The sequence below is a fragment of the Camellia sinensis genome, chromosome 2 (genome assembly GCF_055761805.1).
Source record: "Camellia sinensis isolate YWXY chromosome 2, ASM5576180v1, whole genome shotgun sequence".
Taxonomy (NCBI): domain Eukaryota; kingdom Viridiplantae; phylum Streptophyta; class Magnoliopsida; order Ericales; family Theaceae; genus Camellia; species Camellia sinensis.
The window spans coordinates 42,991,007-43,135,185 of NC_138962.1; the positions used below are offsets into that span (position 1 = coordinate 42,991,007).

The 144,179-nt window shown below is 38.0% G+C and overlaps 1 protein-coding gene, 4 long non-coding RNA genes, 1 other non-coding gene and 1 pseudogene across 12 annotated transcripts; 3 read left to right on the forward strand and 4 right to left on the reverse strand.

Moving 5' to 3' along the window:
* The first annotated feature begins 3,476 nt into the window (after nt 1-3,476).
* Nucleotides 3,477-4,956, forward strand: LOC145819999 (uncharacterized). Its single transcript, XR_014360853.1, has 2 exons — nt 3,477-3,579; nt 4,675-4,956. It is a non-coding gene; the product is annotated as an uncharacterized LOC145819999 (long non-coding RNA).
* Nucleotides 4,957-5,216: 260 nt separating this feature from the next.
* LOC114269171 (uncharacterized) lies at nt 5,217-6,482 on the reverse strand. The gene has a single exon (XM_082908635.1). The coding sequence runs from the start codon at nt 6,480-6,482 to the stop codon at nt 5,217-5,219; it is 1,266 nt and encodes a 421-aa protein (XP_082764761.1).
* Nucleotides 6,483-11,259: 4,777 nt separating this feature from the next.
* On the reverse strand, nt 11,260-16,617 carry LOC145820000 (uncharacterized). 5 transcript variants are annotated; one of them, XR_014360856.1, is made up of 4 exons: nt 16,168-16,617; nt 14,482-14,518; nt 13,799-13,879; nt 11,260-11,550 (listed from the first exon to the last, which is right to left on the reverse strand). It is a non-coding gene; the product is annotated as an uncharacterized LOC145820000 (long non-coding RNA). The 5 variants fall into 5 exon arrangements; XR_014360855.1 differs by having other exon boundaries at nt 14,482-14,601; XR_014360854.1 differs by lacking the exon at nt 16,168-16,617 and having other exon boundaries at nt 14,482-16,161.
* A 2,584-nt stretch (nt 16,618-19,201) lies between these two features.
* Nucleotides 19,202-36,845, forward strand: LOC114312988 (uncharacterized). Of its 2 annotated transcripts, XR_014360860.1 has the most exons (7): nt 19,202-19,532; nt 30,645-30,735; nt 30,912-31,031; nt 32,051-32,098; nt 32,531-32,925; nt 36,084-36,161; nt 36,315-36,845. It is a non-coding gene; the product is annotated as an uncharacterized LOC114312988 (long non-coding RNA). The 2 variants fall into 2 exon arrangements; XR_014360859.1 differs by lacking the exons at nt 36,084-36,161; nt 36,315-36,845 and adding an exon at nt 34,191-34,317 and having other exon boundaries at nt 32,051-32,925.
* Nucleotides 36,846-43,962: 7,117 nt separating this feature from the next.
* Nucleotides 43,963-66,447, forward strand: LOC145820001 (uncharacterized). The gene is made up of 4 exons (XR_014360861.1): nt 43,963-44,276; nt 44,367-44,402; nt 62,586-62,643; nt 66,127-66,447. It is a non-coding gene; the product is annotated as an uncharacterized LOC145820001 (long non-coding RNA).
* Nucleotides 66,448-69,979: 3,532 nt separating this feature from the next.
* Nucleotides 69,980-70,477, reverse strand: LOC114312953 (24-methylenesterol C-methyltransferase 3 pseudogene; annotated as a pseudogene).
* Nucleotides 70,478-74,838: 4,361 nt separating this feature from the next.
* On the reverse strand, nt 74,839-101,700 carry LOC114317310 (uncharacterized). 2 transcript variants are annotated; one of them, XR_014360863.1, is made up of 5 exons: nt 101,530-101,700; nt 101,310-101,435; nt 79,399-79,516; nt 77,155-77,989; nt 74,839-77,071 (listed from the first exon to the last, which is right to left on the reverse strand). It is a non-coding gene; the product is annotated as an uncharacterized LOC114317310 (transcript). The 2 variants fall into 2 exon arrangements; XR_014360862.1 differs by having other exon boundaries at nt 74,839-77,989; nt 101,530-101,687.
* Nucleotides 101,701-144,179: the final 42,479 nt, after the last annotated feature.

The window sequence follows — 144,179 nt, forward strand, 5'->3', positions numbered from 1 at the left end:
GTTGATATGCCAACGAATGCCTCAATCCAACACCTCATGACCATCAATGTGACTTACCTATGCCCAAGAAGCCCTCGAGCCTTTAGAAGCATGCATAAAGCTTGCATGAGGGTAGTAGATGCCTTTCAAAACGGAGTGCAAAAGGAGTTTGGGTACTTTGCAAACCTCCACCCTTAACGGGCTAGAAGAGCCTTGTTAAAGCATCTAAAATTCCTAACCCCAACCCTCCTTTGAATTTAGGTTTCGCTAAGTCAACCCAAGATGCCCAGTGAATGCCTTTGCAATCTGGATCCCTTTTCCACCAAAAATTACTTAGAATAGAGTTCATGAAGGTGCACAATTTTTTAGGAAACAAGAAACAAGCCATAGCATAAGAGGTGATAGCTTGAGCAACGGCTTTTATGAGGATTTCCCTTCCAGCATAGGAGAGAAGTTTTGCCTTCCAACCTTGAAATTTATCCAAAACCCTTTCAACCAAATAATTACAGGCCTCCGCTTTTGACCTCCCCCAACATGACGGTAACCCCAAGTATTTTGATCCAGCTCGGACTAGAGACATTCTCATCAGGTCACATTCCTCCTTTCCCACCATCAGCCTAACCGAAGAAGCAAATTGGATTCCAGATTTAGCAAAATTAATGGATTGCCCTGAGGCCTCACAATACACCCTAAGAACATCAAGGACTTTCTGACGCTGCACTTGATCCGCCTTAAGGAAGAGGAGAACATCATCCGCAAACATGAGCTGAGAGAGCACAAGACAAGTTCGTCTTACCCTAAGGCCAGAGAAAGCCTTATCATCAATCCCATGCTATAGAAGCTTAGACAAAACATCCATGATCATGAGAAACAGATAAGGAGATAGGGAATCTCCTTGTCTTAGGCCCTTCGCTGGTTTGAAAGAAATTCTTTTTGCCCCATTAACAAAAGACTGAAAAGGTTACAATATTGACACACTCCACAACCCAATGGGTCCAACGCTCATGAAACCCCATTTTCAATAACACTGCCTTAAGAAAGTCCCACTGTACCTTGTCATAGGCCTTACTAAAATCCAATTTGATTGCCATGTCCGAACAATTACCCATTTTCTGGATTTTGAGAAAATGGAAAACTTCATGGGCCACTAAAATATTGTCCTGGATGAGCCGACTAGGAACAAAGGCTGCTTGATTTGGGATAATGATGCCACCCAACACAGTCTTCAACCTATTGGCCAAAATTTTTGTAATAATTTTGAGAGAAATGGAAATGGAGAGGAAAATAGAAAAAAAAAGAGAAGTAATTAATAAGATTTGAATTTCAAGCTACGTTTAGGTGGTATTTGATAAAACTGAAAATTGAAAATTAAAGACTGAAAATTAAGTATTGAAAGCTGAATGCTGAATTTTTTAAGTTGAAAAACTGTTTGATAAAAATTTAAGTGGTGAACTAAAAATAAGTTGTTTGATATGCATAAAATCAAATTTGAAAATTATTATTTTTAAATTGTATATTTCAATTTTTATTTTGTGCTAGTGGTGTTAGTGGTGATGGTAGTGGTAGTTGTAGCGGTGGCATGGTGGTAGTGGTAGTAAAATGATGGTGGTGCTTATAACAACAATAACAATGGTGATGAAGGTGGTGGTGGTGGCGGTAGGTGATGGTGGCATCGGTGGTAGTGGTGGCTATGGCATAGTAGTAGTGGTGGTAATGGTAACAATAACGGTGGTAGTGGTGACGGTGGCATGTTAATGGTGGTTATGGTGACATGATGGTAATGGTAGTTAGGGATGTAAGAAAAATCGAAAAAATCGACCAAACCAATTGAACTGGACAAACCGGCTATATTTGGTCTGTTTTTTAACAAGAATCGGTCTGTGCGGTTTTAAAATTTGAATTTTTTCAGTTTTCGGTTCGATATCGGTTTAAGCACCTTCTGCACAAATCTAAACTGAAACTGACCGCTTCAACATATATTGTATTTATAATATATATATAATCTAACAATCTAATGATATTAATAAGTATAATAAATTATTAACCTTAATTAATTAACCTTATCATCTTTATAACCTAAGTTTGTAAACTCTTATTATATATAATTTTAACTCTAACTCATTATTCTTGAAATCTTAGTATTTTTAAACTTTTTTTTGTTTTTATTTTTGTTAATTTAGGAATTAAAAAGTATGTATTAAATGGATGGATTGGATATGTTTGAAATGGTAGACAAATAACTAATTTAATATTTTTATATAGATTAATGATTATATTTAAAAGTGGCTCAAGTTAAAAAAATTCTAAACTGATTAAACCGCACAAAACTGAACTGTTTCAATTGGTTCGATTCGGTGCGGTTTGATGTGAGAAACGGTCTGTATCGGTGTTCAAAATAATAAAACCGACATTATTGGTTCGGCGTAATTTTTTACCTAAATACTGACCGTACCAAACCGATTACATCCCCCATGGTACGTAGCGGTGGTAGTGATAGCGGTAGCAATGGTGATGGCGGTGGTGATAGTGACAGTGGTGGTGGCATGATGGTGATGGTGGTGGTAGTGGTGATAGTGACATAATGATGGTAGTGGTATTAATGGTGAGTTTATAATAGTATATATCAATGGTTATATTTAGTGTTTATAAATTTTTTAGTCAAAATTAAGTAAATTTATTATGACTTAAAATTTTCTTAAGTTTTACCCTACATTTTGAGAGACATTTAAATTTTTAAGTGATATCAATTGTGGTTATCAAACGGACTTATTATTATCACTTAATATGTTCAATTTTACGTGCTGAATCAAGTTATCAAACACCCCATAGTTAAATTGGAAACTGGAGAAAAAAAAAAAATTTATTCATCTAATAAATCACTCTAAAATCATTTTATGAAAAACCACTCTGTGATAATTGGTTGGTTCTAATGGCTGCATTAGGTCGAATTATATCTTTACAAATATGGCAAGCAAAGCATGACGGGGATATATTTTCTACTACACCACACTAATATTTTTTGTGACCTAATGATTGAATTTGAGCCATCTCTGTTCGCATCTCAACGATCTAATCAATTTTGATCTTCATCAGCTACCAAACCCATATATGGCGTGTGAAGGAGTGCCAAACAGTAGATATATTGCAGTTTGGGGGCAATTTATGGCAATGTCAATGGGTGAAATGCATTAAATTCCTACACAAATTTATTATCTAAACACAGTCTAAAATTATTTTTTATAAGTACAAAAGTTTTAATAGTCAATTTTTCTTTTTCTTTTTCTTAAAAAAAAAAAATGTAGTTAGCATGGAAAGGGCTTAGCCATACAAACAATCATTATGAGATCATTAAATAGTCTGACATTCTTGTTAATACATTATCCTCTTACTGTTTCGGACTATAATCTCTAATAAAAAATATAGCCTTGGCATAAGTAAAGAGTACATATGTTGAGCTACTTAGAGCATCTCCAGCAACTTGGCTATTCTTTCCTTTTAGCCATAGAAGCAAGCTTGGAAGGGTAAAAGATTGCTCCAGCAGACTCGCTCAAGCATCGCTAGAATGGTGGTGAGCTACAGTACCTCGCCAGGACAAGCGAGGTACTGTTCATGGGCCTTTCAATTATTTATTTATTTTTGCCTCCTGAATTTTGTTTTTGGCGGTAAAATTTTTCCCTCATTTTGGTGCTAAAATTGTTGGAAAATGGTTTTATATAGGCATATTTTTTAAGCCCATTTTGGGTGGGCCCCAAACGTCTTTTGGGGTGGGTCCGAAGAGGTGACGTGTTCCTTGTCGCGTGGCAAGTCACACGGTGAAGACGGTACGTCAAAACCATTTATGAGTGAATGGGAAGTTGACGTCGTTTTCGGGTTTAACATTAATTTTTTAGATAAAATTCTTTTGAATTTTTTCAATAAAAATTATTGTGGGAATTTAATTGAATTCTAAATTCAAATTTTGGGTTCCTAAGTAGTTTCCTAAAATTTGTCATTGTAAGAATTTAATTTAATTCTAATTTTAAATTTTTAGATGCCTAAGTGATTTCCTAAAAGTTTGTACATTTTCATTTATTTATTAAACTATTCAATTTGTTTAATATATATATATATTCAAATAATTTAATATATATATATATTCAAATTAGTTTATGTAATAAATTTGGAACAGGTGCTCTAAACGGACAATTGTTTTCGCTAACGGACAAAACCTCCATTCATTAATGAGTGCATTGTTTAATATTTGGCTTGCACCTTTTCACTTATACAGTGGTACTGTACGAACCATTTTTGGTTGCCTATAAATACAAACTTTTTCAGCAGTTTTGACACCGGAAAAAATCAGTCTGGTTTTGGTCTTTGGTTGTCCTAAATTCTGCATTTTTTTTTATTCTTCATATTAGTTTTAGTATAAATTTCAGAGAGTTAGAACACAGGTTTGGTTCGCCGAACAAATTGTTTGGAGTACTACTACAATTTGTGAAGATCATTGTATCCTGGGAGATAGACGCCACTCAACCGTAAGTACCGTAGCGGGACGAATCTGTCTTAAGGACAGAGTGTCACACACTCGACTTGGTCTTAATTTTATTTGGATTCGATAGATAAATCTGGTATGTTATTTATTTATTTTGTTTGAATTTATTTTCAAGTTATTTTATTTTACACAGAAAATTGTTCCAACAAAAATTCTGTCAGTGCCTCCCCAAACAAATCTATAGAGAAGGCATTCCAAAACTCACAAACTCTCTCATCCTCTTTATCTTTTTCTCAACCTTTTTGCTCAAGGGAGGTAAAGTTTTGTCATTTACGTTTGTTTATGCCATGAATAGTGGATAAGAAATTGGAGAATATGAAAGCAAATGTTCAGATTATTGTATTCTTATTTCATTATTTGTTGACTTTGGCAAAAATATTACACATTGCTTTGTCATTTGTTCAGATTATGTGAATATATATTTTCCCCTTTGCTTTGTGGCTTCCATGGTTTTTAATCTCATCTCACAAATTGTTGTAGCAAGTTATGGCTCCATGTTCTTAATCAATAGGTCATTATTTTACTACCTGTAAAAGAGAAACTATTATGTATTTATATTGCACACCATATGTTTGTTGTAATTTCTGTTAGAATAAAGATTGTAAATTGTATCCAATTATTTCTTGTATTAGTTCTTCTATCATATTTGACAAGAATAGTCATTAATATCCAATTTTGATTGATTGTTTCATGAAAACAGGGCTTAGGATATTTCAATATAACAACACTCAATACCAATCATGTGCCATATGAAAATATAACTGTACATTGAAGCATTCATATTCAAAACCACACCACTATCAGAAACTAACATATAACTGTACATTGAATTGTAATTGAAGTCTTTTACTCCATTGTCATCCCGCTCATCCTCAATGATCATATTATGTAGAATTATGCACGCCTTCATAATATATTTAAGCATTTTAGTATTCCAAAAACGTGCCGGTCGACGCACAATTGCAAATTGTGCTTGAAGCACTCCAAATGCACGTTCTACATCTTTTCTTGTCGCCTCTTGAGCTGCAACAAAAAGTTTTTTCTTATTTCCTTGAGGAGAAGGAATTGTTTTCACAAATGTTGACCATTGTGGATATATACCATCGGCGAGATAGTATCCCATTGTATATTCATTACCATTGATGGTGTAATTGACTGCAGGAGCACGCCCTTGAGCAAGTTCGGTAAATACAAAAGACCTTTCTAGCACGTTGATATCATTATGAGACCCATGTAATCCAAAAAACGCATGCCAAATCCAAAGATCATATGATGCAACAGCTTCCAAAATAATTGCTGGTTCATGAATGTGACCAACATACATACCTTTCAACGCAGTCGGACAATTTTTCCATTTCCAATGCAAACAATCAATGCTCCCCAGCATTCTAGGAAATCCACGACTTTCACCAACCGCTAGTAGTTTAACGATGTCATTGCTATTTGGTGACCTCAAATATTCATTAGAAAAAATATCAACAACTGCTTTAACAAAATATTTTAAGCTTTCTATTGCAGTGCTTTCTCCAATTCTCATATATTCATCCATAAAATCAGCGGCTACTCCATAAGCAAGCATCCTAAGTGCAACAATTATCTTCTGAAGAGAAGACAAACCAAGCTTTCCAGCACAATTTCTTTTTTGGAGAAAGTATAGATCGTGCGCTTCTACTGCAGCTTGAATTCGAAGAACAAGTGAACGCTTCATCTGAAACCTCCTTCGAAATAGCTCAGGAGGATATACAGGCGATTCAGCAAAATAATCGAGAAAAAGACTTTCATGACCTTGAATATGATCACGATGAATGACTTTACGACCTCGAACAGAACCCCGACGTGAGCATGATCCTATCTCACTATCTAGTAGTTCTTCATCCATAGTAACAGCTTTGAGCATCTCCAAATCATCATCAGATTCAGAGAAGCCAGAGTCATTTACAAGCATATCATAAAGAGAATTGGAAGCCATAGAGAGAGATATGGAAGTTTGGATGAAGTAGAAAATTGAATTGAGGGTAAGATCAAATGATAGGGAATGTCTTATTTATAATGAAAAAGTATAAAAATATGACCGTTGTAAAAATTTGAAAAAATATGACCGTTGTAAAAATTTGAAAAAATATGATCGTTGTAAAAATATGACCGTTACAAAAATATGACCGTTGAAAAAATATGACCATTTGAAAAATACGACAGTAGAAAAATGTAACTTTCACAAAAATATAATTATATTTAGAAGAATGGAAAAAATAATAATTTGAAAGAAGTTAGTTTTTTTTTTTTTAGATTGGAAAGAAGGTAGTTAAAGTATAAGATATTTTAATAGAATATAGCTAAAATAGATAGCCTTGTTAGAATGTATATTAAAAAAATGACTAACTAAAATAGTAAAGTAAAATTTTGAATAGCTATTTTAACTATCCTTGCTGAAGATGCTCTTAGGAAGTAATAACCCCCTAAAGATGTTAGAGCAAGATATTATAAGAAAAATCACTTTAAAATATCCAGACTTTTGAAAGTAATCTGGAATAAAAAAAAAAAGGTTAGATTTTGTTTCCTCCCTCTGGTTCCTTCCTCAAAATTTTGGTGTTGTGTAATTCTTGTTAAATTTTGTTTTGCTCAATAAAAGATATTTATCCAAAAAAAATAAATAATAATAATTGAAAACTACAAATATTTTTCTCATTGCAAAGCAGATATTCTGTCAAATAATTGGTCATGTTTGAGTTTTGGATTAATTTTAGAATTGAATACCATAAAATTAAAATAATAATAAAAAAAGACAATAAATTTTATCACTTTTTCATTCTCTCTAGAAATCACCAAATGCAATTTTAATTATTAAAACTTTGAATTGGAATCCACGCACTGTGTTTAGTTAGAAGATTTAATGAGAGAAATAGAAAGAAAAAAAAATATATAATTTCATTTTATATTTAGTTATACAAGAAAATATAAAGAAAAAAAAAAGTGAGAGATAAATAAAATAAAAAATGAGAAAGGTCTAGAACTTCATTTCCTTTATGTTCATGAGAAAAGAAACAGGAAAAGTAGAAAAAATATATCGGGCTCAAAACATAGAGGATTGCTCACTTTAGATCAAAACAAAAAAGGGTTGTTTCAACAAATTCAAAAACCCAAAAAAAAAAAAAAAAAAAAAAAAAAATTCAAAATTTCTCATAATGCAAGGTTTTTTGGTCATCATCATAAAGAGTGATAGTGAGAAATTTTATTAAAGTTGAGGGTATAATAATTATTTCATCTTTAAAGTCTAATCTTATCGCTCTATAAAAAATCACTTTAAAAGATTCTGACTCTTATCACAACTCTATAATTTAGTTTCTTTAATTATTATTATTATTATTATTTCATTTGGGTATAGATTGGAAGTTAGATTATTATTATTATTATTTTGGTTTAGTATGTGTTGTAACACCCCCAAAACTTATAATAAATACATCTACAAGCATATATAAATGATAGCATAAATCAGAGTAAAGAGTCATTTCATTACATGAAGTTAATGATACAAGAGGGTTCAACGTGAATAAATGCCCTATTGGTTTACACCTTTCAAAGTCTTGACTTGGTTACAACAAAATGAGTTTCGCTCAATACATTTTAAGCCATTGGCTTTACAAAAAGAAATAAACAAAAGTAAAGAAGCTCTTGCTTCCAAAAGTCCCTCAAAGCTATTTCTTTGGCAGATGCATGTCACCAACACCTGAAAAAATTATTCCCAAATAGGGTGAGCCACAACCCAGTAAGAATCATCTAACACAGTATATGAAATTTAGCAAAGGTATAAATACAAGGAGTGTATACAATGTTTATGATAAAACATCCACGATTTATATTCTCATAAGACATCGAATCTCAAATCATAATTCGGTTTCTTCCAATTCGTTTATTTATCTCAATTCATGAGTCAATTTCATTATTTTTCATCAACCAAACTGAGATTACAACTCAATGGTTTTCCAATTATACAAATCATTCATAAACACTTCAAACTGTCCTTTCACGGATATTTCGTTTGCGGGAAACCATCAAACAGAACCCATGTAAATATAGGCTATACAAGCACTACAATTGTCATTTTATGAAAATTTCGTCTGCGAGATCGGCACCCATGTATAATTTCGGGACTTTCACCCAGGACACTCCGGCCAACTTAATTATAATGGAGTCCATCCTCTTTCTCCTCCCAAACAATCATTTATACATATGCAATGCGTTTAAATACACAATCATACATGGAGCACCTCCTCTTTCCACTCCCAAATAATCGTACATATACAATGCATATAAACATACTCATATTCAATGACAATCAACAAGAGATTAGTTTCAATTCACCTAATCCGCATGCAATTTCTACAACAATCATAGTTATCCTACACCGATAGCCCAATATAGTTATTTCTAAACAGATATTCAATCTCAAGACAGATAATTTATTCAAGATTTTCAAAGGATGAGATAATACATAACCAATCTCACCATTCATATCAATACCCTTCCAATCTCACATTTTTGATGTCAACTTCAATTATTTATACAAAATAATAGTTTGATTCAACTAGGGCAAACTTCTCATTTTTTCTCAAACATTAACCAAGTGCCACAATCATCAAATTAGACACAACACAACATCATTTTCAAACCCCACAATCATTTATTTTACCTTCACCCAAAACCCCTCTTTCCATTTTATACCAAAACCCTAGGTTTTGCTTAAAACATCCCCAAATCACATCATTGTTACACAAATGACAAATATTCAAGCTAAATAACATATGAAGGTGTAGAACAATCTCTTCCTCAAGAAGAGAAGACGAGCAAAGCAAGGTTGAAATTCCAAAGATACCGAAATCCAAGTTTGTTCGGATCAAAATGAAGATCTTGAAGTACTATACCTTTTTCTCAAAGGCACTAGGGTAAAAAGATCAACGGATCTAGATGAAATTGAAGAGAGAATGTGAGTTTTAGACAGAGAAACTAAAGATTTAGATTTTTGAAAAGTTTTAGAGAGAGAGAGGAATGAAAAAGTGGTTCAAAATGTCATCTTCACAGACTGTTATACACGCAGTCCGCTCGAGCGTGGAAAGTGACGCTCGAGCATCAGACACAAAGTTCCGCTCGAGCGCAAGAAGTGACGCTCGAGCGTGGAATACACATTTTCAGAAGTTTTGCAGACGAATGACCCCACTCGAGCGTGAAACTAGACGCTCGAGCGTCCAATGCATTCTCCTACTATTTCGCAGAACTGCAAAATATTGAAAGTTTACAAATCCATCTCGAGTGCAAGAATGGTCGCTCGAACGGAGGAGCAAAATTTGTGAAGCTTGCTCGAGCGCAAGAATGCCCGCTCAAGCGAAAGAGCCAAAATCTGGGTATCACATGTTTAGAAAAATAAGCAACCAACATGTTCTAAACATCCAACTACAACTCGACAATCAAGATAAGGGGAGACAGGGGAAACAAGACATGAATAACTATTCTAAACCATACCAACCCGAGTTCGGAATGCAATAGATAACGGGTCAAACCGGAATCTCTATGTGTGTACCTGAACTAATTTTAAAGCATAAAATTAGCAATTAAGGTCTCGTTTGGGAAGCGATCGATTTAGTCAAAAAGTCAAAAAGTTATTAAAAAAACTAAAAAGCCAACAACCTATACCAAAAAATTAAATATTCTCTTTTCTCTCTACTTTTTGCGCATCTTTTCGTAAAAAGCCAAAAAGTCATTCCAAACATATTAGTTTTTTTAACATCATATTTTAGCCAAAAAGTTAAAAAGTTACTAAAAAAACATGTTTCCAAACGAGGCCTAAATAAACTTTCAGTGACTAATTAGCGTGACTTTAACATAATCTTAAATTTTATTTTAAAATTTTTACCGTTGGATCAATTTTAGAGTGAGGTCAGTAGCTTATCATGTTGTCATAAAATATACATGAAATATTATTTTTAAATTTACTTAATGCGGTAACGTAATCTTAAATTTTATTTTAAAATTTTTACCATTGGATCAATTTTTAGAGTGAAGTCAGTAGCTCATCATGTTGCCATAAAATAGGGTAAATTACCAATAGGTCATAACACTACAAGAAAATGCACTTTTGGTGACTAAAGTTTTAGTCGCCAAAAGTAAGGTTTTTAGTCGCCGAAGCCTTTTCCCGACTAAATATTTTGGTCGCTAGATTTGTCGCGGAAAAACGGTAGGGGAAGGTTTTGGCGACTAAAAAAAATTTAGTCGCCAAAAGTCCTATAAATGGCTACTAATGTTTTAGTAGGGAAAAGTACGAGGTATTGGCGACTAAATATTTTTTAGTAGCCAAAAGTCATAAATTGGCGACTAAATATTTAGTCGCCAAAAGTTTTCAAATAAAATTAATTTTCATTTTCAGCGACTAAAACTTTTAGTCGCCCAAAGTATCATTTATTATTAGCTACTAAATATTTAGTCGCCAAAAAAAATTAATTTTCATATTTTTTGTTAGCTACTAAACTATTTAGTCGCCTAAAGTCTCATATATTTTTTACTACTAAATTTTTAGTCGCCAAAAAATCTTTGGTTTGTTTTTGGCTACTAAATTTTAGTAGCCAACAAGTTTTATTCTGTTTTTTTGGCTACTAAACATTTAGTCACCAAAAACTTTATTTAGTGTTATTTTTTTTATTATTATTATTAATTTCTGCACAATCTGTATTTATTTCGTGCAACCTGCACCCTGTATATAAACAAAACAATACATAAGTCTATTTCTATTTCACTTTTAACCATCCAAAAATTTGGTCTTCTAACATCAAATTCTATACAAACCAAATATAATCCAACCCCAAAAAATAATTCCATACAAACAGATAATCATACAAAAATGATGTCCTTCGTATACAAAAAAGAAATATCCACTAGCAATCTATACCACCAGAAAATAACTTCATCTCTGTTGGATCAACAACTATTGCAGTAATTGGTAGTGGAAAAGCTCGAGTTTGTAAAAATCTTCCAGTAACAAGGTCCCATACCTACAATATGAAAATAAGTCATTAGATAATTCACCCATCGAAGTCTACAACTTTTCCCAGACCTTAACAGACCTGAAAAATGAGAAAAAGAAAGAAAGGACGTGTGTTAAGTGTAAGACAAACAAATGCACGTTATGTGTTTAAAATTGCTTTTTTTTTTGACATTATGTATTTAAACTAGTAATGTATTAATTTTACCACCTTTTTCATCACTCAAAAGAAGTCAGTTTTACAGGTTGGGAGAAATAGTATATAATTATTTTTATTATAGAAAAGAATAAAAGCCATGCCCCAAGAAAGCTTACATGTATTTGAGGAAAGGTAAGAACGACCAACCCATTCATCTGAATAGATCAACTGCCATTCTTAACACTCAAAAAATTCGGACAACTTCAAGGACGTTTAATGACTGATATAAGAATCATCACTCCTCATTACAACTAGTGTCATCAAATAAAGTTGGAGAAAAACCAAAATATTTTAATCACATTTTTTTTTAATGAATTGCATTAGAAGTTAAAATTCAAAGAATCAACAAAAGCTCACCAATAATCAAGAAAAATCATCAAAAGATGTAATTGATGTCGAACAATCTAAGATCATCCATACAAATCATACAGCAGATTGTATATATATTACCAATTTGAATTCACAGAAACCTGAATAAAATTTCCATGGAACATCTAGGCATCCACAAAAGTATAGCCAAGTAGAGACGAAATGGATACTGGACACATGAAGTGGGAGAGTCAACAAATAATTTTGAAAATATTTGCATCATTTCATAAGATGCGAATCGAAAGACACTACTACATATACAAATATTTTTAAAAACCATAGAAAATAAATTATCAAGCAACACCTTCCTTTGCCATTTCTTTAAGAACATTTATTCTATGAAGCACGGACACGGATACGGACACGCATACGGACACGGACACGGATACGGGACACGGCAATTTCTAAAAAATGGGGACACGGACACGGCAGGGGACACGGCAAATTTTTTAATTTTTTTATAATTATTTTTATTTTAATGCACATTAATTATTTTATTTATTTATTATATTTTTTAAATAATGTGTTCTAATTAATTTTTTTATTTTATTTTACATATGTATTTATTTATTTATTTATTTTATTTATTTATTAATAAGTATATATTATTTTATAATATGTATTATATATTATCTTATAAGTATATTTATGTTATATAATAACTATTATATAATATATAACCATTGTATTATATATTATCTTCTAAGTATATTTATGTTATATAATAACTATTATATAATATATAATTATAATAGTTATTAGTTATAATATATAATAATAATAATAGTTATTATAATAGTTATTGTTATTATAATATAATAATTATAATAGTTATTAGTTATAATATATAATAATAATAATAGTTATTGTTATTATAATATAATAATAGTTATTATACATATATTATACTACTATATGGATAAAAACGGGGGAGACAGAAGAGAGAGGGAGACAGAAACAAAAGCGAGAGAGAGGGGGACCAGACCACCGATCGTGATCAGCGAGAGAGAAGGAGCCCAGCGATTGCGCGATCGCGATCAGCGAGAGAGAGGGAGACAGAAGCGATCGCGATCGCAAGGGAGGGAGAGAGAGAGAAGGCGAGAGAAAGAGAGCTCTGCAAATGCGAAGCCGAAGGCGAGAGAGAAGCTCTGAGTTGAAGTGCACTGGATCGTCGAAATGGACTGGATGGAGGTCGATTGGCTCGAGATCGAAGGCTGAGAAGTCGCCGACCAGGTTTGTACTCACTTTCTCTTTCATTTACTCTTCTCCCGTGTCCCATGGCGTGTCCAGATTTGGACACGCGTCTCTGCCGTGTCTCCGCCGTGTCCCTCGCAAAAAAAATTAATTAAATTAAGGGGACACGCCAGATGCCGTGTCCCGTACGTGTCCCCGGCGTGTCCCCGTGTCCCCGGCGTGTCCCCGTATCCGACACCGCCACGGCTTCCATTTTGGCGTGTCCATGCTTCATAGCATTTATTTATATATTTTTCTCCATCCCCAAAAGTCTGCCATACAGTAATTAATAGGAAAAATGCAAGAAAGTATTATGAACCAGCTTGACCAACATTTAACTTAGTGCTATTTAACAAAAAATAATAGACTCACAAAAAAGATAGAAACGATCTGATGCTAAGAATTTAAAAGTAAACTGTAAGCAATTATTAGTAAGAGAACCAGATGGCTTTCATACCAACGTTGTTGCATCACTTGAACATTTCAAGAGAGAGTGTGGGGCAATATCCTTTAGTTCATCACGGTACCTAGCTGCATCCTGGAAAAAGGGAAAAGTCAAAAACAAGAAAACAGAACAGTAGAAAGTTAGCAGATGCAAGGGCCTCAAATGAACATGCATCAGATTATAAAACATATGCTAAGTACATATTTTCTAGAACACAAAAAATTGTAATGTAGTTCATGTCCCCAAACAAGGGTTGCAGTTAAGAGTCAACATTTGGTTGCATGCTCAGCCAGAATGAATAAAGATTAAAGAGTGATACTACGAATTAAGAGACAAAAATATTGACATGTTTCAAGAAACCAGCAATTTATGCAACTTCATTGCTGCAAGAAATGATATTCTAGCAAGATGTATAATTTAAGAAAGAAATTAAGAGACTGAACCTCCAATTTGTGTGCATCACCTCCAAAGAGACTTAATCTCATTGTGTGCATCACTTGAACACATTAATTATCTAAAACTAAACCAAACACTGCAGTAAAAAATTTCTCTAAGGAGACCTTTCCAATCATAATTAGAGCATTAAAAATGAAAGTCCACTATTCAAATGCCACACAATCAAATTGTTAATAAAAGAATGATCTTTGCTGTACTTTGAAGAAAAATGGCATTAAGGAATCATAAGCACACGATACCTCAAACCTCTCATCAGCAATGGCCTCATTCATCAACCTGCGCATGCGTAAAATCGGCTCCTCTTCCTTAAATAATCTCAGTGAATCACGAAGTCTAGCAGCCTCGTGATTATTAAATTCCTAATAAAGTTTAATAGAGCAAAGATATTCAATATGCAGAATGCCCAAAATAAAGTTTATTAAATCGGCTCCTCTTCCTCAAATAAAGTTTAAATTCCTAACAAAGATATCCAATATGCAGAATGCCCAAAATTGACTTCTTTTCGTATGATTAAACTAACCAACACATTCAAATAAGTACAAGAATCTGAGTGAGTTAGAGCATAAAATTGTCTTCAACCCACCTAGTCTAGTTCCAACTAAATATGAATAAAATATATGGGGATTCATCAACGAATGAGAATTTAACCACAATATATCTCATCAATAAATCTAGTTGGAGTTTTCACATTATAACTTATGCTTTCTGATGAACCCCATCCTTATTAGAATGAATGAAACGGAAGTTGTAAAAAATGATCACTATTTGGCCACTTTTGTATTGAAGGAACCTTACAGAAATTTGTCTTCTTTTATGACTCCAGGGGGCTTGGCTAATTATGCAGTGGTTTGATTTGCTATTAATGTCTATCTCTCTAATGATCTTCATTAATGTCTATCTCTCAATAAAATCACAATACTCTGTAACAGAGTTACAATGGTGTACATATATTGGTGACCATGCTCAATTGTGAAAGCAGATTGAAACAGATTCAAACACTCCATGTTCCAATTGTTTCTGATAAATTTGTCACTTGAGCATAGAATCAAACACTTGGTGGGCAAAAAATTTAACAATCCACATATCAAACAAACAATCTCCTAAACCAATGATCCAAATTCAGAGTTTATGATCTAAATTTTTTAGTCACCAATTACTTTTATAAATCCCTCAAAACTTTAAGGCCTCAAATGCAATGGCGTAAAAATTAATATAAGGGAAGTTATATGATAAACGCATAGATGAAATCTGTCAAAAGAAAACTCATTTATCAATGTCTTCCTCCCTCAACAAACAAGGATCTTTCCTCAATCAACTCATCAAATTTGTGATTGATCATATGGCTGAGTTTCGAGGAGCAACAAAAATAATAAGAGTACAATAATTTATTAAAAAAAATCAAAGAAGATCAACAGTCTCATTTAAGAGGACATAGATTCATGAGATATCAACAATTCAGCACAATCCCAGAAAGAACATCATCTAATTAATCCCACAATCATTCCCAGACTGATTTAATCATAACCCTCTCGCAAAATAAACAAATTAACTGAAAAAGAATAAACAAAATTTGAAATTTGAAAAAGATCGAGAGTAACAACCCATCAAATAAGATAAACCAACAGTGTCTTTTTGTCGAACACTTTTTAGGCAAACAAACCTATAATCCTAGAGCCCATCATGATCTAATATATAACAGGATAGGAGATAACAGTGTAAATACACCTACCTAACAAAATATAACCTTGAAAATAGTAATAAATTAAAAATAGAAATATATAGAACCCAAAAACCAAATTTTGAACTAATCAAGTGAACCCAGAAAAAAATAATAATAGACCATAGATAATGAACCCAACAAAATACTAAAACCCAGATGAATTAAGCAAATGGCATTACTAATCCGTAAAAAAATAAATGAAAACCTGGAAGAGCGGGCATGGTGCAAGAATCGACAGGCTTGGGCGACTTCTCGACCTCGACAAGGCACGTACGGCAGTTTCTTGCAATGGAGAGGCGGCTGTGGTAGCAAAATCTAGGAATTTCGACACCGGCGACCTCGCAGGCCTGTAGAATGGTAATCCCCTTTGGGATTTTTATAACCATCTACGAACACCTCGATCGCGTCTTCCGGGGTTGGAGAAGTGGACCCTAGCTCCTCCCGCTGGGGTTCGATTTTGGACATCATCTAGCGGAGGCTAGGCTTCAACAGCAGCTTCTGGCTTCTGGCTTCTGGAGCTCAGCTGTGGAGACGAAGGTTCGAACGATGGCATATCTAGGGTTTGGAGATTTGAAACGCAGGGCTCTGGAAGCTAGCAACCCCAACCCCATCTCTTTCACTCACTCTCTCTCTCTCCCTTTTTAATAGTGGAAAATGTTTCCTCGGTCTGTTGTGTTGGCAGATCGAAACCAAATATATATATATATATATATTATACCATTAGTGACTAAATTTTTAGTCGCCAATTACTTTTATAAATCCCTCAAATTTAAATTAGAAAGGTCTCCCTCCAATTTTTTTTTTTTAATTTTTTGGCGACTAAACTAATTTTTGGTCGCTGAAAATATGTTTTGGCGACTAAACTTTTGCTCACCAAAGATAGTTTTTTTTTCTTTAATTTTACATTTGGCGACTAAATATTTTAGTAGCCAATACCTAATAAACGGTGACTAAACTAATTTTTGGTCGCTGAAAATATGTTTTGGCGACTAAACTTTTGGTCGCCAAAAGATAAAAAATAAATTTTTAATTTTACATTTGGCGACTAAATATTTTAGTAGCCAAAACTCAATATACGGCGACTAAAATTTTTTTTGTCGCCAATTGTAGTATTTTCAGCGACTAAATTATTTTTTAGTCGCCAATAATTAATATATCCCGACTAAAAAAATTTAGTAGCAAAATTTTATACTTTTGGCGACCAAAAAAAAGTTTTAGTCGCCAATTCCAAAACTTTTGGCGACTAAATTTGTTTTAGTCGCTAATTTTAGTCGCCAAAGGTGTATTTTGTTGTAGTGTAATAATTAGATTTAATTCTCATCAAGTCCTATTGAAAATAAGTCTTGGTAAAATCGTTGTTAAAAATAATTTTTTTGTGACGATTTTTACATGTTGCTAAAAATTAACAATTAGTGACCTTTTTTGGTCATGATTTTTATAAATTGTCGCTAAAACTTATAATTAGTGACGTTTTTCTGTGACGAATTTTTAAATTATCGCTAAAAATTGTGAATTAGTGATACTTTTTGTGAAGATTTTTTTAAACTGTCGCTAAAACTTATAATTAGTTACATTTTTTGTGACAAAATTTTCATATTGTCGCTGAAAATTAACAATTAGTGACTTTTTTTAATAGTGTTTAATGAAAAATGTCACTAATTATCATAGGGCCTATTGAACAATAAGTCCATTTATTAGGACTTACACGTAAGTCCTCCCATAAAATATACATAAAATATTTTTTTTAAATTTACTTATATTGATGCGGTAGAGGTTGGATTTTTATTTGTTGATTATAACCATCCATTTTATTTTAGATAAATTTAAAAATAATAATTTAGGTTAGTATATATTTAAGGGAAAACAATCCGACAGTAAATGTCAGGGAAAATAATTATAATTTTTTTATTAATATATAATTAATTTTCACTGACACTACTTTAGTGTAATTTAATAAATTTTCAAACCACTATCAATTTTATTGAGATTGTAGACTTTGGCGATATTTGTTTAGATAGATTGGATAAGTAGGGATCGTAAGATAATAGATTGATGGTTTTGGGATATATAGTCTTAGGATTATTTGACTAAAAATAATATATATTCCATGTTTATTTTTTTATGAGATTAAATGTCTGTAAATGACTATTTTAATAAATCTCATGCTTGATTTAAAAATTATAAATTGTTTACAATAGCAATACTAAATTTGAAGTATATTTTATTTTATTTTGCAAAGACCATTTTAATTTTATTTAAATAAGACATTAGAAGTATGTTTTCATTTATGATTTTGCTAATACAAAAAAGAGAAAGAAAAGAAGTAAAAGAAGACTTATATCGTGAGATTAATTTACACCTGTTTAAAAAAATACAACATATTTAAAAAAATTAAAAAAATGAAATAAATAAATTATATATATTTGAGGGTCAATTTCAATATTTATCTAGTTAATACGGAGGTTGGCTTAGTCTACCTATTTTTGTCCCACACACCCGCATGGGATTGAGTTATCTCACATTTGGCAGATTATTAGTCACTATTAGTCCAATTTTCACTTTTCTAACTAAACATTAGACCATCCATTTTATTAAACATAAAGTCCAATCTCATAAATATAGAGAGCTCCATCTATCTGTATTTCTTTCCTACTTTCTTGTGTATTAAACTCGAGGATACATGCTATATGCACTCTATCATAAATTAACATAATTTTATTATAAAATTTCATAATATTAATCACAAAATGAGTAATCTCGTTATAAATTGGCATAAGAAAAAATGTAGTAACCAAGTCTCAAAATTTTGTAAAATCAAAAACAAATTTTTTGACATTTTGTTATGCTAATTTATAATGAGATTACACATTTTTTTTTGTTAGTATTATGAAATTTTATGATAAAATTACGTCAATTCATAAAAAGTTGTATATGGTATGCACCTATGGGTGCACATTATTCCCATATACAGGTTTCGTTAGGGAAGTAGGTTGGTTTTTTAGTTTTAGCTTAGGTTAAAAAGTCTTGTTTGAATTTAACATTTTAATTTTTTTGACTTTTATAAGAAAAAAATAAAATAATTATAATTTAAATATGATGACATTTTATTTTATTATTTTTTTAGTTGTTTTAGCCTGCTAACCCATGCGAAACGAGGGCACAATAGCCTCAAGCTCATCCTCCAATCTATTGTTTTATCCATAAGCAACGATACATCTCTTAATTTTGAAATTTTAATTAAGCTCTACAGATGTGACAGAAAATAAAACACAAAAAAATATATATATAAAATCAAAATAACACATAATAGTGAGACCCACACCCATTAAAACTCAATAAAGCTCGGGCTACCATCATTAAAGCTCGAGCTCCCCATCATTTTTGCTTTATCAATTCCCAAAATCTTTACAACTAGTCACTGCTCTCTCTCTCTCTCTCTCTCTCTCTCTCTCTCTCTCTGTATCCCTGATCTTTCTTCTTCTTTCTTGTTTTTGCTTTTGTTGTTTTGGATTTGTGTTGTAGAGATGAATGATCCCAATCCCAAGTATACTTCTCCCAATCCTGCTCAAGGTACCTCCTCTTCTCTTCTCTTCTCCTCTCTCTCTTATCTGTGACTAATTAATCAATCAAGCTGATTTCAAAGTTGTTTGTTTTGTTGGAAAATTATTTTTTTCATGAGTTTGTTGGGAATTACTTGGGCTTATTGTGCTCGACTACTGTGAAGATCTGGTTGACTTCCATGATTACCCATCATCATCCCTATTTGTTTGTTTGTTACCCGGGTAAATTACACGCCTACCCTTACAAATCAGCCATTGTATTTTTTTTCACTCTTTTGAGATTTTTGATTTCATAATAAATTGTCTTTTTTATTAATAAATTATCAAATCAATTAATTGTTTCTAATGATATTAGAAATATGTTTTAATTAGTAATTTAGATAATTTTATTATTATATAAGAGAACAATTATAAATTTTATTTTTTTAGTTAATTTTGTTAAATAAAAAATTATAACAAAGGGTATTTGTAATTTTCCAAACTATAGAGAGTAATTTGTACTTTAAGAAATCCTCAAGGGTGCATTTGTAATTTACCGTTGTTATCCTAAAGTTTATATGAAAATTTTATTATACGCATCCCTTAACACGGATATACTATTTGCATTTTTGATTATATCATTTTCTTTTTTAGTTATGATTAATTTTCTTATTTAGTTATACTATTATTTTAATTATGATTCATGAGATTTTTAGTTATGTTAGACTATCTCCAATGGTTTATCAGATGTATCACCAAATTCAAATTTGGTAAAAAAGAAGGACTTTTTGTGCTCCAATGGTTTAATCAAAATGATATCAAATTAAGAAAATAGCAAAGATTTCACCAAACTGAAGATCTGGGTACCTTCTCAAAGGTTTTATCAAACTGAAGATCTGGGTACCTTTCACCAATTTATTGTGCAAGATCGTTGTGAGCTGACACACCGGCCGACCGGCCGGTTGTCCCCCCGGTCATCCGGTTACTTCAATAATTTCCACAAAAATGATACCAGATCTGAAGGAAGGAGATGAAGATGAGGAAGAACAAAGGAAGACGATCTAATTCCTCTCTCACTCAACACAACCCAACCATTCATATTTGCTCTTCTCTGCTTCTCTCTCTTTTATCATATCCCTCTCTCACTCAAGATGTTGAGATTCACGTAGATAAAAGATTCGATGCTCATCCTCCAATCTCCCATTACTCGATCGATCTAATCCTTTCTTGCAGTTTACGATCCATTCAGTGTGTTTCGTCCCTCACAGATCCTAAACCTTCCATTTCTCGAAAATTCGTCTTCCGAAGGTTTAAAATTTGTCTAATTCGATTAGATTTTGATTGCTAGATCATTATTATTATTATTATTATTATTATTTTTTTGTGATTGCTGTATGCAGTTTAGATATTTTGGAGTTGAATTATTTGACTATTATGGAGGATGGCGGCTGCTCGGTCATTCTTACAACCAACTCAGCTTCTCTTTTTCTCTCTCATTTCACATCTTCTTCTGTTTTCAGCTTTTCTCTTTCTCTCTCATTTCACCACCTCCTTTGTTCAAGATTTGTATTAGATTTTTTTTTTTCAGATTGCCTTGCCTATCAACCGGCTGGTCGTCCCCTCAGTCGACCGAAATTTTGCTGATAGTAAAAAATATACCGTTGGAACGCTGGATATCAAATAGAGAAATTCCTTAAATTTTTACTTAGATTTGGTGAAATATTTGATTCACCATTGAAAATACTCCAATATGTAGTGTTTGATTATAATTTTTTTTAATAATTATAACATAAAAAATATGAATTTATGTCATTTTATTCTTTGTCAACGTTGTAAGATCTCTTTCTTTTGTAATAATTCTTGGATGATCAAAACTTAGTGGATATTATACCTTTGGGTTTGAATAATAAAATATTTTCTTTTATCCTTTTAACTTTTATTTTATTATTTTATTTTATAAGTGGCTACTATTCACTACAAGAAAATACAGTTTTGCCGACCACTTTTGCCGACTATAAATATTTTGGTTCCCAAAAGTTGTGGAATTGGCGACCAAAAATTATGTTAGTCGGTAAAAGTACAATATTTAGCTACACAATTTTTTTAGTCGGGGTATATTAATTTTTGGCGACTAAAAAAAAATTAGTCGCTAAATTTTCTACAATTGGCGATTAAAAAAATATTTCAGTCTCTGTATAGATAGTTTTGGCAACTAAAATAATTTAGTCGCTGAAAGAAAAATAAATATTTACTTTTTATCTTTGGCGACCAAAATTTTGGTCGGCAAAAATGTAATTTCAGCGACTAAAAATATTTTAGTCGCTGTATAGATACTTTTGGCAACTAAAAGAATTTAGTCGCTGAATGAAAAATAAAAATTTATGAATAGGATCTTTGGCGACCAAAATTTTGGTCGGCAAAAATTTAATTTCAATGACTAAAAAATATTTTGGTCGCTGTATATATAGTTTTGGCAACTAAAACAATTTAGTCGCTGAAAGAAAAATAAAAATTTTCTTTTCATCTTTGGCGACCAAAATTTTGGTCGGCAAAAATTTAATTTCAGCGACTAAAAGATATTTTGGCCACTGTATAGATAGTTTTGGCAACTAAAATAATTTAGTCGCTGAATGAAAAATCAAAATTCACTTTTTATCTTTGGCGACCAAACTTTTGGTCGGCAAAAATTTAATTTTAGCGACTAAAAAATATTTTTGTCGCTGTATATATAGTTTTGGCAACTAAAATAATTTAGTCGCTGAATGAAAAATAAAAATTTATTTTTTCTCTTTGGCGACCAAAAGTTTGGTCGGCAAAAATTTAATTTCAGTGACTAAAAAATATTTTTGTCGCTATATAGATAGTTTTGGCAACTAAAATAATTTAGTCGCTGAATGAAAAATAAAAATTTATTTTTTCTCTTTGGTGACCAAAAGTTGGGTCGGCAAAAATTTAATTTCAACGACTAAAAAATATTTTAGTCGTGGTATAGATAGTTTTGGCGACTAAAATAATTTAATCGCTGAATGAAAAATTAAAATTTATTTTTTTTATCTTTGGCGACCAAAAGTTTGGTCGGCAAAAATATAATTTCAGCGACTAAAATAATTTAGTCGCTGAAAGAAAAATAAAAATTTATTTTTTATCTTTGGCAACCAAAGTTTTGGTCGGCAAAATTTAATTTCAGCGACTAGAAAATATTTTAGTCGCTGTATAGATAGTTTTGGCAACTAAAATAATTTAGTCGCTGAAAGAAAAATAAAAATTTACTTTTTATCTTTGGCGATCAAAATTTTGGTCAGCAAAAATTTAATTTCAGCGACCAAAAAATATTTTGGGCGCTGTATATATAGTTTTGGCAACTAAAATAATTTAGTTGCTGAATGAAAAATCAAAATTCACTTTTTATCTTTGGCGACCAAACTTTTGGTCGGCAAAAATTCAATTTCAGCGACTAAAAAATATTTTTGTCGCTGTATATATAGTTTTGGCAACTAAAATAATTTAGTCGCTGAATGAAAAATAAAAATTTATTCTTTCTCTTTGGCGACCAAAAGTTTGGTCGGCAAAAATTTAATTTCAGCGACTAAAAAATATTTTTGTCGTTGTATAGATAGTTTTGGCAACTAAATTAATTTAATCGCTGAATGAAAAATTAAAATTTATTTTTTTATCTTTGGCGACCAAAAGTTTGGTCAGCAAAAATATAATTTCAGCGACTAAAAAATATTTTAGTCACGGTATAGATAGTTTTGGCGACTAAAATAATTTAGTGGCTGAAAGAAAAATAAAAATTTATTTTTCATCTTTGGCGACCAAAATTTTGGTCGGCAAAAATTTAATTTCAGCGACTTGAAAATATTTTAGTCGCTGTATAGATAGTTTTGGCAACTAAAATAATTTAGTCGCTGAATGAAAAATAAAAATTTACTTTTTATCTTTGGCGACCAAAATTTTGGTGGGCAAAAATTTAATTTCAGTGACTAAAAAATATTTTGGTCGCTGTATATATAGTTTGGGCAACTAAAATAATTTAGTCGCTGAAAGAAAAGTAAAAATTCACTTTTTATCTTTGGCGACCAAAAGTTTGGTCGGCAAAAAATTAATTTCAGCGACTAAAAAAGATTTTGGTTGGTGTATATATAGTTTTGGCAACTAAAATAATTTAGTCGCTGAATGAAAAATCAAAATTCACTTTTTATCTTTGGCGACCAAACTTTTGGTCGGCAAAAATTCAATTTCAGCGACTAAAAAATATTTTTGTCGCTGTATAGATAGTTTTGGCAACTAAAATAATTTAGTCGCTGAATGAAAAATAAAAATTTACTTTTTATCTTTGGCGACCAAAATTTTGGTCGGCAAAAATTTAATTTCAACGACTAAAAAATATTTTGGTCGCTGTATATATAGTTTTTGCAACTAAAACAATTTAGTCGCTGAAAGAAAAATAAAAATTTACTTTTTTCTTTGGCGACCAAAATTTTGGTTGGCAAAAATTTAATTTTAGCGACTAAAAGATATTTTGGTCACTGTATAGATAGTTTTGGCAACTAAAATAATTTAGTCACTGAAAGAAAAATAAAAATTCACTTTTTATCTTTGGCGATCAAACTTTTGGTCGGCAAAAATTCAATTTCAGCGACTAAAAAATATTTTTGTCGTTGTATAGATAGTTTTGGCAACTAAAATAATATAGTCTCTGAATGAAAAATCAAAATTTATTTTTTATCTTTGGCGACCAAAAGTTTGGTCGGCAAAAATTTAACTTCAGTGACTAAAATATTACAGATAGTTTTGGCAACTAAAATAATTTAGTTGCTAAATGAAAAATAAAAATTTACTTTCACTCATCACTCTTTCTGTCTGTCTGTCTCTTTTTTTCTCTCTATGTCTCTGTCTTTGTCTCTCTTCTCTTTCTTTCTCTCTCACTCATCACTCTTCTCTGTCTGTTTGTCTGTCTCTTTCTCTTTGTGTCTCTGTCTCTCTTCTCTTTCTCTCTCTCACTCATCACTCTTCTCTGTCTGTCTGTCTGTCTCTCTTTCTGTGTCTCTCGCTCATCTCTCTTCTCTCTTTGTCTCTCTTTTCTCTCTTCTCTATCTCTCTCTCCCCCATTGTGTTCACCTTGCTCATTCTTTCCCTCCCCTCTTCTCTATTTACCGAGCTCTTCACTACAAGAAAATGCACTTTTACCGAGCTCTTCACCTTGCTCATTCTTTCCCTCCACCTCTACAACTACCATTACTACCACCATCGTTACCACTCCACTATCACTACCACCACTACTACCACTACTACCTCTCCTCTACCACCGTCACTCCATCTCTTTTACCACTACCACAACTTCACCACTAATCTCCTTCGCCTTCGCCACCACCACCACCACCACCACCACTGTCATCACCAACTTCACCAATTTTTTTCATGGGAACACATACCGCTTGATTTGAGTTGATGTTTAATTTTATTATTATTATCATTATTAATTATTATTATAATTTTATTTTTTATTTATTATCATTTTGGAGGGATTTTAAAATTAATTTGGAGAGGAACTCTGGAGGGATTTCAAACAAACTAAAATGAGTTAGGGCTTAAACACGTCTCTCTCTCTCACTCTGTGACTTTCTCTCTCTTTCGCATCTGCCCTCTTCCGATTCTCTTACGCCTCTATCTCTCTCATTCCATTACTGCCCTCCTCCTGATATTGAATCTCTGTCACTTTGCTTCCATTGCCGTCATGTAAGGAGCATCACTGCCATCGAGCACCACCGTCAATCCACTATTGGAGCATTATCGCAGTATGTCCTCTCTTATTTTGCTTTCTCTCTGTCCCTCTCTCTGTCTCTCTTCCCCTAATATCTGTCTCTCTCACTCTGTGACTCTCTCTGTCTTTGTTTTCTCTTTGACTAAAGTAATTTTGTTCTACAATGTCTTTTTAAATTTGTAAATTTAAATTTGGAGGGATTTATAAAATGAATTGGTGACCAAAATGTTTTGTCACAAATTGTGTAAAATTACCACGTATATATATTTTGTTTCCAAACCAATCCCTAATCAAACTAACGTCTCTCTCCCTTCAGCGTCTCTCTCTCTCCGCTGCTCCTCTCCCCACCCTCTCTCACCATCTCTCCAATAGCCACAGAACAACTCTCCTCCACCACACCTCCTCGTATTTGCTGGCAACTGGAGCAACGATTCACCTAAGATCCATCACCCACGTAAGCTCGATCGGGGACTCCTCCCTCACAAAGAGTGGTAAGGCCGCTGGTTTCTTTCCCCCTATTATCATCATCATCTGAGGTCGTCTTATCGCCGACTGTGCAAGTAAAAACCCAAATTAAGTGTAAATTTTGAGTCTTAGTTTATGGGTTTTTTTTATTGATGTAGTTAATTGGATGTGAATTAGAATTTAGATTATAATTTACATTTGGATTAGAATTTAGGGAAAATTGTGTTATCTAGTTCTCTTACTGTGTATAGATTGTTGGAGATGATTCAAACTTTGTGTTCCTTACACTTATTTATATCGTTCTCCACATTGGTGACCATATATAAATATATATATATATATATATATTATTTTCTGATTTCATACTTTTTATATTTGATTTTTAATATATTAATTTGTTAACATGAGTATTTTACAACTATTGCTCATGAGTTGGAAATCTTCATTTCCAACTTATAATTGAGCACATTTGAATTTGGAGATGCTGCTTTAACCCACCAAGCCACTCTACTTTTAAATAGATCACAAAGCACATTCATATCAGGTTGCGTACCCTAAAACACAATCTCATTCCTACCCTTCCAAATGGACCATAGAATAACCAGAGGTTTGGCCTTCCAAATTTGTTGTTCTAATCTTTTAAAGCTAAAACCAGCCCACCACTGCAACACTCACGTTTATTAAGTTACTAGGTTTAGTAATGCATTATGATTAATGCTATGAATTGGATCTCCTTATTTCTAAGGTGATGATCAAAAAATAGATGTCAACTATACTGAAAATCATGTCACGATTTTTCAATAATACATTTCCTTACAAATTGCCCTTTCAAATGAAGTGCTACTATACACATCTCCAATTTGAATACAGTATTTTTCTACTCTCAATATGCCATTACGTATTTATAGTTTGACTAACTAAAATAGTTTCAATGGGTTTGAGGCTTTGTTAGAAGCTCTAACTGCTTAAACATCCTTGAGATTTGGTCATCGGAAAATATTCATTGTGTTTGGTTTTAGTTTTTAAATTCAGTTTTTTGAAAACTGAATATTTTGTTTTTCATGTTTTTTTCTACTGAATATTTTAAAAATTTTAAGTAAAATATTTTTTTACTTTTTTAGATGTATCTTACTTAAATGTATCTAAAAAGTAAAATATTGTAAAAAAATATTTTTTAAAATTAATAAATACACAAAATATAAAAAATATACTGAATTTTAGTTTTTTTTTTTTTTTTTGTATTTTTGTATTTTTGGTATATAGGGATTTTTTTAAAAATTTTTTTACGAAAAGTTCTAGCTGCAAGAAGTTTTAGTCGTACTATATGGGTTATTTGCCGGCAAATAACCAATTTAGTCGCTAAATTGCTCTAAAACTTTGCTGGGGAAATTACTTTTAATATTCGCGCCCTCTTCCTTTCTCGTTTTAAACAACAGTGGTGCTACATACCACTAAAAAGGGACCACTAAGCCAGCTCAGTGCTAAAAATTATAAAAAAAAAAAAACAAAGAATAAAACATCACATCAATTAAGACTACAGTATTTGTAGAGCTATTAGAGCTTTTTATTTTAGAGCTCTTAAACAATTTTCTTTAAACAAACACAAAAGTCCTCTCTCTCACACATCACCACCAAACCTCACCCAACCTCATCTCAGCACAGTCCCTCACCATCGTCGCTCACCGTACGTCGCACATCGCCACCGCCACCGCCACCGCCACCGCCGTAGCCGCAAATCACCACAGCCAACGCCGCAGATCACAGGTTCTCTCTCCCTCTCTGTCTCGGTCGCGTTCTCTGTCTCTCTCGCGCTCTCTCTCTCTCTCTGTGTTTCTCTCTCTCTCTCCCTTCCTCTATTTCCCCAACTATCAACACTTGCTATAGGGTTTTATATGATTTATACTAAATAATTTCGTGTTGATTTCTTAAACTGGTTTGATTTCTAGAGCTTTATGGGTTTGATCTCGTAAATGGGTTTGATTTCACTGGTAAAATTTACTTTCGTCCTCTTTTTCCTTTCTCTCTCATTAGTTTCAAAGCCCTAATCCATTGATTGCGTATGTATTTGCATGTATGGCTGCTCATTGATTGTGTATGTATTCTCATGTGTTCTGATTGTTTGATTTGAAATTTGATTCTATGATTGCAATAGTAAATAATTTATTGGCTTCCCTTTGATAATTATTTCTCAGATTTTGGGCAATACTCCTCATTTTGCTAGTTTTCAGGAGGCTTCTCAGTCTCACTCAATGGTTTTGCTACATTTGTTTTCTTAGATCTTCTGTAGCCTTGGATTTGGCATTAGAGTAATAGTGTAATTCTCTGAGATATAAATCTGGTTTTGCTCAAGCTAATATCTTTATTTATTGACCTACTTAAGATCTATATGTTAAACATATCAGGAAGTCTAACTTATTATGTCCTCTTATTCACACTCTCCTTTTACAGAACCCTAGAAAATAATTTTGCATGTCCAGGGAGGTTTTACTTTTTAATTTAAAATTTCAAAATGGCAACAAAATTTTAATTTATGACTTTTGAAAATTATTCACTATCAATTGTTTCTCATGATTTGTGTGAAGTAATTTTATATGCACAAAAAGAAGAATATTGAAGTGAGATTATTGGTTAGTCTTAGGGAGTGGCAATGCCACTATAGTTGTTGCTGCCTAATGGCCATGTCTGCAACTATAACATTATTTTCTACTAATATGGAAGAGATAAGCACTGCATGACATAGTCCATTTGTTTTGTTATGGCATAGAAGATGGGAAAAAACTAAAACAGAACAAACACATAAGTATACACGGATTTACATGGTTTGAAAATAATCATACATCCATGGGGAAAGAATGACGAAACAATTTCACTATGAATATAGAGATTACAATAAGCTGGCTCTCTCTCTCTCTCTCTTAAACCTTAGTTGACAAGATCATAATTCATCCTAAAAATCCAAATTAACCCAATATATACTAGAATTTGAATGTAGCAAACTGGGTCAAAATAGACCCAAAAATACAAATTCCGGGTCAGACCTTTCATATTAATCAGGTCGAGCGTGCCACAAATGGATAGTAAACATCATCTGGATTGAATTCAAGATGCACCCACAGCATGTCTTTTATGAAATATGATATACGAACAGAACTTTTGTAGAGAATGACGTGATTTCTTCTACTCTCTTCATTTTCAATCAAAACATTCATCATTGGCCCCATAATTTCAAAAATGTCATTTACATATCATTTCGGATGTGATTAATGCTATAAATTTTATGTTTGCAAATTATTTTCTGTCATTTATATATTATTTTTCCGCTAATCAAGCAGAAGTTACATTGGCATGCAATGTTAATTTTCAAGGACATGAATTTGATAGCCAATATCTTAATTCCTTGGTGCACTGTGAGATAATATGCAAACCAGGCACCGGTGCATATAATGCAGAGGTTTCACAAATCTAGGTTGTTCTGCAACCAGAAATTGTTTAGGTTCCAAATTTATCATCTATTTAGTGAACATATGACACCACTAATACGTAACTTTAACAAGTATCTAAAACATATATGGGTTGACAAGGAGACAATTACCTCTAGCTTTTTGAAGGAAATAGATAAATTTAACACAATTGAAGCACGTGCCAAAATCATTCAAAAAATTGACAAGAATATCCAATATTCAATGAGCAAGTGTGAATTTTGAAGCGAAGTCAACTTCCAAAAGTGAAGGCACCTTAGAGGTTTTATAAATTTTTTAACAAGTGGAAATACAGAAGCCATACGATGAATCGATATTTGAACAAGCACTTTGCATATTATAAGGAACATTATGCTTTATAGTATAGTTTATATTTAAAAAGATTAACCAGGGGGGATGAACCAATTCAAGATGACTGCTAGAATGATTTACTTTTTAAATTGATCAACATTAGTGATTAGTATAATATGTAAGTGTGATATTAGTATAAGAAAATGTTGGAGTGAGAAAAGAGTTCAACTTCTAGCAATCCAATCTTCATTACAGCAGCCTTTAAAACTTAATTGATTTCAAAGTGACAAAATCAATCATCTGAAAAATTGAATAAATAGAGAAAAGCCAGCTATCGAAATTGAACATCTCTTTCTTCTGTCGAAATAATAACGATATAATGTTATAAAATAATCTGGCAAGATGATAAATTATATTTGGATCAATGAAATATATGAATAGGAAGTTTACAGTCATAAATAAAGATATGGCAAGTAAATTAATTAGACTATTGTCTTAAAGAAAATAAAATAACAAGGAAAGTAGACATAAAAACATGGAGAAGAATCTTCAAATTAAAAACTATATATTTATTCTAGGTGCACTAGACTCTCACCACTATGGAGTCTGATAAGAGTTAGATATTCGTAGTCTTACCCTAGCATGTAGAGATGTTTTTGTGGTTTGAACACCTAATGCCCAGGCGTTCTAGATCTGCTCCAAGATTTCTTCAAGGCAAGCAATTTAATTTAGAGTATTTTATGAATATTCTATCAAGAGGTACCTAGGGTTTCCATGGACAATTTACTAAACAAAGATAGGTAACCAATTATCAAGATACATAAACATGGACCATTTATGCTATTGTTTTTCGTAGGTTCGAGCTAAACACAAGGAAGTTTGTCTTCATAAAGATAGTCCCCTGGGAGAAACAATCCTTGTATGTTACAATTGTGGTTGTCGAAATGCTTTCCTTCTTGGATGCATCTCTGCCAGGACACAGAGTGTTGTCGTTCTTTTGTGCAGAGAGCCTTGTCTCAGTGTCAATGCATTGAAGGATATGAATTGGGACCTGAGTCAGTGGTGTCCCCTTATATATACCTTTTTCCCAAAGTTGCTAAACTTGTACACTTTGTTAAAGCTAAAAGTACACTTTATGTTGTAGGCAGATAATGAGTTGCGTCTTGTACCTGGTGATGAGTTGCGGCTACGCTATTTAGGAGATGCAGCTCATGCGGCAGTCAGTAGGGCATGTGGTAAGCACTTTTTTTAATATAATTTGTTATTTCTTTTGCTTGTCATCTTTAGTTTTTGATTTTGTTTTAATTTCTCTTGGTTAATTTTTCCATTGAGAAGTTGTCATATAAAATGTTGTCCTCACCCCACCTCGCCTCACCATCTGCTGTCCAAACACCACCTATTGGTGTTTCAGCCTTAGGTGCGAAGAACAAGGGGATGGATAATTACAAACAGGGGAAGTATGCTGATGCCATAAAGTGGCTTTCTTGGGCTGTGATTCTTCTTGAGAAGACTTGTGATGGTGCTAACCCTTGTAAGTTTATTTGTGATTGGAAGTCAACTTGTCTGTAACCCTTTTGATTGAAGTGTGGTTTTGAATGGTACGAAAGACAGACTTATGTCTCTGCTCTGCTCGTTAATGTTCTTCTTACCTTTAAGTGGAGAAGAACTAGAATGATATTTTTTTTCTTTGATGATATTATTATAATGGACGCTTGATGTTTTCAATTAAATAAACTTATTTATGTGCACATGTTTGTAAGTCTGACTATGTTATCCTTTGTTATATTTACCGTTTTGTCTTTCGAGCAATTAATCCAATGGCTATAATGCAAAATCATGATTTATAGACCATTCATGAAACATTCAGTAAAACCTCTTCAACACGGCTTATAATGTTATTAGAGGATTCACATAACCAACATCCAGTAGATGTGATTTGAAGTCATATTGAGTGGATTTTCATATGGGCTGTGCTTGTATGTTTGTTAGGTAGACTGGTAATGTAAATGCTGTCCCTATAACTCATGAACATGCATTCTGAAATTTATGGCAAAGAAGGGTTCATTGATTTGTGTAGAAAACCTATGTAATTGGGGTTTAAGGCTTGTGTTGGATGCCCACTACATGCATTAGTTTCTGAAACAATTAATGGGTCAGGACATTTTTAAATCCTGCCCCTACTGTGTGCCTCTAGTCTTCGAATAAATTACTGAGTGATGATTTAAAAATGGTCTCTGATATTCAGTTTAATTAAGCAATCTTAATAAAATTTGAAGCTTAAACAGATTAACCAAAAACGTACATTGGATTTGCCCCCCTTTTCATTTTTGGTTCATGAATAATACTCATGATGTTGGCTATGCTTTCATGTGTTATATCTATTCATGTATCTCCTTTTGATGGCTATATTTAAAATTTGTTAAGTGCTCTTTGGTAGCCTTCAATTGTACAATCATAATTTACCCAAATTCATACAAATTTTTATGCTAAAATTGTTTGTATGAAGTGTACTATTCTTTGGTCTAATTTTTCTCCACCATTGTGTTGTAGGATCAAATCAACTTGGCTGATGTCAAGTACCCACTGGAGCATTTTAAGGTAGGTTAAAACCTGTTCATTTATTTGATACACATAGAATTTTAAACAGAATGACATTTGGTTTCTTTTTGGGTATCAGGGAGCCCTTTGTTTAAAGGAGTTCCTCTTTTTTTAATTGCAGCAGATTGGGGGGTAGATTGTGATATGTAGTGCTTTGTTTTGGTTTTGAATTTTTTTCGTTTTGTTTTTTCACTTGTACCCTTTTTCTGAGGATGCCTCATCGTCCTATCTTTGGCTCTGTGCCTTAATAAAATTCTAAAAAAAAATTAAAAAAAATAAAAGAATTTTCATTCTTGGGCCTTTGTTAAGAGTGAACTTTATTACTTTGACACATTGCCATCACTTGAATTTGTAGAGAGATGTTTGTCAATATGTAGAGTGAATTATAGTTTTTATGTCATAATATTTGGTTACATCTCATTATTCAACTAGTTAAAGCTTTGGACTGCTGGAAACATATTTTTCAGAGAGATCTGTGTTCTCAAGCCCTTTGCATATACATAAGTCAACTTCACTTATTGGTTACAGTTAGAATGTAAAATGAAGGAATTTAGGGTTGGGATTTAGGAGGAAGAAGAAGAAGATTAAGAAGAAAGAGAAATTTTATATATATATTGGCGCTGTTTGGGAAGTTGGAGGATCCAACTGAGAACAGGAGGGGAGAGAATCAGCAACTCGGATTGACGATGGGAGAGAACCAGCAGAATCACAGGGTTCCAGAGTCAGCTACGAATGCCAATGCCAATGGGCATGCCAACACGAAGACAAATATGATGGATTTGAATATGCAGCCACATTACATACATGAACAGGCTTCAAATAATCAGGTTAGGTTGTCTCCGTTGTTTATCTATCAGAAACAGATTTTGAATTTTGTTTTAATTTGAACTCTATTAATTGATCAGTGTCCCAGTGGAATGGTTACACTTTGCATTAGCATTTGAATGCACTTATTGTTCATATCAATTGGACAGCACTACTCCATTCAAATGTATAAATCATGGACAGGTTTAAAATGATATATCTGACAACTGAAAATATCAGAATAAGATTTCTAAATGGATCAATTTGTGTGTAAAACTAAACTAAGCTTGGTGTTCCAATCAAGTAGAGTCAGCTACATGAATCTTTTGTCACCGTCCTGCTCTGTCAAAGGCTATATCTTCAATTAATTTAATTAAATTTTTATCCTTTTTTTACTACCACATCCCATGTCATAATAGGTTATTCCCTTCCCTTAACATTTCCATTTATGGTAATCATATTGCTCCTCTTTACCTTTGCATCTATAGGTATTTGTTGCATCTATGGTGTGTGTATATATAAATAGTGGTGGTTAGACTGAGAATCTCAAGCTAAGAAGCACGGACACTTCTAAGAAGGTAACGTATCCGTGTCGTGTCCTTGTCGGACACCGACACTCTTTGGACACTCTTAGGACACGTGTCCGATACTCTTCAAAACGTGTCCTATTTTTTAAATATTTTTAAAGACCCGGACACTCTTTGGACACTTGGAGGACACACGTGTCAATTGTTTAAACACATGTGTCTATTGATTATAGATATGTAAAACTAATTATAAATTTGAACAAAACAACTTAAGATACAATAATAAAATAAAAACCATATAAATTTATAGGAAATAGTGCCATATTGCATTTTTTATTATCTTTGAATGATATATTCATATATATAACAAATAATAAATATATAAAATTATATATTTCATGCGTGTCCTCCACGTGTCGTGTCCTGCATTTTTTTAAAATTAACGTGTCGGCGTGTCCGTGTCGTATTCGTGTCGTGTCACGTGTCCGTGTCCATGCTTCTTAGATCTCAAGTGTATTTGAAATGGATTAAAAATATTTGAAAAGGAAAATTAAAAAAAATAAAAAATTGAAGTATATACAAGATATCAAGGACACTTGAAGCATATAATTTCTTGTTGTAAATGGGCTTAGCAAAAGGAGAGAGAAACAAATGCAGCTAAAGATTTGAGACAGAGAGTAATAGAACATGCAATCTTTCAATTATATATTTCAATTATATGCTGCAATGGTTCATCTACAAGACATTATTGTTTCTTGCAGAACATCCTTGTTGTCTCAAAGTATTACTGAAGGATTACCTTGGCGAGACTTGTTGAGCTGCTTTGTCTCATTTTAGGTATGCCAATACTTAATTGTGGTATAGTCATCATCAAATGTTTGTAATGTAATCATATAATTTTTTTTCCATATGGTTACTTTTTTTTTTTTATGAGAATACTTCATTTTGAATGTTTTTCTAGATTCTAACTTTTCTTATTTTATTTGTAGGTGACTTCAAAAAACGATCAAGCACAAGGCTGATGCTTCAAAACCATATATATTCCTTCCTGTTTTAGAATTTTTTTTGGATTCCTTCATTGATTTTGCTTTTAATTTTTGTTCAATTACTTAATAGTTTTCAATGGATGGATGTTTAAAATTTGTCTCAATTAATGTTTTAAATGGAATGATTGTAAAGTTTGGGATTGAGCAGGAAAATATGATGAATTTTAATGTTATATTTAGGTTGGGTTGAATGAATTTTGTTCAATATTGGATTGAATGTTTATAAACAAAAATTGATTGTTCAAAAAAAAAAAAAAAAAGGAGATTTTGCGACTAACTAATTAGTCGTTGATTGTTTAATGTCTTTTGGCGACTAAATAATTAGTTGTCAAATTTTACACTTTTGCGACTAAAATCATTGGTCAGCAAGCCCTTATCTTTTGGCGACTAAATTATTAGTTGGCGATTCCTCAACTTTTAGCGACGAAAATAGTTGGTTGCCGATTTTTTACTTTTGGCGACAAACATATTTGGTCGGGAAAATATTACTTTTTGCGACCAAAGTGTTTTAGCGGCTAAATGAATTAGTCGCGGTAATGATATATTTAACGATAAAAAATTTAGTCGGTAAATCTAACCTTTTCTCGACTAACAAAAGTTTTGGCTGCCAATTATTTTTGCCGACCCTCAATTGGCGACCAAAGTGGAGACTAAAAAAATTGGTTGCAAATGACTTTTGCCGACTAAAAACAGACTTTTGCCGACCAAATTTTTAGTCGGTAAAAGTGTAATTTCTTGAATATTAATATTGTCGACCAATCTTTTGGTCGTGGAATATATTTGCCAACCAAATTTTTTGGTCGCGGAATGTGACAATTGGCGACCAAATTAGTTGGTCGTGGAAATGGCGACAATTGCCAACCAAACTATTTGGTCGTTGAATGTGCGAATTGGCGACAAACATGTTTGGTCGGGAAAATATGACTTTTCGCGACTAAAGTGTTTTAGCTACTAAATGGATAAGTCACAGTAATTATATATTTAGCGATCAAAAATTCAATCGGCAAATATAACTTTTTCGTGACTAAAAATTTTTTTAGCCACTAATTACTTTCCGCGACCCTCAATTGGTGACCAAAGTGGCGACCAAAAAAATTAGTCGCGGATTACTTTTACCGACTAAAAATAGACTTTTGCCGACCAAATTTTTAGTCGGCAAAAGTGCAAATTCTTGTAGTGATTCTTCTTCATTTGTACACCTCACTGGACGGGTCTCAATAGAATTATACACCTCACTGGACGGGTTTTGGTTTCAATTTTGAGAAATAATTTTTATATGGGCTTTGATTTGTCTGTACTGAATTTTTTTCACATTTTTGTCTTTTTATTTATTTATTTATAATATTTAGATATTTCAAGATTAGATGCATACAAAAGTTTTAAAAAAATTAATTAAAATATAAAAAAAATTCACTAAAACAAATGAAAATCTCAACAAAAATGCACACTTATTTTTGTTTGAATTTTTTTATTTATTATAGTATTCTTTTGTAATATTTAAGTCAATTTGTTTGTTTTTTTTTTTACTTTTTAGAACATGTAATCTTTCACTCATGTTCAATTATATGCTGCAATGGTTCATCTACAAGACATTATTGTTTCTTGCAGAACATCCTTGTTGTCTCAAAGTATTACTGAAGGATTACCTTGGCGAGACTTGTTGAGCTGCTTTGTCTCATTGTTTGGGTATGCCAATACTTAATTGTGGTATAGTCATCATCAAATGTTTGTAATGTAATCATATAATTTTTTTGCCATATGGTTACTTTTTTTTTTTTTATGAGAATACTTCATTTTGGATGTTTTTCTAGATTCTAACTTTTCTTATTTTATTTGTAGGTGACTTCAAAAAACGATCAAGCACAAGGTTGATGCTTCAAAACCATATATATTCCTTCCTGTTTTAGAATTTTTTTTTGGATTCCTTCATTGATTTTGCTTTTAATTTTTGTTCAATTACTTAATGGTTTTCAATGGATGGATGTTTAAAACTTGTCTCAATTAATGTTTTAAATGGAATGATTGTAAAGTTTGGGATTGAGCAGGAAAATATGATGAATTTTAATGTTATATTTAGGTTGGGTTGAATGAATTTTGTTCAATATTTGATTGAATGTTTATAAACAAAAATTGATTGTTCAAAAAAAAAAAAAAAAAGAGAGATTTTGCGACTAACTAATTAGTCGTTGATTGTTTAATGTCTTTTGGCGACTAAATAATTGGTTGCTAAATTTTACACTTTTGTGACTAAAATCATTGGTCGGCAATCCCTTATCTTTTAGCGACTAAATTATTAGTTGGTGATTCCTCAACTTTTAGCGACGAAAATAGTTAGTTGCCGATTTTTTACTTTTGGCGACAAACATATTTGGTCGGGAAAATATCACTTTTTGCGACCAAAGTGTTTTAGCGGCAAAATGAATTAGTCGCGATAATGATATATTTAACGATCAAAAATTTAGTCGGCAAATCTAACTTTTTCTCGACTAACAAAAGTTTTGGCTGCCAATTATTTTTGCCGACCCTCAATTGGCGACCAAAGTGGGGACCAAAAAAATTGGTTACAAATGACTTTTGCCGACTAAAAATGGACTTTTGCCGACCAAATTTTTAGTCGGTAAAAGTGTAATTTCTTGAATATTAATATTGCCGACCAATCTTTTGGTCGTGGAATGTATTTGCCAACCAAATTTTTTGATCGCGGAATGTGACAATTGTTGACCAAATTAGTTGGTTGTGGAAATGGCGACAATTGCCAACCAAACTATTTGGTCGTTGAATGTGCGAATTGGCGACTAACATGTTTGGTCGGGAAAATATGACTTTTCGCGACTAAAGTGTTTTAGCTACTAAATGGATAAGTCGCAGTAATTATATATTTAGCGACTAAAAATTCAATCGGCAAATATAACTTTTTCGTGACTAAAAATTTTTTTAGTCGCTAATTACTTTCCACGACCCTCAATTGGTGACCAAAGTGACGACCAAAAAAATTAGTCGCGGATAACTTTTACCGACTAAAAATGGATTTTTGCCAACCAAATTTTTAGTCGGCAAAAGTGCGAATTCTTGTAGTGATTCTTCTTCATTTGTACACCTCACTGGACGGGTCTCAATAGAATTATACACCTCACTGGACGGGTTTTGGTTTCAATTTTGAGAAATAATTTTTATATGGGTTTTGATTTGTCTGTACTGAATTTTTTTCACATTTTTGTCTTTTTTTTTATTTATTTATAATATTTAGATATTTCAAGATTAGATGCATACAAAAGTTTAAAAAAAATTAATTAAAATATAAAAAAAATTCACTAAAACAAATGAAAATCTAAATAAAAATGCACACATATTTTTGTTTGAATTTTTTTATTTATTATAGTATTCTTTTGTAATATTTTAGTCAATTTGTTTTTTTTTTTTTATTACTTTTTAGATCTAGCTTAATTATTTATATCTAAAAATACAAAAAAATTAACTGAAATATGAAACAAATTTATTAAAAATAAACAAAAATTCATCTAGAAATAGTTTTTAAAAAAGCTAACCAAATATTTTCTTTATAATAATGATATATTTTTCTTTTGTTTTATTTCATTGTGATGTGATTGAAATTTAGTGAACTTTGTTCTAATAAAAAGATATTCTTCCTCATTATTATTAATGAAATTCTATGATAACACTCCATTATATGCACCTTTAGTTATGAATTTTGTACAGTTAGTTATGACATATTATAATATTAGTTATGACTCATTGTGATGTTGATTATGCCATTATTTTGATTGTGATTTAAATTTTTTTTGATTATAACTAATGTGACATTCGATTATAATTTTTTTTTTTAATTATGACTTATGATATTTGTGAAAGATCCTAACTTACCTATAACATTACCATTATTATTATTATTGTATTTGTGAGTGAAAATAAATTTTAGATATTGTTGTCCGCTGAGTTTTTTAATTATAGTACATAATTGACTCTTTGTTCCCATAATATGGAAAAGATGCATGCACCCCAAAAAAACAAAAACAAAAACAAAACCAAAAAAATTTGCATTGAAATTGTTGATTTCTCACATTTATTTACATCTATGAATGTGCGAATAAATACAAATACGAGGAGTTGGTGATTTGATAATTGTAGCAGAGTTGCGGTTATATTTCTAGTGAAAGTCGTAGTGTGCAGATTATATGTATCGTATCTTTAATTTGTGTAATTTTATTATAAATTTTTATAATATTAATTGTAAAATGTATGATCTCATTACAAATTGAGATAACAAAAAATGTCGTAACTAAATCATAAATTTTTATAATGCCAATCCCAAAATTTTAGACACCCATAAAATTTCAACATTTTAATCACAAAATGCGTAACTCCACAAATTGACATAAAAAAAAATGTCAGTCATAATATCAATTACAAAATTTAGACAATTTGTTATGCTAATTTATGACAAGGTTATACATTTTGTGATTGATATCACAAAAATTCATGATAAAGTCATGCCAGTCATAAAATTTTAAACATTTTGTTATATTAATTTGTGACAAAATTATATATTTTATAATTGATGTTACAAAAATTTATGATAAAATTACACTAATTTAACACCAACTTATGATAAGTTGTATATGATATATACCTTTGAAGGATGGACATGATAGGCTTTCTCATATTTCTAATAATTGATTTATTTATTGATTATTATTTTTTGTGAAATAAGGTTATTATCAAGGCCCCCCAGTGATGGCACCACCTCAGTATACTGCTCCACCACCACCACGGAGCCAACCTGGTTTCCTTGAACGATGGTATATCTATTTTCTTCTCTTTATTACATGATATATGGAGGAAAAATTTTGAGTGTGCATTGCACACCATATATAATCGTACACAAAATCTTTTATATTAAAATAAAAGTTAATATCGTACAGAATAATTATAAAAAAATATAAAAAATCAAACAAGAAACCTTACTGAAACTATAACAACAAACAACAAACTCCAAAAAAAAAAAAAGAAAAAAAAAAAGAAAAAAAAAAGGTACAATATGAGAAATCATCAATCTTCTCATAAATATGATTTGAAAGAACAAGATATACATTTGAATATAGTTCAACCCCACCGTTCCCATTGTTGTCGTCGTCCTTGTCACCGCTGCCTAACTTTGTCACTGCCTTCTTGTACATTGGTTATCGCCGGAAGCCAAAGTTAAGAAGAACAACCACAATAGTAGGGAGGAGAATTGAAAGAAGGGAGACCATTATGAGTATTAAAAATTCAAAAATCTATGTTAGAAATCGGAAAAGAAACTCTCAAACACCTCTTCCTAAGTATCAAAAATCCAAATTTACACTTTGAATGTGTTTTTATTTCTCGTTAGAAAGTTGCTGTTGTCGGAGGGACACCGAAAATCACAAAGAGAGAAATTCAACATAGTGTCATAGCTATAGAGGAGGTAATTGAACTAGGAGACGTGGGGTATCTTGTTCATATTTTGCCTGTTAATCTCTCAATTTGTTTGGCCAGATACAGTCTTAGACCGTTAATTCTCTAAGCAGGGACTATTAAATCCCACTTCTAAGGTTTTAAATATTGGTCGTTTACATATTGTATTGCCTATTATGTATGAGAGTTTTAGATTTTTGATACCATTATTCATCGATATATAATAGCCGATATATGATTGTATTATTGATACTAATACATATCTCAGTACCTTTATTTAAATTATGTTCACTCTAAATGATTTCTTCTCCTCTACCATCTAATAATGGTGAAAACTAATTCTCTCTCCAAAAAAAAAAGGTCAAAACTAATTCTTTAAATTTTATTCTACTCGAGCTCAATAATGCATGGTATATATAATTTCATCCAACAATCTCATGATTACTGAAAAAACATATGTGAAATCCACTGAATTAGTTATCCTCTATACCCTAATCCAGCCCTCTAAACAAACATAACCATATATTATTAATATACAAGTATATTTTAATATATATATATGTGTGTGTATGTTTGTTTGTTTGTTTTATCTTTTAAAAATTCCAATATTGATAAGTAATTTTTTGTTTGTAATTGCAGCCTTGCAGCATTGTGTTTCTGTTGGCTCTTAGACCAGTGTTGCTGTGACCCCTCCATATTTTGTTGCTGTGATCCCTCCATATTGTGTTGTTGCTGTGACCCCTCCATATTATGTGCGTTCTAGGTTTCTAGCTACTATACCCTGCTTTTTTTTCTTTTTCTTTTTTATTTGTAAAAAAACCAGAATTTTCTGGTTTTCTTTTTTCGGGGTGGTTGTGATGTTCAAAATAATTTAGTAGTTATAATTACAAATAAGTTATCCAATTTTTATTTTTTTCTAACCTTCTTCTTGGTTGTCCCATTATCCCTTGCAATTGTCCACCATGGCCAATTTTTTTTTTTGAATTGGCAAGAGATAATTTATAAATACAGTGACAATTTTAAACTATAATTTTGTGAGAATGAACATTAAACTATATAAGAAAATCTAATAATGTGAAATCATATAGAGTTGCTCATGCATATCATAATGACAATGTCCATCACCCCTTAGTTAGTGGTTTCAAATTCGAAACTTCAATAGTAATTAAAATTGCGTTTGAATTTTATGTAGAGATTTGTGAAGTGAGAATTTTTTACTTTTGTCACTTTATTTAAATTCAAAATTCAAATTCAACCTCATGTAGTAATATTGTTAACCAAAGTCAATAAATGGGTTTTTTTTTTAAAAAAAAAAAAAAAATTCCTTAAGGTTGTGTTTGGTTCGTAGATTTGGAGAGTAATTTGAAAAAAAAAAAAAAGTGTGAAATATAGTTATATTTCATTCATATTTCACCTAATTTTTCTTTTTCCATTTGTAAGTCTCTACCTAAATTCATGAATTAAGTACAGTGTCAACATAATGAATTCGTGACAACAAACATTCACACTCCGTTCGGATGGGGTGATTGGCCAGAAATGATAAAAAATGGTGAGAAAGATAATTCTTTTCTCATAATTGGTTTATAAGTTGGGTGTGAAATGGTAAGAAAGTGAACTCCCTCGCTTAATTCCAATATTATATTATTCTTTCAAATACAAAGAAATAAAACAAACCTCATTCATATTTCTCACTTACATAATTTTCTTTCTTATTCAAATATTATCACCATCACGAACTGACCTTTCAGATCATATTGAGGACAGAAATTGATCAACAACAGCGATTCATCATCCAGCAAACACATAGAATTTCCCTTTGTTCTACTCATACAAATGTGTGGGTTATATAAATATTTATGTATATAAATAAATTAAATAAAAATTTATTTTGGTAGTTTGTCAATATATAGAAATTAAAAATTTAAAGAGCAATTTTAACAGTAATTATTTTGTGAATTAACTTCTAAGCAGTTATAGGGTTATACGTAAATTTTTAAAAAATGATGCAAGGGCATTATTGACATACAAAAAAGATAAAGGTTTCGAAACATCAACACTTTTGCTTTATAGATGCCATCTCTCTCACTCCTCCTTCCCACCTCTACTTGGCATCCATCACTTTATCTTTGTTTGTTCACCACTCTTTAAAAAACACGTTCTATTTCTTTTATTCTTTCTATCTATATCCAAAACAATAATTGAAACTAATATACGACGATAGATGTAAACATGTTTACATGTATAGAGATGCAAATATCTTTCTCATATTGGTGACTTCAATGATCGATTTTTCAAATAGTTCTCATTTGCATAAACTCGAGGTTGGGGTTATTATGTAAAATTAGGATAGGTGTCTATATATAGGAAGAAGGGAAGAGGGATGGGGTGTGGGCAAAATTGGCATTATCTTTGCTGACGTCATTATCTTATATTAGGTCAAAATGTGTTGATCAACAGAATGATTAAATTATTACAAAAGTTTTACAAGAAGAGAAACAGTGAAACTTTAGAAAATAAAAGGAGTGTCAATATAATTTATCTTAATTTTTAGGAGAAATTATCTCTCAATGTAAGTTGAGAAAATTATTATATATATATGAAAAAAATTACCATTTTAATTATTAATATTGACAAAATTTACTAATTATTTTTAAAATTTTACACTGATATAAAATTTCTCCTAATTTTTATTACATAAATAAACAAAAGCAATTGTGGCTTGTCGGGCTGGAAAAACGTGTTGCTTTTGTGTCAAAGTAATGCCACTAGTTCCACACCTATCTTATTTATTTTAATCTTTGGATTCTTTGAGAGAGATTGCTTAGTGATTTGTTTAATAATCTAATATTTAACTAAAAAAAAATTAGGATTCAGACTGATAGTTTACTTGGGTATGTATCTCTATACAAGGGATTATTGCCTCTTAAGGGAATAAAGGAACTTAGAAAATTTGTAAAGAAATTTATCTCGACAAAATAATATATTGTCCAAGTGCAATTTTTATATAACAAGAACTACACTTGAAATGAATATCAACCATAAAATATTTAAAAATTTTACAAAATGAGAGATTAAGAAGTTTAGACTAAATGAGCCGTTCAAAAAAAAAAAAAAAAAGTTTAGACTAAATGACTAAATTAGAAAATTGATAGATTTTTGTCAATCTCTCATCATAATTTTAGATCATTATGATACACAATTCAAAGAAACTGATAATTTAAGATTAACAATTATAAAAATGTTAATATTATCTAATCCAGTCCAAGCAAAAATGTGTATAGGGTTATGCACAATTTTGAGGGAGGAACAAGATGGTGGGGTTGGTTTGCTCATCTGTTAATTACTAGTAAAGTTTGATACTATTCTTGAAGAACATAGCAATATTATATTATATTATATATTATTACTAGTTTCCAAAAGAAAATTCCAATTTGAACCAATGCAGTGGTGTGTGTGGAATATATCCCCTCTTCTTCGTCCACATATGTCGTGACATAACTTTGTTCTATCTAGTTGTCTCTAGAACCAACCAATTTCCAGAACCTAATATTTTAGTTCTTTTAATTTATCATTTTGGCATAGACAAGTGAAAGTAGTGCTCTGTTTTAAATAGGGCTGGAAATGACTCCTAATTATATGAGCTAAACACTAGTCGAGTTTGAATAGTATGATATTTTAACTGTATCTAAATTTATCGAGCTGAGTAGCAGGTTGTTCAAATTTGATTTGAAAATTGAATGAGCTAAAAGTTGTATTTAAACTTGACTAATCTACATATCGAGCCGATTTCGAACAAGCTTTTAAATAATCAAACACAAATCGAGTTCCAATAACTTGGTTCATTTAATAACTCTAATTTCAAAGTATTAATGTAATATATGATATATAATATTTGTGTTCAATGAGATTGAGTAAAAGAAAATAATTAGAAGTGACTTTCTCACATTATCTAATCATTTCATCAAGTCACTTTTATTGATTCGGAGACATCATATAAGATGATATGAGAATGGTGACCCAAACATACGTCACTATCTCAATCTATTAGAAAATGTGCATTATGCCTTGAGATCACCTTTATTCTTAGAGCACTCGCTCTCTTGCTTCCCTTTCCTCCAAAGTATTCCAAGCTTCCTTGAGGTATATAAAAAGGCTTAAACACATCCTACCTCAGTAGTCTACTAAGCCCCAATCTTTCAATAATCAATCAGCTCTATATTTCTTCTTCTTTGTTTTGGATTTGTGTGGCAAAGATGAGTAACTTCAAGAGTGATAACCCTGACCCTGCCACAGGTACCCCATTCAAAAGTGATAACCCTGACCCTTCTAAGGGTACCCCTGCTACAGGTACCCCATGCATCTCATTCTTCTCCCTATTCTTTGTCTCTCTTTTTTCTTTCTTTATTCTTATTTTTTGTTTTGGGTTTTGTGCTGCAGAGAAGAGTGAACCTGAGAAATCTAGTCTTGACCAAGGTACCCCATGCTGATTGCAAAGTTGTTGTTGTTGTTTTTCAAAGAATAGATGTTAATTTAACAAAGGGTAAATTATGCTTTTCACCCTCTTATATTCTAATTGTAATAATTAAATTCTCAAATATGTTGTTTCAATATATTCTCTCCATCACTCATTGTTTAAAAATGGACAAGGTTCACGTGATGACCATGCAAAAAGGAAAATTTTTGTTTACACTTTTCCCATTCAAACAACCACTCAAATTCTAGACAAGACAGGATTAGGAATGAGTGTATTCGGGAATGGGTAGGAGTAGCACCGATAGAGGATAAGTTGAGAGAGAATCGTTTGAGATGGTTTGGTCATATTCAACGGAGACTAACAGAGGCAGTAGTGAAGAGATGCGATGCTGTAACGGTAGATGGAAGTGTTAGGAGACGGGGTAAGCCTAGAGTAACGTTGACTAGCGTTTTAAATAGAGATATGAATCTACTTAATTTGACTAATGAAATGGCCTTTGATAGGGTCGCGTGTGTAGACGTCCCCGAACGCCCCGGGAGGAACGAGCTCCCGTTCCGTTCATATTGGGGTCACTACAGCTCGGACTCTCAAATTTGTCACGGTTCTAAGTCTGAACCAAAGAGTCCAAATCCGGCAAATCGTTTTGAGAAAACAGATTTTTGAAAGAAGTGCCAAACATGGACTGCTTTGCCAGATACAGAGTCGCCACCTAAATATTTTATTTTGGGAAATTTAGGAAACCCTGACTCGTTGCCGAAGGCCACGTGTCCGTCATCACCAAAGTTGTCTCGGCTCGGGAACTTGGGTATGATTGGGGAAGGTCACTTCGTGAGCACCCCCGCTCGCCCGGTCAGAGACCGGCCTCTACTAACCATGCTATCTATTTTTGAAAACATTGTGTGTTCTTATTCCGGTTTTTAGCCTAGATTACTATGTGATGCGCACAGCATACAAGTACAGACCGGATCGCCTGAATTGGAACAAAACATTTCATGTTTGTTTGTTTCAAAATGGTTTGATGGTGCTACTCGCAAGTAGGCTAAGACGTGGATTTGCCACCCTCAGGTGGGCTTAGAAAATATGATTTTGCCACTATCTAGTGGGCTTAAAACACACAGTGAATGAATTGTTCCAATCTAAATAACCCAACCTTCACCCACAGGCATTCAGGCAGTTATATCATATAAGCACATAGCCTCATGGTAAGCATGCTATTCATGGCAGTCACTCACACGCATGCAAGGATGCTAAAGCATAAAGCTTACCGAGTACTCCAAGTCAAAACAGAAACTTATTAGAAATCATGCATGAATCCTAAGTATACAGAAATGCCTAATGCAACACACGCAAAAATGCAAACTATAGCAGGCTCGGCTATTCTAAACATGGCATATGGAATGCTACAGCTAACATGTATTCAATTTGGAATTGAAATACAATGCAGTTAGTATGATGCGCCGAGCCCGGTGCATGCAATACAGATGAATGATGCAAACATGCTGTCATACTGTATGCTAATTGAAATATGTCCTAATCTAACCATCAAAAGCGGATAAATAAAAGGGAGAAAGACGTGGGGTTGGAAGACATACAACACACACAAGCACACTTATTACAGTTGTGCCCTCGCGCAGAGGGTCCGAATAAATATACAGTCCCGAATAAAAGAATATTACAGTCCAAATATTACAGTCCGAACAATATACAAATTCCTAATTAATTAACAAATTAACTAAGAAAACTATAAAACTGGCATGCAAGCCAGGGACTGTCTTGCTTCTGATGAATGATGCATGTCTGGACTGCCTTGCGCGGAAATCCACCGGGATGCCCCAATTAGCCTCTGTTTAGCAGTTATTCTTAGAAAGCGTGCCAAACTCTGAAAAGTTGCTGATTCTTCATTTTGCTGCAACAGAGAGCAGGAAAGGGACATAGCAATGTATTTTCACAGATATATGCATGCCTCGATCCTCGTGCCACCAATCACGCATATCGATGCATGATGGCAGAGGAGTCGAAATGTGCAACTCAATATAGAATGAATGCATGTATAAACACAACAAGAACCTAACTCCATCATGGGTAATCCGGAGTGTCGGTGACTGGAGAATTGAGACACATTCCGTCACTCGGAGTACGAAATGTACCTCGTTTCCCGTGCCCGGGCTAACTCCTATCCCGAACACGATGCAATATGCATGACATGCATGAAATGCGACTAAGATACAATTCTAACATACACAATGTTATAAAATGAGATGCCTCGAAATGCGTGCACGCGGGCACACAAACCAAGGAAATGCATACGCAATGCAATAGGGCTAAAATGGCATATAGAATAAAATATGGACTTATACTGACATGAGAGAGCCTCAGCCACACTCACATAAGAGGTCGATGGATGAAAATGAAGTGCCTCGAAATGCGTGCACACGGGCACGCAAACCGAGGCAATGGCATACGCAATGCAATGGCATGGAAATGGCATATAGAATGCAACATGGACTTATACTAACGTGAGAGAGCCTCAGCCACACTCACATAAGAGGCCGATGGATGAAAATGAAGTGCCTCGAAATGCGTGCACACGGGCACGCAAATCAAGGCAATGGAATATGCAATGCAATGGCATGGAAATGGCATATAGAATGCAACATGGACTTATACTAACATGAGAGAGCCTCAGCCACACTCACATAAGAGGCCGATGGATGAAAATGAAGTGCCTCGAAATGCGTGCACACGGGCACGCAAACCGAGGCAATGGCATACGCAATGCAATATGGCTAAAATGGCATATAGAATGCAATATGGACTTATACTAACATGAGAGAGCCACAGCCACACTCACATAAGAGGCCGATGGATGAAAATGAAGTGCCTCAAAATGCGTGCACACGGGCACGCAAACCGAGGCAATGGCATACGCAATGCAATGGCATGGAAATGATATGCAAACATGCTAATGGAATTTAAGCACTGAAATGTGGGGGAAAACAGCCCCAAAATGAGGCGAAAACACACCCGATGCATGGAATCTCTCCCGAAATGCAAATTAGGCGCATAGAATGAACTACAGCTATACAAAGCATGCATAATTGGTACACGAGATGAAAAGACAGAAGCAAGGAAGCCTCAAAATAAGCATTTTTACAGTACAAATCATGGCCAAAAAGCAAGCAAAGATAGGGCAACAATGGCATGCAAAATGGGGGCCAAGAGAGGGCAATGAAACAAGTGGTATACGCAAAGCCCAAACTGAAAAATTCCCTTCTCCAACATTGAAGAGGGACCAAAAATAGGCACATTTACAGAACTGTAAAAATCCCAAAACAAATATAGATATGGCTAAGCTCTTATGCAAGAAAACGTGCCAAAAGGTGGCCAAAGAGGCAAGTGGTATATGAAAAGCCCAAACTGAAAAATTTCCTTCTACAACATTGATGAGGGACCAAAAATAAGCATATTTACAGAACTGTAAAAACTCCAAAACAGTATACAAACATGCTAGAAATGCAATGCAAAATGAGGCTCAAAAGAGGCTATAACACAAAGTATACAAAATATTCATCAAACAGCCAAAGAGCCTTAATGAAACATGAAGAATGGGCCAAAATAAGACTATTTCTAGGCCTGTAAAAAGACCAAAAACAGAAGCATAATAGGCTGCCAAAGCATGCAAGAAAATGGCATTCAAGGAGGATATTGAAGCAAGTGCAATATGGAGGGCTCAAACAGGGTTGAGCCCTTAATGAAACAAGAAAATGAGCTCAAAAAAATGACCTTTTCAGTTTTGGTCGGAGCTCAGATCAGCAAGCATGTATGGCTTATAAATGGTGCAAGAAATGGACCGAAAAGGGGGAAATGCTACTCACCCTTGAAGACCAATGCTTTTGTTGCTTCTTGGACCAACTTTGATGATTCTAAGCTTCTGGAATTCCTCCCCTTGCTGCTGGAATGGAGTGGTGGTGGTGGTGCTTGGTGGTGATGAAGGAATGAGGTAGAACTTAGGAGTTTTTCAAGGAAAATGTGAGAGATGGATGGAGATATGGATGCTTATGCTTGAAGCAATTTTTTTCCAACCTCTATCACCAATGCCACCTGCTGGTTATATGGACAAAAAAGAGGGAGCAAAGGGAGGCAAAAGGTGGGGGAAAATTAGGCAAGTTTTCCTCCACAAAATATCCCCCGGATTGGGATATTTTCTGGGGGAAACAGCTATACAGCTGTAAAGTGGATATTGAGAGGAACATGGCCGGCCCATTTTCAAAGCTCCATGTGGTCGGCCGGCCACCTCCCCTAGCCAGCCGGCTAGGGGTCAAAAGGGCCAAGTTTAATTAGTGGCCGGCCACCACAAAAAGGTGGCCTCGCAGGTCTCCTCTTTACAACCCTGTGGTTCGAATTTGGAAACTCTAAAACAGGAGAGAGAACAAGCCATTTTGAGGAGGGGTTCAAAAGGTTCAAATGGAATTAATGGCCGGCCATAAACTTTTAGGGTCCTCCCATGTGTGTACATCACAAATATGTGGTTCAAAGTTCAAGAAAGTGGCCCAAGGGTGTTCAACATTGGCTCGGAAGGAGGGGTTCAAAAGGGTCAAGCAACATTAGTTGCCGGCCATAAACTTTTAGGGTCCTCCCATGTGTGTACATCACAAATATGTGGTTTGGGGTTGAAGAAAGTGGCCCCAAAGTGTTCAACATTGGCTCGGAAGCGCGAAAAACGGGCGTCGGAGGGCGAAAATAGAATATAACTGGTTGCCGAGATAATTTTTGGCCTCCCACCCCCCAGTGACCTTCCTGGTGATAAAACAGAGGCACCTGCCAAAAATGAGCGAAAACCGATGCAAAACGAATGCTCGGGGGCCGAAACACACAGTTCGGGGTCCCGAAAATTGCCAGTTAAGCACCGAAGGTGGCGTTCGGCCACGAAGTGGGTTTCTCAGACTCCAGTGTCCCTTGAAAGGGAGAAAATAAGATGTATGCCAAAAATTAGAGCAAATGGAGATGGTTAGGCGGTCCCGAACCGAGGCATACGGCCAATGATTCCGAAAAACCGGAAACCGGACTCCGAAATGGGCAAAATGGCCTACGGCCACCAAATGTAGCCCACGGCCACTGAGAGATGGTCTACAGGATCTCTCCCTCCCCTCAGGAAAAGAAACAGAGAAAACTGAGTCTGGTTCGCAAACCGAGACAAGGCACAGAAGAGGGTTCGGAAATCCGGAGGCAGGGCTCACGGCCGCGACTCTGAGACTTCTGAACGAGCACGATATGCAACATCACCAAGCGCTCAATTGGTGACGTCTGAGTCTTAAGGTCAGTCAAAAATGGGGTGTCTACAGTTGCCCCTCTTTGACAGAACTCGGAAGTCACAAGTGACGGGAGTGAATGTCAAAGCCCAGAGACGATCCATTTTTGACAAGGCCGAAGACTTAGACAAACATACAAGATAAACAGAGATGTGCCCGCAGGCATGCCGGCAGGCAGGGGCAAAATGCAAATGATATGCAAGAAGATTTTGAAGATTGGACTTATACGCTACGCGAGGCCGGTTTTGAAAGTTGGACTTATACGCTACGCGAAGCCGGTTTTGAAAGTTGGACTTATACGTTACGCGAAGCCGGTTATCACTCATGATCATGCAAAGAGAGCTGTAATGAAGCAATTATGCGAAATAAATGCAACATTTTAAGCGAATGCTAGGTAAGCAAGTAAACTCGAGCCAAACTACACTTCGTGCAGAAAGGATGTAAGAAAATTATGGAATTCTCACTGCAAATACAGTATGCCTGTGTGATAGATACACAGAGCGAACATGTGATTGATACACAAAAAGGTGAACACAAAGTGTGATAGATGCACAAAGTGAACAAGTATGATAGATACACAAAGCGGGAGTGTTTGATTGATACACAAAAAGGTGAGCACAAAGTGTGATAGATGCACTAAGTGAGCAAAGCGAGTGTGTGATAGATACACTATTTGAGCAAAGTGTAATTGATATACGAAGGGTGAAGTGAGCAAAGTGTAATGGATACACACTAAAGGTGAACACAAAGTGTGATAGATGCACTTAGTGAATCAAAGTGTGATTGATACACTAAAGGTGAACACAAAGTGTGATAGATGCACTATGTGAACAGAGTGTGATTGATACACTAAAAGTGAACACAAAGTGTGATAGATGCACTTAGTGAACAAGTATGATGGATATACTAAAAGCGAACACAAAGTGTGATAGATGCACTATGTGAGCAAAGTGTGATTGATACACTAAAAGCGAACACAAAGTGTGATAGATGCACAATGTGAGCAAAGTATGATTGATATACTGAAAGTGAACACAAAGTGTGATAGATGCACTTAGTGAACAGAGTATGGTTGATATACTAAGGGTGAACACGAAGTGTGATAGATGCACTTAGTGAACAGAGTATGATTGATATACTAAGGGTGAACACGAAGTGTGATAGATGCACTTAGTGAACAGAGTATGATTGATATACTAAAAGTGAACACAAAGTGTGATAGATGCACTATGTGAACAGAGTATGATTGATATAAATGTGAACACGAAGTGTGATAGATGCACTTAGTGAACAGAGTATGATTGATATACTGAAAGTGAACACAAAGTGTGATAGATGCACTTAGTGAACAGAGTATGATTGATATACTAAATGTGAACATGAAGTGTGATAGATGCACTTAGTGAACAGAGTATGATTGATATACTAAAAGTGAACACAAAGTGTGATAGATGCACTATGTGAACAGAGTATGATTGATATACTAAATGTGAACACGAAGTGTGATAGATGCACTTAGTGAACAGAGTATGATTGATATACTGAAAGTGAACACAAAGTGTGATAGATGCACTATGTGAACTGAGTATGATTGATATACTAAATGTGAACACGAAGTGTGATAGATGCACTTAGTGAGCAGAGTATGATTGATATACTGAAAATGAACACAAAGTGTGATAGATGCACAATGTGAGCAGAGTATGATTGATATACTGAAAATGAACACAAAGTGTGATAGATGCACTATGTGAACAGAGTATGATTGATATATTGAAAATGAACACAAAGTGTGATAGATGCACTATGTGAACAGAGTATGATTGATATACTGAAAATGAACACAAAGTGTGATAGATGCACTATGTGAACAGAGTATGATTGATACACTAAAGGGTGAATGAGGTGTGATTGATACACTAAAGAAATGATCTTAAACGGAACTTCTTTGAATGAACCGTTCAGACAATATCGTGCATGACTGTGAAAGAAACTTGATAGGTACAATGCAATACAATGCATGATGTTTAAGGAACGCAATAAACAAGCGTAGCGGCGCTTTTAGAAAGCACCTCATGGGGTGAGTAGCGATGAACCGCTCTACTTTGACGGGGATCTCCCCTCGTGCTCTTCGAACACTTACCTTCAACTCACAGTACAAAGGCTCTGAAATACTGACAAGGATTCTTCATGTAGAACACTTTGGATGCTACCTTTCTTCCTGATCATATTCACAACTTTCCCTATTCTCCAACGGGGTGACAGACTAGGTTGGTTCAGTATCCAGAATTGAGGTGCATACATGCTATCTCAACCTATGGGGCTTCCATACAGATTTCAAGCCGAGGACACGCCTCTGGGTATTTAAACCAGACTTTAGTCTCGGAAATCCCGAACCTTTACGTTCTAGGCATCAGCCATTCGAACTCTAGTTTCCACCGTCGCAGTTGGTCTCCTAGGAACTCATTGCGAACACGGCCAAGATGCCTCTGGCAGGGAATGGTACTCAGGAAGAGCACTTCTGATTGCCTATTCTGGCTTGAAGCAGACTTGATCTTGAGCTTGAGGTACAGGTACATTCATACTTCGGAGCATTGGCAAGACCTGAAGAGGTACACACGGAATGTAGTCCTGGAACTTACTGAAGTTGAAACAAACTCAGATACCCGACATTTGCCTCTTTTGCTTTTGCTTTGCAGTTCGGAATCATATATAGCTTCAGATAGGTCCTGGTTCTACTGTTCTCACATGACCTGGGTTGAATCCTGCGATTTTATGAAAGAACGAATCTTGTTTTGCACAGATGTGGAGAACGGCACAGCACTCGGAGCGCAAAATGATTTTATTTTTGAAATTGGGAGATGAGTTTTCGACCAAGTATTGAGCCTACGACTGAACACAGCAAAATGACTCAACAAGGAAATAAAAGGCACACAACCTAGATACATCGAGTAACACTCGAAACGACTTGAAACAAGAATCGAGATAAAACAAAAAGACACGACACTCAGACGTGCACAGGGAGCCTGTTTCACCGGGTAGTGTTTCCCACACTTTCTCATTTGTGGTTCTCACATCACTTGGCCCTCAAGCTCTGTTTTTCTGAAAAAGCCCTCTTCTCACTTTTTCTCTCATCGCACATCTCTCTATTCTTCAATCTCTCATTTTTTATCCCTCCCTTGGGTGGTTGATGGATGAACAACAAATTGTGGGCTCGCGCCCCTAGCGTTCTGCTAGATTCTCTTTCTTCTGCTCACAACAGTGAGTTTCTCCCGCAGAGGGGTTGCGCTACAATTGGGTGTGTAGCAAATCTGCAGCTGACATCGGTTGACGATGCTCTGTTGGGGAGTTCGGACGTGATCAAATCTGTCCAGATAAGGGAGAGGAATATCTTGTCCCATTCCGGTTCGTGCTTCGCACTTGGCTTGATACCTCGTTGCTTGGAGGATGAGAGAGCTTTCAGCCCTTTGTTGTTAACTTCAGTTGTGCCCTATTCTGGCAGGTAGAGTGCCCTTCTTGGCAAGTATGTTGACAATGGGAAAGACAGCAAGCCTGACTCAACTGTGCCCCTAGTTCATCATTTTGACTATTTTTTGTTTTAGTTTTCTCCTAAAAAAAAAAAAAAATTTGACCAAAATGAGAGTTAGATTAACATGCTTGTTCAATTTTCTGATTTAAAATCATGCAAGTCAGGCCATAAGCACTAAAAATTTTCCTCTTTTGGGTCCAAGAAATGGTCCAGTTTTGAAAATTGAATACTTTTCGAAAAGGTTAGTCAACCTCAGTAAAAAATTTTCAAAAACTATTTTTGCAAATGACCACTGCTCAACGAGCACGGAACCTACTCTCGAGATGCACAACTTCGGATTCGAAGGAAGATTGCCCCTTGCTTGAGGGGAACTGCATGGCAACGGAAAGTTGCCCCTTGTTTGAACGGCATCGCGGCGCATTGAATGGCAACGGAAAGTTGCCCCTTGTCTGGATAGCACCGCAGCGCATTGAATGGCAACGGAAAGTTGCCCCTTGTTTGGATGGCACCGCAGCGCATTGTAGGCAATCCTCGGAATGACGAACACAATCCGAATCCTCAGATACAGAGAAGACAAAGATGGCCAGAACCATCGCATGGACACAAACGAATTGTTTTACGGCTGGACTTCAGAATGAAGTTGCCTACGTATCCCAAAGATGGGAATCAAGCCTTACGTAGTTCGGGGTTAAGGTACACTCGGGTATTAACCTCTCCTTTTTAGGCTCTAACTTTTGCCAAGGCGCCCGTTGCAGGTTTTCGACCTTGCGAGCTTTGTTCTTCTTTTTTCAATTTTTGTATCTTTTCATTCTTTTTTTTTTTGCTTCTTTTTCTTCTTTCATTTTCTTCATTTTTCTTCTTTTTTTTTTTTTCATTCTTTGCATTTTTCTCTTTTTTTTTTTTTTTTTTTGTTCTTTTTGTTCTTTTTCTTGCTCTAACTTTTGCCTGGGTCGCCCTTCCGGGTTTTCGGCCCAGCGAGCCTCTCAAGGGGTAAAAGTATAACAAGTCCATGCCAAATGGTTTTGAGATCCTGAAATTATCTGAATCCAGGAGAATGGCTGCTGTTCTAGCTTCGTAAGCTTCTTCATCTGACTTGGTGCTGCTAATTCACGGGCTGCTCTGGATCCGGCCACACAGGCCTCACATTGTAGTTGACCGTTGAACGTTCTGAATTCAAGTTCAAGGTTTTGAAAGCAGAGGGGTCGAGTCTCGAGGCTGAGAGCAATCCTAAGTTGCACAATCTCAAGAGCGATTCCACACAGGTCTTCGCAGGATTGCGCAAAACATTTTTTGAAATCTTTTAAGAAAGCGACCAGTCGCTCGCGCTGAAGACAGTGTAGAACCAATCTGGATCAAGCTAGGATCCTTCCCAGTACTCACACTAACAAGCATAATCTCAATCATTAAGGGCTTAGCATGCCTCTCTTTCTGTCAAATGATCAAAGGTTTGCAAATCCCGAGGAATTCCTTCCTCTTCGTTTTCACCGCAGTGTTTAAAAAAAGTTTTGAAAAACTTAGGTCAATGCAATGATTCTGGGGCACAAGAGAGCAGGTGGAATGCACTGCTATTTCATTCAAACTTTCCGGCATAATTGGCACATGGCAGAAGCGAACACAGAAGTGCAAAAATTACTGCTGTTTCATTCAAATCTTTTGGTGTTACTGGCTCCTTGGCGAAAACAGACTCAAAACAAAACGAAAAAGACAGACACAAAACAAAATGGTGATGCCTGAGGTAACTCTCCCTGGAATCACCCGACTCCCATACAACAGGACTGACTCGATATAACAAGATAGACCCAAAACCAAAGAGAGACTGACTCAAAACAAAAGACAGACTCAAAAACAAAACAACAAGACTGACCCAATACCCAGGTCAGAATGCAAAATTAACAGCACTTATACATTGCTCAAAATAGTGCATGCTATCCACCACAGCTGGAGTAATCTGAGCGCCATCCGCAGCTGGTTCAATCTCTGGTCAGATCACATTACCCCCCACAGGTTCACTGATCAAATGCCGATGGACTTTGCTGGACTGGCGCGGGGATAACCCTGTTGTCAAACAGATCTTGTACATCATGGTGCAGACGAAAGCAACTGTCAGTGTCATGACCGGTTTGTTGATGGTAGGCGCAGTACTTAGTATGGTCATGCTTTGCAGGGATAGGATCGGGTAGGGGCCGTTGTTCCAACGGTTTCAGATGCCCTTTCCGGATTAAGGCCTCTAGAGCTTTTGACAAGGGCATATAAAGCGGGGTGAAAACCCTCTTAACTCGGGGTGGGTATTTGGTTCCTTGTGAGCTACTTCCGGACGCACCGGTGAATGGGGTAGCTGTTTTTGATACGGCGGTAGCCACCATGCCCACGTCAGAAGATCTTGCAGCTGCATCACCACTGGTGGTCGCATTCGAACTGCGGGAAAACGCCCTCCTGGGCTGCTTCTTCTCCTGGTCAAAAAGGCCCTGCTTCATAGCATCCTCGATCTGCACTCCCATCTCATGTAAGTCTGGAAAGGTAGGGAAGGGGATCACAATCATTTTCTGCATTAGCTTGGGCTGGAGATTGCGCACAATCATCCGAATTTGATCTTTGTCAGTGGGCCTAAGGGTCATCATTGAAGCCTTGGCCCTCCACCGGGTCACGAATTCTGAGAAGCTCTCTTTCGGCTCCTGCCTCATCGTCTCAAGATCACGGGTCGTAATCTCGATTTGGGTATTGTATGAATATTGTGCGACGAAGGCCTCAGCCATCTCCTCCCAACTTTGTTTTACTGAATCCTCCAATTTGGCATACCAGGTGACTGCAATACCCGATAGGGTCCGGCCAAAAAGGGAGAGCTTCTGCAATCTTGTCAAGCCCATCGGGCGCAAAACATCTGAAAACAAGCTCAAGTGGACCATGGGATCTCCTGACCCATCAAAACGGTCGATGTGAGGCATCTTGAACCTGTCCGGCAGAGTTACAGCTGCGTCGGTGTACCCGTCCTCAATGCCGGGGATGGACTTTACCCCCTGGGATTTCTTGAACAACTTTTCAAGCTTGCTCAACTTCAACGCTGTATGGTCTACTTCGAGCTCAAAGGGAGAGTCCGATGGGTTGATTGGTGCTTTAGACAGCTGGGGTAAGATTGGGGGCGGAGCCGGCCCGCTTGGAATGTCCGTATCATCCTGGACGTTTGGTGTCTCCCCAGGTGCTGGAGCTCCTGCTGGGGGAGGAACTTGTTGTGAAGCGGACGCGCCGCTTTGCTGTTGCAGCTTGGTGATTAGCTCTGCCTATTGGGCCATGACCGCAGCCTGCTGTTTGGCGAATTCAGCTTGGTGGACAGCATCTTGCTGCATGAGTTTCATACTTTCTTGTATCTGGCGCATCATTGCCTCCATCTCTGATGTGTTCTGCTAATCCATCTAACTGACTGGTATCTATCCCTGCAGTAGAAACTGAGACCTCGGCCTGTCTGTTCACTGGTGGGGTGGATAAGGGCCACTGATCCGGTAACTGCTGAACTGGTGATTTGTGCCTGACTGGCCTTTTTACCCTGCCTCTGGCAAAGGAACACTGATTGCCCTTGAACTGAATCTCTGACCTGACAAAGTCTATCAGTGCAAGTTCGATGAACCTCGGGGGATATTGGAGCCTTCTGAAGCTATAGTTCCAAGACTACCCTAGCAAAAGAGAAAACAGACAGCACCTCAGCCTGATTCCATCTGAACAGATACGAGCATAGCTGAATGAGTGTGCCCTCTACTGAATTCTGTCCCAAAATTCTGCCCCAAATCTGAGTCTGATACCCACAGGTAAAGCTGACTCCCAAATACTGATAGTAATGCCCGCAGGCCTGATGCCCAAACTCGCAAACTGGTGTCCGCAGGCCTGACGCCCAAACTCATACACTGATATATGCATTATTGTAGAGACGCACTCTAAAGCACATAACAGATAAGTGAGAGCCAAAACACCCCTATGTTGGGGTAGGGTTTCCCTGTCCTATTTTGTTAGGAACTAGGGTTTCACTACGCACGCAGCGGTTTCAAACAACCTATAAACGGGTAAGCAACCTGTCCTAGTTTGGAATGGTCACTATGGATCCGAATATGCACTAGGTCGAATGGTCAAAGAGGGTGCCCCGGTAAAACCGGGGTTTGTGTTCCCATGCTGGCAGAGCCCACAACCGGTCAGCCTTATGGTCATGCCTTGACAAGACAAGCCTCCGGCAAACCGTTCAGGAATAGCAGATGGCAAACACGGTGTCCTAGGCGCACCAATGCAAATGCAATGCAAAGAATCACACAAGTGTAGTCAAAAACAGATATCATGAGTTTGAGTCAAGTTCTCTAAATCCCCAGCAGAGTCGCCAGAAACTGTAGACGTCCCCGAACGCCCCGGGAGGAACGAGCTCCCGTTCCGTTCATATTGGGGTCACTACAGCTTGGACTCTCAAATTTGTCACGGTTCTAAGTCTGAACCAAAGAGTCCAAATCCGGCAAATCGTTTTGAGAAAACAAATTTTTGAAAGAAGTGCCAAACATGGACTGCTTTGCCAGATATAGAGTCGCCACCTAAATATTTTATTTTGGGAAATTTAGGAAACCCTGACTCGTTGCCGAAGGCCACGTGTCCGTCATCACCAAAGTTGCCTCGGCTCGGGAACTTGGGTACGATTGGGGAAGGTCACTTCGTGAGCACCCCCGCTCGCCCGGTCAGAGACCGGCCTCTACTAACCATGATATCTATTTTTGAAAACATTGTGTGTTCTTATTCCGGTTTTTAGCCTAGATTACTATGTGATGCGCACATCATACAAGTACAGACCGGATCGCCTGAATTGGAACAAAACATTTCATGTTTGTTTGTTTCAAAATGGTTTGATGGTGCTACTCGCAAGTAGGCTAAGACGTGGATTTGCCACCCTCAGGTGGGCTTAGAAAACATGATTTTGCCACTATCTAGTGGGCTTAAAACACACAGTGAATGAATTGTTCCAATCCAAATAACCCAACCTTCACCCACAGGCATTCAGGCAGTTATATCATATAAGCACATAGCCTCATGGTAAGCATGCTATTCATGGCAGTCACTCACACGCATGCAAGGATGCTAAAGCATAAAGCTTACCGAGTACTCTAAGTCAAAACAGAAACTTATTAGAAATCATGCATGAATCCTAAGTATACAGAAATGCCTAATGCAACACACGCAAAAATGCAAACTATAGCAGGCTCGGCTATTCTAAACATGGCATATGGAATGCTACAGCTAACATGTATTCAATTTGGAATTGAAATAGAATGCAGTTAGTATGATGCGTCGAGCCCGGTGCATGCAATACAGATGAATGATGCAAACATGCTGTCATACTGTATGCTAATTGAAATATGCCCTAATCTAACCATCAAAAGCGGATAAATAAAAGGGAGAAAGACGTGGGGTTGGAAGACATACAACACACACAAGCACACTTATTACAGTTGTGCCCTCGCGCAGAGGGTCCGAATAAATATACAGTCCCGAATAAAAGAATATTACAGTCCAAATATTACAGTCCGAACAATATACAAATTCCTAATTAATTAACAAATTAACTAAGAAAACTATAAAACTGGCATGCAAGCCAGGGACTGTCTTGCTTCTGATGAATGATGCATGTCTGGACTGCCTTGCGCGAAAATCCACCGGGATGCCCCAATTAGCCTCTGTTTAGCAGTTATTCTTGGAAAGCGTGCCAAACTCTGAAAAGTTGCTGATTCTTCATTTTGCTGCAATAGAGAGCAGGAAAGGGACATAGCAATGTATTTTCACAGATATATGCATGCCTCGATCCTCGTGCCACCAATCACGCATATCGATGCATGATGGCAGAGGAGTCGAAATGTGCAACTCAATATAGAATGAATGCATGTATAAACACAACAAGAACCTAACTCCATCATGGGTAATCCGGAGTGTCGGTGACTGGAGAATTGAGACACATTCCGTCACTCGGAGTACGAAATGTACCTCGTTTCCCGTGCCCGGGCTAACTCCTATCCCGAACACGATGCAATATGCATGACATGCATGAAATGCGACTAAGATACAATTCTAACATACACAATGTTATAAAATGAGATGCCTCGAAATGCGTGCACGCGGGCACACAAACCGAGGAAATGCATACGCAATGCAATAGAGCTAAAATGGCATATAGAATGCAATATGGACTTATACTAACATGAGAGAGCCTCAGCCACACTCACATAAGAGGTCGATGGATGAAAATGAAGTGCCTCGAAATGCGTGCACACGGGCACGCAAACCGAGGCAATGGCATACGCAATGCAATGGCATGGAAATGGCATATAGAATGCAACATGGACTTATACTAACATGAGAGAGCCTCAGCCACACTCACATAAGAGGCCGATGGATGAAAATGAATTGCCTCGAAATGCGTGCACACGGGCACGCAAACCGAGGAAATGGTATATGCAATGCAATGGCATGGAAATGGCATATAGAATGCAACATGGACTTATACTAACATGAGAGAGCCTCAGCCAGACTCACATAAGAGGCCGATGGATGAAAATGAAGTGCCTCGAAATGCGTGCACACGGGCACGCAAACCGAGGCAATGGCATACGCAATGCAATGGCATGGAAATGATATGCAAACATGCTAATGGAATTTAAGCACTGAAATGTGGGGGAAAACAGCCCCGAAATGAGGCGAAAACACACCCGATGCATGGAATCTCTCCCGAAATGCAAATTAGGCGCATAGAATGAACTACAGCTATACAAAGCATGCATAATTGGTACACGAGATGAAAAGACAGAAGAAAGGCAGCCTCAAAATAAGCATTTTTACAGTACAAATCATGGCCAAACAGCAAGCAAAGATAGGGCAACAATGGCATGCAAAATGGGGGCCAAGAGAGGGCAATGAAACAAGTGGTATACGCAAAGCCCAAACTGAAAAATTTCCTTCTCCAACATTGAATAGGGACCAAAAATAGGCACATTTACAGAACTGTAAAAATCCCAAAAACAAATATAGATATGGCTAAGCTCTTATGCAAGAAAACGTGCCAAAAGGTGGCCAAAGAGGCAAGTGGTATATGCAAAGCCCAAACTGAAAAATTTCCTTCTACAACATTGATGAGGGACAAAAAATAAGCATATTTACAGAACTATAAAATCTCCAAAACAGTATACAAACATGCTAGAAATGCAATGCAAAATGAGGCTCAAAAGAGGCTATAACACAAAGTATACAAAATATTCATCAAACAGCCAAAGAGCCTTAATGAAACATGAAGAATGGGCCAAAATAAGACTATTTCTAGGCCTATAAAAAGACCAAAAACAGAAGCATAATAGGCTGCCAAAGCATGCAAGAAAATGGCATTCAAGGAGGATATTGAAGCAAGTGCAATATGGAGGGCTCAAACAGGGTTGAGCCCTTAATGAAACAAGAAAATGAGCTCAAAAAAATGACCTTTTCAGTTTTGGTCGGAGCTCAGATCAGCAAGCATGTATGGCTTATAAATGGTGCAAGAAATGGACCGAAAAGGGGGAAATGCTACTCACCCTTGAAGACCAATGCTTTTGTTGCTTCTTGGACCAACTTTGATGATTCTAAGCTTCTGGAATTCCTCCCCTTGCTGCTGGAATGGAGTGGTGGTGGTGGTGCTTGGTGGTGATGAAGGAATGAGGTAGAACTTAGGAGTTTTTCAAGGAAAATGAGAGATATGGATGCTTATGCTTGAAGCAATTTTTTTCCAACCTCTATCACCAATGCCACCTGCTGGTTATATGGACAAAAAAGAGGGATCAAAGGGAGGCAAAAGGTGGGGGAAAATTAGGCAAGTTTTTCCCCACAAAATATCCCCCGGATTGGGATATTTTCTGGGGGAAACAGCTATACAGCTGTAAAGTGGATATTGAGAGGAACATGGCCGGCCCATTTTCAAAGCTCCATGTGGTCGGCCGGCTAGGGGTCAAAAGGGCCAAGTTTAATTAGTGGCCGGCCACCACAAAAAGGTGGCCTCGCAGGTCTCCTCTTTACAACCCTGTGGTTCGAATTTGGAAACTCTAAAACAGGAGAGAGAACAAGCCATTTTGAGGAGGGGTTCAAAAGGTTCAAATGGAATTAATGGCCGGCCATAAACTTTTAGGGTCCTCCCATGTGTGTACATCACAAATATGTGGTTCAAAGTTCAAGAAAGTGGCCCAAGGGTGTTCAACATTGGCTCGGAAGGAGGGGTTCAAAAGGGTCAAGCAACATTAGTGGCCGGCCATAAACTTTTAGGGTCCTCCCATGTGTGTACATCACAAATATGTGGTTTGGGGTTGAAGAAAGTGGCCCCAAAGTGTTCAACATTGACTCGGAAGCACGAAAAACGGGCGTCGGAGGGCGAAAATAGAATATAACTGGTTGCCGAGATAATTGTTGGCCTCCCACCCCCCAGTGACCTTCTTGGTGATAAAACAGAGGCACCTGCCAAAAATGAGCGAAAACCGATGCAAAACGAATGCTCGGGGGCCGAAACACACAGTTTGGAGTCCCGAAAATTGCCTGTTAAGCACCGAAGGTGGCGTTCGGCCACGAAGTGGGTTTCTCAGACTCCAGTGTCCCTTGAAAGGGAGAAAATAAGATGTATGCCAAAAATTAGAGCAAACGGAGATGGTTAGGCGGTCCCGAACCGAGGCATACGGCCAACGATTTCGAAAAACCGGAAACCGGACTCCGAAATGGGCAAAATGGCCTACGGCCACCAAATGTAGCCCACGGCCACTGAGAGATGGTCTACAGGACCTCTCCCTCCCCTCAGGAAAAGAAACAGAGAAAACTGAGTCTGGTTCGCAAACCGAGACAAGGCACAGAAGAGGGTTCGGAAATCCGGAGGCAGGGCTCACGGCCGCGACTCTGAGACTTCTGAACGAGCACGATATGCAACATCACCAAGCGCTCAATTGGTGACGTCTGAGTCTTAAGGTCGGTCAAAAATGGGGTGTCTACAGCGTGGAGAAGAAGGATTCATAGAGCTGACCCCCTTTGATGGGACTTAAGGCTTGGTTTGGTTTAGTTTAGTTTAATGATAAATTTTCTTCCACTCAATTTTCTCTCATTAAGTTTCATTATAAAATATATATATATATATATATATATATAAACCCCTCTTCTTCATTATTAATGTCCTTATGAGTGAAAATCAAATTTCAGATATTGCTGTATGATCCATTGAGTTTTTCAATTATTTCCAATTGATGCAAAAACAGAATTGATTGACATGTTTATTATTTTTAACACTTTGTCCCCATAATATTTTCTAATATAAATCAAATTATGGGGGTCCCCAGGGAAGGCACCACAGAAAATTGACCCAGAAACAAAGGAAGTTGGTATCTTTGCAACATGGTATGCTTATACAATTCTTTATTCTTCACTAATTTATTTTAACTAGTCATTTTAACAATTTACATTATGTAAGATAAAAAAAGAAAAAGAAAAGAAGAAGAAGAAGAAGAAGAAGAAGAAGAAGAAGAAGAAGAAGAAGAAGATGATGATGATGTCACGACCCCATTCCGCCCTTAGCAGAATGGTGCCGTGATGGCCAGTAATCCGAGATTACTAAAGGCCAACTTACAAGAATCTGTCACGACCCCATTCCGCCCCTAGCAGAATGGTGCCGTGATGGCCAGTAATCCGAGATTACCAAAGGCCAACTTACAAGAATTCACACACAATCAAAATATATATATGGGACTAACATGTGCGGAAACAGTAAATTTAGATCTAATTAGTCCGTAAGAGAGCTGTGCATAAGTCAAATGAAATGGCATACATCTTTACATAGCTTTACAACTTGGGTACAATAAAATGAAGTACAAAAATACATCTTGACCAAAAGGTTTCTCAAGCCATCATATACAAAACACAATGAATTACAAGCTAAGAAGCATGATCTTCAAGATGCTACAAAATGCGAGTCCAAAACAAGTTGCAAAGAACATCTAGGCGTCACCGTCGTCCTGCTCATCACCTACATATATATAGAGAGGGTGAGCTTGGATACTCAGTGAATGGTACAAGTAATAAAGGGTTTGCATGAATAATATCCGAGATCTTTATCAAGCGACACACATTATATCTTGCACAAAATCAAAGGCAAAACAAGTTCATCTAACAAGTCTTTCAAGCTTCATCAATCAAAGTCTTTCAAGGCTTTCAAGTTTCAAGGGGTGACATTAATGAAGGTTGTGCTACAAATGCTTATAGTCCCCTAGCACGTACAGACTTTCAAGGGTTGTGCTACAAATGCTTATAGTCCCCTAGCACGTACGGACTTTCAAAGGTTGTGCTACAAATTCTTATAGTCCCCTAGAACGTACGGACTTTCAAGGGTTGTGCTACAAATACTTATAGTCCCCTAGCACGTACGGACTTTCAAAGGTTGTGCTACAAATTCTTATAGTCCCCTAGCACGTACGGACTTTCAAAGGTTGTGCTACAAATGCTTATAGTCCCCTAGCACATACGGACTTTCAAAGGTTGTTATCCAAAACAAGACTAACACTTGATACACAAAATAGGGATAATCATTCATGCTTAACAAATACTTTTCAAAACAAAGCAAAGCAAATCCTTTATCAAAACCTATAACATAGCTTTATTAAAAATACCACTCACATAGCTCTTCAACGTCGAGGTCAAGCGAGAGTCCAAGTCCTACAAATACATGGCAAAGTCTATTGAATGCACTTTCAAACAAGCTTTACATGAATGCAAATGATCTCGGCATTCCTTCAAAACTAAGTCGAACCAAAACAAAACACTGTTCCTCATCTCGGGAAAACATAATGGGCACCAACCAGATCTTGGCCAAGGTCCCACACCTCCTTGCCGAGGTGTGGTCCCGAGGGCCACATTCAAGGAAATGAAGTCGGGAAAATCCGAGTTTCCCTTTCTTGAAGAACATGAACATGAAGAACAAGGATGCAAAGATCATAACTTATCATTACAAAATCTGAGATTTCATGCTATGAATTCAAAAACATGGACCTGGGTACCCGTACTCGAAGATTTCATGAAAACAAACACAAAAACATGAATCTTGATGCAAGCTTTCGGATCAAACAAGGCTTCTATTCAATAACACATGAATATCGCTTTCTCTTTCTAAAACCAAACTTTAAATCGATGCATGGTTTGCAAATCAGGTTCGATCATGCAATGCAGCTAGATGATTAATAAGAACAACAAGAGTAGATTAAGATTCTGACCTCAAGACACGAATCCAACGGCTCAAGGTGTGAAGATCAAGCTTGGAAAAATCTATCCCTCCTCTAAGAACTCCTTCTCCTTCTTCTAGAGCTTCTCTCTCCTCAAGAACAAAGACATATAGCAAATGATACGTTTCTAGGTCTGCTGGCTGACTTAACACTCGGCTGGGACACGTAGCAATGGCTGTTGGCTCTACTGAAAAAGGTGACTGAGTGAAAAGACAAGACCATGACAAAGTGTGTTCTACAAGTAAGATGTCATAGGCACTCCGGCAGGTAATGATCTCGGCTAATAACAAGGCATCAGCAAGTAGGGGAACAATGATCTCGGCTAGGAAGGACAACACTTGACCTAGCTGTGCCACACCTCGGCCTAGATGTGCCACACCTCGGTCTAGGTCATACCACTCCAGGACAAGATCACTTAGGTGCAAAGGTAACATCTCGGCCTAGATAATACACATCTCGGCCTTGGTGATGAACACCTCGGCCAATATGTTAGGGAAAAGGTGGAGGTCAAACAAAGTGGCTCCAAGATAATTCTAGACTGAAAATGACCTCGGCTAAACTCACACCAAGCAAGGTACAAAACATGCAAGAAACACTTAAGCAAAACAAATCAAGGTTTGCAAAATGCAACATATCAAGACAAGATCATGTGATATATGCAAGCATGACTAGAGTAGAGTGATGGTTGTTACAGATGAGGAGATAGATAATAAATTATTTTTTAGATGAATCATACTCTCTGTACTTTATTAAAATTTCACTTTGATTCATTCACTTTTAATTATCATAATTAACTTTTTACGCTTGAAGTCAGTTGTAATATCACAATTTCGTCTGTCTGACGTAACAAGACTAATGGAACTTGTCATATGAGTCATTCTCTTCTCATTAGCACTTACATATTTGTACTAAAATCTCAATTTAGTCGTTGCATTTTTACTAAAATTTTACTTTGTTCCTTTCACTTTTAATTTCCGTTGACTTATAGTAAAGAGTTGATTGTCACAATTAAAAGTAGGAAGACGCCAAGTTTAATTAACTCTTTGAATGAGTTTCATAAGTAGATGGACAAATCTAAACCTTTAATTTGTGGGAAAAAAAATGTTGATGTAAAGACCATATGATATTCGGGAATAGACTTTGAGTTCGGATCCTAAATGGTCCCAGTTTGAACCCGAACCCAAGGAAGTGGTTCTCATATTTTTTTATATTTGGGATAAATTACATATTTAATTTCTATAATTTGATTTAAATTTCGCTTTAAATCTTATATTTTTAAACTGAATAATTTGGTCTCTACAATTTAAGCCTACTTTCAATTTGATTCTTCTATTCAAATTGGAACTTAAAATTAATGATTTTAAGACACTTGTCAATCTCTTGAGTTAAATATATAGAAAATATTAAAAACGAAAATTTGGATAAAATAAACAAATTAAAACTAAACTGAAAGTGTAAATATTAAATTATTCAAATTAAAACTACAAAGATTTAAAAGAAAATCTTGGTCAAATTAAGGAGGGAAAAAGTATAATTTGTCATGATAATTTATGTATGTTTTTGTTTGTTTGTTTATCTTTCTAAAATTCAAATTTTAATTCTTTTGCAGCCTTGCATCTTTGTGTTGCTGTTTCGCCGCAGGAGGGGTTGTTCTGAACGACGAACTCACATCTTAAGGCTGTTTTGACTGTTTCAATAATTCTACATCTTCTTAATTTATTATTTTTAAATGATTTCTAATGATATTAAGATTAGACCTTACATGATAAAATATTTGATAAATTAAAATTTATCAAACGAATCATTAGGAGTGATTTTTAAAAATGATAAATTAAATGTTTCAATTTTTTTTTTTCCCTGGGTGTGATTGTGGTGTGTAAAATAACTTTTTTTTTTTTTTGGTTAAGGAGCTTATTTTGCTTTTGTGTAACCTGCATGGTTGTCACATTATCCGTTGCAATTGTCCGCCATGGCCAATAATTTAATTTTTTTTTTTTTTAAAATCGGCATGAAATAATTTATAAATATCAAACTAAGTTTGTGCGATAGATATTCAATTACATAAAATAAAAAAAATAAAAAAAATTAACAACGCATGTCACAACCACAACGTCAACCACTCCTAATGTATTCAAACTCAAAACTTCAATAATTGAGATAGTAAAATTCTTAATATATATAATTTAATCACAAAATCAGATACTATTCTTTCATATAAGATGAAAGCTATTAAATATCTGATTCTTATATTATTTAATAGGATTGTATATAATTTTGTTATTGAATTATGTGTAAGTTGAAGAACCGATATTGTTAATTGCATCTCATTAAACTAAATGGAAATATCCAATTAAATAGGACAAAGAAAAAAGTTTAAAAAGTTTTGAAGTTCATTTTGAAAGATAAGTTTTTTGAAAAGAATTTTAAGAATTTTAAGAATTTTAAAAATTTAACTAGTTTTTGAGTTATATTTTGAAAATAGTTTTTAGAAATTTGCAAATTGAAAACTGGTTTGGTTTGTAATTTTCAAAACTAATGGATCTGGGGTGCCTGCTGTGCAACCTTATAGGCTCATTTTAGGGTTCGGTTTGATAATCCAAACCGTTCACATTTTAAAGTATATCAAGTAAAATATACTTATAAAAAATCAAGTTAATTGGATATCGTTAACTCTTTCATCTACTAACATTTGTATCTACAAAATAAAGGGGGATTTGGTGATAGCCCCCTCACTATCTAATTTGTCTTTCAAAAGGACAAGAATTATATAAGTACTTTCAAAACCCCCTGATATTTTAAAACTTGTTTCTTTTACTATATTACCCTCATATCTATCAGCTCTTTTATTAAGCCATCTTCACTATGTATTTCAGAGTAAAATTTTACTTTTATACAGAGTAAAATTTTACTTTAGTTTCAGAGTGTAAAATTTTACTTTCATACAGAGTAAAATTTTACTTTCATACAGAGTAAAATTTTACTTTAGTTTCAGAGTGTAAAATTTTACTTTCATACAGAGTAAAATTTTATTTTAGTTTCAGAGTAAAATTTTACTTTCATACAGAGTAAAATTTTACTTTAGTTTCAGAGTGTAAAATTTTACTTTCATACAGAGTAAAATTTTACTTTCATACAGAGTAAAATTTTACTTTAGTTTCAGAGTAAAATTTTACTTTCCTACAGAGTAAAATTTTACTCTGGTTCTGTTAAATGAAAAAACAGAGCAAAATGAAATTAGATCAAAAACAACAAAAATAAAAAAAAAAAAAAAACAAACAAAAACAAAATAAATTAATCAACAAATCAACATATCTAATTGAGAAGAAACACTTCTAAAACTCCATCAACAATCACAAATCTCAATGAAAATAATACATGTGTTCAACAACACTCATACACACAAATATATATATATATATACATATATTCTACTATTCCTCATCCACATCCTTCCCAACCTCCTGTTCAACTTCTTTCAATCTCGAAGCTTCAGCCTTCGCATTCAACATCACAAGCATCTCATCAACAACCTCATCATGTTTCTTCTCCGCTTCCAATCAACGAAGCCATTGATTGAGGATGAACTTTTGCTATTTTGATCTTCTTATTGTTTCTATGGAGGCATTTGCTACCAGATCTGGTCACTCAGACCAGATCTCCTTTGAAACCCTAGCCATGGAGTCATCATCAATGTATATGCAATAGTTGTATCAGACGAAGCTTGAGAGATTGAGATTGTGATTATGGAAGATTTAATTGAGGGTATAATAGTCTGATAAAATATTTAAATAATAAATTTTGTCCTTTATATAAGACTTTATAATTATGAGGGGGTTTTAAAAGTATAATTTTTTTCTTAGTCTTTTTAACAATAAAAGGAAGATAAGGGGGGTTTATAGCCAAATTTTCCCAAAATAAATGACATTGTGATTTAAAGTATTAAAATGAATATAAATGTGAGTAGATGAAAGGGATAATGATATCCGATTAACTTGATTTTTTATAGGTACGTTCTACTTGATGTATTCTAAAATGTGAATGGTTCGAATTATCAAATCGGACCCCGAAATAAGCCCACAAGGCAGCACAACAGTGCCTATTGTGCTGGGTGCACAACAGGCACCCCAAATCCTATATTAGTTCGTAAGAATGTTTTTAAAATTTTAAAACTGCTTTTTTTTATTTATATCTACTCAATCTACATACATTTAAAACGTTTTATATTTATTACATTTGTTTTTCATTTCTTCACATTTTGTTTATTGTTTACGTATATTTTTTGGATCACTCATATATATATCTAAAACATAACAAATTATTTGGCCAGTAGAAAAAAATTTCAAAATTACTTTTCTTTTCACTACACATCAATCAATTATTTTTTTCTCTCCTCTACCTTTCTCCAGAGAAATTATAGTTTGCTTCAGGGGCAAATCCAAATGGTGTTTCAACATGCATTTCATTGGCTAAAATAGTGAGTCCCACCACTTTTTGTCGAGACAACATGGCAACTGTCATGATTTGTGCGGTGTGGAGCAATACTCCTAAACCACCAAATAACTTCTCCTTTCCCAATCATTTTTTCACTCACCATTTAGTCAATTATAAAAAAATATCAAATCATCTCAAACTTAAACTATTTTCAAAATATACAATCAAACAAATTTTTAAATTTTCTAAACTCTCTCCAGAAAATTATTTTAAAAATAATTTCTCAAAACACAAACTAAACAAGGCCAAATTTAAAACTTCTTTGATTATAAATTTTGAAAAGAGTTCAAAAATTTAAAACTTGTTTGGTTATAAATTTTGAAAGTTTAAAACTTGTTTAATTATGAGTTTTAAAAAGAGTTTTCAAATGATTAAGTTGAATATTAGTTTGAAAAACTAAAAATAAATCACTCTGTTTGGTTTCAGTTTTTAGAATTCACTTTTTAGAAAATTCTGTTTTTTTATTTTTCGTATTTTTTTGTTTTCACTGAATTTTTTAATAATTTAAGCAATTTTTTAATTTTTAGACACACCTAACATAAATACACTTACAAAGTATAATACTTGTGATTTTTTTTTTTTAAAAATTTACTAAATACCAAAAATACAATATATATATATACAAAAATTCAATACATTTTTTGTATTTTTGTGTATTTATTAATTTTTTAAAATATTTTTCACAAATATTTTAGGAAAAATTAGTCTAAGGTCCCTCTCTCACTTTTAGTGATGGAAGAGATCCACAATATTATTTTGTGATGTCTAAAGTCTCTTAATCCTATACCCGTATGAACACATGAACACATTTCTAAGCTCTTCTTCGATACCCAACTCTCAAAATCATCAGCCCTAGACTCAGATCCAAAAAAACCCTCATCTCTCTCCTTTATCTCTCCTCTCAAAACCATTACTAGATAAAAACTTCTTCGATGCCCCCCAATCATCAACCTCATCAGCATGAAATGCCCCTAGTTCTCTGTTCGAATCTCGGTCTTCTTCTTCGGTTTTCTACAGAGGATCATGTGCATTGGAGTGAAAATCCCAGTCTCACCCCCTCTAACTAGATAATCAGTAGTCTTGAACAACATTTCATGAACATCTACAACACCTTTCGGAGTAATCCCAAGAAAAGCAAGCACTGTAATCAAAATGTGGTTCCTCCAATATGCAAATCTCCCCATTTTTAGCCTCGTCCACCACGGTTTCGCCGAAGGCTTCGCCAAATCTTTCTCCTTCACAACCTCAAACCCTACATTCTTCACAATCTGTGCAATTTGATCGTAACTCCTCAATCTAGGCAAAGCATCGCCTTTCTCAATCCCCTGAATGATATCAACGTGTTCTGCATCGTCCCCATAGTACAATTCCGTGGTCACCCATTCAATTTTCTGCATCGTCCCCACGGTACAATATGAAGACGTTGAGTTTGGGGAAGAAGAAGACGATGACTGGTTTATGTTCTTCATTAATTGTTTTCTTTTTGCACAAAAACACATTTTAATTTATATATATATATATATAGGTTGCTATTTTTCCTTATTCACTCAATGGAGTGAACTGTTGATAACTTTTATCTTGCTTTTGAATCTAACCTGACAATAATCCCAATCATAAACAAAATTGACCAGCCAACTGCTGATCCAGATTGTGTTAAAGCTCAGCTAAAATACATGTTTGACCTTGACCCAAGTGATTGTCTTTTGACATCTGCCAAGACGGGTCAAGGTCTGGAGCAGGTTCTTCCTACTGTCATAGAGCGAATACCTCCTCCTCCAGGGAACTGTAATTCATCTTTGCATATGTTTTTGTTGGATTCTTACTGAAATTTCTCTGGGTTGGTCCAGAGAAATTCTCTGATTTGGATTGAAATTTTCTCTGGATTGGTCCCTGGTATTAAGATTTTTCAGCATAGAGTTTGTCACTTATCTTATTTCCATCATCAACCTCTATGTCATGTTGCATCTCTAAACCACCCCCTGATGTTGAATCGCAAGCTTTGCCCTTCATAATCATTTCCTTCCTAGAATTTTATCTGCAACTTGTGATGGAACAAAATTCTCACTGAGGAGACCAAAAACAGAATTTAAAAAGGAACTTGATAAATATGTAGAGAGTTGGTTAATTGTAGATTTGACTGAGTTGGGTTTTTGGGATTGATGGATGGATGGATGATGCAGAGAGTTGCAGAGACATTTAATAATTTAAGCCATTGTTTTAGGTTGTTGTTGTTTTTTTTTTTTGGTGATGCTGAAAATTGCTCTGGTTTTAAAGAATTTCTCTAGATTGAAATCCAGAGAAATTCTCTAGTGATGAGATTTTCTCTATGAATATGTATCCAAGTCACTGAAGCCATCAAACTACAGATAACAAAATGAAGTAAACTCTTGTGTAGAATTTGAAATAAATTCATGAAGTTACAAAGGCTGAAATATGAACTTGAAGCTCAAATGATTAAATGGCTTGCTATGTTTCTAGGTATGTTTTCATTGTTTCAAGGGGTTTACAAGTGAATTTTTCTGGTTGGAGGGGATTTTCTCTGGGGTTGAAATGTCTCTTTGATAGAAACAGAAACTTAATGTTTAGCTTTGTACTTTTGAAGGCATTTCAACAAAAACAAAATTTCTCTAGAGAGAAACAGAGAATTTCTCTGGGTTGGAGAGAATTTCTCTAGACAGAATTTCTCTGGACTAGAATTTCTCTGGATCAAATTGAGGAACCTTAGACATTATGAAAATATTAGTTGTCCTTTATACTATAAAGTCTTAATACCAGGGACCTTAAAAAAAAAATCCCAATATTTTACTATTTAGATACATCTAAATAAGGTGCATCTAAAAAAGTAAAAAAATTGCTTAAAATTTTAAAAATATTCACTGAATATTAAAAAAATACGAAAAATAAAAAACTCAATCTTTAAAAAGCTGAAACCAAATACACTGAATAGATTTTTGAGTTTTGGGCTGTCAATGTTGTTTTGTACATTGGCAACATCTTTTGGAGTATTGTTTTATTTGACTCCTCCAACATCTCAAGTCGCCTTCAATTCTTACTTTTGAATCTTGCATGATAATACTTTAGCATGGAGCTTAATGGTCTTTCCCTTCTCCCTTTTTTTTAAAAAAAATATATTTTTTTTTCTCTATGTAATTGGTAATTAGTTTGATGACATTTATAGTTAGTTGTCTATTATACATGTAGAAATTCAATATAGCAACAATATTATGTTATTATCACCCATCAATAATAAAACTACATAGGTAATAGTGATGACATGATATCATCATAACATAAAAACTTTTTTTTCCATAAAGAGAATAAAAAAGGCAAAAGGAATGAAAAAAAAAAAGAAAAAAACCTAACTATGATTGGCCGATGATGGGGCCTTTTAATTGGGCCCCTTTCTCATATTGGGCTAGCTTTGTTGAGGTTTATGGTTAGTGGGTCAAACCCACGTGTATTCCTTCCTCCCAAATGGTTGGACTTTGGAGATTCCACAAAATGCCAGCTTGTCCAAATGGAACACCTTAATGAGGATAGGTCCGTCTTCATAGGATACCTCCCCTCTTCCCCCTTTTTTCTGTATATTTATGCACAGTGAAAATTAGTTGACATGTGAAGCCAACACACCCCAAATTTAGTAGCAAATTTAACAGCAAAAGCTCAGTTAACAAAGGGTTTTTATTTATTTATTTATTTAAAGAACCTTTAATTATTTGATTTTTGTTTTCTCTGTTTGACAGGGGACCATTGTGGTTCCACTGATATATATATATATATATTTTTTTTTAAAAAATTATTTTACAAAGATCCAATCACATTTTAGTTTCTAATGTCATATGTTTCATATTCTTTTTTCTATTTTAATTTTGTTTCCAGAGTCTGTTAAAGTTGTGTAACTCATTAATTATAGTATATATATATATATATGCTTTAGCTTACAAATATTCGTTCCCCTCTCATAGCAATGAGACCATTTCTCTCAATATTATTCATTTACATTATTTATTTTAGTTTAATTTATTATATCTTTTTTTTATTATTTATTATTTTTTCTTGTGGCCCTATTATTAAAATAAAAAAAAATAAAATTACAAATTAGTAAAAACAAATAAAATAATTGTAACATTATCGAAGTGTAAGTTGGGTTTATGCTCTAATACAAATAAGGACATAGTTTTCATTTACACTTTTATATATTTACAATTACTTTAAGTTCTTCAATTAATTTATAATTTTTTCAAAGAAAACTCATGTACAAATGATAATGACATTGACACCTTCTTAGGAAGTAAAAGTTCAATAAGCAAAGAAATGAGAAACAACCCATTACATTAGAGAACTTTCGAATACTACATAGGCATAGCGATGCCATATTAAAACTTGACCTCTTTTTTTCTGTCCTTAATATAGGAATCTCGAGACATTATTTAATATGAATATTTTGAAACAAAAAGATTGTAGGTTAGAAAATATGGTATTTTTTAAATTCTTTTATTTCCTTACCTATGTCCTAATAGAAGAATCTTGAGACATGGAAAAAAATTGTAGAGTAGAAGATCCAGTGTTAAGAAAATTATATTAAAATTTGTGTGGGACAGTCATATGATTTGGGTGGGCATATATATATATATATATATGAATTGAAGACACCACATGTATTTGCTCCAATTAGAATTTTCCCCCTGTAGAGAAGACCACCTTGTAAAGATAGATAAGAGGGGTGGGTGGGGTGTAGTCCTTCCCCATGTTCTCTTTTCTTTCTTTCATCATCTCAAAATAGAAAATTTTGTGGAGAAAGTGCTAAATAGGTCGCATCAAACACCGACCAAAGCTTGTTCTGATCATGACTATAACAAAAGTTCCTCTCAATTCACCCAAAAAAACTACTGTATAAGAGAGAGATGTCGAAGCTCACTACCAGGTACTGCTGTTTTGCTTCATTAAGATGGTATAAAAAATAGACAAAAGAGAGCATGATGGCTTATTAAGAAGTGCTTTGATGCTCATGTTGAAATCAACTTAACTGTCATATTCAGCTTAGATTTAGAAAATGAAAACAAGTAAACTAACATGACCAGTGTTGTACCAATTTATATTAGATAATAATATGGAGAGTTCAAATCGTCAGACATGTTCAGCTTGAAATAAAATAGTGATATGTCATAAGTTTCATCATTTGAAAACTCCACTGAAACATAAAAATTATTCAATGAGTACTTGCCATGTCATTGGATGTTGGTTTTGAAGGTCTAAAATTAATAGGATATAGCATTACTAGACTATTACAGTAGCCAATAAATACCTATTTTGGCTTTTAAAAGTTGCCTTAAAAATTCAATTTTCCTTTTGAAAGATTAATATAGTGGCAGCAAGTGGGCATTTGATTCTGCTTGATTGAGTTCAAAAGCAAATAATTTAATGAAAATAAGACTTACGAACTCCACAACCACTTGCTCTCTCAATTAATAAATACAGAAATTCTAATTCAGTCTACTGGGTGGTTTGCTCAGATTCTGCCATTGGCTTCTTCAATTGCCGGTTGACCCCCAATATGTTCAATGATCGGAAATTAATTGTAAAATTCAATGTAAACAATTACAACTTGATTAATGATTCTAAAATTTAGACATCCTAATTAATGCTGGAAAGGATCTCCCATGTCTCATCCATCTTCCCATCAAAATACAGAAGACATTGAAGGAGCAAAATTACCTCAGTCAAAATGCAACCAATTAAAAGCAGGAAGTGGAGATACCACTACATATGCAAATACGATTAATAATTCATCCACACAAAATTTGTTCAGCCCAAATGAGACACTGACCGGTTTTCGAAAACTCTTACCAGTCAAAATCTCATTTGGACTGAACAAATTCAGTAAATGTAGTGGTACTAATCATGTGAGGACCAATTCTAGTGAAAGCATTTAGATTTCTTTGTTAGAAAATACACTATTCATAAAAAATCTCCAAATGGGAACTTGTATCTCTGAAAAAAGTTGCCATAGAAAATGTCCAGTCCTAATCTCACAACTCACCAAAAAAGTACAGAGACAAGTTTTGATCATCAACAAGAAGACTACAGCAAGCTACAACGCTCAGCAAGCAGCCAAAGCTACATTAACATGTTTTTTCTTTTTCTTTTTGTTGGATTGGGAGTCAAAAAGCTACACGATGATCAATCGTTACCAATTCACGAAAAATAAATTACAAAACACAAAATGCACCAACTATAAACACCCGGCTAATATAACGATAAAGGTGCCAATATAATAACTTACCAAGATAATTTCTTGTAGAGAAATCTGGAACTATTGAAGATCACAGGTGCAGCATCAGAGCAGCCGTCAGAGTGCATGCCCAGAAGTGTTTCTGCAAGTAAGAATTCTGTTTGAGAAGAAAGTCGAAAACCCTTATTGGTATCTTGCTGATGTCTGCCGTGCAGCAATGTCATTGGAAATTGAATTTTATTTCCAATAATTCAAATGAATTTAATCTCAACCCCCTTGGCTAAGCCTGTTAACGCTTCTTCAAAGCAAGAAATGTGAGAATTAAGATAATTTTAATTCAGAAAGAAAAATACCTCCTGCCATGATGTTCAAGCTTTTGAATCTTAACACTTGAATGATCAAATCTTAAATGTATAAACAAAACCCACTCACAGAACACTTTTACAGAACCATATGAGAAAAGTGGAAGGAACATAATTTCAAGCCTATTCTATTCACAAAATACACTACAGGAAATCGCACCTTTGCCGACTAAAAATTTGGTCGGCAAAAGTCCATTTTTAGTCTGCAAAAGTTATTCGCGACCAAAACTTTTTTTAGTCGGGAAAAAGTTGGATTTGACGACTAAATTTTTGGTCGCTTAAATATATCATTACTGCGACTAATCTATTTAGTTGCTAAAACACTTTAGTCGCGAAAAGTGACATATTCCCGACTAAGCATGTTAGCCACCAATTGTCACATTCCACGACCAAACATGTTAGTCGCTAAAAGTCACAATCCACGACCAATAGATTAGTTGCCAAAAGTCGCATTCCACGACCAAACATGTTAGTCGCCAAAAGTAATGTTTGCGCGACTAAAAGTTTAGTCGGCAATAGACCTATTCACGACCAAACTCTTTGGTTGCCAAAATTAACAATTTTACCGACTAATTATTTAGTCGCCAAATGTACCCTTTTGCCTACCAACATTTTGGTTGGCAAAACCACAATTTGGTCACCAACATCCAACAAAATAAATCTGTAATTGAAGACAAATATTCCATCCAATCCATTCAATATAATTTGTAATTAAAAAGAATCATTCATACTAATAAAGTATCTAAATCATGAACATTCAACAAATACATAAATCATCAAATCCCGAACCTATTTAATAAAAGTCAGCAATTATTATAAGTTTCCATCCACAAGTAATTCTAAAGTACATATTCTTTCAATTAAAATTTTGATTCACATCTTGACTATCATAAAAATTTAAAACATGACAAGTACTTGTTATTATGTTTTAAATTTTTATCCATGAACATTTATCAAAAAATATAACTAGTAGTGTACCCAAATATTTTCCATATACACCCATCCAAAAGTATACCTACTAGTCTATCGAAATATTTTCCATACACATTTATCCAAAAATATATAATCCTTCAAAAAATGCTTATAGTGCTAATTAGTCCTGTACAATTTAGTTTCGTGCACAAGTTCATCCATCTGTACCAAAGAAAAAGAAAAAGAAAAAGAAAAAGAATGTCAAAATTGAGCAATTATAACTTTTATTTGAGATGAAAGCCATCAATTACATGAAAGTATTAACATACTCAAAAATTTAATCAGATCAATTAATCCACAACATAGAAGCTAAATAGAAACCATTAATAACAATGAAACACAAAAGACATTAATCAAGTTAAATAGAAGCTAAATCGTTTCACTTTTCCCTTCCTTTTTATACTTATAGATAGAAGATAATCACATGTTTTCTAGGGCGAAGTTAATCCACTCCACATGCAATGGTACGGTTCCATGTAAGTCGTCTTCCCATTGAACTACAAGAGGTCATTAAGAACCAACAACTAAATGAAAGGTCATTCATAAATAATTAGTAAACAAGTATTAGAATTGATCTTACATTTGTTTTGGTTAGGATGCCTTGATCTCGAATAAGGTCTTTCACGTACCTCCTTACACAAAATCCACATTCCATGCGTGTCGATTGTTGTGGGCACTACATACAAATAATTAATGTGATTTTTATTAGAAAACTACATATAACAATTGTACTCAAGACGAATCATCATCATTACCTCAACAACTTTCTAAGTTGGCTTTCTATTCATCCCTTTAGTTGTTCCATAAATCCAAAGACTACTTTATAAAGAGAACAAAGATTAGTACATTGTCATTAGAATAGCTCTATTGCAAAGAAATGTACAAAAGCAATAAACTTATGTGTTTATTACAATTTTCAAATTGAGTCGATTTGACCATGACAAAATGAATCAAGATAGTACACTATCATCAACGATAGATCAATGACTACTAATACCCAATGGTACCTAAAATTGAACAAACTGCAAGTATGTGAGCTCAGCAAGTAATTATTTTTCAAACACATGAAATAAATAGCACAAAGAAAATTACCCAATAATATATGGACACAACAACATTTATTTTCAAATTGACGATATCCTTCTGTAACACCAATGTCAGTGCACTAGTAGCAATGTTTTGTTATTATTTGCAATTTGTTAATGGAAAATAGAGGCTTAATTCTTCATGGCTCAATGGTAAATAGAGGTTGCAAAAAATGAATGGAATGTTTTAGACAACAATCGACTCTGCATTGAATAATTAAAGAAATGGAAACAAGGAAAGAAATTTATTTGAGAGAGAGAGACTGTGTCCACACTAACTGGTTTTCCATCCTCTGCAAGTACCTCAACTACAGTTCCAGCTTGATTAGCCTGACACAGAGAAACAAAAGGGAATTTTTATTTAATATCAAGGCACCCATAGACCATGAATTAAAAAGTGAGTTTGTTAGCAAATTTTTGTGTGAAGTAGCCAATCTGCAGAATCTACAATCAAGCTTTCACAGCTAAAAATTATTACTCAAAAGTGATAATTTTACCTTTCTTTCTATCTCATTTATGCAGCGTTTCAAAATTCAAAATTGATATTCTATCTCATTTTACCTTTCTTTTTATCTCATTTTACCTTTCTTTCTTCTTCAATATTTAGTTCTTGGTGTGGTTTGGTACCTAAATTAGATGGTTCAAAGAAAATGTTCAAGGTTTAGGGATAATTTCATGGATCATCTTCTAATGAGTGGTCTGTTGCCCCAAGGTGGGAAGTGTGATATGATTAGCTAATGTTGTCCTTGTGAACAAAGCTTTCTTTGGAGTTTGTCGGTCGAAGTTGCTTGTGATCTTAACAAGAATAATGGTATCTGATGCAGCCTCCGGGATATATAGTAGTTCTTGGAAAGCCATGTTATAGCAAATAGTAGCTAATTTCTCACCGCTTGTGTGTCACATTATTGTAGCAGGGTCTAGTGTTTGTTTCTTGGAGGGATTTATACCTGTACTTGTTTTCTTTTTCCTTTTCTTTTTTTGATACTTGTTTCTTGGACCTCCAAATGGTTGTGGGTCCCTAATTTTTATTCATAGATAAAATCTGGTGTGTTTTTTTGGATTTATAGGCTCTTAAAATGATTTTAAGTTTTATTAGGATTAGAGTGAAGGATGTGCAGGGTGGAAAGCCCTTTGTATATCTGTTTAGGCTTTTTCACCCTGCTAACTGTGTGGAGATGTGTACACAAAAGTCTTGTTTTATGATTCCCACTCACTTCCCTCTATGACTGCATTCTCTGCTCATTGTATAGCAGGGGTTTTGTATTAAAGGATGTTTGGGCTATTTTTTAAGTGTTTTTTTTTTTTTTGGTTAGGATAGGAATGTTGAATCCTAATGCCAACACAGTGTGTATTCTATGTGTAGTAGGGAGTTAACCTTGATGCTGCTGTAGAATGGAGTTGCTGTTACTGTTAGTTGTTGCTGTGTGTAGCAAAGCTGCTGGAAAGCTGCTAAGTGTTGCTAAAGCTGCTAAGTGTTGCTATTGCTGCTGATTGTTGTTGCTGCAGAGCTTATTTTGGTGCTGTTTTGGGTGCTATAGAGCTTTTTTTCATGCTGATTTTGGTGCCCCAAAATTCACAGCAGCACACACAGCAGCAGCAGGCCACTCCGAACTAACAGCAACATGCTTCTTTGCCAATTCAACAAAGAAACACAGGCATCTCTATTGTTGCAAATTTCTGAGAATTATATGTCAAAAAAAAAAAAAGGGTCCATAACAACATTTCTAGAAAGAACATACCAACTAGGATGGTGCAGAAACCTTTAAAACTATCTTGCGCAACTCCTTTAGGGCACTGAAGTCTCCTTCTCCTAAGTTTTTCTTTAGTAGTTGTAACTTCTCTACAACTTTCTGCCAACTAAATACAAGTAGCAATATGCCATCAGAATTAAGAAAGAGCATTAAGGTAAAAGAAACCACACTCACACCAAATCCAAACAAGAGAAGATTTCCATACTAACAACTTCACAAAATAACTCGAGCTGCAGAATGGACCTTGCAAGGTTATCCAAAGATTATGCACGGAAAAGTTTAGTTAATGAATACTTGACCCGATCCTTTTAAAGGTTTCAGGGATGGTAAGCATCTATCGGGAACAAAACCTTTTATGCAACTGAAGTCACCTAGAATTTAAACGTTGACATCACAGTTTGTAGTAATGAATGGCATATTTGCATTGTTAGAGTTCAGTGCATCAATAATATGGGGCAACATTATACAAGTGAATTCTGCCCATGCAGAAGTACCCTAATTAAACCTTAGTTTAGACGATGCCAACATCTGTTTAGTAATGCTGGTGTATCTAACTGTAGACACCCTATTTTTATCGGTCCTCAAGACTTGGACGTCACCGTTTGAACGCTCGGTGATCATCCCTGTTCGTGTTTGTTTTGAGTTCCCGGAGGCCTCGGCTACACGCCTTGCCTCAGGATCTCTCGACTTGCTTGTTCTGCGCTTGGTTTTGCACCAAGGACTTGTGTATTTTTGTACTTGAGGGTAGAGAGTAGCTTGTTAGCTGCCCCTGACCCCCACTGGCTTTGGCTTGAGGCCACCGGCCGTGTATTCTTAATACCGGCCATCGGTGAAATATACCATTGGCCGGTCGACACTTGGTGTGGTCGGCCGACCATTGTTTGGCCGATGGCCTTCTTTTCTGGCCGATACCACCTTTTTTCCTTTTTTAGGTGTGGTGCATGCCAGCTGTACCAGCTAAAATGCACAAACCCTGCCCCCATGCACGTCTGTGGTTGTTTTTGCCCCTTTTTGGTCTAGCTTCTTGAGGAAGCTTGGACCTTTGTCTTAGCTTCCTCAAGAAGCTTGGACCCTGCCTCAGCTTCCTCAGGAAGCCTTGGCCCATTTGCCTTGGCTTCTTGAAGAAGCCTTGATCCTTTTAATTAGCTTCTCTTGGAAGCTTAGCTTTTTTGATGGTCTATATAAGGAGACAAATCCTCTCCTTGTTTTTGGTTTAGCAAAATCAGACCTAGAACATATATATTCTGATACATACATCTTCTCTCTCTCTATATCTCACTCTCTCTCTTCATTTGTGTGTGTTTGAGGGCCTAAAAGGGTGATTTGTTCTTACTTTTGCACTAAAACACACACCATTACACCATACTTCGACTTTGGGAGGTGTTGAGGGTTTATTCTTGAGATTTTGAGCTGGTTTTGATCAGAAGAAGGTGGCTGGACTTGCTGTTCTTGAGGTGTTCTTCAAGGGTAACACTTTTGCTTTAGATTCTCCAATCTTGCACTAGCTTTTGACCTGCTTTGCATACTGATTTGAGCTTCATGTATAACTAAAAAAAGTCTTGTATTTTCATGCTTAAGATACTTCATTAAGGTTGTTTTGGTATTGGGGGTAGACCTCTCCTTCGTAGGCCTTGTTTGGCCCTTTTTGTGCTTTCTTTGTTGAGCCTTGGTTATCTTTGTGTATTGGCCTTCTCACCACTGAAATCCAGTGGATTTTCAGTGGTGAAGAAGAGGTTTTGAGGTCTTGCATAGGGGAGGGACACCCCTCTCCCTTTGTCTCTCTTTTGTCCTTGTTTTTGGCTCATAAGGGTAGCATGCATGATTAGTTGTTCTTGGCTTCATTTCAGAGGTTTTTGGGTGTTGTTGGGTCGTATTATGCCTCTGTTTTGGGTCAGATTAATGGCCTCTTTCATGTTTAATATACTTGCTTTGTATTCCTCTCTTTGGCCTAGAAGTGCATCATGCATTTAACCTATTATGTTCTCATGTTTTGGCCTAACTTTGTGAAGTTATTAGCCATGTCTTACCATGCTTAAGGTCTGTTGGGAGATTATTTGATCATATTTACCATGTTTGGTATAGTCCCTTTTTGTTTTGGCTTATGAGCTTTGAGGGTGTGAGTCATGAGCATGCTTGAGTTGGGTTGTTTTAGTGGCTTGTAGTCATTTCCCATGCTATTTCAGTCCATAACCCATGCTCGTATGATTGCATTTATCATCTCTTTCATGCCTTGAAGAGTTGTTTTATTGTGTCTTGAAATGAGCATTGTGCATGCTTAACTGTTTAAGTCTTTGGGGCTGCCATATCAGTGGGTTTTGGGGGCTCATTTTGCATGTTGAAACTCTGTTTTTGGTTGTTTAATTCGTACCATGTGTGGTCATGATAGTGGTGGAATGCTCTTTTTTTTGTGCCTTAGTCTTAGGCTCATTGATGTGCATGTTTGCATGAACATTTGTCCACCATTTACACCCTCTTTGGCCACTGTTTTGGAGAGGGCTGAGGCCTTCTCATTTCAGCATAAGTCCATTCTCGCATATTTTGCATGTTTGGTATGTTACATTGTATTGGTTGCTTGCTTACATTGCATTACATTTGCATGTTTGCATGTTGTTTAGCTAGTTGCATTGCATGTTTGGACATTGCATGCTTGCATGATAGATTGCATTGCATTTGGCATGTTTTGCATCTTAGCCTTATGTTGCATAACTTGAGCCATGTTTGTATACATGCATTGCATTGCTTGGTTTGGGGTGTCAAACCAAGCATGAGGGGTGAGTTGTGTCCGTACTCAAAGTGACGAAACACGTCTCAACCCTTGGGTCGCTAATGCCCTTGATCCCAATATGATAGGGTGTTGGCATTCATCTCTTTTGTTGCATGCATTTTACATTGAATGGCAAACTTGGCCTCTTAGGCCATCATGCATCAAAATGCATAATTGATGGCCCGAGGGCCGAGGGTCATGCTCCCTTGAGTCCATTGCATGATGGGGGTGTAGCCATGCTCACATTTGCTTGAAAATTCCATGCCATACACTGCTTGCCCTCTGCTGCTGTCAACTGCAGGATTTTGCAGGAAGAAATAGCCGGCCGGCTACTTTGAGTGCCGACCGACCAAATACAATTAGTCGGTGGCTCAACCAATGGTCGATGACCATTCCCTTCGGCCGGTGGTGTTCCCACTTGGCCGGTGATGCTCCCCAGTGTTCAGAGAAGCATCCTTGGGACTTGTGCAAATTTTCAGAGGAGCAAGACAGTGTAAACAGAGGCAACAGTGGCATGGTACGGGTTTCTAGGCAAGACGAGTCAAGCATGCACCATTCGCGCATTCTGAGGCAGGGCTGCGACCATCTTCCTTCTATATTTAATTCGTTAATTAATTAGAAGTTTTGTAATAATTAATTTAGCAGTATTCATTTGGTTGTGTAATATTTTTTGCACTCTCCGAGCAGGGGCAATTGTGTAATAAGTGTGTATGAGTGTGTGTATGTCTTCCAACCCCACTTCTTTCTTCCCTTTTATTTACTAGCTTTCGATGGTTAGTATTAGGACATATTTAAATTAGCATACCTTATGTTATGCATGCGTGCATTCATACATTTGTCTTGCATGCACCGAGCTTGGGGCATCATACTAACTACATTCGTGTTCCAATTCCAAATTGAATACGTGTTAGTTGTAGCATTTCGCATGTCATTTTAGAATAGTCGTGCCTATTGTATTCGCATTCCTGCATGTGTTGCATTAGGCATTCCTGTATAGTTAGGATCATGCATGAATTTCTAACATAGCTTTTGTTTTGGCTTGGAGTACTTGGTAAGCTTTTACGCTTTAGCATCCTTGCATACGTGTGAATGTTGCCATGACAGCATGATTACCATGAGGCTATTTGCTTATGTGATATAACTGCTTGAATGCCTGTGGATGGAGGTTGAATTACCTGAATTGGAATAATGCATTAAAACTGTGAGTTTTAAGCCCACTTGATAGTGGCAAAAACCATCTTCTCTAAAAGCCCACTTGAGGGTAACAAAACTTGCATTTTAGCCTACTTACGAGTAGCAAACTGCTTTAAAAAACAAACATGAAATGTTTTGTTCTAACTCAGGCGATTCAGTCTATACTTGTATGCTGTGCGCATCACATAGTAAATCTAGGCTAATAACCAGAATAAGAACGCATAATGTTTTCAAAACAAGATATCATGATTAGTAGAGGCCGATCTTCGGATCGAGCGAGAGGGGGTGCTCATAGCTGACCTTCCCCAATCATACCCAAGTTCCTCAAGCCGAGGCAACTCTGGTGATGACAGACACGTGGCCTTAGGCAAACGAGTCAGGGTTTCCTAAATTCTCCCAAAATAAAATATTTAGGTGGCGACTCTGTATCTGGCAAAACAGTCCATGTTTGGCACTTCTTTACAAAAATCTGTTTTTCAAGACGATTTGCCGAATTTGGACTCTTTGGTTCAGATTAAGAACCATGACAATTAGAGTCCGAACTGTAGTGAGCCCAATATGAACAGAATGTGATTCATCCTCCCGGGGGCGTTTGGGGATGTCTACAGTTTCTGGCGACTCTGCTGGGGATTTAGAGAACTTGACTCGAACTCATGATATATTATTTTGACTACACTTATGTGTTTCTTTGCATTGCATGTGCATTGGTGCGCCTAGGACACCGTGTTGGCCATCTGCTATTCCTGAACGGTTTGCCGGAGGCTTGCCTTGTCAAGGCATGACTATAAGGCTGACCAGTTGCGGGCTCTGCCAGTATGGGAACACAAACCGCAGTTTTTACCGGGGCACCCTTTTTGACCATTCGACCTAGTGCATATCGAAATCCATAGTGACCATTCAAAGCTAGGACAGGTTGCTTACCCGATCGTAGGTTGTTTGAAACCGCTGTGTGCATAGTGAAACCCTAGCTCCTGACAAAATAGGACAGGAAAACCCTACCCCAACATAGGGGTGTTTTGGCTCTCACTTATCTGCTATGTGCTTTAGAGTTGGCCTCTACAGGATTGCACGTATCAGTTTGCAAGTTTGGGCATCAGGCCTGCGGGCACCAGTATTTTGAGAATAAGTTATCTGCGGGTATCAGATTCGGATTTGGGGACAGTGATTTGGGGAAAAATGATCAGTGTTTGAGAACAGTGTATTCAGCTTATCGACAGGGTGTTGTCATGCCAAACCATATGTTATGTTTATTTAAGCTGTTATGCTGTCCGTTTGTCTGGCTGTTTATTTCCTTATTATCGCTTTATTTATCTTTTTGCTAGGTAGTTTAGCACGATTGTTTCTGACCCAGTAGATATTCCTCAAGCACCCTGGATTAGAGGTTGCCGACTCCATCGATCTGAGGATCTGGTAGATGGACAACCAGTGTACTACTCATTACCCCCGGTTCCTAGACGGAGGGCAGTCAGACAGAGAATATCAGTTCAGCGATCAGTATAGAGGGCTTTATCTACCCCACCTGAGTACAGTAGAGATTAGGGTTCTGTTTCTCCCGTAGAGAGGGAATATATACCAGAAATTCAATCAGATCAGAGCAGTATGGCAAGCTTAGAGGAGACGGTGCGCCAGCTCCAAGAGAGCATGAAAACTATGCAGCAAGACGCTGTCCGACAGGTGGAGTTCGCCAAGCAACAGGCCACGGTTATGACTAAACAAGCAGAGTTAATCGTGAGGCTACAACAGCAAGCCGGAGCATCTGCTTTGTATCAAGCCCATCCCCCGCCAGGAGTTCCAATACTTGGGGAGACAACTAATGTTCAGAATGATACGGACATTCCCACAGGGCCATCTCCTACCCCAGATCCTACCCCAGTTATCCAAAACACCCACCAACCTACCGGACTCTCCCTTTGAGTTCGAGACAGATCCCACCGCATTGAAGTTGAGCAAGCTTGAAAAGCTGTTCAAGAGATCCCAGGGAGTCAAGACCATTCCTGATATCGAGGATGGGTACACCGACGCAGCTGTGACGCTGCTGGACCGATTCAAGATGCCGCACATCGACCGGTTTGATGGATCCGGGGATCCTATGGTACACCTGCGTTTGTTTTTAGACATCTTAAGGCCGATGGGCCTTACTAGACTACAGAAGCTGTCTCTATTCGGCCGGACCCTATCGGGCATGGTGGCCATCTGGTATGCCAAATTAGAAGATGATGTCAAGAGAAACTGGGACGAGATGGCTGAGGCCTTCATTGCGTAATACTCATATAATACGCAAATCGAGATTACGACCCGTGATCTTGAGACAATGAGGCAGGAGCCTAAAGAGAGCTTTTCGGAGTTCGTGACCAGATGGAGGGCTAAGGCCTCAATGATGACCCTAAGGCCCATAGATAAAGATCAAATTCGGATGATTGTGCGCAATCGTGCTCCCCTTCCCTACCTTTGCTGATCTGCATGAGATGGGAGTACAGATTGAGGATGCCTTGAAGCAAGGCTTAATTGATAATGATCGGGAGCAACCCAGAAGAACTTTCAATCGCAACACCAATGCAGGCCCGAGCGGCGTCACAACTGCAAGAGCCTCAGAAGTGAGCATGGTCACCACCATCCCCCCTCCCCCTCCAAGACCCATGGCAGCTACGCCTTTCTCCGGTGCGTCCGGAAGCAATACACAAACAACCAGATACCCACCCAAAAACCAAAGAACCTTCGCTCCACTATATATGCCCCTGTCCAAAGCTCTAGGGATTTTAATCAGAAAAGGGCACTTGAAGCCCCTAGAGCCGCGGCCATTGCCGAAAAGACTTCCCCCTACCCACAACCCAGCCAAATATTGCGCATTTCACCAACAGCACGGTCATGACACCGACCAGTGCTTCCGATTACGTCATGAGGTTCAAGATCTCATCGATAACGGGGTGATTTTGTCTCCCGAGAAACCTAATGTTACAACAAACCCTCTCCCATCACACAACCAAGCTCCACCTCCCAAAAGAATCAATTTTATCCAGACTGGGGTCGTGTCTTACAATCCTAGCATATATATCACTCATTCCCACGTACCTAAACCGGAGGTGTTCCTTCTTGACTGCATTGACTTGTGCATGTTGGACATCTCCAGAACCCAACCTGAACCGATGATGGTGACTATCGAAGACAGAACAGGGGAAGTTTCAGAGGAGAATGGGGTTATTGAGCCAGAATCTGAGGAATCTGGGAGTTCCATTGAAAAGGTATACAGTCCGAGTGACTACATTTTGTCGGCAGGCCAGGATAGATCAAGTGTGGAATTGCCAACAGGGGCAGAGCTGTGTGTGATCCAAGGGGATGGATTTGGACAGAGGACAGATGGTTTGATGGCTGTGGAAGAGGACCTTGCTAGCCTCCAGTTTTTCAATGACCAAGATCCAGGGGACGCAACAGTCAACTGGTTTGATTATGAGGAACCGGCAGAGGCTACCGGCTGGTTGGATGATCAGCCGGATGTTGTGGAAGAATTCCAACCAGAACAAGGCCCGGCAGGGGCAAGAATGTCAATGACGGCCGGAAGGGCCGAAGAGCAGAGTACATCACCGGAGAGCGCCAGTGTCGAGAATTTTGCTTAGGATCGGAGCATTTTGAATACGGAAATTATTGGACAGCCAGCTGTACTGATACAGTCGGAACAGGAAAGGTTTGAGGATTCTGAGAGAATCAGGAAGGTAAAGCCCATGTGGGAACTGAAAGTGCTGTGTGTACAAGGACGGAGAATGCTGCGAGCATGTGGATGGAAAGTACTGCGAGTGTGATCATACCGGAGCCAGACAAGTGTTTGTCGGCTGCCGATGGAATGTGGTGGGAAGACGACGATCTATGTCTTGCCCACACGGATGAGGATTGGGGAAGTAACCAGCCGGACGATACCTGGTACATCGGCGAGGTCGATCATATGACAAGGAGCGGGCGGTATTTCAAGCCTCCATATCTAGATCAGCTAGAGGTATCTGGGAAGGATAAGGAAGCTGAAAAATAGAAGGAGAAGCTACTTGAAGATGAGGTTGTGCTCAAACAGCTTAAAAAGATACAGGCAGACATCTCTATTTGGGGACTGCTTATTGCATCGCGAGTGCATCGACAAGCTGTCTTATCGGCCATGGACAAGGCCAAGCACTCAATAGACACCACGCCCGAACAGCTGGTGGGCTTAGTTTGTCCAGGAGGAGCTACCCCGATGTTGACTTTTTCCGACACAGAACTGCCACCTGAGGATGCGAACCATAACAAGCCACTCTACATCTCTGTGGAGTGCAGAAACAAATGGATACCCGTGGTGCTTGTCGACACAGGGTCCGCCATCAATGTGTGTCCAGCAAGGACTGCCTATGCAATCGGTTTAAAGACCGTGAACTTTGCGCCGATAGCCCAGGTGATTCGGGCATACGACAACACAAGCAGAGAAGTCGTGGGGACAGTGAAAATTCAGACCAGGTTGGGCCGGGGCAGCATGAAATTGACTTTCACGTCCTAGAGGTTCCCGCCACTTTCAATCTACTCTTAGGGCGGCCGTGGCTGCATCAAGTGAAGGAAGTTTCTTCTACCTTGCATCAAATGGTGAAATACCCCAATGGAAAGGGAGTAGCCATTGTTTTTGGAAATTCATTGATCCATCCACCGCCGGAGGTGTCTACACCAGTCCTAGAAATTGAGCACGGTATGGAGGATGTGTTCTTATCCGGTTTCACTCTGGCTGAGGCCCGGGTCGTGTAGAACATTTTGGCTATTAATGAGGGGGTGTATGTCAGTGCTCAATCAGTATACCTCATGAACAAGCTTCAACACATCCCCGGGATGGGATTAGGAAAGAGTGGCCGGCAGGGCGTCGCAACATTGGCCGAAGTGCCGCACAACCCACATACCTTTGGTTTGGGTTATCTACCCACCAAAGAGGATTGGATAAGGAAAGGCAAGGAGATGGCTGGGAGAGCCAGAGCAAAGCAGGGAGGGAAGCCTTTTGAGTTAATGCACCGACCCATCCAGGGTACCCTAAACGGACGCTTCGTCCAGGAAGGGGAGGACTTTCCATTTTGTGGCTTCCTAGAGCCATGGTTGAACGCGGAGAGGAAGCGCGTGCCGGGGTTTGAGATCTTCTTCGACCTACAATTATCCGGGAATGACGTTGCCGAAGAGCAGACGGACCCGTTAGCTGAAGCTGAGCAGAACAAGAAAGTGGAGTCTGAGGACGTTGAAATCGAAATGGGGGTAGCATTGGCTTGTCTACTTTCAGATCCTCCGATCGAACAGAAGTGCTTGGGAGATAATTTCTTGGTGTCCATGATCGGGAATGAAACGGCTGCGGACCTACCAGCAAACATTCTGGATGCATCTATTACACCTTCTCTCATTTGGCAGTACGAGGGGGGATTTTTGTCAAGCAGCACCGGGTCAGGTAGTGAGCCGAAATATGATTCCACCGAGTCTTGTGAGTCAGAATTAGGTTCCAACTCGACTGAGTCTGAGTTCGGTATTCCTGGGGGTGACAACCCGGATGCCACAGTCATGTCCAGGTCATCTTTTTCTTTCTCTTTTGAGTCTGTTGTAACAGAAGAATCAAATGATTTGGATATGCTTAATGAGAATGATGTGGTTGTGGTTTCTGAGTACTTTTCTATGCCCTTGATTTATTGCATTAACTTAGACTTTCAAAATTTTGATGAAAACGACGAGGAAGAAATTCCTTCGATTTTGCAACGCTTAATTGAGCAAGAGCAGGAGAGATTTGTTAAACCCTTAGTTAATGAAATCACTACTGTGAATGTGGGTACTGAGGAGGACCCGCAGCTGGTCCAGATCGGGTCCACGTTGTCTTCAGAGGAACGCGAGTGCTTAGTCGCTTTATTAAAAGATTTCAAAGATGTTTTCGCGTGGTCCTACGAAGACATGCCTGGAATCGATCCTGAGATTGTACAGCACCGGATCCCTCTTAACCCCGAGGCCCGACCCATCAAACAGAAACTCAGAAGGATCCGCCCAGACTGGGCCCTCAAGATTAAGGAAGAGGTCACCAAGCAAATTGACGCAGGGTTCCTGCTGGTTTCCGAATACCTGACTTGGTTGGCCAACATCGTTCCGGTACCGAAAAAGGATGGTAGGATCAGGGTATGCGTGGATTTCAGGGATTTGAACAGAGTTAGTCCGAATGATGACTTCCCCTTGCCGCATATCGATGAGTTGGTGGATTTCACAGCGAGGCATGCGTTGCTTTCATTCATGGATAGCTTCTCAGGCTACAATCAGATAGTGATGGCACCCGAAGATCGGGAAAAAACTGCTTTCACCACCCCGTGGGGGACTTACTGCTACAGAGTGATGCCGTTTGGGTTGAAGAATGCTGGAGCTACATATCAACGGGCCGCGACCACAATATTACACGACATGATCCACAAAGAGGTTGAGGTGTACGTGGACGACATGATTGTCAAGTCCAAAGAAAGAGAGGGCCACTACACCGCCTTGCAAAAGTTCTTCCAAAGGATTAGAGAATTTCGGTTGCGACTGAATCCTCAGAAGTGTACGTTTGGCGTTACAGCGGGAAAAATGCTGGGGTTCCAAATTACACAGAGAGGTATCGAAGTCGACCCTTCCAAAATCAAGGCCATCTTAGAAATGCCACCACCGAGGACTGAAAAGGAGGTGCGAGGCTTTCTGGGTAAAGTGCAATTCATAAGACGGTTTATCTCAAAATTAACCTTGACTTGTGAACCACTTTTTGGCCTCCTGAAGAAAGGAAAGAAATTCCAATGGGACGGCCGATGCCAAGCTGCTTTCGAACAGATCAAAGAATATTTACAGAACCCGCCCATGTTGTCACCGCCGGAACAGGGGAGGCCGTTGATATTGTACCTTTCAGTGACCGAGACTACAATGGGCTGCATGCTCACGCAAGAATCGGAGGACAAAGTGGAGAGAGCCATCTACTATCTGAGCAAGAAGATGCTAGAGTATGAGACTTGTTACACGCTGGAGAAAGCTTGCCTAGCTTTGGTATGGGCTACCAGGAAGCTGCAGCACTACCTGTTAGCTCACTCCGTAATGTTGGTTTCACGACTAGATCCCATCAAATATCTTTTCGAGAAACCGGCGCTTACGGGTAGGTTAGCTCGTTGGTTGTTGTTGCTTTTCGAATTCGATCTGAAATATGTGATGAGCAAGTCAGTCAAGGGAAGAGCAGTAGCAGAATTTTTAGCTGATCATCCGGTGCAAGGGGGTGAAGTAGTTGAGTACTTATTCCCAGATGATGCCATTTTGCATATCAAAGATGAGTCTTGGATGATGTATTTCGACGGAGCATCGAGCCAATATGGGTATGGGATAGGGGTATTGCTGATAGTACCTGACAATTCCCGTATCCCTTTAGCATTTAAACTCCGATTCAAAGTCTCGAACAATGAAGCAGAATATGAGACATGTATTGCCGGTCTAGAAGCAGCCCTAGAACTAGGGGCAAAACGGTTGGACATCATCGGGGACTCGAACCTTGTTGTGTCTCAAGCAAAAGGAGACTGGAAAGTCAAAGAGGAAAAAATGATAATGTACCATTAGACCTTGGACCTGCTAATTCCTCGATTTGAGAAGCTAAACTTCACTCATCTACTAAGAGAAAACAACAGGTTCGCAGATTCACTTGCAACTCTATCTTCCATGATAGACATCCCGTTTGGAGTCCGGATGCGTCCAGTCATTATTGACCAAAAATTTGCGCCAGCCTACGAGTCGATTGCTGCTATAGATGAGGTTCAGGACGAGAACCCCTGGTATTACGACATTTGGAACTTCTTGGAGAAGGAGGCGTATCCACCAGGGACAAATGCCAAAGATAAAAGGGCAATCAGAAGAATGGCCGTTCAATTCATCATCTGTGGGGGTAAGCTGTATAAGAGAGGTCATCTGGGAATGCACAAGCTGTGCGTTGAAGCTGAAGAGTCGAAACGCCTGATGGAGGCCATCCATGGAGGGGAATATGGTTTGCATATGAATGGGGTAATGCTAGCGCGAAAGATGCTTAGACAAGGTTATTATTGGTCTACCATGGAGGAGGATTGTATCGGCTTCGTTCGGCGATGCCACAAATATCAGATCCATGCAAACCGCATGAACATTCCGCCGTCGAAGCTATACAATATGACTTCACCATGGCCATTTTCAGTTTGGGGAATTGATGTGATCGGGGCTGTCACTCCAAAAGGGTCGAATGGGCATGAGTTTATCCTAGTCGCGACAGATTATTTCACGACGTGGGTTAAGGCCCAATCTTATGCGGTGTTGAAGGCGTCGCACGTTGCAAAGTTTATTAGGAACAACATCATTTGACGCTATGGGGTCCCGAACGAGATCATTTCAGATAACGGTTCCCACTTCAAGAAAGAAGTGATTGACTTGTTAGAGAAATACAACGTGGCTTTTCATAAGTCATCTACATACCGGCCGCAAACCAATGGAGCGGTTGAGGCCGCCAACAAGAATATCAAACACATATTGCAGAAGATGGTGGAAACCTACCGGGATTGGCCAGATAAGCTGCTGTTTGCTCTGTGGGGCTACCGGACTTCAATTAGAACTTCTACTAGGGTGACTCCGTATTCATTGGTTTATGGGATGGAGGCCGTTCTACCTATTGAAATCGAAGTTTCGTCTTTGCGAGTACTGGCTGAGTGTCAGATAGCCGAGGCAGATTGGCAGCAGAGCAGGTTCGAGGAACTTATGCTCTTTGACGAAAGAAGACTGAAAGCACTGTACCATGTTCAAGGTTATCAGTGTAGAATTGCTAGGGCTTTCAACAAAAAAGTTAAGTCCAGGAATCTAAAAGAAGGAGATTTGGTGCTCAAGGATAACCGAGCTCCCATCCACGACCCTAGGGGCAAGTTTAGACCCAATTGGACTGGTCCCTACATCATCAAGTCCATCTGGTCAGGTGGAGCTGTGGTTCTGATGGACCTAGATGGCCTAGAGTTCTCACAACCGATCAACATGGACAAGTTGAAGAAATATTACCCTTGAGAGGCTCGCTAGGCCGAAAACCTGGAAGGGCGACCTAGGCAAAATTAGAGCATTGAAAAATTTGAAATTATAAAAACTGAGCTCGCAAGGTTGAAAACCCGCAAAGGGCGGCCTTGGCAAAAGTTAGAGCGTAAAAGGAGAGTGAAAATACTCGAGTGAACCCAAGCCTAAACTACGTAAGGCTTGATTCCCATCTTTGGGATACGTAGGCAACTTCATCCTGAAGTTCAGCCATAAACTTTTCCCCGATCAACTTTGTCCATTTGATCATCTCGACCATCTTTGTCTATTCAGCATTTCGGTTATGAATCTCCGGTGTAGTGCTTTTCAAACTAGGGGCAACTTTCCATTGCCATGAAGTGCTCTGGTACTATTCAGACTAGGGGTAACTTCCAGTTGCTGGGATCTGGGGTTGTGTATCTTAGTGACAGATTTCAGGCGTGTCCAGTTCTGATCCATATCGAAAATGGTTTTGAAAAGTTTTGATAAAAGTTGACTTTGTTCAAATTAATCTTTCTACAACTTAGACCATTTTTGGACCAAAGTGGAAAATTTTCAGTACCCACAACCTTCAATTTCATTGATTTCAATACAGAGTTCTCCTCCTCTTGCATACAAATTGAAGTTTCTTTTTTATTACATTCATAAAGAAAACTTGAAAGTTCTAATAAAGCAATAAATCCGGGGCATAGATGAGTCAGGTGCTCCTGCGCCCCCTCCCAGAGCTAGTCGAAGCCTTTGATGCCAAGCTGGGCCCAATCTGTGCCTCTTCATTGAGCCAATCTATGCACTCATCGGACAAGGTGCAACTGAAAGTGGGAGCGGGGGCTAGGACCTCTCTAGTCCTCCATGTTGTAACATACTGGGCGAGCTGTGCGCCTCGGACCGGGAATGTAGTTGGGTACTCTATCCCCTCTGGTGGACAAGTTTGATCATGACCGAATTGGCGCCGGATCCGGAACGAAAAATAGAAGACACAGTGTGTCATGCCAATCAATTGAATCCCAAGTTGATGGGACATGCTGTAACTCATTGCCGGTAGATTGAGCCAGGGGCATCGCCAAGCAATATGGTTTGCGGACAAGCGGCACATCCAATCGAACCACCATCCCTCATCAAGGGCATTGACCAGGCATTTCCGGAAGAAGTAGCCGCGAGCTGAGTATGCTGGGCAAGAGTCCACAACCTGCAACTTGTCTATCAACCACACCTAGGAAGGGATGAAAAATGAGAGAATAAAGAATAGAGAGATGTACGATGAGAGAAAAGTGAGAAAATGGTTTTGTGAGAAAAACCGAGCCTGAGGGTCGAGTGATGTGAGCAAATACATATGTAAGATTGGGTGGGAAACATTACTTGCAGCAGTAGCGGACTCCCTGCAAATTTGGTCGTCTCTCGGCGATAAAAGGCGTCCAAACCCATTAACGTCTCAGCCAAGGTCATGGCAATGCAGTTCTTGCCCTCCTTCAAACCTTGGGCAACCTCGATCAACTGGACGCTAGGCCCTCTGGAGCTCGAGACAAACAGGAAATGAGATAACATGCACAAACAAAGGGCATGTCGCCGAAAGCCTTACCAATGATGGTCACTGCGGTCACCGGCATCAGAAAATCGACAAACCAAACTCGGAATATCCAGCATTCCGTCACAAATCAAAGATCGAGCGTCGTGCATAGTAAGTCCACACATTCGCCCCAAGACTTGGGCGTGGCCAAAGCGAAGCTGAGGCAAGATTTCCTCATCGCACTCGGATTCTATCAAAGCTTGGAAATCTTCGAAGGTAGGACACACCTCTTGCCCACCAAAGCTAAAGACATGTGTTACCGGATTCCAAAACCTTGCCGCGGCATGGAGAAACGGAAAGTGCAGCGGAGTGCGACTCAGCGTGAATAGTGCGTTCACGCCAAAGCCCCAGAAATTCAACTTTTACGAACCATCCAAGTTGGCGATCCAAGCTGTGAGATTTTGGGCAAGAAACTCTTCCATTTGGAGCAAATCAGTGTTGAATTGAGGAAAACTACGAAACTGAGACCCTTTGTAGGGGATAAGGTGTGAGTGGAGGACAGGTGTCAGCATTCTAGTGGTCTTTACCATTTATGGCCGGCCAGCCAAATGTAGTGCCGACCGACCACCATTTTTGGCCAGTGACCATCTCTCACGGCCGATGGCCTTTCCCTCTGGCCGATGGCCCTCCCCCTTATTCCATAAGTTGCTTATGAGTTGAACATGCTGAATAATTGTGGTTGGAATCTCCCCTGATGCCTTCCGGTGGTGATTTCGCGAAGTCACGTCTATTTGTTTATCGAGTTGTTGTACATTTGCTTATCGAGTTATATGTCACAGTCCTCAAATCTTTGCATTTGCTTAATCGAGTTGTATTTACACCCGGTCAGCTCATTGAGTTCTTTGTTGTTGCTTATCGAGTTATTTTGTCATTGGTCAGCTCATTACCTGATTATTACGAGGTAAGCGCTTGGCTTTCAAACACTATCTCAATTTCATTCACATTGTTATGTGATGCTACGCGATGCGATGCATAGGGCAACAAATGTAACACCTTTTAAAACAAAATAGCTGTTTCATGTCCACCATGTCTTTTGCAAAAAGATACATAGTTTTGAAGAAAGTAAAACCTGCCTGAGGCAGTGCAATGTGCTTAAACTACCAGTAAAAACAAAAGCAAAGCAAAAGGAGAGCAGGGCAGCAGAGTATCGGAATTGATACTGGTAACCTCCCCTTGCGGTCAATGCACCTCCCGCGCCCTTGTTCGGGTCAACTATGTGGTTTGGCACCTTTATTACTCGAGACAGTGCAAGAGAGTGCACTTTTGGAACGTTATTAGACCTTCGAGTTGACCTCAGGCCATGACTTCTATGAGCGATGCCCGGTGCGTGCGAAGAGCACCCCTCCTCGTATCCTTTTTGTCTCTTGCGAATTCCGCAAATCGCTTCAACTATACTGTGTTGCAGCGCTTTGCATTTCAACATCATGAATAACATGTCTTTACCATGCTTCAAGTTGAATTTGCCCCTCTTTTCTTTTTATACACATTGCATGCGTTGTCGCGTTATGCTTTACTTACATGTGTTCAAGTTCTTTTTATACACATTGCATGCGTTGTCGCGTTATGCTTTACTTACATGTGTTCAAGTTCCTTTCCGTACACATTGCATGCGTTGTCGCGTTATGCTTTACTTACATGTGTTCAAGTTCCTTTCTATACACATTGCATGCGTTGTCGCGTTATGCTTTACTTATGTGTGTTCAAGTTCTGTTTATACACATTGCATGCATTGTCGCGTTATGCTTTACTTACATGTGTTCAAGTTCTCTTTATACACATTGCATGCGTTGTCGTGTTATGCTTTACTTACATGTGTTCAAGTTCCTTTCCATACACATTGCATGCATTGTCGCGTTATGCTTTACTTACATGTGTTCGAGTTCCTTTCTATACACATTGCATGCGTTGTCGCGTTATGCTTTACTTACATGTGTTCAAGTTCTCTTTATACACATTGCATGCATTGTCGCGTTATGCTTTACTTACATGTGTTCAAGTTCCTTTCTATACACATTGCATGCGTTGTCGCGTTATGCTTTACTTACATGTGTTCAAGTTCTCTTTATACACATTGCATGCGTTGTCGGGTTGCATGCGTTGTCGGGTTATGCTTTACTTACATGTGTTCAAGTTCCTTTCCATACACATTGCATGCATACGTGCATTGCTTTAATTACATGTGTTTAAGTTCTTTTTATACACATGGCATGCGTTGTCGCGTTATGCTTTACTTACATGTGTTCAAGTTCTCTTTATACACATTGCATGCATACGTGCATTGCTTTACTTACATGTGTTCAAGTTCTTCTTATACACATTGCATGCGTTATCACGTTATGCTTTACTTACATGTGTTCAAGTTCTTCTTATACATATTGCATGCGTTGTCGCGTTATGCTTCACTTACATGTGTTTACCTTCATAGCATTGTTATGCTTGTTTCAAATCGTATTGTCATGCGTTCTATTCGACTTGCGTTGTCATGCACTTTCAATTGCATTGTTATGCATATTGCTAATGATATTGTACCTGTTAAGTTTTCTTTCTCTTTCAGGCACGATATTGTATGTACGGTTCATTTGAAGCTGGTGCAACCAGATGAACCGCACAGGTATTGTATTCTCCACGTGAAACGTAGCGAGAATTACATAATTCTCTTACATCCTTTCTGCATTGTAATGTAGTTGGATTTGTGTTTGATTGCTTAAAACTGTTGCATGATATGCTTCGTTACAGCTTTCTTTGCATGATCATAAGTTATGCTCGGCTTCTCACATTGTCAGTCGCATTTTGCCCCTGCCTTCGGGCGCATATCTTATCTGTAGCCTGTATGCTTGTTTAAGTCTTCGTCCTTGTCAAAAATGGGTCGTCTCTGGGCTTTGACACTCACTCCCGTCATTGTTATGACTTTCGAGTTCTGTCAAAGAGGGGCAACTGTAGACACCCCATTTTTGACCGTCCTCAAGACTTGGACGTCACTGTTTGAACGCTCGGTGATCATCCCTGTTCGTGTTTGTTTTGAGTTCCCGGAGGCCTCGGCTACGCGCCTTGCCTCAGGATCTCTCGACTTGCTTGTTCTGCGCTTGGTTTTGCACCAAGGACTTGTGTGTTTTTGTACCTGAGGGTAGAAAGTAGCTTGTTAGCTGCCCCTGACCCCCGCCGGCCTTGGCTTGAGGCCACCGGCCGTGTATTTTTGATACCGGCCATCGGTGAAATATACCATTGGCCGGTCGGCACTTGGTGTGGTCGGCCAACCATCTGTTTGGCCGATGGCCTCCTTTTCTGGCCGGTACCACCTTTTTGCCTTTTTCAGGCGTGGTGCATGCCAGCTGTGCCAGCTAGAATGCACAAACCTTGCCCCTGTGCACATCTGTGGCTATTTTTGCCCTTTTTTGCACCTTTTCGGTCTAGCTTCTTGAGGAAGCTTGGACCTTCGTCTTAGCTTTCTCAAGAAGCTTGGACCCTGCCTCAGCTTCCTCAGGAAGCCTTAGCCCCTTTGCCTTGGCTTCTTGAAGAAGCCTTGGTTCTTTTAATTAGCTTCTCTTGGAAGCTTAGCTTTTTTGATGGTCTATATAAGGAGACAAACCCTCTCCTTGTTTTTGGTTCAGCAAAATCAGACCTAGAACATATATATTCTGATACATACATCTTCTCTCTCTATATCTCCCTCTCTCTCTTCATTTGTGTGTGTTTGAGGGCCTAAAAGGGTGATTTGTTCTTACTTTTGCACTAAGACACACACCATTACACCATACTTCGACTTTGGGAGGTGTTGAGGGTTTATTCTTGAGGTTTTGAGCTGGTTTTGATCAGCAGAAGGTGGCTGGACTTGCTGTTCTTGAGGTGTTCTTCAAGGGTAACACTTTTGCTTTAGATTCTCCAATCTTGCACTAGCTTTTGACCTACTTTGCATACTGATTTGAGCTTCGTGTATAACTGAAAAAAGTCTTGTATTTTCATGCTTAAGATACTTTATTATGGTTGTTTTGATATTGGGGGTCGACCTCCCCTTCTTAGGCCTTGTTTGGCCCTTTTTGTGCTTTCTTTGTTGAGCCTTGGTTATCTTTGTGTATTGGCCTTTTCACCACTGAAATCCAGTGGATTTTCAGTAGTGAAGAAGAGGTTTTGAGGTCTTGCATAGGAGAGGGACACCCCTCTCCCTTTGTCTCTCTTTTGTCCTTGTTTTTGGCTCATAAGGGTAGCATGCATGATTAGTTGTTCTTGGCTTCATTTCAGAGTTTTTTGGGTGTTGTTGGGTCATATTATGCCTCTGTTTTGGGTCGGATTAATGGCCTCTTTCATGTTTAATGTACTTGCTTTGTATTCCTCTCTTTGGCCTAGAAGTGCATCATGCATTTAACCTACTGTGTTCTCACGTTTTGGCCTAACTTTGTGAAGTTATTAGCCATGTCTTACCATGCTTAAGGTCTGTTGGGAGCTTATTTGATCATATTTACCATGTTTGGTATAGCCCCTTTGTACTTTGGCTTGTGAGCCTTGAGGGTGTCAGTCATGAGCATGCTTGAGTTGGGTTGTTTTAGTGGTTTGAAGTCATTTCCCATGCTATTTCAGTCCATAACCCATGCTCGTATGATTGCATTTATCATCTCTTTCATGCCTTGAAGAGTTGTTTTGTTGTGCCTTGAAATGAGCATTGTGCATGCTTAAGTGTTTAAGTCTTTGTGGCTGCCATATCAGTGGGTTTTGGGGGCTCATTTTGCATGTTGAAACTCTGTTTTTGGTTGTTTAATTCGTACCATGTGTGGTCATGATAATGGTGGAATGCTCTTTTTTTATGCCTTAGTCTTAGGCTCATTGATGTGCATGTTTGCATGAACATTTGTCCACCATTTACACCCTCTTTGGCCACTGTTTTGGAGAGGGCTGAGGCCTTCTCATTTCAGCATAAGTCCATCCTCGTATACTTTGCATGTTTGGTATGTTACATTGTATTGGTTGCAGGCTTACATTGCATTACATTTGCATGTTGTTTAGCTAGTTGCATTGCATGTTTGGACATTGCATGCTTGCATGATAGATTGCATTGCATTTGGCATGTTTTGCATCTTAGCCTTATGTTGCATAACTTGAGCCATGTTTGTATACATGCATTGCATTGCTTGGTTTGGGGTGTCAAACCAAGCATAAGGGGTGAGGTGTGTTCGTACTCAAAGTGACGAAACACGTCTCAACCCTTGGGTCGGCAATGCCCTTGATCCCAATATGATAGGGTGTTGGCATTCATCTCTTTTGTTGCATGCATTTTACATTGAATGGCTAACTTGGCCTCTTAGGCCATCATGCATCAAAATGCATAATTGATAGCCTGTGGGCCAAGGGTCATGCTCCCTTGAGTCCATTGCATGATGGGGAGTGTAGCCATGCTCACATTTGCTTGAAAATTTCATGCCATACACTGCTTGTCCTCTGCTGCTGTCAACTGCAGGATTCTGTAGGAAGAAATAGCCAGCCGGCTACTTTGAGTGCCGACCGACCAAATACAATTAGCCGGTGGCTCAAGCAATGGTCGATGACCATTCCCTTCGGCCGGTGGTGTTCCCACTTGGCCGGTGATGCTCCCCAGGGTTCAGAGAAGCATCCTTGGGACTTGTGCAAATTTTCAGAGGAGCAGGGCAGTGTAAACAGAGGCAACAGTGGCATGGTACGGGTTTCCAGGCAAGACGAGTCAAGCATGCACCATTCGCGCATTCTGAGGCAGGGCTGCGGCCATCTTCCTTCTATATTTAATTCGTTAATTAATTAGAAGTTTAGTAATAATTAATTTAGCAGTATTCATTTGGTTGTGTAATATTTTTTGGACCCTCCGAGCAGGGGCAATTGTGTAATAAGTGTGTGTGAGTGTGTGTGAGTGTGTGTATGTCTTCCAACCCCACTTCTTTCTTCCCTTTTATTTACTAGCATTCGATGGTTAGTATTAGGGCATATTTAAATTAGCATACCTTATGTTATGCATGCGTGCATTCATACATTTGTCATGCATGCACTGAGCTCGGCGCATCATACTAACTGCATTTGTGTTCCAATTCCAAATTGAATACGTGTTAGTTGTAGCATTTCGCATGTCATTTTAGAATAGTCGAGCCTATTGTATTCGCATTCCTGCATGTGTTGCATTAGGCATTCCTGTATAGTTAGGATCATGCATGGATTTCTAACATAGCTTTTGTTTTGGCTTGGAGTACTCGGTAAGCTTTTATGCTTTAGCATCCTTGCATGCGTGTGAATGTTGCCATGACAGCATGATTACCATGAGGCTATTTGCTTATGTGATATAACTGCTTGAATGCCTGTGGATGGAGGTTGAATTACCTGAATTGGAATAATGCATTAAAACCGTGAGTTTTAAGCCCACTTGATAGTGGCAAAAACCATCTTTTCTAAAAGCCCACTTGAGGGTGGCAAAACCTGCATTTTAGCCTACTTACGAGTAGTAAACTGCTTTAAAAAACAAACATGAAATGTTTTGTTCTAACTCAGGCGATTCAGTCTATACTTGTATGCTGTGCGCATCACATAGTAAATCTAGGCTAATAACCAGAATAAGAACGCATGATGTTTTCAAAACAAGATATCATGATTAGTAGAGGCCGATTTTCAGATCGAGTGAGAGGGGGTGCTCATAGCTGACCTTCCCCAATCGTACCCAAGTTCCCGAGCCGAGGCAACTCTGGTGATGACGGACACGTGGCCTTAGGCAAACGAGTCAGGATTTCCTAAATTCTCCCCAAATAAAATATTTAGGTGGCGACTTTGTATCTGGCAAAGCAGTCCATGTTTGGCACTTCTTTACAAAAATCTATTTTTCAAGACGATTTGTCGAATTTGGATTCTTTGGTTCAGATTAAGAACCGTGACAATTAGAGTCCGAACTGTAGTGAGCCCAATACGAGCAGAACGGGATTCATCCTCCCGGGGCGTTCGAGGACGTCTACACTAACATGATCCTTTCTTTATGTTTTCTTCCTTAAATTTTGATAAGTACAGAGTTCACAAAGGATTGGATCAGTAACTTCTCTCTTGTTTCTCAGATTACAACCTGAAAGCCCTCCCTAAGAAAAATCCCTTGGATGGTCACTACTTAGCAACATACTGATTCTTTCTTTCACACGTGTTTGGCTAGAACAACGATCTAAAACAAGGCCGCCAATCTAGGATAAAAACAAATGCAAATTCACCTAGTTGGTGTGTCTACTATTAAGAAATAAATGGAAAGAAAAAAAAATCCTATGCCAAATGGAAACATCAGAAGTTACTGAATGAAGAGTGCAATAACAAACTACAATAGAGATATGTGAAAGATTTTGAGATGAGGAAAACCTGATTTAAACCGTCTGAAAGAACTTTCTCGAAAACTCCAAATGGCAGGACAACCGAGGTAGGAATCCCAACCCAAGAAAGCACTTTTCCTTTTAGATATCCAATATTACGTGATTTAGCTCCAACCTGTGAAAATCAACATTCTGTAACTTACACAAACTGTTTAGAAAAAAGAGAAAACTCCTCAAATATAAATGAAATTTGACAATACAATCCTAACCACTTCACTAGTGAACTCCTCAGATGATATGGCATATCTGCCACCAAACTGCTTTCTGACCAATTTTATAGAGGGCAAAGGGCCTTGTTTGTTCAAGTTTGTTGAACTTGCACTCGTTGAGCCATCCTCTACCTTGCTGGGGTTAAGCACAAGAAAGAAAGAGAATTAATATTGGTTTCTTGTGTATTTTGGATTTTTAGTGGAGCAATGAATATTTTGATTTGTAGATTATATGAAAATGTATTCACACCTAAAGAAAAGTAAATGAAAAAATGGACTACAATTTTTAGTGGCAGCCAAAGAACTGGTGGCCAAGAAGATGGTCCTGCTTCTTGGGACAATGCTTTCAGGAAGGATAAATATGTAGCAAAGGAGAAGGTTGTAGGTGGGATGGTGGATAATCTTTCAATTGATGTTTCAGATGGCTTCAATGTTGGAGAAAATGTTTTTACTGAACAAAAATTTTCTAACACGCAACTGGTGGCCAAGAAGATGTGAGTGGCGTTGGTGGTTTGGCATTAAACAATCCTTTATGTGGAAGTGAAACTAAGAGCATGGCCGAGGAGGTTGATTGTCACGACCCGAACCCGCCCCTCTGGGTTAAGGCCATAACCGGCCAGTAATCACGAGATTACCTACGGCCTCAACCAAATAAGACAAAACTCATCAGAGTAAAAGGGGCCAAACGGAAGCAATTTTAAAACTTTGTCTATAGAGCCGTGCTTATATGCACATCATAACATTCCAGACATACATATGTTAATAACTCACAACAGAAAGTATAGTAACATAAGTACTGTACAAACAGGATCATTTAAATCTAAGTCAGCTGAGCAAAACTACGTACGGACATATCTGGAACTTCGCCAACCTGACAAAATGTAAATACATGACAAAAGGGCGAAGACGGGTCTCATGCGTGAGACACAAGGGCTGACTCTCTCAAAACCTTAGTTGTTTCGTACAGACTTCACTGAGGTTGGGTCTGGACTTCTCTTGGCTCACCTACAAACACATGAATGAACGTGAGCGATAGCCTAGTGAATAATATCAAATAAAGAAGATGCATTGGAACAATGTACATCAAACGGCCTTGGGCCCAATTTACACTTTAACTAGTATATACATACATAGACACATGTAAGTTAAGCAACTGAGGTTTCAAACACATCAAACGGCCTCGGGCCCAATTCATTCATTTCATTGTCAAACTATTACTCGTGTCAAACTGGCCTACAGCCTTTTCAACTTTCATATCAAACTGGCCCTTAGGCCTATTTACACTTTCGTGACGAAACGGCCTCTGGCCCATTCATTCATGTCTTGTCAAAACGACCTTCGGTCCATTCATTTATGACAAAACGACCTTCGGTCTATTCATTTGTGCCAAAACGACCTTCGGTCCATTCATTTGTGTCAAAACAACCTTCGGTCCATTCATTTGTGTCAAAACAACCTTCGGTCCATTCATTTGTGTCAAAACGGCCTTCGGCCCAATCATTTGTGTCAAAACGGCCTTCGGCCCAATCATTTATGTCAAAACAGCCTTCGGCCCAATCATTTATGTCAAAACGGCCTTCGGCCCATTCATTTTTATCGAAATGACCTTCGGTCCATTCATTTCTGTTCAAACGACCTTTGGTCCATTCACTTACGTCAAAACGGCCTTCGGCCCAATCATTCATGTCAAAACAGCCTTCGGCCTAATCATTCCTGTCAAAACGACCTTAGGTCCATTTATTTCTATCAAAACGACCTTAGGTCTATTTATTCATATCGAAACGACCGTCGGTCCATTCATTCGTTCATTTCAGACTTTTGTCCCCAATCCCAATTAGCAACTCATAAAGCTTATAAGGGAATAAACAGTTGGACATTGCTAAACTTTCAAATATCGATATTACTCACAGTGATCGGCTTGTGGATTCACCCTGGAGCTTGACCCTACACATTCCATGAACACAAAAGGGTCATTAACCATTCAATCCGTTCCTTAATTCACATATTCCTCTTTAGGCTTTATTCTTATCTTATCAACTCATTTACAATGCTTAACATATGCCTAAGAGTGCTTATAAGTGAAAGAGAACGGAAAACGAAACACAGAACGCATGAACAAAATTTCAGAAAACAGGGTCCCCGCTCGAGCGGACCCTATAGGCCTGCAAAAGTGCTGGTTGCATCAAAAATACGCTCGAGCATTAAATAGGGCGCTCGAGTGGAAGGCCTGTCAAAATAGCTCCCCCGCTCGAGCGTGAATTACCCCGCTCGAGCGGACATGAAGTCTGCAAAAAGTACTGGGAGCACGCATTTCCCGCTCGAGCGGACCTCAAAATTTCTGAAAACCCAGAATTGTGTTCTTGAGCTTCACTTCGACTATCAACCAACAATTTATGCATGTTATGGCTCAAATTACTCATAGACATGTACTAACACGGTACAAGCATAATTTACAACATATTGAAGCTCAATTTCATAATTTATTTGCATGCATGTCCCAAAATATCACAACCTCAACACCAACATGCTCAAATTCAAACATTCAAGACTTATACTCCCATGATTTGTACATGCATGCCCTCTTGACTTCACATTCACTTCAAATAATGTAATTAGTGCTCATTCCCATAAAATTTAACAAAGACATGCTTGCATGTGGGATTACACTACCAATCTTTCATAATTTCACAAATTACATGCTAGATTTGTGATTCCATGGGAGTTCATTACATGCATGCACATATCAAGCCTCAATTTCAACAAAATGATCTCAAATCATGCTCTTGATCACAAACAACGCTTGAACACACAAGATTACACATTAAACTCATGAATTCAAGAATCAATGCTTACCTAGAGGCTCAATCTTCACAATTATGGCCAAGTCTTGCACCTAGCCTTCCCAATTCACAATTTACAAGCCAAAATACACCAAGATGCCTCATTTCCCTCTCAAGGTCGGCTCTCTCTCTCTCTATTCCAAGACACAAAATCTGGTTTTGAGCTCAAATGTACAAATTGAGTGTATATGGCCTCTTACATAAAGTCACACTAACCATTACTTAATATTATTAAATAATTGGGCACTAAATTCATCAATTTAATCGATTTAATCTGACCCGAATCAATTTTCAATTAAATTTCACCGTAGGCTCTAAAAATTATGCCAATCACAATGGCGTAATCAATTTCGGGTTCTGTGGCCGATAGGGCCCTCAATTTAATTCCCAAAGTAGTTTACTCAAACAGATATTCCTACAGTAAACAGATAGAATTGCAAAATCACATATATTCATATAATGCCACATAAAGTCATGCTGAACACATAATCATATTCAAATTAAGGACCAATTTAGCATATTACGGAACGGGGGTATCACAGTTTTCCCCCCTTTAGGAAGTTTGGTCCTCCAAACTTAATTTACCTTTAGTCAGGCACAATTCGGAACACTTTTCGTTCAATGGTTCCAATCCTTTTTGATAGCCACTTACTTAGCCCCAAAGTCAAACAAAACTCAGTTCTCAACCAGTCAGAGACTTATCTTTTCTTCCATATAAAGCTTGTATGGTGCCATATTGAAACTAGAGCGTAAGCTTTTGTTGTAAGCAAAGTCTGCCGACAATGGATAGATTTTTCTGACTTCTCGAAGATCTAAAGTACACATTCGGAGTATTTCTCTCAGAGTCTAAATAGTTCCTTCTGACTATACATCAATTTGCAGATGGAAAGCAGTGCCAAATCACAATTCAGTTCTCATTGCCTCTTGAAGGCTCGCCAAAATTCAAACACATTTTAGGATTCCTGTCTAAAACAATAGATACTAGGATTCCATGCAAACGAGCAATCTTATCGATGTAACCAGTGGCTAGTCTATAAGCATCATACGAAAACTTCACAGAGAGGAAATGAGCAAACTTAGTAATCCTGTATACGATAACCCAAACGGGACTTATACCTTGGGTGTCCAAGGCAGCCCCACCATGAAATTCATAGTCACAGAAGTTCGGTCTATTCCCTTGTCACAAAAGTTCAATTCATTCTTCAATAGTTCCACAATTCATAATCCGATTCGGTATTTAGTCCAGTGACTCATCACAGTTATCCAAGGTCAGTCAAAAGTCTTCAAAAATTCAAAGTGGATCCAGACACTGATTTCCTAGCCAACAAAGATAGTATCGAGGCAATTACCCATACAACGCATATAGTCCGTATATCCCCATAGTACCAATTGTAAGATACAACAACATTGAGACAATCGACTTCTAATAGAATACACGTATTCTCAGTTCATTCAACAGTTTACAGTTTGCAATTCACAATTTAGTTCAGTATTCAATTCTCTGTTCCATCGAGTCTTTCTACTTTATCTGATAGTCGTTAAAAGCATAAGACAATTCATATACGTAAATCTCCATGATGTCAAAGGCATTATCAAAGGAGTCAATCGCATGTCAAACACAATTCACACATTCTCAAGGTTCCAATCACAGAATATAATGACACTGGGTGGTTATATACAAAGCGTACTGAATTCACGCACTTTTCGGACAATCAGGGTTTTTCAAAGTTTCTTGGATGTTAAAACATTTACATAATACCAAAGGATGACATTCCGAACAAAACAAAGAAATAACCGTCTCGGAATCGAAGCACACCCGTTCGCGACCGTCGGTGGCCGATTCCAGATCGATTAGTCAAACCCACTCGTACGAAACCGTCGGTGGCAAAGGTATCTCAATCAAAGGTGCTACATAGGCTTAACGTCCCCTAGCACGAAAAGACACTCTAAGAATGTCATCAAAGCAACACAACACCATTCGCTATAACCTGATTTCCCCAAAATCTGGTAACACTGAAGCAACCACTCTCCCTTACAAAACATGTTCTGATCAGTCAAAGACAAATGTTCAGTATTGCTCAAAATCAAATCAATCTACCATCATTGGTTCCCATAGCGTCAAACAAACAAAATGGAACAACACTCCTTACGACACCCAATCACGGGGTTTGTACAATTCGGTTTATTTTTAACACATATGTCCTCAATAGTTGGAGATTGGTTCTCAATGGTGTTCATAGTTAGAACGATCTGTTGACAGCCCACAAAAGGTCTTTCAAATAAGTCAAGTATTCCAAACGAATTCAAGTTTTGGGTCTAACAGTTTTTCCGCCAAGAATAATCTGGCTATTTATCCATAAACAATTCTTAATCCCCTGTTTAACAAAATCGAATTAGATAGAGGGTCTTATCAACCCAATCCCGACACAGGCCTTGCCAAATTAAATCAAACAAAGGTTCTATCAGATTATATCAAATGAGGGTTCCATCAAGACAATATCAGGCAAAGGTTCTATCAGGTCGAATCAGATAAAAAATTTCTCAAATAGGGCACATTCGGTTCTGTAAGGCATACTTCGTTTGCTTAGGTACATGGTTGATAGTTTCTCAACTGCCCTAAGTTCATCAGTTCTCAAAGTCATATCAAAATTATTCATCACAACTGTTCATATCAAAGCATTTCAACTCAAAGTCATATCAGAATTATTCATCACAACTGTTCATATCAAAGCATTTCAAGTCATGTACAATATGGCATCGACTACATAAATTCGGGGGTAGTTGCATAAACGTGCAGTTATTCAGACCAGGAGGTATGTACCATAATCAATACAGCAATTCCCAAACAAGTCTTATATACGAGAACATGGTGCACAGTAGCACATTAAATAGAGTTCCTCGGTTGTACATAAGATAGGGTCTGTTACGCAAAAGTTCCAGTGGTTTAGTCACTGAAGACAGTAACATAGCAAATCAACCTGAGCATAGGTTTAGATATACATGTGCATGTGCAGAGTCAATCAATATCCCAAAACGTATTTCACAAATTTCCCAAACGGGGCATATATCTCCCATGAACACGGTCTCGATCATGTAGGTCTAACCAATCCAGATACACATGCAGCAGATATGGAAAAATATGCCGAACCGAATCAAATGATATCCCAAGCAAAGATGTACAAACGTACTAATTCAGAATCAATCAACACATAAGCATTTGTTTATAAACAGTATAGATACCTGGGATAACGGTTGCAGTATTCTGAGTGCTTTCTGGGACGAGTACAATTACTCTATCTTGATTAGCAATTCCCACCATTGGTACGAATTCAACTGAGGCAGAAGATTTACTCGCATTTGTCCAGTTCGGGGACAATTCCTTACCATATGGTCCATTTACCACACCTATAACAAGCCCCCGAAATCCGACAACAAACTCCTCGGTGTTTCATACACTGGTGGTGGCAAAGGTTCTCGCCGTAGCGGCAACTGACATTGTCGTCTTAAGGTTCCTGTCATTTCTTGTACCATTTTTTCCAGTCTATCAAGTCGGGCTGCGGAAGAGCCTTCCAGCTTGTATGCCCTTAATTTAACCATCCTCTACACAATTCTCACTAAACCTTGCCAAATACTGGGATGCCCAATACAAAAATAAACACAGATACACATAGTCATATTCGTACATAGGCACGTCTTTATATTCTCATTTCACACATCGTACGCAATTAATCACATATGTAACAGATAATTGCATACTAATCAAATATCACATGCTGAACATTTACTAAGTAATTATACACTCAAATCATGTTCATATTCCACATAGACACCCATTGGTAGAATCGGATGCACATAAACAACTTTTCGTGATTCATATATTCATGTATGTGCATTATAATAAAACAAACTTGTTGTACACATTAGTGTAACAATTCATATCTCATACATAGGCCACAGTATTGTTTCCCCCGGGCTAGGGCCTCATGACCATCAGCCACAGTATTATGTCCCCTGGGCGAGGGCTTCAGCTAAGGATACCACAATTACATTCGAAGAAATTTTAGACAGTCATCCACTCATGCAAAACATAGCATTTCAGGGAACTTGTCATTTCATATCATCAGAGAATAATTAAAGTTCACCATTTGATTAAACTTGCATTATACCTTCTACAAAAGATTCACAAGTATGCATATACTAGAGAGCATACATATTCCAATGGTTTACAATGCAAGCAATTCACGAATTTATAACACATAATTGTTCATCTCGAAACAATTAAGCATATTCTTGATGCTTCTAAGTTCACAATTATCACATGAATGCATCCTAGATCTTTCCTAGACGCTTATTGCTCTTTTGGACAAGTGTGTGAGTTATTAACTCGTGCTCTGAAACCACTCTGTCACGACCCGAACCCGCCCCTCTGGGTTAAGGCCATAACCGGCCAGTAATCACGAGATTACCTACGACCTCAACCAAATAAGACAAAACTCATTAGAGTAAAAGGGGCCAAATGGAAGCAATTTTAAAACTTTGTCCATAGAGCCGTGCTTATATGCACATCATAACATTCCAGACATACATATGTTAATAACTCACAACAGAAAGTATAGTAACATAAGTACTGTACAGACAGGATCATTTAAATCTAAGTCAGCCGAGCAAAACTACGTATGGACATATCTGGAACTTCGCCAACCTGACAAAATGTAAATACATGACAAAAGGGCGAAGACGGGTCTCATGCGTGAGACACAAGGGCTGACTCTCTCAAAACCTTAGTTGTTCCGTACAGACTTCACTGAGGCTGGGTCTGGACTTCTCTTGGCTCACCTACAAACACATGAATGAACGTGAGCGATAGCCCAGTGAATAATATCAAATAAAGAAGATGCATTGGAACAATGTACATCAAACGGCCTTGGGCCCAATTTACACTTTAACTAGTATATACATACATAGACACATGTAAGTTAAGCAACTGAGGTTCCAAACACATCATACAGCCTCAGGCCCAATTCATTCGTTTCATTGTCAAACTATTACTCGTGTCAAACTGGCCTGCAGCCTTTTCAACTTTCATATCAAACTGGCCCTTAGGCCTATTTACACTTTCGTGTCGAAACGGCCTCTGGCCCATTCATTCATGTCTTGTCAAAACGACCTTCGGTTCATTCATTTATGTCAAAACGACCTTCGGTCTATTCATTTGTGCCAAAACGACCTTCGGTCCATTCATTTGTGTCAAAACGACCTTCGGTCCATTCATTTGTGTCAAAACGGCCTTCGGCCCAATCATTTGTGTCAAAACGGCCTTCGGCCCAATCATTCATGTCAAAACGGCCTTCGGCCCAATCATTTATGTCAAAACGGCCTTCGGCCCATTCATTTCTATCGAAATGACCTTCGGTCCATTCATATCTGCTCAAACGACCTTCGGTCCATTCATTTACGTCAAAACGGCCTTCGGCCCAATCATTCATGTCAAAACGGCCTTCGGCCTAATCATTCATGTCAAAATGACCTTAGGTCCATTTATTTCTATCAAAACGACCTTAGGTCCATTTATTCATATCGAAACGACCTTCGGTCCATTCATTCGTTCATTTCAGACTTTTGTCCCCAATCCCAATTAGCAACTCATAAAGCTTATAAGGGAATAAACAGTTGGACATTGTTAAACTTTCAAATATCGATATTACTCACAGTGATCGGCTTGTGGATTCACCCTGGAGCTTGACCCTATACATTCCATGAACATAAAAGGGTCATTAACCATTCAATCCGTTCCTTAATTCACATATTCCTCTTTAGGCTTTATTCTTATCTTATCAACTCATTTACAATGCTTAACATATGCCTAAGAGTGCTTATAAGTGAAAGAGAACAGAAAACGAAACACAGAACGCATGAACAAAATTTCAGAAAACAGGGTCCTCGCTCGAGCGAACCCTATAGGCCTGCAAAAGTGCTGGTTTCATAAAAAATACGCTCGAGTGTTAAATAGGGCGCTTGAGCGGAAGGCCTGTCAAAATAGCTCCCCCGCTCGAGCGTGAATTACCCCGCTCGAGCGGACATGAAGTCTGCAAAAAGTACTGGGAGCACGCATTTCCCGCTCGAGCGGCATGTTCCCCGGTCGAGCGGACCTCAAAATTCTGGAAAACCCAGAATTGTGTTCTTGAGCTTCACTTCGACTATCAACCAACAATTTATGCATGTTATGGCTCAAATTACTCATAGACATGTACTAACACGGTACAAGCATAATTTACAACATATTGAAGCTCAATTTCGTAATTTATTTGCATGCATGTCCCAAAATATCACAACCTCAACACCAACATGCTCAAATTCAAACATTCAAGACTTATACTCCCATGATTTGTACATGCATGCCCTCTTGACTTCACATTCACTTCAAATAATGTAATTAGTGCTCATTCCCATAAAATTTAACAAAGACAGGCTTGCATGTGGGATTACACTACCAATCTTTCATAATTTCACAAATTACATGCTAGGTTTGTGATTCCATGGGAGTTCATTACATGCATGCACATATCAAGCCTCAATTTCAACAAAATGATCTCAAATCATGCTCTTGATCACAAACAACGCTTGAACACACAAGATTACACATTAAACTCATGAATTCAAGAATCAATGCTTACCTAGAGGCTTAATCTTCACAATTATGGCCAAGTCTTGCACCTAGCCTTCCCAATTCACAATTTACAAGCCAAAATACACCAAGATGCCTCATTTCCCTCTCAAGGTCGGCTCTCTCTCTCTCTATATTCCAAGACACAAAATCTGGTTTTGAGCTCAAATGTACAAATTGAGTGTATATGGCCTCTCACATAAAGTCACACTAACCATTACTTAATATTATTAAATAATTGGGCACTAAATTCATCAATTTAATCGATTTAATCTGACCCGAATCAATTTTCAATTAAATTTCACCGTAGGCTCTAAAAATTATGCCAATCATAATGGCGTAATCAATTTCGGGTTCTGTGGCCGATAGGGCCCTCAATTTAATTCCCAAAGTAGTTTACTCAAACAGATATTCCTACAGTGAACAGATAGAATTGCAAAATCACATATATTCATATAATGCCACATAAAGTCATGCTGAACACATAATCATATTCAAATTAAGGACCAATTTAGCATATTACGGAACAGGGGGTATCACATTGATCAAGCGCATGGTTCTTTGCATTGTGTAATGTCATGGTCCAGTGTGCTGGTGAGTATGGAGAACAACAAAACTTCAGCCAGGCTTCTACATTAAAACATGCAATAAATGATGATTGTGCTGCTTATCACAGTTAGTTCATACTTCTTTACACATATAAGGTTTTTAACTTGTATTGGATTTTATTATTCTTTTCATCATTCTCTTTGATTTAATTTTGTTGGCTGTATCTTCATAGCTAATGATTTTTTTTTCCAGGGACAATGGATTATGTAGCCTCGCAACATAGTTTTGATTTCAGCATTTCAGATATCAATCTACTTTTAGGAAATGAAGTTATGAAATCAACTTCAGATTTCAGCATTTCAGATATCAATCTGTTTTTAGGAGATGAAGTTATGAAATGAAGTTCAGAAATCTCAGAAACTAATTCTACATGTGAGGATAATGTTGTGCCGGTGTGACGAAAGAAAATGAACCAAATGGCAGTTTTGTTTCAGATGAGTCTATCTATGAAATTGATAAAGTTTTGATGAAAGAAAAAGATTGTGGCCAAGAAGGCCAGTGATTGCAGATATTCTAAGAATGATTTAGTTGAGGTTGAGAAATCTAGCATTTGTATAGATGAACCAGCTGGCTCAGTTGATCTGAGACTAGATGATTTCAAATCTTTAGAAGAGGGGAGTACTACCATGATGTTGGTTGGAGGTCACAGAAGTGAAGAAAGGGTCAAAGAAGCAGCAGAACTGCGTGAAAATGTTTTGAAATCAAATTCAATGATAGAAGATCAGTCATCTTAATTCACTGAATTAGCTATTGATGGAGGTATTCAGAGCTTCATTAAGAGCTCTAATCATAGATTTTATCTGTATTTTATTATTGAACATATCGACATCTATCATCAATGAATGGTTGGTCTTGTTATTTCCTTTTCAGGCACTGCTGCTGCTGAAGACGCCACCGAGATGTAGAGACCAAATTCAGGATCAGTTGAAGTGAAAAACTCACTTACCAAATTGAATTCAACAATTACAAGGAAGAATGAACAAAGTAGTTTGATTCAAAAAACACCCAAGAAGCCAATGACACTTGACATGAAAGAGAATGCACCACCAAGCATCAAGAGAGAGCATTTGGGTAGTACAATTGTGAGATTAACGACAAGGAGGCATGCTCTTGGGTGCCACTCATGAATCTTTTTTTTGAGAATCAACGAGTGAAAAAAAGAATTCCGGAGCCCTGTAATTAGTGTGCAGGCATATCTCATGCAAAAGTAATGCGACTTTTTTGGTGGTTTTGACAAATTTTTATGTTGTAATTACAGATTACTTGTAACAAAATTCCCAAACCCAGGAATTGGGGCCAAAATACCCGCTAACCATTAATGATGCCATTTTGGTATTAACAAGACAAGACTAACAAAACAATCTGAAAACCCTACATACACTGATTTATTTTACAAATGGGTTGGTTTCAACAAAAAATGAAGAAATGTTTACCAGGCAGTGTCGGTAGAGGATTTCTTGACGGCGAGGCGAGACCAAGTGACAACCTTGCTGGAGATGAGGGGCTTGATTTGGACAGGTGTAACGACGATGCCGATGAGCTGTACAGAGTTACAGAGCTCCTTCTTCCACTGAAATGCTCTCTTTAGAACAAGAAGAGTATGGGAAAAACGAGTAAAAGAAATCAAAGAGAAAAAGCGAGAAAGAGAAAGATAGACAGAGAGAGACAGACGCTTGAAAAATTATACCTACATAACGGTGGCGAGGCGAAGACGAACGGCGGCGATGACGGTAGGGAGGTGAGGACGGCGGACGGCAGCGTTGATGGAAAAGAGGCGAGATGAGTGGCGCGACTGAGAGGGTGGGATCGATTGGGCGGGTTTTTGTGAAATATTATAAGGGTTTGAGTTTGTTTTCCCCTACAACAGTGTTGGTCGGCTATTTGGATTCTGTGCATTTAACAAGCAAAACGACGTTGTTTTGAAATCTACGACTAAATTGCAATAGTCGCTAAAAGATTTTAGTCTCCTTTCCAGTGTTTCACTTTCCCGCCTAAATTTTTGGCGACCAATATTTCAAATTAGTCGTGAAAAATCACTTTTTTGCGACTAAATTACTTTAGTCAGTAAAAGTATAAACTTTTGCATACCAATTTTTTTCCTAGTAGCCAAATGTGATTTTTTTGTTACCAAAAGATTTTTGGTCGGCAAAAGTGGTCAGTAAATGTGTTATTTCTTGTAGTGACAACGTTTGTGTTTGATAGCTATCACAGGCATATATATAGATAGGCTTGAACCCATATCCAAGTATAACTCCTTATAACTTCCCACCATCGAGGAAGTTGTAACTTCCCATGAAACCACCATAGTTACCCATTACCCATTAAACTGATTAAATATATATAATAAATATATATATATATATATATAAATAAAACAAACATATGGCATATGGGCCACTTTATGGATATTTTTACATTCTCCCACTTGGCACATATAACATACGTTGTTGACTGTCGAGTAACTAACAAACTGATTATGGCCATCAAATAAAAATACCCAAACCTTAGAGTTATAATACACAGATCATGGTTATTATACTCTATCAATTGAGTATTTCCTTCCATATATTACATTGTATGATACTCTCAATTTTATGTGGTGTCATTCTTTATGAATAACTTCTAATAAGTTATTTGTCCCAATGGATTGGATAACATCACAAATGCTTTAGGTGCACAAAATGATGATTTTCACTAATAATAATCAAAATGTCATGACAAAATAAAACAAAACAAAACAACAACTAGAAAAATTATGGAGCTAACCAATCAGTCTCATGCGCTCAACGTGTTTTGAAAACACCTTTACAGAAAGACCTTTGGTCATGAGATCTACAACCATCATATTGGTACTAATATGCTCAATGCTGACTTCTTGCTTCTTAACATGGTCTCGAACAATAAGATACTTTATGTCAATATGCTTGCTTCGGTTGCCACTTTTGTTATTGTTAGAGAAGAAAACCGTAGCTGAATTATCACAGTAAACCTTTGATGGCCTAGAAATTGAATCCACAATTTGAAGCCCTGTGATACAATTCCTTAACCAGATAGCCTGTGATGTTGCTTCAAAACATGTTATAAACTCTGCCTCCATTGTTGACGATGCAATTATCGTCTCTTTGGTGCTCTTCCATGAAATAGCACTGCCCGCTAGTAGATAGACATATCCTAAAGTGGATTTTCTAGAATCTTGACAACTCGCAAAATTCAAGTATGAATATCCAACCATCTCAAGATAGTCAACATGCTTGTAAGTAAGCATGTAGTCCTTGGTTCCCTTTAAGTACCTCATGATTTTATTTGCAGCCTTCCAATGCTCCATTCCTGGATTGATTTGGTATCTGCCAAGCATCCCAATTGCAAATGCAATGTCAGGTCATGTACAAACCAGAGCATACATTAAACTGCCTACAACAGACGCATAGGTGTAGCCTGACTTTCCGCACTCCTTTTGGAAGGCGAATAGCCCTACAGTTCGGACTCCACTTGTGGTTCTGAATTTGATTTCACAAGTGCAATGTTAAATAGTGAAAACACAAAAAGAGTCTAAATCCGACAATTCTTTTTGGAAAATCAATGTTTGAATCAAATGCCAAAAGTGGACTGCTTTGCCAGATTACAGAGTCACCACCTAAATATTTTTGAGAAATTTAAAAAACTCGAGACTCGTGCCAAAAGCCATTAGTCCGTCATCGTCAAAGTGTCTCGACTCGGGAACTTAGGTACGAGAGGGAAAGGTCATGAATTGAGCACCTCACTTGCCTGATCAAAGATCGGCCTCTACTAATTATGATGCGATTTTTATTTACATTATATGTTCTTGTTTTGATTTATTAGCTATATTACTATGTGATGCGCACATAAGGTATAGACTAGTTTGGAAGATTTGGGACACTTGATCTCATGTTTTGTTTTGAAATTATTTTGTGAATTTGCCACTTGAAAATGTGGGCTAAAAATGGACATTAATCAAACTATCCCAAGTCAAGCAACTAGCCTTCATCCATAGGCATTCAAACAGTTATATCATTTAAGCAATTAGGCTCATGGTATTCATGGTTTGGACATGGTAGCACAAACATTCAATGCAAGATGCTAAGACATAAAAATGCCCACCTAGTACTCCAAAGCGAGCCAAAACAAACAAAAGAGTTAGAAAAAATGCATGATCCTAACTATGAAATACGACTAGTGCAATACATGCAATATGAAATTATTAGGCTCGGGTACTAATATGGCATACGAACCAATTTGACAACATGCGGTTTAAGCACGTATTCAAAGAATTGTTCAACTAACAATGCAAATTAGAATGGTGTGTCGAGCCTCGGTGCATGCAAGATAAGTGGATGCAAGGCATGAGAGATGCTAAATAAAACATGATGCCCTAAACTAACCAACATAAGCTAGTGTAGACGCGTCCCGCGAGGGGCCTTCGCTACTACAGTTCGGACTCGATTTTGTTGTCGCGGTTCTTAATCTTGAACCAAAGAGTCTAAATCTGGCAAATCGTTTTGAGAAACAGATTTTTGAAAAAGTAGTGCCAAACATCGACTGCTTTGCCAGATACAGAGTCGCCACCTAAATATTTTTTAAATGGGGAAATTTAGGAAACCCTGACTCGGTGCCGAAGGCCACATGCCCGTCATCACCGGAGTTGTCTCGGCTCGGGAGCTTGGGTACGATCGGGGAAGGTCAGCTATGAGCACCCCCTTTCGCCCGGTCCGAAGACCGGCCTCTACTAACCATGATATCCAATTTTGAAAACGTTTATGCATTCTTATTCCGGTTATTAGCCTAGAATTACTATGTTATGCGCACAGCAAACAAGTATAGACCAAATCGCCTAAATTGGAACAAAACATTTCATGTTTGTTTTGAAAATGGATTGCTACTCGCAAGTAGGCTAAAATGCAGGTTTTGCCACCCTCAAGTGGGCTTTTAGAAAAGATGGTTTTGCCACTATCTAGTGGGCTTAAAATTCACAGTTTTAATGCGTTATCCCAATTTAAGCAATTCGACCTTCATCCACAGGCATTCAAGCAGTTATATCACATAAGCAGCTAGCCTCATGGTAATCATGCAATTATGACAACACTCACACGCATGCAAGGATGCTAAAGCATAAAAGCTCACCTAGTACTCCAAGCCAAAACAGAAACTAGTAAGTAATCATATGCATGATCCTAGTTCATGTTAAGATGGCTAATGCAACACATGCAAGATGCAACTATGATAGGCTCGGCTATCCTAAACGTGGCATGTGAAATGCTGGAATTAACAAGTACTCAACTTTGGAATTGAAATACAAGTGCAGTTAGTATGATGTGCCGAGCCCGGTGCATGTAAGACAAATGTATGGATGCACGCATGCATAGCATAAGGTATGCTAAATTAAACATGTCCTAATACTAACCATCAAAGCAGGTAAGTAAAAGGGAGAAAGAAGTGGGGGTTGGAAGACATACACACACGCACCCACACTTATTACAAGTACGCCCTCACTCGGAGGGACCGAATAAATATTACAGTTCGAATAAATAACTAACTACTTAATTAATTATTACAGAATTCCTATTTAATCAATAAATTAAATGCAAAGGGAAGGTGGCCACGGCCCCCGCCTCGGGATGCGCGAATGATGCATGCTTGACCCATATCGCCCGGAAACTCGCTGCCATAGCACTACTGCCTCTGTTTTCACTTCCTTTTCTTCTCTGAAAACTTGTCAAAGTCTTAGAGAACCTTCTATGAGCATTGCAGAACATCATCGGCTAGGAGGGATGGCCACCGGCCGTGTACAATATCCATCGGCTGGAGATAAAGCTATCGGCACTGAATAAATGGCCGGTCGGCACTGAATTCTGCCGGTCGGCAGAAACTTCCTGCAGAAGACAGTTTTGACAGCAACAAAGGACAGACAGTGTATGGCATGAAATTCCAAGCAAATGTGTGCACCAAAACATCCCTTATCATGCTTTTGACTCAAAGGGAGATGTTCCTTGATTCTCGGACCACCAATTGCGCATTTCGATGTGTGATGGTCCAAGAAACCAAGTATGCACTTTGATTTCAAATGTCATGCAAACCAAACAAACACATAAAGCCCAACCTCTATCACATGATCAAGAGGCAAGGCATGCATGCCAATGTAATGCAACCTAGGTATGCAAACAAGAATACAAGCATGCTATGCAACTACATGGCATACACAATGCTAACAACATAACATGCGCAACGCTTTGAAACATGTCATACACAATGCAAGATGGGCTTACACCAATACTAGTGGACCTCAGCCACACTCACATAGGAGGCCATAAGTTGAAGATGAAGTGCCTCGAAATGCGTGCACACGGGCACGCAAACCGAGGCAATGGCATATGTAATGCAATGGCTAAAATGGCATATAGAATGCAACATGGACTTATACTAACATGAGAGAGCCTCAGCCACACTCACATAAGAGGCCGATGGATGAAAATGAAGTGCCTCGAAATGCGTGCACACGGGCACGCAAACCGAGGCAATGGCATACGCAATGCAATGGCATGGAAATGGTATGCAAACATGCTAATGGAATTTAAGCACTGAAATGTGGGGGAAAACAGCCCCAAAATGAGGCGAAAACACACCCGATGCATGGAATCTCTCCCGAAATGCAAATTAGGCGCATAGAATGAACTACAGCTATACAAAGCATGCATAATTGGTACATGGAATGAAAATACAGAAGCAAGGCAGCCTCAAAATAAGCATTTTACCAGTATAAATCATGGCCAAACAGCAAACAAAGATAGGGCAACAATGGCATGCAAAAATGGCCCTAAACATGAGGTTGTGAAGCAACTCACAGCTGCTAACTCCAAATGGGTTAGGACCCTTCAACAACATTGAAGAGGGACCAAAAATAAGCACTTTCACAGAACTGTAAAAACCTCAAAAACAAACATAGATAAGGCTAAGTTCTTATGCAAGAAAATGGACCAAAAGGTGGCCAAAGAGGCAAGTGGTATATGCAATTCCCAAACTGAAAAATTCCCTTCTACAAAATTGAAGAGGGACCAAAAATAAGCATATTTACAGAACTGTAAATCGTCCAAAACAGTGTAAAAACATGCTAGAAATGCAATGCAAAATGAGGCTCAAAAAGAGGCTATAACACAAAGTATGCAAAATATTCACCAAACAGCCAAAGACCCTTAATAAAACATGTTAAGAAGGTCAAAATAAGACCTTTTCTAGGCCTGTAAAAAGATCAAAAACGGAAGCACAATGGGCTGCCAAAGCATGCAAAAATGGGGACCAAAATAGAGTATAAAGCAAAGTATAGCATGGAGGTCCCAAACAGTGTTGATCCCTTCTTCAATGTTGAAGAGGGGCTCAAAATAAGCCTATTTACAGTTTACATCAGGCTCTAAAACAGATCACACACAAGCCAAAAATATCATGCAAGAAAGATGGCATACAAGAGGGTAATGAAGCAAGTGCAACAAGGAGGTCCCAAATAGGGCAAGACCCTTAATGAAAGATGAAAATAAGCTCAAAATATGGCCACTTTAAGTTTTGGTCGGAGCTCAAATGTATAAGCAAGAAGGGCTAAGATATAGGCCAAGAAAAGAGCAAAAAAGGGAAAAACGAGACTCACCTTTGAAGACTAGTCTTTAGCAACCTCTTGGCTTGAGAAAAAGATGCTCCTTGCCTCTGGAAATGACCTCCAAACTTCTGGTATGGAGTGGTGGTGGTGGTGCTAGGTGGTGGTGAAGGAATGGCCCAAAACTAGACCCTTTTGGACCCTCAAACCAACACAAATGTAGAGAGAGGGGGAGATATAGAGAGGGAGTGATATATATATGTGATATATCAGATTTTCTAACCTCTTAAAGGGGAGGAGAGGCTCTCTTTATATAGAGAAACCAAAGGGGCAAAGCTTCTCTTGGAAGCTTTGACCAAAAAGGCCAAGCTTCTCTTCGAAGCTTGGAGCAAAAGGGCCAAGCTTCTTGGAGAAGCTAGGCAAAGGGGTCAAGAAGTTCAAGCTTCTTGGAGAAGCTAAACAAAAAGGTTCAAAAAGGTCAAGCTTCTTGGAGAAGCTTTAAAAGGGTCAAAAGGTTCAAGCTTCTTGGAGAAGCTAGAAAAGGTCAAAAGGTTCAAGCTTCTTGGAGAAGCTAAAAAAAGGTCAAGCTTCTTGGAGAAGCTAAAAGGGGTCAAGCTTCTTGGAGAAGCTAAAAAAAGGTTCAAGAGGGTCAAGCTCCCTCAAGAAAAGGTCTTGGTCAGGACAAGTGGCCGACTGATCTAAAACAGTGGCCGGCCGGCCAAACACAATGCCGACCGGCAACAAAAGGTGCCGACCGGCATAAAAGATTGCCGATGGCAGTAAAAACTAGCCGGTGGCCTCTAGCCACTGCCGGTGGTGTGTGGGGATGCCTCACAAGGCATTCCCTACCCCTCCAAGGCAAAACACAAGTGTTTGGTGCAAAACCAGACACAAAACAGTCGAGTCGAGAGATCCTGAGGCAGGGCGCTTAGCCGAGACCTCCGGGAACTCAAGACGAACACGAACAAGGATGATCACCGAGTGTTCAAACGATGACGTCCAAGTCTTAAGGACGGTCAAAAATGGGGTGTCTACAGTTGCCCCTCTTTGACAGAACTCGAAAGTCATAACAATGACGGGAGTGAGTGTCAAAGCCTAGAGACGACCCATTTTTGACAAGGCCGAAGACTGAGACAAAGCATACAAGCTACAAACAAAGATATGCGCCCGAGGGCAGGGGCAAAATGCAAGACAATGCACAAAGCCGAGCACAACATATGATCATGCAAGAAACATAGGGACGTATCCCGGTGTTTCGGAAATGTATAAGCATTGGAACGTATTCCAAATGCTCTTAACCAAAGGGGGAGAAACATAGGGACATATCCCGGTGTCTCGAAACAAATGAGAAACATAGGGACGTATCCCGGTGTTTCGGAAAAAGAAGGAGAAACATAGGGACGTATCCCGGTGTTTCAAAAAGAAGGGAGAAGAAACATAGGGACGTATCCTAGTATTTCAAAAAGAAGAGAGAAACGTAGGGACATATCCCGGTGTTTCGGAAAAAGAGAAACATAGGGACGTATCCCGGTGTTTCGAAAAAAGAGAAAAAAACAGAGGGACGTATCCCGGAGTTTCGAAAGGAATGAGAAACATAGGGACGTATCCCGGAGTTTCAGAAAGAGAGAGAAATATAGGGACGTATCCCGGTGTTTCGAAAAAAGAGAAAGAAACATAGGGACGTATCCCGGTGTTTCGAAAAAAGAGAAAGAAACATAGGGACGTATCCCGGAGTTTCGAAATGGTGTGAGCATTGGAACGTATTCCGAACGCTTTAAACCGAAGAGGGAGAAACATGGGGACGTATCCCGGTGTTTCGGAAAGAAGGGAGAAACATAGGGACGTATCCCAAAGGTTAGGGACGTATCCCAAAGGGTTAGGGACGTATCCCAGAGGTTAGGGACGTATCCCAAAGATTAGGGACGTATCCCAAAGGGTTAGAGACGTATCCCAGAGGTTAGGGAAGTATCCCAAAGAATAGGGACGTATCCCAAGGATTAGGGACGTATCCCAAAGGTTAGGGACGTATCCCAAGGATTAAGGACGTATCCCAAGGATTAGGGACGTATCCCAAAGGTTAGGGACGTATCCCAAAGGGTTAGGGACGTATCCCAGAGGTTAGGGACGTATCCCAAAGATTAGGGACGTATCCCAAGGATTAGGGACGTATCCCAAAGGTTAGGGACGTATCCCAAAGGTTAGGGACGTATCCCAAGGATTAGGGACGTATCCCAAAGGTTAGGGACGTATCCCAAAGATTAGGGACGTATCCCAAAGGTTAGACAAAGGAGAAGAAACATAGGGACGTATCCCGGTGTTTCAGAAAAGGAGAAAGAAACGTAGGGACGTATCCCGGTGTTTTGGAAAAAGGAGAGAAACATAAGGACGTATCCCAGTGTCTCGGAAAAGGAGGAGTGAAACGTAGGGACGTTTCCCGGTGTTTCGGAATGGAAGAAGAAACATAGGGACGTATCCCGGTGTTTCAAAAAAAGAGAAACATAGGGACGTATCCCGGTGTTTCGAAAAGAGAGAGAAACATAGGGACGTATCCCGATGTTTCGAAAAGGGAGAAACGTAGGGACGTATCCCGGTGTTTCAGAATGAGAGAGAAACGTAGGGACGTATCCCGGTGTTTCGAAAATGGAGAAACGTAGGGACGTATCCTGGTGTTTCAGAATGAGAGAGAAACGTAGGGACGTATCCCGGTGTTTCAGAATGGGAGAGAAACGTAGGGACGTATCCCGGTGTTTCAGAATGGTGTGAGCATTGAAACGTATTCCAAATGCTCGTACCCAGAGAAGGTCTAACCCGTCGCACGCGCGAGGAGAAAGAATGATAATTGCAAGTGAAAAGGTGCATAACAATACAAGTAATGAGCATGACAATGCTAGATAGATGTGCAAAATCAATGCAATGAATGAGCATAACAATGCTAGTGAAGTGGGTGCATAACAATGCAATTGGAACGTGCGCGACAACGCATATTCGGAACAAAATGCCGAATAAAGGAATACAAGCCTTAACAAGACCAATTCAAACACAACCTCCGATTTACCTCTCAGAAGGGTCACAATATATATTTCAAAAGGATACACCTCGTGCATGCCGACTGACGATGAGCTACGCATCGAAAACATGAATTGAAAATTCCGCAGAAACAATCTGAGCTGAAAGTGGGTTACTCTTGCTTATACTTCCAAAACGCAGTTACTACCTTTCTTTCCTGGCAAGGACTGGTTTTCTGAGGGAGCACTTTGATTGCCATTCTGGCTTGAAGCAGACCTGATCTTGAGCTTGAGGTAGGGGCACACCCATACTTCGGAGTAGTGACAAGGCCTGAAGAGGTACATCCAGAGTATAATCACGGAATTTGCTGAAGGTGAAACACACTCAGATGCTTTGATTTTCCCTCTTTTCTTTTGCTTTACAGTCCGGAACCCATGTAGCTTCAGATAGGTCCTGGTTTTACTGTTCTCACATGACCTGGGTTGAACCCTGCGATTTTATGAAAGAACGAATCTTGTTTTGCACAAACGTGAAGAATGGCACAGCACTCTAAGCACAAAGCGATTTTATTTTTGAAGTTAAGAAATGAGTTCTTAATCGGGTATTGAGCCTACGACTGAACGCAGTGAAAAAGACTCAACAACGAAAAACAAAAGGTAAACAACCTAAACACATCGAGACATGCTCGGAACGACTCAAGACAAGAATCGAGACAAAACAAAAGACACGACACACAGACGTGCACATGGAGCCTGTTTCACCGGGTATTGTTTCCCACCCTCTCTCATTGGTGATCCTCACATCGCTCGGCCCTCAAGCTCTATTTTTCTGAAAAAGCCCTTTTCTCACTTTTTCTCTCATCGCACATCTCTCTATTCTTCAATCTCTCATTTTTCAATCCCTCCCCTGGGTGGTTGATGGATAAACTAGAAATTGTGGGCTCTTGCCGCTGGTATTCTACCAGATTCTCAATCTTGTTCGCAACAGTGAGCTTCTCCCATAGAGGGGCTGCACTACAACTGGGTATGTAGCAAATCTGTGGCTGACATCAGTTGATGATGCTCTGCTGGGAAGTTCGGACATGATCAGATCTGTCCAGATGAGGGAGTGAAATATCTCACCCCATTCCAGTTCGTGCTTCGCACTTGTCTTGATACCTCATTGCTTGGAGGATGAGAGAGCTTTCAGCCCTTTGTTGTTGACTTCAGTTGTGCCCTTTCTGGCAAGTAGAGTGCCCTTTCTGGCAAATGCATTGACAACAAGGGAAAGACAGGAAGCCTGACTCAACTGTGCCCCTAGTTCATTATTTTGACCATTTTTTTGTTTTGGTTTTCTACTAAAACAATTTTGACCAACATGAGAGTTAGATTAACACACTTGTTCGATTTTTGATTTGAAATCATGCAAGTCAGGCTATGAGCACTGAAAATTTTCCTTTTTTGGGTCCAAGAAAAGGTCCAGTTTTTGGAAAAGATGGAACAATTTTCGAGAAAATTAGTCAATCTCAGTAAAAACTCTCAAAAACTATTTTTGCGAACGGCCGATGCTTAAAAAAGTGCGGAACTTACTTTTGAGACGTACAACCTCAGATCTGGATGAAAACTGCCCCCTTGCTCGAAGAGAGCTGCATGGCAACGGAAAGTTGCCCCTTGTTTGAACGGCACCACAGCGCATTGAATGGCAACGGAAAGTTGTCCCTTGTTTGAATGGCACCGCAGCGCATTGAATGGCAACGGAAAGTTGCCCCTTGTTTGAATGACACCGTGGTGCATTGAATGGCAACAGAAAGTTGCCCGCTTGTCTGAATGGCACCGTAGTGTGTTGTAATCAATCCTCAGAGCGATGATTGCAACCGAACTCCTGGATACAGAAAAGACAAAGACTACTAGAACCATCACATGGACACAGTTGAATTTGAAGTATTTTACGGCTGGACTTCAGAATAAAGTTGGCTACGTATCCCAAACATGGGAATCAAGCCATACGTAGTTCGGGGTAAGGTACACTCGGGTATTAACCTCTCCTTTTTAGGCTCTAACTTTTGCCAAGGCGCCCGTTGCGGGTTTTCGACCTTGCGAGCTTTGTTTTTCTTTTCTTTTCAATTTTTTATTTCTTTTTCTCTTCTTTTTTTTGCATTTTTTTTTCTTTTCGTTTTCATTTTTTGCTTGCTTTTTTTTTTTGCATTTTTCTCTTGCTCTAACTTTTGCCTGGGTCGCCCTTCCGGGTTTTCGGCCCAGCGAGCCTCTCAAAGGGTAAAAGTGTAACAAGTCCATGCCAAATAGTTTTAGGGTTTTGAAGCCATCCGTATCCAGGAGAGTGGCTGTTGTATTGATTTACTGAAGGATCCATCTTCGGCTCTTCGAGCATATCTGACATTTTTGCCCCTAGTTTGAGGGGGGGCTTCTGATCTAGCTTTACAAGCTTCCTTTGATCTGATCTTCTTGATCTGACTTTGGTGCCTCTTGTTCGAGGGCTGCTTCAAAATGGCTACACAGGTCTCACGTTGTGGTTGACCGTTGAACGTTCTGAACTCAGGTTCAAGGTTTGAAAGTGAGGGGTCGAATCTCGAGGCTTAGAGCGATCCTAAGCTGCACAATCTCAAGAGCGATCCCACACAAGTCTTCGCAGGACCACGCAAAATATTTTTTGAAATTTTTTGAGAAAGCGACTAGTCGCTCGCGCTGAAGACAGTGTGAGACCAATCTGGATCAAGCCAGGATCCTTCTCAGTACTCACATTAACAAGCATGATCTTAATCATTAAAGGCTTAGCATGCCTCTCTTTCTCTCAAATGATCAATTTTTGCAAAACCCAAGGAATTCCTTCCTCTTCGTTTTCACCGCAGTGTTTTGAAAAAAGTTTTGAAAAACTTAGGTCATTACAATGACTTCAAAGGCACAGAAAGGCAGGTGAAGAGCACTGTTACTTCATTCAAACTTCTGGCACAACTGGCACACGGCAGAAGCAAACACAAGAGTGTGAAAATTACTGCTGTTCCATTCAGATCTGTTGGTGTAACTGGCTCCAAGGCAGAAACAGACTCAAAAGAAAACAAAAGGACAAACACAAAACAACATAGTGATGTCCGAGGTAACACCCCCGAAATCACCCGACTCTTAACAAAACAGGACTGACTCGATACAACAAGACAGACCCGACTGACTCAATATAACGAGACAGACTCAACAGGACTGACTCGATATGAAAAGACTGACTTAAAACAAAGAGACAGACTCAAAACAACAGAACTGACTCAATACCCAAGCCAGAACGTACAAAACCCAGCATTCACAAATGCTCAAAACAGTGCATGCCATACGCCACATCCGGAGTAAACTGAGCGCCGCCCGCAGGTGGTTCATCCCTCGATCTCATCACATTATCCCCCACAAGTTCACCGATCAAGTGCCAATAGACTTTGCAGGACCTGGTGCGGGGATGACTTTGTTGTCAATTAAATTTTGTATCTCGTGGCGGAGACGAACGCAACTGTCGGTGTCGTGACCGGTCTGTTGATGAAAAGCACAGTACTTAGTCAGGTCATGCTTTGGAGGGAGAGGATCGGGTAGAGGCCGTTGTTCCAACGGTTTCAGATGTCCTTTCCTGAGTAGGACCCCTAGGGCTTTAGACAAAGGCATAAAGAGTGGGGTGAAAACCCTCTTGCCTCGGGGTAGATAGTTTGAGGTTCGGGGGTTTGAAGTGGATGCACCAACAAAGGGGGTGGCTGCTCTCGGTGTGGTGGTGGCGACCATGCCCACTTCAGAAGACCTTGCAGCTGCATCACCGCTGGTGGTCGCATTCGAATTGCGGGAAAATGCCCTCCTGGGCTGCTCTTTATCCTGGTCAAACAGACCTTGCCTCATTGCATCTTCGATTTGTACCCCCATATCGTGTAAATCTGAGAAAGTGGGAAAGGGGATTACAATCATTCTCTGCATTAGCTTAGGCTGGAGATTGCGCACAATCATCCGTATTTGATCCTTATCTGTTGGCCTAATGGTCATCATTGAGGCCTTGGCCCTCCAGCGGGCCACGAATTCTGAGAAGCTCTCCTTAGGCTCCGGCCTCATTGTCTCAAGATCACGGGTCGTAATCTCGATTTGTGTATTGTATGAATATTGTGCGACGAAGGCCTCAGCCATCTCGTCCCAACTTCTCTTGACGTCATCCTCCAATTTGGCATACCATGCGGCCGCTACACCCGACAGGGTCCGGCCAAATAAAGATAGCTTCTGCAGTCTAGTGAGGCCCATTGGCCTTAGGACGTTTGAAAATAGTCGTAGGTGCACCATGGGATCCCCAGACCCGTCAAAACGATCAATTTGTGGCATCTTAAACCGATCTGGCAGCGTCACGGCTGCGTCAGTGTATCCGTCTCCAATGTCCGGAATGGATTTCACACCTTGAGATTTCTTGAACAGCTTTTCAAGCTTGTGCATTTTTAAAGCCACGGGCTCCACCTCGGGCTCGAAGGGAGAATCTGATTGGTTGATAGGAGTGGGTGCCTTGGATAGTTGAGACAGAATCGGGGGTGGAGCTGGCCCGACTGGAATATCCGTATCATCCTGGACATGGGTTGCCTCCCTGAGTATGGGAACTCTTGGTGGGGGAGGAGCCTGGTGCGAAGTAGATACTCCAGTTTGCTGCTCCAATCTGGCAATTGTCTCTGCCTGTTGGGCTATGACCACAGCCTGTTGCTTGGCAAATTCTGCTTGACGGACAGTGTCTTGCTGCATGGCTTTCATACTATCCTGGAGTTGGCGCACCATCTCTTCCAGACTCGACATATTGTCCTGATCTAACTGAGCAACCGGTATATCTGTCTCTGTGGTAAAAGCAGATATCTCAACCCAACTGCACACAGGCGAGATGGATAATGACTGCTGATCTGAAGACTGTTGAACTGATGATCTGTGCCTGACTAGCCTGCTCTGGCCCTGATTACCCTTGAATTGAGTCTCTGACCTGACAAAGTCTATCAACACTAGTCCAATGTACCCCGGGGATATCGGAGCCTTCTGAAGCTATGGTTCCAGGACTACCTAGCAAAAGAGAAAACAGACAGCATCTCAGCACAATTTCACTGGAACAGATTTGAGCATACTAGGATGACTGTACTCAATACTGATCACTGTTTCCCAAATATCTGCCTGTAAACTGATACCCTCGGGTAAAACTGATTCCCCAAATACTGATGCTGATGCCCACAGGCCTGATGCCCAGACTTGCAAACTGGTATATGCGTTCCTGTAGAGATACACTCTAAAAGCACATAGCAAGTAAGAGAGAGCCAAAACACCCCTATGTTGGGGAAGGGTTTCCCTGTCCTATTTTGTCAGGAACTAGGGTTTCACTACGCACGCAGCGGTTTTCAAACAACCTAACATCGGGTAAGCGGCCTGTCCTAATTTGGAATGGTCACTATGGATCCGAATATGCACTAGGTTGAATGGTCAAAAAGGGTGCCCTGGTAAAACCGAGGTTTGTGTTCCCATACTGTCAGAGCCCATAACCGGTCAGCCTTATGGTCATGTCTTGACAAGACAAGCCTCCGGCAAACCGTTCAGGAATGGCAGATGGCAAACACTGTGTTCCTAGGCGCACCAATGCACATGCAATGCAAAGAAACACATAAATGTAATCAAAATAGGATATCACGAGTTCGAGTCAAGCTCTCTAAAATCCTCAGCAGAGTTGCCAGAAACTGTAGACGCGTCCCGCGAGGGGCCTTCGCTACTACAGTTCGGACTCCATTTTGTTGTCGCGGTTCTTAATCTTGAACCAAAGAGTCCAAATCTGGCAAATCGTTTTGAGAAACAGATTTTTGAAAAAGTAGTGCCAAACATGGACTGCTTTGCCAGATACAGAGTCGCCACCTAAATATTTTTTAAATGGGGAAATTTAGGAAACCCTGACTCGGTGCCGAAGGCCACATGTCCGTCATCACCGGAGTTGTCTCGGCTCGGGAGCTTGGGTACGATCGGGGAAGGTCAGCTATGAGCACCCCCTTTCGCCCGGTCCGAAGACCGGCCTCTACTAACCATGATATCCAATTTTGAAAACGTTTATGCATTCTTATTCCGGTTATTAGCCTAGAATTACTATGTTATGCGCACAGCAAACAAGTATAGACCAAATCGCCTAAATTGGAACAAAACATTTCATGTTTGTTTTGAAAATGGATTGCTACTCGCAAGTAGGCTAAAATGCAGGTTTTGCCACCCTCAAGTGGGCTTTTAGAAAAGATGGTTTTGCCACTATCTAGTGGGCTTAAAATTCACAGTTTTAATGCGTTATCCCAATTTAAGCAATTCGACCTTCATCCACAGGCATTCAAGCAGTTATATCACATAAGCAGCTAGCCTCATGGTAATCATGCAATTATGACAACACTCACACGCATGCAAGGATGCTAAAGCATAAAAGCTCACCTAGTACTCCAAGCCAAAACAGAAACTAGTAAGTAATCATATGCATGATCCTAGTTCATGTTAAGATGGCTAATGCAACACATGCAAGATGCAACTATGATAGGCTCGGCTATCCTAAACGTGGCATGTGAAATGCTGGAATTAACAAGTACTCAACTTTGGAATTGAAATACAAGTGCAGTTAGTATGATGTGCCGAGCCCGGTGCATGTAAGACAAATGTATGGATGCACGCATGCATAGCATAAGGTATGCTAAATTAAACATGTCCTAATACTAACCATCAAAGCAGGTAAGTAAAAGGGAGAAAGAAGTGGGGGTTGGAAGACATACACACACGCACCCACACTTATTACAAGTACGCCCTCACTCGGAGGGACCGAATAAATATTACAGTTCGAATAAATAACTAACTACTTAATTAATTATTACAGAATTCCTATTTAATCAATAAATTAAATGCAAAGGGAAGGTGGCCACGGCCCCCGCCTCGGGATGCGCGAATGATGCATGCTTGACCCATATCGCCCGGAAACTCGCTGCCATAGCACTACTGCCTCTGTTTTCACTTCCTTTTCTTCTCTGAAAACTTGTCAAAGTCTTAGAGAACCTTCTATGAGCATTGCAGAACATCATCGGCTAGGAGGGATGGCCACCGGCCGTGTACAATATCCATCGGCTGGAGATAAAGCTATCGGCACTGAATAAATGGCCGGTCGGCACTGAATTCTGCCGGTCGGCAGAAACTTCCTGCAGAAGACAGTTTTGACAGCAACAAAGGACAGACAGTGTATGGCATGAAATTCCAAGCAAATGTGTGCACCAAAACATCCCTTATCATGCTTTTGACTCAAAGGGAGATGTTCCTTGATTCTCGGACCACCAATTGCGCATTTCGATGTGTGATGGTCCAAGAAACCAAGTATGCACTTTGATTTCAAATGTCATGCAAACCAAACAAACACATAAAGCCCAACCTCTATCACATGATCAAGAGGCAAGGCATGCATGCCAATGTAATGCAACCTAGGTATGCAAACAAGAATACAAGCATGCTATGCAACTACATGGCATACACAATGCTAACAACATAACATGCGCAACGCTTTGAAACATGTCATACACAATGCAAGATGGGCTTACACCAATACTAGTGGACCTCAGCCACACTCACATAGGAGGCCATAAGTTGAAGATGAAGTGCCTCGAAATGCGTGCACACGGGCACGCAAACCGAGGCAATGGCATATGTAATGCAATGGCTAAAATGGCATATAGAATGCAACATGGACTTATACTAACATGAGAGAGCCTCAGCCACACTCACATAAGAGGCCGATGGATGAAAATGAAGTGCCTCGAAATGCGTGCACACGGGCACGCAAACCGAGGCAATGGCATACGCAATGCAATGGCATGGAAATGGTATGCAAACATGCTAATGGAATTTAAGCACTGAAATGTGGGGGAAAACAGCCCCAAAATGAGGCGAAAACACACCCGATGCATGGAATCTCTCCCGAAATGCAAATTAGGCGCATAGAATGAACTACAGCTATACAAAGCATGCATAATTGGTACATGGAATGAAAATACAGAAGCAAGGCAGCCTCAAAATAAGCATTTTACCAGTATAAATCATGGCCAAACAGCAAACAAAGATAGGGCAACAATGGCATGCAAAAATGGCCCTAAACATGAGGTTGTGAAGCAACTCACAGCTGCTAACTCCAAATGGGTTAGGACCCTTCAACAACATTGAAGAGGGACCAAAAATAAGCACTTTCACAGAACTGTAAAAACCTCAAAAACAAACATAGATAAGGCTAAGTTCTTATGCAAGAAAATGGACCAAAAGGTGGCCAAAGAGGCAAGTGGTATATGCAATTCCCAAACTGAAAAATTCCCTTCTACAAAATTGAAGAGGGACCAAAAATAAGCATATTTACAGAACTGTAAATCGTCCAAAACAGTGTAAAAACATGCTAGAAATGCAATGCAAAATGAGGCTCAAAAAGAGGCTATAACACAAAGTATGCAAAATATTCACCAAACAGCCAAAGACCCTTAATAAAACATGTTAAGAAGGTCAAAATAAGACCTTTTCTAGGCCTGTAAAAAGATCAAAAACGGAAGCACAATGGGCTGCCAAAGCATGCAAAAATGGGGACCAAAATAGAGTATAAAGCAAAGTATAGCATGGAGGTCCCAAACAGTGTTGATCCCTTCTTCAATGTTGAAGAGGGGCTCAAAATAAGCCTATTTACAGTTTACATCAGGCTCTAAAACAGATCACACACAAGCCAAAAATATCATGCAAGAAAGATGGCATACAAGAGGGTAATGAAGCAAGTGCAACAAGGAGGTCCCAAATAGGGCAAGACCCTTAATGAAAGATGAAAATAAGCTCAAAATATGGCCACTTTAAGTTTTGGTCGGAGCTCAAATGTATAAGCAAGAAGGGCTAAGATATAGGCCAAGAAAAGAGCAAAAAAGGGAAAAACGAGACTCACCCTTGAAGACTAGTCTTTAGCAACCTCTTGGCTTGAGAAAAAGATGCTCCTTGCCTCTGGAAATGACCTCCAAACTTCTGGTATGGAGTGGTGGTGGTGGTGCTAGGTGGTGGTGAAGGAATGGCCCAAAACTAGACCCTTTTGGACCCTCAAACCAACACAAATGTAGAGAGAGGGGGAGATATAGAGAGGGAGTGATATATATATGTGATATATCAGATTTTCTAACCTCTTAAAGGGGAGGAGAGGCTCTCTTTATATAGAGAAACCAAAGGGGCAAAGCTTCTCTTGGAAGCTTTGACCAAAAAGGCCAAGCTTCTCTTCGAAGCTTGGAGCAAAAGGGCCAAGCTTCTTGGAGAAGCTAGGCAAAGGGGTCAAGAAGTTCAAGCTTCTTGGAGAAGCTAAACAAAAAGGTTCAAAAAGGTCAAGCTTCTTGGAGAAGCTTTAAAAGGGTCAAAAGGTTCAAGCTTCTTGGAGAAGCTAGAAAAGGTCAAAAGGTTCAAGCTTCTTGGAGAAGCTAAAAAAAGGTCAAGCTTCTTGGAGAAGCTAAAAGGGGTCAAGCTTCTTGGAGAAGCTAAAAAAAGGTTCAAGAGGGTCAAGCTCCCTCAAGAAAAGGTCTCGGTCAGGACAAGTGGCCGACTGATCTAAAACAGTGGCCGGCCGGCCAAACACAATGCCGACCGGCAACAAAAGGTGCCGACCGGCATAAAAGATTGCCGATGGCAGTAAAAACTAGCCGGTGGCCTCTAGCCACTGCCGGTGGTGTGTGGGGATGCCTCACAAGGCATTCCCTACCCCTCCAAGGCAAAACACAAGTGTTTGGTGCAAAACCAGACACAAAACAGTCGAGTCGAGAGATCCTGAGGCAGGGCGCTTAGCCGAGACCTCCGGGAACTCAAGATGAACACGAACAAGGATGATCACCGAGTGTTCAAACGATGACGTCCAAGTCTTAAGGACGGTCAAAAATGGGGTGTCTACAGCTAGTAAATAAAAGGGAGAAATATGTGGGGTTGGAAGACATACACATTATTACAAGTTTGGGCCTTCACAAAGGAGGGTTCGAATCAAAGTCCAAAAGTCCAAATTAAACTAATTATTACAAAACCGAATGAATAAATAAGCAAGGCTAACTAACTAGCTAACTATGCTATTACAACAAGGATAACCATGATAAGTAAACTAGCTATTTAAGCTAATTAACTACAACAATTGCAAAGGGACAACAATAATAATTACAACATTAATGATTAATGACACTAATTATAATAGACAATATTAAATTAACTACAACGATGATCATGATGTAAGCGAGGATGCGCAAGGGTTGCATGTATGCACATGCACAATGTTCAAGAATAGCTCTGTCTGCCCCATGGCTTGCTCTGCATCACCTCAGCCACTGCCCTCTGTTTTTTGCAAAAATACACTATTGACCAAACATTAAGGATCGGCTGGCCCTCAATTAAGCCCGGCCGAGCCTAAAGAAGGCTGGCCGTGCCTTAATTTTGTGCAAAACTCAGTTTTGTGTTTTGAAATGAAAACAGTGCAGACATAGTTGTCCAAGCTTTGTTTGTCCCTTCCTTCCTTCTTTGTCATGGAAAAGCCTTGAGAGAAGGTTAGAATTGGTTCCAAAACCATCAATGAGCAAGTTGATTGCTTGATGATTTTAGATACAATTTTGGACAAAAATCAATTAATGCAATGAATATGACCACTCCTTCCTTTTTATCATGGAATGAACTCAAAAAAGGAAAGTAGAGACACTTCAAGGATCATCAAAACGCCATGAATTGGCGTATGACCACTCTTGACTCGATAAACTTGGCATAAGGTCTGGATAAGCCTAAGCAAGATGACTCATTTTCTTTATATGTGTTGGTTGCTTTTAAACCAATTCTTTTAGTCATTTCCATTCTTTAGTCCATTTTTCTGAAGTGATGATTAAGTCCTCTAAAAGGAGAGAAGCGTCAAACAGGAAGTAATTCTCAACATGAAAGAGAGATTATGCCATTGGCAATGAATCTCCGTAGAGATTAAGCCATTAAGCGTGAACCTCTAGTTCATGTGTTGAATAACTGTCGACCGATTGAAACGACTCTCAAATGAAAGAAAATAATGGCAAGTTGATTCTTAAAATGAGGTCACTAACATGAAAGTTAGACAAAGAAAGGCTAAGAACAACATAATACAAGCTATGTACAAAGACCAATGCTACAACGAAGGAACTAATCAAAGCTTGAATCAATTAAATAGATTAGGACAGCCCTAAAACAGTCTCTAATAAGTCAAAACAGTGGCTGAAAATGCAAGAAAAGAACTCAAAAAAAAAAAAAAAAAAAACTAAACAAAAGTAAAGACAATAAAGCTATATAAGCAAAAACAAGGAGGGGTGGCCAACCCCTCCAATTTCAAGACTTCAAACCATGTTTTTTGGCCTTAGTTCAACTCTGAAAATCAGTTCAAAAATCAAAGGAAAAGAGTGTAGAGGACCCAAGGGTTGAGCTATGAAGATAGGTGCAAGTAAGGATGTCAACCTTACCACCTTTGGTAGCTTATCCAAACCCAAGTTCCAACACGTAAAATGGATACAAAATAACCCAAGAATATAAGAAATAGTTAGAAATGAAGTAAACAAAAGCAAGAACAAGAGTTGCAAGCTTATACCTCTCAAAATGGGGTAAGCTTGGGTTGATGATCAAACTCACTCTTGACACACTCTCAAACTTGAATTATGCTTCTCAAGGGTCAACCAAGGTTCTAAGATGATGAGTCAAGGTTGTGTATGGTGTATATAGATGATACAAGGAAGGTAGGTTAATTCAAAGATAGGTTGCAATGGAAGAAGGAGGAAGAATGAGCTGTCTCTATGTGTATAGGCTTTCTCTCAATTGTTCAACCCTCAAAACAGAGGTATATGGTCGTATTTATAGAATTTGAGCAAGAAATATCATAAATATCTTAAAAAATAGACAGTTGGCGGCCTCCTGCCTAGAATAGTGTTTCTTGCTATCAAAGACCGGCTGGCCCTCAATAGCCACGGTCGGCCCTCAACGAATTCCCTTGTTTTCTGTTTCAGCCTCAACACAGGAGGGCACAAGGTGTACAAATGAATTTCTTGGGTATGATCAGTGGGAATATGGAAGGTTTGGGGTTGTTTCGAAGCTTAAATAAGGCTCCTTCGTTGAGACCTCAAACCACGCACAACACCACTTTTATCATCGAATGTGCTGAGCAAAGCGCTCGAGCCTTGCGGGCGGTCAAAAATGAGGTGTCCACAATAGGGAATGCTTACCATTTCTTCCTTTTCCAAATCATTCTTTGGACATTGACTTAAACTGAATTTGTCACCCTTTAAAATGGGCGTTGCATTAGGAGTGTAATCACTCATCTTGAATTTCTCCAAAACTCTTTCACTGTAGGCTTTATGAGACAGCCCTAATGTCCTTTTGGACCTGTCTTTGTGAATCTCTATGCGAATGACACAAGAAGCTTCACCTATATCCTTTATTTTAAAATTTTGAGAAAGAAATTGTCACAACCCGAACCCGCCCCTATGGGTTAAGGCCCTAACCGGCCAGTAATCACGAGATTACCTATGGCCTCAAACCAAATAAGACAAAACTCATCAGAGTAAAGGGGCCAAACGGAAGCAAATTTAATTCTTTGTCCATAGAGCCGTGCTTATATGCACATCATAACATTCCATACATATATATGTTAATAACTCACAACAGAAAGTATAGTAACATAAAGTTCTATACAGACAGGATCATTTAAATCTAAGTCAGCCAAAACAAAGCTATATACAGACGTACACCAAAGTCCTCGCCAACATGACAAAATAACATAGAATGACAGAAGGGCGAAAACGTGTCTCGTGCGTGAGACACAAGGGCTGACACTTCAAAACCTTAGTTGTTCCATACAGACTTCATTAGGGCTGGGTTTGGACTTCTCTTGGCTCACCTACAAACACATGAATGAGCGTGAGCGAAAGTTCAGTGAACAATATCAAATAAAGAATATACATTGGTACAATATACACCAAATGACCTTGGGCCCAATTTATATTTCTACTAATACATACATACATAGACATATGTAAGTTAAGTAACTACGGTTCCAAACAAATCATATGGCCTTGGGCCCAATTCATTAGTGTCAAACTGTTATTCGTGTCAAACTAGCCTTTGGCCTTTTCAAACTTCCGTATCAAACTGCTATTCGTGTCAAACTGGCCTTTGGCCTTTTCAAACTTCCGTATCAAACTGGCTTTTAGGCCTTTCAAACTTTCATATCAAACTGGCCTTTAGGCCTTTTAAACTTTCATTCATGTCAATCTGGCTTCTGGCCCATTCATGCATGTCAAACTTTCATTTGTGTCAAAAAGGCCTTTGGCCCAACCATTTATGTCAATCGGCCTTCGGCCCAATCATTTATTCTTGACAAAACGGCCTTCGGCCCATTCATTCATTCTTATCAAAACGGCCTCTGGCCCATTCATTCATGTCAAAACGGCCTTCAGCCCATTCATTCATTCTTATCAAAACGGCATCTGGCCCATTCATTTAGTATAACAACCATTCTCCACCAAACGAATCAATGAACTTATCAAACTTACATAGAAGTAAGCAATTTGGACAACAACGTATTTCAGGTATCAGATATTACTCACAGTGATCGGCTCGTGGATTTGCCCTGGAGCTTGACCCTACATATCATATAACACATATGGGTCACAAACGATTCAATCCGTTCTTTAATTCACATATTCCTCTTTAGGCTTCATTCTTATCTCTATAACTCAATTACAATGCTTAATGCATGCCTAAGAGTGCTTGCAAGTGAAAGAGAACGGAAAACGAAACACAGAACGATCACACAAAATTTTCAGAAACAGGGTCCCCGCTCGAGCGTGGACTTACCCGCTCGAGCGGACCCATGAGGCCTGCAAAAGTATTGGTTATGCCATTTTTGCGCTCGAGTTTGGAACTTGGACGCTCGAGCGGAAGTCCATCTTACATAGATCCCCGCTCGAGCGTGGACTTCCCCGCTCAAGCGGATATCATGTCTGCAAAATAATCTGGGAGCTCGCATGTCACGCTCGAGCGGCGGTTTCCCTGCTCGAGCGGACACCATGAATTCTGGGTTTTCCAAAATTTGTTCTTGAGTTCAAACCCGACCTTCCAAGGTTCAAAACTCATGTTTTTGGTTCCAAAACATGCAAATGCATTATATAACATGAGTATACAAGCAAGATGAGGTCAATTGCTCAAAATCATGGTCCATTTCTTCAAATTAATCAACATTCCTTTGTATAATTAAGGCTCATGCATTCAAACCTCACATAAGCTCCACATCTTTAATATTCAAACATGCATGCTAATTTTGACTTCATTTCTCTTTCAAATGATGCAAATGGTGTTCATTCTCATGGAACTCAACAAAAACATGCTTGCATGTATGATTCAACTCACAATCTTTCAAAATTCACATATTACATGCTAGATTATGTAATTTCATAGGAATTCTCTACATGCATGCACATATGGACTTCAAATTCATCAAAACCAACTCATTCCATGTTCTTGATCACTATTTAATCTTTAATTCACAAAATTACAACTCAAACCCATAAATTAAGGGTTGATTACTCACCTAAGAGCTTTAATCTCCCAAACTAAGATCAATTCTTGAGTGTAGCTTCAAACTTCCAAGCCTTCATGACCAAATTTTGATTCTCCTACACTCTCTCTCTCTCTCTGGTTCGGTTCTCTCTTCCTCTAGAGGGCTAAATCAGCCAGAAGATGAAACCAAGAGAGGTGTTGAGTGTGTATTGCCCTTTTTATAAAAGTCCCACTAAACCAATTTAATAATAATAAATAATTGGGCACTAATTCATCAATTTAATCTGGTCCGAATCAATTTTTCAATTAAACTTCACCGTAGGCTCCAAAAATTATGCCAATCACAATGGCGCAATCAATTTTGGTTTCTGTGGCCGATAAGGCCTTCAATTTAAATTCCAAAGTAGATAATCAAATAAATATTCCTACGGTGAACAGATAGAAATTCAAAACCACATATATTCACACAATTGGCACACAAAATCATATCAGACACATAATTAAATTCATAGTAAGGACCAATTAGCATAATACGGAACAGAGTTATCACATAAATTGTCAGTATCATGCAACAATCCCAAATCATTAGATACGAGTAAAATGTCATCCACATATTGAACTAGAAAAATGTATCTGCTCCCACTAACCTTAAGGTATATACAGTTGTCCACAACTGTCTTCGTAAAACCATATGAGGTAATAACATTATCGAACTTTAAATACCATATGAAGTAATCGGTTCCAGATACCGATTAAACAAATATCACCACAATGAAGTGGCTAACGAGATCTCTTAATCACATATATGTCATGGACCCGCATTAACATGTTGTCCCCCATGACTTGGGACTATCTATGGATGCTGTGACGACCCTGTCACATATAATATTTTATTTTTGGTTAATTAAAGAGATTTGAGATTTTAATTAGTTGTTATCCTAATTTGATTTGGGATTTATGAGAATTGTGAAATCTGATTCGTATATGATTCTATTAAAGATTTATTTTGGAATTAGAAATTAAGGGTCCAAATGACTTAAGGAAGTGAAATTAAGAAGTTGAATCAATTTAATTTTAATTACGGACCCATTTGGGAGTTTAATTAATATTTAGTTCAGTTTAGTAAAATCAAGATTTGATTAATTGGGTCCAAATCGGAGTTAATTAAGTTAATTATGTTATAAGGTTTGAGAAATTATGGTTATTGTGAATTAAATCTATTTTTGAGGTATCCAATTTGAATATGTAATTTATTGACAAAAATTTTAAGTTTGATCAGAAATTGAAGACCTAAACGATTTGGGAAATCAAAATTGATGATGGCAATAAGTTTAATTTAATATTTGGAACCTTTTGGGAGTTTGATTAAAAATCCGATTCAAATTGGTAAAAATTAAATATAATTAATTGGGCCTTAATTGAAGTCAAAATTAGACTAATTAAATTATGTGAGATTTGTGATTAGTTATGATTAATTTAATTATGTGTTAATCAAGATTTGTTAAGATTAAGTGTTGCTTAATTAAATTAATCCTAAACATAAATTGAATCATGAAACAATCTAGTATTGAGGGTGTATTTGGGTGTGGGTGTGCAGCGAAAATCTGTGTATGTGTGTACATTTGAGTGTTGTGTTGGAGGCTTGATTAAGTGTGCACATGTGCAATGTGGTGGCAACAAGAGAGGCATGTGTGTATATATATTGATGAGTCAAGAAGCAAGGCTCATTTTCTTTTGCTTTTCTGCTGGAAGAGTTGAGAGAGAGAGAGAGAGAGAGAGAGAGAGAGTGAAGCTCAGAACTTATATGGAATTGAAGAAGACTTGGAAATCATTTCTAATTCTGAAATTTAAGCTTGAGGTGAGCATTCTAAGTCTTAACTTTGTAGAAAAATCCTCTACACATCTTGAATTAAGTGAGTTATAGAATCAATTCCATGGTTCTTGAAAGAAAATGGGTTTGAATGAGAAAATTTAGCTAGGTTCATGGTTATGGAAATAAACTTAGAAATCAATTATTTTTGGTTAGATTTTGTATATCTTGCATGAATTTGAGTTATATTTCTACATGCATGAACAAATTTTGTAAGTTTTAATACTCTAATTGTACATGCATCATAGATTTCTTAGAATTGATTTCATGTTTTGATGAAATAAGAACCAAGCCTTGGAAAATTATGAGTTTATGAACAAATGAGTTTAATTTTAATTTAAAGGAATTTTGATGTAAATTATTTAAAAATTGATCATTTTCTTTTTGATTAATTAAGAGTTTGTGTGTTTTTAGACAAGCCATATATGAACCCAAGTTTTGATATTATATTTTGAAAGTTTAGTTCATATTTTAGAATTTATGGGTTTGAAATTGGGTTCGATATGAAGAAAATTAAATTGGATAAATCAAGAAATTAATTATGATTTAGAATTTGACAATTAAGAATTGACTTGATTTTGATTTGAATCTCATACTTGCAAATATTTTTCTAAGAGCTTGTAGCTTAATTTTATGTTTTGTAAGAAAGGAAGAAAAATATTAAAATCATTAAATTCGTGAAAATTTGAGCTAAGAGTTAGAAATGACCTTATATACATGTTTTTGGTAGTGTTTTTGTACATTAGAACATGTCATGCATGAAATTTGGAACTTTAAATGTGTGTTTGAATTTCAAACAAAATTCTGAAAATTTCCAGAATTTGACTTGTCCGCTTGAGAGAAGAAAGTATGGCTTGAGCATAAATATTCGCCTCTTCAGATTTTTATAGGCTGCTCGAGCGACAAAAGTTGCGCTCGAGCGGAGTACCCTGTTCAGAAATTTTTGAAAAGCTGGTTCATATTTCAATTTCCGTTCTCTTTTACTTCTAAGCACTTTTAGGCATGTACTAAGCATTATAAATGAACTATAGAGTTGGAAAGAGCCTAAAAGAATTAAACGAATTAAAGAACATAATGAATTGTATTGTGACCCGATTTCTATGTGTATTACGAATTGTGTAGGGTCAAGTGCAAGGATGAATTGAGCATCGGAACATTGTGAGTAATATTTTAGTAAAGATATTTTTTTCCAAAAGCTACTCATGTGTAAGTTTTCTGGACTCGTGAATTTGAATTATGAATAAGCATTTTATTCGTTTGAATATTTTGATGGGCCAAAGGCCATTTGAATATTGTGATGGGCCAAAGGCCGTTTGAATATGATATTTTGATGGGCCAAAGGCCGTTTGAATATTTTGATGGGCCAAAGGCCGTTTGAATACCGTCATGGGCCAAAGGCCGTTTGATTATGAATGTAATGGGCCAAAGGCCGTTTAAATAAAAAGCGATTATGATCATGAATATGAAATGCACATAGATACGAATATGGAAATAATGGGCCTGAGGCCATTTGATACGTTGAAGTGTTTGAATTGCTCCCAAGGCCATTTGTTGAGTCTGACAAAGTTATGCTGTGAGCCAGAGGCCGTCTAATATGTTTGATGCAATGGGCTCGAGGCCGTTTGATGCGTTTGATAAGAATCTAAATGGGCCCGAGGCCGTTTGACAGGTACAAGAAAAACATAGAATGGGCATAAGGCCGTTTGTATATGAAATTTATGGGTTCGATGTACTTAATATGAATCTCATTCGTATAACCTCTTTACTATGGTATTATTCACTGGGCTTTCGCTCACTCCTTGTATATATGTATGTAGGTGAGCAGCAGGATGCCCAACCCCAACTGTAACGAACCCAAGAAAGAATGTCAAGTTTGTGGAGTCAACCATGACACGTCTCACGAACGAGGCCTTAGTTTTAGAACTTTCATTTTGACCCTTTTGCCTTTTTTTGATGGTCATGCTTGACCTTATATGTATATTGTAGACACCCCATTTTTGACCGTCCTCAGGACTTGGACGTCACCATTTGAACACTCGGTGATCATCCATGTTCGTGTTCGTTTTGAGTTCTCGGCTACGCGCCTTGCCTTAGGATCTCTCGACCTGCTTGTTTTGCGTTTGGTTTTGCACCAAACACTTGTTGTTTTGCTTCTGAGGGCAGGGAATGGCTTGTTGGCCATCCCCACACCTCACCGGCCATGGCTTGAGGCCATCGGCCCTGTTTTGTTGCTACCGGCCATTGGTGATGGCCGGTCGGCACTCTTTATGGTCGGTCGACCATTGTTTTGGTCAATTTGTCATTTTTGGCTGGCCGACCACTGTTCATCCGCTTTTGGCAGATATTTTATGCCAGCTATGATAGCTGGCATCCACAATGCCCCCCTCCATACACGTGTATGGGGGGATTTCCCTCTTGCTTAGCTTGTTTTGTAAGCTTTGCAAGATTGGAATTCCTATAAAGGGAGGGCTTCTCCTCCCTCCTCAAGGGTTCCGAAAAAGTTCCAGAGGTCTGAGATTAGGGTTAGAGAATCCTATATCTATCTATCTCTATATCTCCCTCTCTTTTTGATTTGTGTGTGCTAAAAGGTGTTTTGTTCTTAGTTTTGCACTAAGACACATAGTATTACACCACACCTTGGTTGCTGAGGTACCAAAGGGTTGTTCTTGAAGTTTTTGAGCTGGTTTTGACCCAAGGAAGGTGCTGGAGTGGTCTTCTTGAAGAAGGTCTAAAAGGGTGAGAACTATTCCCTTTATTCTCCATTTTTGCATAGGCTTTTAACCTATCTTGCATCCGTTTTTAAGTTTAGCTATAAACTAAGAAAAGTTCTATTTTTACCTACTTTTGATCTTTGTTTACGGTCTCTTTGAGGTTTGGGGTTGTTTCCCTCCTCTAAGGCCTTGTTAGGCCTTGTTTAAGGCCATACCTTTTGGCCATTATTTTGAGCTTTGCATGACCTCTCTACCACTGAAACCCAGAGGATTTTCAGTGGTGGAGAGGTGGTTTTGAGGTCCTAAATGGGAGAGGGTTATCCCCTCTCCATGTTGTCTTTGATGCTTGCATAAGTGGCTTGTATTGTAGCATGTATGCCTAGCTTGATTTAGCTCCATTTCAATGCATATTAGGCTTTGTTTTGCCATGATATAGCACTCTTTTAAGTTGGTTTAGACATGCCTTGTATGCTCCATACACTTGTCTTGTAATCCCATGTTTTGGCCTTAACATGCATCATGTTGTAACATATGTTTTTAGCATGATTTTGGCTTAGCTTTGTGAAGCTTTTATGTATGTTTTGGTGTGCTTGATGTCTAATTTTGGTTGTTTGGGTCATCCATGACATGCTTTGTATAGCTACCATGCAATCTAGCTTGTAGGCTTTGAGTATTGGATTCTCTAGCATGCTCTACTTGCATCATTTCAGTGGTTTGGCATCACTTATAATGATATTTCAGTCCATATAGCATGCTCAAATACTTGCATTTATCACCTATTCCGTGCTTTGGATAGTTTGTGTTTTATGCTCCATGTTTGGACCTTTGTGTATGCTTCCATGCTTAGACCATTTAGATGCTATCTAAGTGTGTCTTTGGCCTTATTTTGGTCTACCTTGGGACAGTTTTGAGTCCCTTTGGCCCTTTGAGGCTTGGTTGACATGGTCATGGCTTGAGCCCCTTGGCTAGCCTTGAGTTTTGGACCTTGTTGCATGCCTTACTTACATGGTTTGGTTGGTTTGGCACGATCCTTAACATGATTTCAGAGTTTATCAATGCTTGCCATATGTCCATGATCATCCCTTTTAAGTGTACTTAAAGTTGCTTCTTTATGCTTAAGTATTGGACCATGTATGCATTCATGTTTGTATGTAAATTCGCCTTCATGTTCTTAGCATTTTGGCCACTAATTTGGGCTTATTTGAGAGCTGTCCATATTAGTTTAAGACCATCCCCGCATGTTGTTGCATGCTTGCCTAGTATGTTGTCACATACTTGTTGCATGTTTAGTGAATTACATGTTGTAGCATGCTAGTTCAATTGTGCCTCGTTGTGTACTTAATCCATGACATGTTGTTGCATGCCTAGGTTGTAATGCATTTGGCATGCATTCTCTCTTTTAGTCACTTAACATGTTGTTACATGTTTGTATGTTGTCACATGCTTGCATGTTTGCATGCTTGTTCACATTTTCATGGTGCATACTTAGCTTCCATGCCTAGGTTGCATTGCATTGAGCATGCATGCCTTGCCTCTTGATCGAGCATGATAGAGGTCGGGTCCCTCGTGCGTTTGTATGCAATTCATTTGACATCAAATGCACAACTTGACACCTTGGACCATCATGCATTGAAATGCGTGATTGGTGGCCCGAGGGTCGAGAGCCAAACTCCCTTGAGTTCATGACATGATAGGGAGGTTGGTTGTGCAAACATTTGCTTTGAAATGCATTGCCATGTCATGTTTGCGCTCTGTTGTTGCAAAAACAGGATTCTACAGGCATATATGGCCGACCGACCACATTGAGTGCCGGTCGACCACAAATCTCTGGTCGAGAGCTACATTTATGGTCGATGACTGTAGACACCCCATTTTTGACCGTCCCCAAGACTTGGACGTCACCATTGGAACACTTGGTGATTACCCTTGTTTGTGTTCGTCTTGAGTTCCCGGAGGTCTCGGTTGCGCGCCTTACCTCAGGACCTCTCGACTCGACCGTGTTGTGTCTGGTTTTGCACCAAACACTTGCGTTTTGCCTTGGAGGAGCAGGGAATGCCTTGTGAGGCATCCCCACACATCACCGGCCATGGCTTGAGGCCACCAGCTAGTGATTTTATGCCATCGGCAATGTATATTGCTGGTCGGCACTCTTTGTTGCCGGTCGGCCATTTATTTTGCCAAAATGGCAATTTTGAATGGCCGATCACTGTTCATCTACTTTTAGTAGATATTTTGTGCCAGCTGTGATAGCTGGCACCCACTCTGTTCCCCTCCATACACGTGTATGGAGGAATTTCCCTCTTGGATGGCTTGTTTTGAAAGCCTTACAAGAGGGAGTTGCTTATAAGAAGAGGGCTCCTCTCTTGGCATTAGGGTTAGACAACATTTTTAGAGAGCTTTGACATTAGGGTTAGGAATTTGTATCTATTCCATCTCTATATTTCCCTCTCTTGTTAGTTTAGTGTCTGCTTGGTCTTACTTTTGCATACAAACACCCACCATTACACCTTCTCTTGGTTATTGAGGGCCAAAGGAGTGTTCTTGGAGTTTTGGAGCTGGTTTCAACCTAAAGAAGCTGCTGGAGCTCCATTGTTGAAGAGGGTCTTCAAGGGTAAGAAGCTTGCTCATTTTTACCCCTTTCTTGCATTGTATTTTTGCCTACCTTACAACTATTTTTGTGTTTAGTATATAACATAAAAAAGTTCTGTTTTTAGGCCCTCTAAATAGTTTGTTTAGAGTGTTTTGTGATTTGAGGTTGTTTAACTCCTTTTGAGGCTTGT

Excerpts from the sequence above, each read along its gene's own strand:
- LOC114269171 (XM_082908635.1), bottom strand. The coding sequence starts at position 6,482 with ATGGCTTCCAATTCTCTTTATGATATGCTTGTAAATGACTCTGGCTTC.